At 37.1% G+C, this 144179-nt stretch overlaps 1 protein-coding gene and 2 pseudogenes across 1 annotated transcript; all 3 read left to right on the top strand.

Annotated features, from left to right (window-relative positions):
• Positions 1 to 12251: 12251 nt before the first annotated feature.
• LOC142644174 (secreted RxLR effector protein 161-like) lies at positions 12252 to 12944 on the top strand. The gene has a single exon (XM_075818843.1). The coding sequence runs from the start codon at positions 12252 to 12254 to the stop codon at positions 12942 to 12944; it is 693 nt and encodes a 230-aa protein (XP_075674958.1).
• Positions 12945 to 30888: 17944 nt separating this feature from the next.
• LOC142644173 (alcohol dehydrogenase 1-like) lies at positions 30889 to 131051 on the top strand (annotated as a pseudogene).
• Positions 76402 to 79440, top strand: LOC142642297 (disease resistance protein RPP13-like; annotated as a pseudogene).
• Positions 131052 to 144179: the final 13128 nt, after the last annotated feature.

Here is a 144179-nt window from a genome sequence, read left to right as displayed (position 1 = left end):
AGAGTAATCAACTAATCATTGTGAAATTTAAATTATAAAAAATTTAATAAAAACAGTACTTGAATATATGGATATCATTAAAAAAAAAAACGCTAAAATGTGTGAAGTTTTCTAATTTCCGTCTACTAACAAAGTTAAATGGCTAAAAATATGTTGGTTTTAGACCTCTGTCAAAGCAGCTATTAGTTAGTTTTAAGGTCAAGTTATTAATTAGATTTATTATAAACAACCTTAGGTTAATTTAACAATCATCAATATCATGCACGTAAAAAATATGAAGGAACACAAAATATGATGACTTCGGACAAGTAGTGAAACAAACTAGTTCCACAATAAAAACCTGGAGAAAATTGACCTTATCAATCCCAAGATTAATAGATCCACTATCAAATAGAAGTTTACAAATTAAATAATCTTATTTCTTCTTAAACTTAAATAAATTTAGCAAATTCAACTCCGAAATCCAAAAAAACTTCTTTGATATGGATGTGCTCCTAACATGAACCTCTAGTCCACGACTCCAATATCACACTAGAAGATTTAGATTTCTAGCAACTATGTTTTATGGATGAGGCAGCAACTTCTACAACACTAAACTTTGAGTTTCTTCAAGGAATATAACCGTTAAAAGGCATGAAAGAGTTTTGGGTACGGAAACCCTAAATACAAAATAGGAGGCCCTACTCTCTCTATTAAATTTCACCCCTTAGAGTCTCTTTTTATAGTGTGGAAAAAGTAGCACGAGATCCTTGCAGTTTGGATGATGGGCTGAGTTTTGAAATCTGCAATATTCGATCAGTCGAATGAAGTGCTCCTATGAACACATTTATACAATCTAATACAATCAAATCCACACAATTTAGAGTATCACATACTTAAAAGCTCTCCATATAAAATACTAAAAACATACCATTCAATATACGAATTTCAGCACACAAAGGAACTTGGGTTTAAATTATCAAGAAAAAGAAAAGAAAAGGGATGAACTTGGGCCCAAATCCCTCCATTCCATATATATATATTCTTTTCTCTTTTTGGGGATTGATTTCCTAGCTAAGCTTGTCATTTTAAAATCTAGTCCACAGTACTTCTTCACCTGGTTGCAACTTGCAAGCAGTGCACAATTGCTCCAATAAAATGAATATTTTCATTTTAGTAAAATTTGTAGTTGTCAATGGTTAGTGCATAATTGCTCCAGTAAAATGAATATTTTCATTTTACTAAAAGTTGTAGTTGTCAATGGTTAGCTAAGTGATTCCTAAAGCCTCATGATATCCATAAAATTCTAAGTTCAAAACCTCTTTGATTGGCTAAGAATGTATTGACCCATTGTGATAAAGTAACAAATTAACTAGCCAAGTAAATTAATTAAGTTAATTAACATGCAATACGTGTGGTAGCACAAAAAAATCACCAACTAAGTTAATATGCAGCGGAAAATAAAGTTGACACGGTGATTTGTTCATGAATGGGGAAACCCTCTAAGGCAAAAACCCCACCGGGTGATTTTAAGGTCACCATTCCCAAGAATCCACTATTATCAAACAAGCGGTTACAAATAAAGGTATCCCAATACCTTATACCAACCTACAATTGAACCCTTACCCTAATATCCAATTGGACTTGTTCTGTAGTGACAATCTCTCCTTTCAATGCACGGCTCCCAGTACGTGACTAACCAATTCGATGCACAGATCCAAGTACGTGACTAACCACCAACTTGAAAATGATGTTGACAGCAAAATTCTTTAGTTTATCAACACGGTGAAGATCATGAAACTCTTTGATTACAAAACCCTACGGCGTACAAACGCAACAACTTCTTGAAGAGAAAGATGAACTAGGGCAAATTGTCTCCGGTCACAATATGCTTGTGAAAAACCTTTGCATCAAGTTGCACTCACTTGCATCAACTGTGACGGCCCTTAAAATAATTTTTATATATATTTAGGGTTGTGAAAAAAGAAAGCCTAAATATGTATCCACAGATTGAAGTGAAATTAGATCTGAAAAATTAATTTTCATAAATCTTGATATATAGGGTATCTGTCGAGCATCTGTCGAGTATCAGGCAAAAGCTGCCTTTTAAACCTCAATAGATGCTATCTGTCGAGCTTTAAAATCCAGCACTTCTTCACTTGATTCTTGGACAGATTTTCATGGTTTTAATACTTGGACTTGAACTTTTATTTCTTAAAGTATTAAACACATTCTAGATCTACCCAATTACAAGTAAAGTGCGTTTTGTCAAAGGATTAACCAATTCTAAATTGATATATGTTCCTAACATGATTCACATATATCCTAACACTCTTGAACCATCTTTAAGCCACCACCAAGGGAATTATATTTGTAATAGTGTGTAGTCTATGGGATAGAGGGAAGGAGGGCTACATACATCTGAGGTAATAGTCAAATATTTAAAGATGTTTGGATATATATATATATATATATATATATATATATATATATATATATATATATATCATATTGTTCCATTAAATGTCCTAAAAATGACATCATTTTTTTTAAATCTGAAAACATCAAAACTATATCCTATTGGGACACTTAACGGAAAAACCTCTCACGAAAGTAGATGGAAGGACCACATTGAAAATGAACCCAAGTTGTAGGAATATTGTAAAGTTGTGATTTCCAATTATATTGTGTTGGTTTTAATTGCTAGGACCCTTTAAATCCTATTGTATGATGCTATGTATGACATTATGTATGATATTATGTTGTGATTAATAAAGTTGTTTTATTATTATCTAAAATAATAGTAACATGAATATTTGGACATTATCATATAGTCCATGAAATGCATAGTATGTGATTTACTCACAGAAGATATAAATCACAAATTCTTTGTAAACTCAAAATTTTAGTTCATAATCGGTGATGAAATTGGGAATTTTATCTACGAAGATTATAAGATATCAACTAAGATGATTTGTCTTGATCATGGAAGTGGAGACTTCTAGTTGATAATGTTGATATGTTTTAAGTGTTAAAACAAATTGAACTAGACCGCTGTGAAATTTATTATTCTACTAATGACTGTCAAGTGAATAATAAATCTCATGACTTCTATTTATATGAACTCTCAATCCTGAGAGAATAATGAACTTGATCATTAAGTGTAGGTTGCTTTGATATATCAGGCTTGAGATCTAAAGTCACGATTAAAACCTCAGTATATTGAGTAGCCACATTTAATGTTGAAGGAACATATATTCTCAAGATGAAATTCATAATCTCTTAACAAAGATATAAAATATTCCCTTGATAAAGTATTGTTGCTTTTTGAGAGTAGAAAAAAGTGTGGTGACGTAGCACTTAAAGTGTCAGTAAAGCATAAAAAAATTGGGTATTTTACCACAGGATTGAAATACCTTTTAATTTCTTTCATCTTCCTTTCCCTTACTAACATTTTCTCAATTTGTACTTTTTGAGTTTTTTCTTTTTTTCAGATCTACAAAAATCACCACCCAAAAGCCCAAATTTCAAACCCAAACCAAATTGCCAAGCTTTTCATGTTCCAAATTGAACCTACTCACCAAAGTAACCCAGATACAACCAAAAACAAAGGAAGGAAAGTCAAACCAAAGGCAGAGAGAGAAAGAGAAGAGTAATGTCTATAGAGGAGGTGGTGGCACCGGTGAGCACAACTAATAGAAATGGTGGTGGAGCTCAAGGCTTTGGCCTTGGCTGATACGAGAGAGAGAATCCAAGATAGCATAGAGGAAGTGAGACAGATTTGGTGGTGGTGGTGGTGGTGGGTGGGTTACAGATTTGGTGGTTGCAATGGTGTTGGTGGGAAAAAAAAAAAATTTCTGTGATTGAAATGTTAGAGAGACTGAGAGAGGAGGAGGAGTGAGACAAGAAGAAGAGAAAGAAGGCTTCAGACATTAGAGAAAGAGAGAAAATAGTGTAAAAAATTGAGAAGAGTTAAAAAGATGAAGAAGAGTATTTTTGTCTTATATTAATAAATTTAACTTTTCAAAAATGTTTCTATTTTTCAGTAAATGTGACTTCACGTTTAGTTTATTTATTATTTAATACCTTCTTAACAAGTGATGTACAACACCTGTTAACAGGACCCTTTAATAAAAAACACCAACATTTTTGTTTTTGAAAAATAGGTGATTAGCAGAGATGGAAACATTCAAACTAAACTTTAGAGAATACAAAATCAGTGAAATCAAAGTGACCAAACCAGCTGCGAGAATAAGATAGAACGTTTTATAAAGTGCCTGAGTAACAAAGGAAAGAATCAGAAGAATATAATAGGATTTGGGCTGTTTTCGAGAGAACCATTACTCTAATTCATTGTTTTTATTTATTTTTACGTAGATTCATTGTTCTCTTGGTTCAAACTTCAAAGTGCCTACAGAACTATAACAGGAAGCTGAATATGGAAAGTGGGCATGGATATTGAAAATAAATTACAAAAAATTAATAACAGATAAAAAAAAAAAATGAAAGAATATTGCAAGAGACGCACCACTTGGCAAAATTGAACTCAAATTAAAATTTAATTTAAAATCTAATTTAATTTAGACTATTTGATTTTTGCACCTAATAAATCACTTGACACAAAAAATTAAAAATTAGATGAGACACGTGGCGCAAAATTAAACTCCAATTTAGAATTTAATTGGATTTTCTCTCTGCTTTACCTATTAATTTATACTAGCTTGTAACTCTACGCATATGCATGGATACATTTAAAGATATACAATAAGATGCATAATATAATTCCTATATATAAAATTTAGGGATAATTACAGATTACCCACCTGTGGATTAGCCCAAATTTAACTTACCCACCCATGGTTTCATTTTTTACACTTTACCCACCTGAGGTTACTTCCATTTAATCTCTATTACCCACCTCTGTTAAAAAAGAGGGGTAAATAAGTCATTTTACTCTCATTTTATGTCTCTCTTATCCCAAAACAAGAAAAAAAAAAAACAAAAGAAAACAAGTTCAAAATGGGCTATTTTAAACCCAGGAATATACATCTCTTAAAACATGGCTTAAATTAAAATTTTTTCAAACCCAGAACACAAGAAGACCACCATAATCACCTTCATCATGAAAGCCAACCTACAAAACAAAAACAAAAAAAATCCCAGGGCTTGTTAGAATAATGTGGCCCAACATAATATATATGATGCCTTTATTATTAACAAATAATTATTCAGTCTCTTGTGAAATTATGCAATACTTATATGATGTAAGATATTGATATCTTGAAATAGGTCTACTTGGTTTAGTAGACTAAGATTATGAATGCATTCATTGTAGTCCTTGATTTGACCATATCCATCATGATGTAGCCTATTCTAATAGGTACATTGTTGGACCATGATGGAAAGGAGGTGCAAGTTAAAATTGCTCAGACTATGGAAGATATTAAGGGCTAGTCTTTCGATGGTTAATGCATAATAATCTCGGAAGTCCTTCCGTAATGAGATTCATGCACGTTGAGTGTTGGCTTTAATAAATCTATTGTTTCATTACCAGTAACTTGAACTCCTATTAAATGTTGTCATTATAGTAGTTCTGGATATGAACGAGAGATGAATCCATGTATTAGCATGGAGTTACAAAAGTAACAACACATTAATGAACTTCTTCATTAATAAATCTAATTAATAAAGTTGTTTATTAACAAATGTAACATGTCTATTACATGAAGTGTTATTGCAATAGGAAGGATTTTATGGCTGGTCATGTCCTTTCTGAATATTATAAATATTGTCAAGGCCACACTTGCAAGGGGGTGTGAAAAGAGAAAATAAAGCTCTTGTTAATCTTGACCAGCTGGGAGAGCATCCTAATTGCTTGTGAGGTCCTTGAATAACATTAACCTAGTATGTATATTTCTCACATTTTATTGTTGAATTTTATTACATATGCACATGATATAATTGTTAATTGATAGATGTATTATATGTGTTTCTCTTGAATTATTACTTTTTAAGTATAATTCCAACAGTCACAAGCATGTAGGCTCTGCTAATATTTATGACAACTTGTCTTTATGGTTAATATTTTATCCTCTATATATGCGATATTGTTATATCTTAAGTATACAATAAATCAATATATATATAAAAGCAGAGACCTCATGTGAGAGTGCATGAGGTCCTGCCACGTGGCACTCTAATATTGCATTTAACCTTTTTTACCTTTTTTCATTAAGTTTTTTTAATTGTTACCTAATAGATCATAGTAACTTATTTTTACTATTATATAAATTTAGCATTTTTTTACCTCTTTTTATTAAGCTTTTTTTACTATTACTCAATAGATCATAGTAACTTCTTTTTACAGTCCTGCCACGTGGTACTCTAATATTGCATTTAACCTTTTTTACCTTTTTTCATTAAATTTTTTTTAACCATTACCCAATAGATCATAGTAATTTATTTTTACTATTATATAAATTTAGCATTTTTTTACCTCTTTTTATTAAGTTTTTTTTACTGTTACCCAATAGATCATAGTAAGTTCTTTTTGCTATTATATAAAATATGGGCTGTTCTTGACAATTAAACCCATTAGACCAAAATTAATTCACTATAAAATAAACTACCTTTTAAAATTAGACCAAATCTTATAAAAAACTCAAGTCAATTCTTACCTTACATATTATGACCCAAGTTTGACCCTTCTCACGTGTAAATTTGTAAGACCCAAGTTTGACCATTCTCATGTGTAAATCAAAGCAACAACTCTTACCCTCTTACAAACTCTCTTCTTCCTCCCTCACGTATAGGTGATACTTCTAGAAAATCTCATCCTCATGAAATCATGTCTTCATTTTTTCCTAATTTCAATATGCTTTTGTCTATTAATAATGTTCTATGCAATTTATGCAGACAAATCTTTGTCATCGACCGGTGCGACAAAAATATATATAAATCTTGAGATCCCTAAGGTTGCTAAAATAATTGACAAGTGCAAATTTCTAAAATTTATAATAACAAAAAAGTCTAATAAATATCATATACTATCTCACAAAATGCCATTAACTTAATATTTTCTTTAAAAAAAATTCAATAATAGGAATGGTAAAAAACGTGATCATTTACAAGAAATACCAAAAATACATGCAAAAAAATTTTCATAGAATGATTTATCTTTAAATATTATAAAGACAATAGTAAAGATAGAATGCATTGAATGAGATCCTACGAAACAGGTTTCTTAATCATTTCAATTTATACTCATCATTTACGGAAAAAAAAAATAATCATACACCATATTATTTACATTAAAAAAATAATACATATTAATTTCAAAGTTCATTGCAAGATGTGAACTGCTAGGGTATTGCAATAATAAGTGATATTGATACAACAATAGGTTGGTATTACATTTTATGCGTACTTTGTGAAAGGAATGTCAAATCACAAGTAAAATCATTTTGGTATGCAAAATGTGAAACAAAAATAAATCTTTCTATCCGAAAGTTAGAGGCACTCACATTAACTACATACTCTCTAGATATTTATAATATATTTATCTCACTATAACTACTATATATATACAATTGCAAATTACTTCAGATACATAATTCAAATTGAAGTTTTTGATGCAACTATCAAAACAAATTTTGTAATATTTGATTGAAATGCCGAGAAAATCCTAATTGAATCTACAAAATATTTTGTTGAAAAATAAATTGAGGTACAACTTATTTAAATTATTGTAAAAATATTGATATTGGAGAATGAATTGCACGTGATTTGAAAAAAAAATTAGGAAAAAATTGATTTCTCTACTTCATTTGAATAAATTCAACCTAAATGATGATTTTGAAAATTACATAGTTGCTAAGATTTTTTATGCACCATCAAATGATAAAAAGGTATGGAAGAAAAAAAAAATACACAATTCAATATGCTATATTAATTCTTTTTGCTGCACTATTCCAAAATTAACAAAAATAAAAAATAAAAACATTTACAAAAAACTGTAACATCATTGAAATTTAATATAAATGCAAATAATATGAAAAATCTTAGCAACAAAGTCCAAATTTTGTAAGATCCAATTAAGAATCTCTCGATGCCAATTCATTAGTAATTAACACAAATGATGCAACAAAAGGAAAAAAAAATGATGGAAGCTCAAAAATTAAACAAATATGGACGGACTAAACTTCAAACATTGAAGATAGAGAAACTGATGATGATAACAAGCATCACCTTACCTTAATAACAAAGATTGAAGAAAAAAAAAAATTTCGTAATGAAGCTTTTTATTACATCATATAATAAAAATCAATAATATAGAATGAATTAATATGCTTTTATCAACTTTTATCATAAAATATTACTCCAAGTTGTTTTAATTATTGCTCATTACTTGAACAAAATAATTATATTATATTATATATATGTGTGTGTGTGTGTGTGTGTGTGTGTGTGTGTGTGTGAGCAATTTATAATTATTACTTTTATGATGAACTCATTACTAACAAAGTTTTAGAATAAATATGCTATAATATATGTCTAATATTTTTCAAAAACAAATTTACATAAAATATTACAATAGTATCCGTGCATCGCACGGGAAACTTACTAGTTTTTATTAATAAATGGTTGTAACAAATACAACATAACGCCACTTAGTTAGTTTTAAGTTTTGTAGTGGGAGTTAGTTTTCTTCAAGTCTAGTCTTAGAAGTTAATACATCTATAACTCTTTCATTATCCTAAACTCAAACATGATGACACCCCTTCGGTTAATCACATGGATGAGATAGGATTTTGAAAGATTATATATATATATAAATGTGTCAACGCCCCTACAGATAGACACAGTCTATATATATATATATATATATGTGTGTGTGTGTGTGTCAACGCCTCTACGGATAGACACAGACTCTAATTTAATATAAATAAATAAATAAATATTTAAGATATAAATACTAATTGATCAAATTCTTCCTTACACCCCTACAGATATGGGATGAATTTAATTGGTTGAAATATTTGTCATTAAATATAAATTCTTGTATGTTATCAAAAGAATTGGATTTTAATACACAAATCATATGTGTTGCGTTTTATAGAGAGATGGCAAACTCCTCTGGTTCTCTGAACATGGCTGATATCATGAAAAATTGTACACTTTCTGGACCCAATTATGCAGTGTGGAAACATAGAGTAGATTTGTACATGGGGTTTTATGATTATAGTCATTTTATTAAATCTGAGTGTCCACCTAAGCCCAATGACGAGTCTGTTGAGTCTGATAAAGTCTCCTATAATAAATGGATTGAGGCAGATAACAAAATGAAATTTTTTATGCTGGGATATATGATTGATTCATTGATGGTTAGCTATATGAATTCCCCTAGTGCTAAATCCATAATTGATAGCCTAGAAGTGAAGTTTGGAAAAAAGTCTAATGCCCATGTGGAAGGCTTATGGGAAAAGTTTATTAGGACTAAATTATCAGAAGGAGAAGATGCTCGTCAACATGTGATTAATATGATTGCCTTAACTGATGAATTGGCCCTACAAGGAAGACCAATAGATGATAAAACAGAAATTTCAACCATCTTGTCATCCTTGCCCAATTCTTATGATAACTTAAAGACAAATTTATTTTGTTTCGAGTTTGGATTGGACATTAGATGATCTCTTATCTAAGGTCACAGCTAAAGAGGATGCAAAGGTGAGAGTTAATCATTTTTCAATTAACATTGCTGATCAAAAGGAGTCTGTTCCTAAAGGAAGCAAAAGGTTTGAGAAGAAAAGAAAATTCAAAAGTGGTAAAAATGATTGGAGAAGTAACAAGAAGGCTTTAGTTAAGCAACATGTTGAGGTCAAAACAAAACAGATTATTTGCTATCAATGCAACAAACCAAGACATAAAAAATCTGAATGTCTTTCTCTTTTGAGGTCACGTGAGAAACAACCTCAAGGTATTTTTGGCAATCTTATTCTCAATGAAATTAATACCACTATTATTAAGTTTGGATCTTGGTGGGCTGATTCAGGAGCTACTGCTCATATTTCTAATACTATGCAGGGGTTCAAAGAGCTACAGAAAATAAATGATGGAGCAAGTTACATTTATATGGGAAATGATGCAAAAGCCAAGATTGAAGGCATAGGAGTTTTTGAGTTAAAACTAAATAATGGGTCAACTTTTGATTTAGTTGATTGTTTGTATACTCCGAGTCTTAGGAGAAATTTGTTATCTGTTTCTATGCTAGAAAAACTTGGTTATGATTTTTATTTTGGAAATGGACGGTTCTTAATGAAGAAAAATAATGTTGTAGTACTATATGGTTTTCGAAATAATAATATGTATCAAGTGCATTTGCGTGGGAGTATTGTGTGTGATGTTAATGTTTCTGTGAAAGATAATGCAACTTATCTATGGCACTTAAGATTGAGACATGTTAGTAAACAAAAAATTGGAAGAATGATTAAAATGGGTCTGTTAAGTGATGTCACATTAGAAGATTATCCAACATGTGAAAGTTGCATTAAAGGGAAAATGACCAAAAAGTCTTACACTATAGGAGGTCACACTTCTCAAGTTTGGGAGAGAGTTCACACTGATATTTGTGGACCTATGAATATAAATGCTAGAGGAGGATATCGTTATTTTATCACCTTCACTGATGACTTTTCTAGATATAGGTATGTTTATTTGATGAAACATAAATCAGAGGCTTTAGAAAAGTTTATCACTTATAGACTTAAGGTTGAAAAATGGACAAACAATGTAATAAAATCTGTCAATTCAAATAGAGGTGGAGAGTATGTATCAAATGATTTTGAGAGATATTGTGCTAAGAATGGAATTGTTCATTTTCGCACTCCTCCATATACCCCTGAGGCTAATGGGATTGCTGAGAGACGTAATAGAACACTTCTTGACATGGTTAGATCTATGATGGCAAGAGCAAATTTGCCAACTTCATTTTGGGGTGAAGCTATTCTAGCTGCTATGCATATCTTAAATAGAATTCCCACTAAAGCCGTAGAGAAAACACCTCATGAGTTGTTTGTTGGTAAGATAGCTAATTTATCTCATATTAGGATATGGGGATGTATTTCTCATGTTTTAATTCCTGATCCTAGTAGGGATAAATTGTTGTCTAAAACAAAAAGGTGTGTCATGGTGGGCTACCCACAGCGGTCTAGAGGATATAGATTGTTTGATCCAGAAAGTCAAGTAATTTTGGAAAGTAGAAATGTAAAATTTTTGGAGGATCTTTTTGAAATTGAGGGTAATGATGATTTTCAAAAGGAAGTCTTGGAAGAAAAAAGAGATACAGAGTCAACAATAGTGAAAGCTATAGATCCAACACCTTTGAGAAGAAGCACTCGAATTTCTAAGGGGCATGATATGTCTAACTATTACCTTTATAATAGTGAAAACTATGAGAAGGTGAAAGTTAGTCAAGATTTGAGAGATCCAGCAACATACTCTCAAGCCTTAGAAGATACTGATTCAAATAATTGGATCAGTGCTATGAATGAGGAGTTTGATTCTATGCAAAAGAATGGTGTTTGGAGGCTAGTGAAAAGGCAACAAGGAATGAAAATAGTTGGATGCAAATGGATTTTTAAAAGAAAGAGAGATGTCTCAGGAAAAGTGGAAAAGTTCAAAGCTAGATTGGTGGCAAAGGGCTATACTCAAGAATATGGAGTTGATTTTGAAGAAACCTTTTCTCCAGTTGTAAGAGTCCAATCTATTCGTGCTATACTTTCTCTAGTTGCATTCTTTGATTTTGAACTTTATCAAATGGATGTAAAGACTGCATTTTTAAATGGTGATCTTGAAAAAGATGTTTATATAGAGCAACCTGAGGGTTTTATTTCAAAAGGAGACGAGAACAAGGTATGCAAGTTAGAAAATCTATATATGGATTAAAGCAAGCATCAAGACAGTGGAATTTGAAGTTTCATGAATCAGTAACAGTTTTGGGGTTTATGCAAAATTCTTCTAAACCTTGTGTATATGTGAAGAAAAATTCTAATAAGGTTGCCATTCTTACATTATATGTGGATGATATTCTTCTGGCAGGAAATGATATTGAGATGCTTTCTGAAATCAAGCAGTGGCTATTCAAAACTTTTGAAATGAAGGACCTAGGTGAAGTGTCATACATTTTGGGGATTAAAATTGAATGAGACCGGGTGAATAAAAAACTGAGTCTCTCCCAAGAAAAATATATCAAGACTTTATTAGAAAAGTTTCACATGGTTGACTGTTTGAGTGGGAGCATTCCCTATAATTTTCTTAGGCCATTTTCCCAGAAAGATTGTCCTAAAAATGAGCAAGACAAACTAGACCCAAAGTTACACCCGTATGCATCTGCTGTAGGAAGTCTTATGTATCTCATGATCTGTACTCGACCAGATATTGCTTTTGCAGTCAATATGGTTAGTCGTTTTCAAAGTAATCCAGGAAAACCTCATTGGATGACTATTCAATGGATTTTCAGATATTTGAAGCGAACTAAAGGTAGGAAATTGACATATCACGGCTCTAACGATTTAAAATTACCTGGATTTTCAGATTCTGATTACCAAGGGTGTCTAGATAGTCGAAAGTCTACCTCTGGTTTTGTATTTATGTTATGTGGTGGAGCCATTGCATGGAAAAGTAAGAAACAAGAATGTGTTGCTCAATCTATGATGGAAGCTGAATATATAGCTTTGAATGTTGTGGCAAAAGAAGCTGTATATTTAAAACAATTCTTAACAGAGTTGCTAATTGTAGAATGTGTTCAAAGACCCATTCCCATTTTGTGTGATAACAATTCTGCCATTGCTATCACCAAAGATCCGAAATGCTACTCTCACGCAAAACATATAAAGGGTCGTTACCATTACATTCGAGATATGATTAAGAAGAAGAAAGTGGTCGTTCAGAGGGTTTCATCAAAGTAAAACTTGGCTGACCCTTTTACCAAAGGCTTGCCCTCTGGGCTATTTGAAACGCATGTACTAGAAATGGGGTTATGTTAGGCCAAGTGGGAGACTGTTAGAATAATGTGGCCCAACATAATATATATGATGCCTTTATTATTAACAAATAAATATTCAGTCTCTTGTAAAATTATGCAATACTTATATGATGTAAGCTATTGATATCTTGAAATAGGTCTACTTGGTTTACTAGACTAAGATTATGAATGCATTCATTGTAGTCCTTGACTTGACCATATCCATCATGATGTAATCTATTCTAATAGGTACATTGTTGGACCATGATGGAAAGGAGGTGCAAGTTAAAATTTCTCAGACTATGGAAGACATTAAGGGCTACTCTTTCGATGGTTAATGCATAATAATCTCGGAAGTCCTTCCGTAATGAGATTCATGCACATTGAGTGTTGGCTTTAATAAATCTATCGTTTCATTACTAGTAACTTGAACTCCTATTAAAGGTGTTGTCATTATAGTAGTTCTGGATATGAACGAGAGATGAATCCATGTATTAGCATGGAGTTACAAAAGTAATAACACATTAATGAACTTCTTCATTAATAAATCTAATTAATAAAGTTGTTTATTAACAAATGTAACATATCTGTTACATGAAGTGTTATTGCGATAGGAAGGATTTTATGGCTGGTCATGTCCTTTCTGAATATTATAAATATTGTCAAGGCCACACTTGCAAGGGTGTGTGAAAAGAGAAAATAAAGCTCTTGTTAATCCTGACCAGCTGGGGAGAGCATCCTGATTGTCTTATGAAGTCCTTGAATAACATTAACGTAGTATGTACATTTCTCACATTTTATTGTTGAATTTTATTACATATGCACATGATATAATTATTAATTGATAGATGTATTATATGTGTTTCTCTTGAATTATTACTTTTTAAGTATAATTCCAACAAGGCTACCATTCATATATTCCCTTTGCCTCTTGGATTCGTTTATACATAATCTTTTGTCCTTCTCTCTCTCTCTCTCTCTCTCTCTCTCTCTCTCTCTCTCTCTCTCTCTCTCTCTCTCTCTCTCTCTCTCTCTCTCTCTCATACAATCAGAGAAGCCATGTCTAGGGAAACAGCTAGTGCAATTCACAAAAACCAAGTATGTTTTCTTGGTTTTCAAATTTTCCTTCTTAAATTTTTTTTCTTTGTTTGTTTGCTCAGAAACCTTGAGAAGATCAATGGAAAAACCCAGTTTTAAGGTTGTTTTAATAAAGAAATAATCTTTCTTCTTTGTGGTTAAAAACCCACTATCAAGTTTTTTTTTTTTCTTTTTCCTTTCCTTTTCCTACCAATTTCTTTTGGCAACCAAATTAGAGAGTAGAATGGAAGAGATAACATCTTAGTTCCAATTTTTCTTATTTTTTGATTGGTTTCTGGGAAAAGTTTGGAATTTGAAACTTGTTTTGGATGTTTTGAAAGCTCAGTTTCCAAATTCTCACTTTTTTTTTTTAGCTTGAAGATTCAGAAAGTGGGTCTTTTTAGTTTATAAACCCAACTTTAAAAATTAAGATTTGCAATTTTCTTTTCCTTAACCATAGTTTTTGTCCACAAACCCCAGGTCTTTTTGAAGAACCCCAAGTATCAAAGGAAAACAACAAACCCACAAAAAAAAAAATCTTCATGCTAAGAGCATTAACCCATCTTTCACGATGGCTAGTGACTTCTTTTTTCCTTTTTGTTGTTGCGCAAGTTGCTGATTCTGTGGTACATTTTTCAGTTCAGATGTTCTTGACTTTATCATAATTATTGATATGTTAAGATGTTCATATTGTATGTACTCATGATTTTCAAGCAAATTAGTAGATCTACCTCATGTGGATGGGAGTGTGTTTTGGGAGAGAGGAATGTTTGATCTGTTTCGGGTTTTGTTTTTGATAAAATATGTGTTAGAGTAACGTTTGAAAGGGAGGTGAGTTACGAAGTAGTAACGAAGTGAAGCACAGGTCGATAAAGTGTCAAAAATGAAACCATAGGTGGATAAGTTAAATTCGTGCTAAACCACAGGTGGGTAATCTGTAATTATCCCTATAATTTAAATACTATTGATAGTCATTTTTATATTTTGTTAATTCTTTAAAAAAAATTGTAAGGATATTATTAGGTATAAAATGTAAATTGTCCTTCTTTTTTTTTAAATATTGTGAAGCACTTTTTTTTATGATTCATTTATTCTAGACTCTTTGGTTTTTGTACTTAATAACTCACTTAGATGAATATTTATGATGTGATCCCACATTTGATTCCAAAATTAAGAAATAAAACTCTTTAAGAATAAATAATTTAGGATATATGACGCAAAATTGGAACTCTAATTTAGAATTCTAATTTGAGTTTCTCTTAGCTTCACCTATTATTATTATATAGAGAATAATAATAATATTAATAATAACAACAGCAACAACTAGTAAGTTTCTCGTGCGATGCACGGATAATTTTGTAATATTTCATGTAAGACATTTTTTAATAATGTTGTATATATATTAGAAAGAAAAAGTAAACTAAATTAGGATAAAGAAACATATAAATTTTTGAGATATTAAAAATTAGTTTAGTAGTTTCACTAGATATTTTTAGCTTTCTTAAGATAAGATTAAAAAAAAATCATGAAACCAAAAATAAATGAAAAAAAGTAACAGGACCTTGAAAATCAACTAATTTTTGTGTTGGTGTCCCATATTCGAATGAAAAGCTATATGCTTCAGGCAAGTCGTGGATTTGATCTGGACCTTTTCAAGAGGATTTCACCATACCAAGAAATGAAAGTATGCCCAACTCTCTAACCATCTTCTACTCACCGATAGTGCGATATTAAGACATGGTGTGGGCAAGTATGTATGCATGTGTCTTATAAATGATTTAAAATTAAACCATGGTAGAATATGACTTTACATTATCTCTACTTATATACCCAAAACAAAAACTATCCAACCAAATTACTTAAACCTAAATCATATTTAAGCCCCCAATTTAAAAAGAAAAAAGAAAAAAAAATTACCTGTAGGCGTTTCCACGTCTTGATGGTGGTGGAAGGCTAGTAAAACGGAGGTGGTGACCCCTCAGATTCCTCTTTTCCTCTCTTTCAAATATTCTATTAGTCTCAGGTTTGTTGTTTTTGGTAATATATAGTGAAATAGTGTGTTTTAATTAACAATACGTAAAATTTTTGTCTTTCTATCTCTCTCCAGTGCCTTATCTAGTTAGTTATTACTTATTTTATTTTATTTTATTTAGTTTTTTTTTAAATACTAAAATAGTGGGTATGCTAAAATACATGAATAATAGAGAAATATGTGGTGTAAGCGTAGGTAATTAATGAGATAATAGTAAAATAAGTTAATGTAAACTTTTGGATAACAGTAAAAAACACTTAATAAAAGAGGTAAAAAAAAATACTAAATGCAAAATTAGAATGCCACTTGGTATTTTAAAAGAGAATTATTTTAAGAAAGGTAGATATATATGAGAATTATTTATCAAAAGAGAACAACTCATGATTTAGAAAGTAGGCCAACATATGAATCTACCTTTCTTAAAAGAGTTTAAAAATTTGTCCTTCCAAATTCATAAAATGCAAATTCTAGGTTTCTAGCTCATAATAAGAGTAAGACAACACAAAGTATAGAAAGCAAAAGGTCTTATAAACAATATAAGACTCAATATATACGTATACACGTACCAAAGACATACACTCGTAGAAAATAACATTTTTGAAATTATTGCTCCTTACTCATGAATTAGAATGTAGCTTTGTGAAAAAAAAATGGAAAAGAAAAGAAATACATACCTTTGTAGCTAGAGGAAGAGGTGTTTCCTTAGGGATTCGGGGATTCACAATCTAGAATATAAGAATAAAGAAAAACTTATTACATATAGAACACTATTTATGTAATTACATTTTTTTTTTCCTAATTAAATTATATTTCTAGTATTAGTGTTATATATTTGTGGTAGTAGTGCTACGTAATTATCTCTAAAAAAATTTCTTATCCACAATTAAGCTTTTGTATTTATCTAAAAAATTAATAAAACAATAGAGAAAAAGTTGATAAGAATAACTATATAATTTTTTTTGAGAAAGTTGATAAAAATAATTAGGTTATGCTATTTCTATCTAAAAAAATTACTGCAATTTTTTAGTCGATAGAGTTTAACTTAAACTCAAACTTATGCCTTCCCTCATATTGTACGTTTAATGTTTTTTAAATTTTTTATGTAGTTTTTTTAGGGTTTTCTTTTAATGTAGTTTAGGTCCTTTAGGATTGAAGAGGATAAAATTGAGATAGACGGTCAGATTTTACAGAAACAACCGTGGACGACTACACTGGGTTGACGGACAAAAAGAGAAGGTAGCACGACGACACGCGTAGTAAGTGGACGGATTACCCTTGTTGGATGGACAGGGAGGTAGACGGATATGAAGTGGATGGTGGCAATGCCACGTGACGCCCACATGGTTTAATTGGTCCTCAAGGAACTTCAAATGGAAACGATTTGTGCTCCACAATTAACCCTAGTCAACAGACTCTCTATATGGAAAGGATCCCGTAAAATATACACATTTATGAGGATCTTCTTTGCATGGAAATATTCCTCTTCACCAAGAAACCAAGGTCAATTTCACACTACTATAAAAACCCAAAACCCTTAGAGACCAAGGTATGCATAATCCACCCCAGCTCTAGCACTCTAGAGTTGTGAAATTTTTTGACTTAACATTCGAAGGGTATTTGGCCGGTACCACACCGGTACTCTTCGTAAGGTTTTCTTCTTCTCTTTGTGTTGTGCAGGTCTTGTCTAGGGCAAGTAAGGACTGTGTGGCTTACTGACGATTTTAGCATCATTAGTTGGCGTCATATGTGAGAAGCTAGGTAAGCCATACTACTGCTTCCCGGACAAAAAGTTGCATGATGCTTACTCGCTCGATAGCAACCACCACCAACAACCAAAAAGACAAGCCCCATACCTCGACCCTTGAGAGACAAGTCCAGACTCTCGTCGCGGCCATTGAATGCCTCACCAAGCAAAACCATGACTTAGAAAAGCAGCTACACCAAAGGGATGCCGAGCCTCAAAATCAAGAGGAGGAGCAAGAGGGCGACAGCCTTCAGCACACTAACGGTAGGCAGAATAGGGAAGGGCCAGAAGGCAGCAACATCGTGAGTAGGCCGACAGCCACAGATATCGCCCCCCTGAACCTGGTCGCAGATATGCAGATGATGAGGGAACAAATGGACCTGATGATGAACGCCATCAGGGGACGAGTATCAAGTGATCTCTACTAACTGGTGCACTAGACGGATTCACCCTTCACTGCACCCGTTAGTTCGTTCCCTATCCTGCCGAAGTTCCGTATGTCGCAAGTAGAAGCCTACGACGAGTCAAGGGATCCTTTGGACCACTTAGAGACGTTCAAGACCCTCATGCACCTGCAAGGCATAGCGAATGAGATCATGTGCTGGGCTTTTCCCACTACACTGAGAGGTCTTGCAAGAGTATGGTTTAGCAGATTGACGCTAAACTCCATCAGTACCTTCAAGGAGTTGAGTGCCCAGTTTGCCTAGCACTTTATTGGGGGACACCAGTACAAGAAGTCCATGGCATGCCTGATGAACATCAAGCAACGGGAGGTTGAGATGCTAAGGTCTTACATCACCCGCTTCAACAAGGAGGCTCTCTCAATTCATGAAGTTGATGACAAAATACTCGTGGCTGCGTTCACCAATAGGTTACGGAAGGGGAAGTTTTTTTGTTTTCCCTATACAAGAACGACCCGAAAACCATGTCAGATGTACTTTACAAGGCTACCAAATACATAAACGCGGAAGACGCGCTACTTGCGCCAGAAGAGGAGCCCAGGAAGAGAGAAAAACAAGAAGAAACACGACAGGAAAGAGGACAGAAGGCCACGAGGACAGGAGACGGGCGAGAGGATAGACGCTCCAAATCCCCTACTAGAAGATTCGCAAATTTCACCCCACTAAATGTCCCCATTGATCAGGTACTTATATAGATCAAAGACGAACGATCCTTGATGTTTCCTGGCAAGCTGAAAGGTGACCCTAACAAGAGGTCTAAAGACAAGTACTATCACTTCCATCAAGACCATGGCCACCATACGTCCGACTACTATGATTTAAAGCAGCAGATAGAAGCCCTGATTAGACAAGGAAAGTTGCAAAAGTTCTTCAGCAAAGACAGGACGGACCAACCGCAAGAGCAAGGCCCCCGGAGGGAGAACGAGCATCCCAAGCCATCTATAGGAGACATAAGGATGATCGTGGGGGGCACCATGACTTCCTGTTCGACCAGGAAGGCACGCAAGACCAATCTTCGGATGGTTCAGAACATCCAGCTGACGGGTTGGGTTCTGAAGATGGCATGCATTGATAACCCAGTAATCGGGTTCATAGAGGAGGACGCTTGACGTCTTCATCATCCGCACGATGACGAGCTTGTGGTGAGCATACGGATTGGTGACTACAACACCCATAGGGTCCTGGTGGACAATGGCAGCTCCGCCAATATACTCTACTACCCATCCTTCCAGTAGATAAGGATTGGGAGAGAACGGTTGATTCCAACTAATGCATCACTCGTTGGATTCGGAGGAACTAGAGTGTACCCACTCGGCACAGTCACCTTGCCCGTCACCGTAGGCGATTACCCTCAATAGATCACCAGGGATGTCACATTCTTGGTAGTAGATTGTTCATCCACTTACAATGCCATCCTGGGCCGCCTTGCCCTCAATTCGTGGAGGGTCGTAACCTCTACTTACCACCTGATGATCAAGTTGCCCACCAAGTATGGAGTAGGAGAGGTATGAGGAGACCAAGTAGCAGCACGCGAGTACAACATCGCCATGCCAGAGATGGACGACCATTTACCGACGATGTGCATAGAAGAACAGCAGACGGGGGCAGAACCTGTGGAAAAGTTGGAAGAAGTAGTCCTTGACAATTCTAAGCCCACGAACAAAAAGAATAGGAAATCTCACTAGCCCGCTAGTCCGTCAGGCCCTAATATAATTTCTAAGGGATAACCAAGACTTCTTTGCCTAGAGCCACGAGGACATACCTGGAATGAGTCCTTCAGTCATGGTCAGCAAATTGAACATATCACCCACTTTTTCCCCCATCTGGTAGAAGAAACAGGTATTCGCTCCAGAGCGAGACAAAGCCATAGCAGAAGAGGTTCGCAAGTTGCAAGAAGCAAAATTTATATGAGAAGTACACTACCCCGATTGGCTGACCAACATGGTAATGGTCAAAATGGCCAACGGGAAGTGGAGGATGTGCGTCGATTTCACGGATCTAAACAAGGCATGCCCCAAAGACAGCTACCCGCTTCCTTGGATTGATATCCAGGTGGATTGAACGACCAGACATCAGCTGCTGAGCAAGACCAATCTCCGAATGGTTCAGAACGTCTAGCTGACAGGTTAGGTTTCAAAGATGGCATGCATCGATAACCCAGTAATCAGGGTTCACAAAGGAGGTCGCTCGACGTCTCCATCATCCGCACGATGTCGCGCTTATGGTGAGCATATAGATTGGTGCCTACAACACCCATAGGGTCCTAGTGGACAACGGCAACTCTGCTGATATACTCTACTACCTAGCCTTCCAGCAGATGAGGATTGGGAGAGAACGATTGATTCCAACTAATGCACCACTCGTTGGATTCGGAGGAACTATAGTGTACCCACTCGGCGTGGTCACCTTACCCGTCACCGTCGACGATTACCCTCAGCAAATCACCAGGGTTGTCACATTCCTAGTAGTAGACTGTTCATCCACTTACAACGCCATCTTGGGCCACCCTACCCTTAATTCGTGGAGGGTCGTAACTTCCACTTACCACCTGATGATCAAGTTCCCCACCGAGTATGGAGTAGGAAAGGTACAAGGAGACCAAGTAGTGGTACGCTAGTGCTACATCGCCATGCTAGAGATGGACGACCATTTACCGACGATGTGCATAGAAGAACAGTAGACAAGGGAAAAACTTGTGGAAAAGTTGGAAGAAGTACTCCTTGATAACTCTAAGCCCAAGTGAATGGCAAGAATAGGAACTCTCGCTAGCTCTCCAGTCCATCAAGCCCTAATATCATTTCTAAGGGATAACTAGGACGTCTTCGCTTGGAGCCACGAGAACATGCTTGGAATCAGTCCTTCGGTCATGGTCCACGAACTGAACGTATCACCCACTTTTTCCCCCATCCGGCAGAAGAAATAGATATTCGCTCCAGAGCGAGACAAAGCCATAGTAGAAGAGGTTCGCAAGTTACAAGAAGCAAGGTTTATACGAGAAGTACACTACCCCCCGACTGGCTGGCCAATGTGGTGATGGTCAATAAGGCCAACAGGAAGTGGAGGATGTACGTAGATTTCATAGATCTGAACAAGGCATGCCCCAAAGATAGCTACCCGCTTCCCTAGATTAATATCCTGGTGGATTTAACGGCCAGACATCAGCTGTTGAGTTTCATGGACGCATTTTCTGGTTACAACCAGATCAAGTTGGGCGAAGCTGACCAAGAGAAGACTTCTTTCGTCACCAGCTAAGGTCTCTTCTGTTATAAAGTAATGTTATTTGGGCTTAAGAACGCAGGTGCCACATACTAAAGATTGATGAACAAAATGTTTGTGCATCAGATTGGGAGGAACATCCAAGTATACGTGGACGACATGCTGATAAAAAGCATGCGGTAGGACGACCACCTGGACGACCTCAAAGAGACTTTCGAAACCCTTCGGCACTATAACATGAAGCTAAATCCGAACAAGTGTGCATTCGAGGTGACGGGGGAAAAATTCCTAGGATTCATGGTATCCCAAAGGGGTATTGAGGTCAACCCAGACTAGATACGGGCCATCATGGAGTTAGCCCCACCAAAAACCATCAAGGAGGTACATAATTTGAACGGCAAGATCACTGCATTAAACAGGTTCATTTCGAGAGCAACGGATAAATGCCTACCTTTCTTCCGCACATTAAAAAGGCCTTTGAATGGACGACCGAGTGTCAACGCGCGTTCAAGGATTTGAAGGCATATCTCTCTTCCACACCTTTACTAAGCCCATCCAAACCAGGAGAAGGGTTGTTTCTCTACTTAGTCGTATCCATAACTGCTGTCAGCACAGCCTTAGTCAGGGAAAAAGTTAAGGTGCAAAAGCATGTATACTTCACGAGCCAAGCGCTTCGAGACGCAGAAGAGAGGTACCCCCTATGGAGAAGCTCGTCTTCGCGCTGGTAATTGCAGCACGTAAGATCAAGCGATATATCCTAGCCCATACTATTGTTGTCTTGATGGAAAAACCCCTGCAAAGAGCAATGAGCAATCCGAAGGCAGCTGGATGAATGGCGCTATAGGCGATTGAGCTAAGTGAGTTTGACATACACTATCGCCCACGTACAACCATAAAAGGATAGGCCATTGCCGATTTTTTTGTAGGGTTCACCCTCACGAATGAATAGGGGGCAGGATAGAACCCCCAATGGATGGTCCACATGTACAGATCATTCAATGAACAAGCAGAAGGAGCTAGTGTAGTGCTCTATAGCCTGAAAGGAGACGAGGTCAAGTGCATGGTCTGACTTGACTTCCCCACAATAGACAATGAAGCCGAATATGAAGCTCTGATAGTAGGACTAGATCTCGTACAAGCAATAGGGGCCACGAATGTGATCATGCATTGCGATTCCCTAGTGGTCACCAGTTAGGTTAATGGCGGTTACGAGTACAAAGGGGAACAGATGAAGAAGTACCTCGAGCAAGTGAAGAATCGGATGAGCAACATCAATGCAAAGTTCGTTCAAATCCCAAGGGAGGAGAATGAGCGGGCCGACTGTCTTGCCATGGCGGCATCAGTAGAGCAAACGATCTTCCTCGGTCAGGTACTCCTTTTTATTTAGGCCTCACCTTTGGTAAACACCGTCAGTGTGCAGGAGATAGGTTCCGAGAATAGCTGGATGACACCAATTACCTCCTACCTAAAGGATGGAGTACTGTCGGACGATAAGGAAGCTGCAAAGAAGTTGAAGATCCATGTTGCATGATTAGTACTAATCAAAGATATCTTATACAAGAGAGGTTTCTCCCGGCCATACCTGAGGTGCCTTATCCTCGAGGAAGCAGACTATGCCATACGAGAAGTTCACGAAGGAATCTGCAGAAACCATTCCGGACCTTAGTTATTAGTGCATAAGCTAATCCGCGCAGGATATTACTGGCCTACTATGCAGAAGGATGCCCTTGCATACATCAAAACTTGCGACAAGTGTCAGAGGTTTGGCAACATAATCCGACAACCAACAGAGGAACTCACCCTAATGATGGCCCCATGGCCCTTCGCTCAATGAGGTTTAGATATCATGGGTCTGTTCTCGATGGCTAATCGGCAGCTTAAATTCCTAGTGGTCGGTATAGATTATTTTACCAAATGGGTAGAAGCGGAAGCCTTGGCTACCATCACAGAGAAGAATATACGTGATTTCGTATGGAGAAACATCATTTGCAGGTATGGTATCCCTAGAGTGTTGGTCTCATACAATGAGAAGCAGTTCGATAATGACGCATTCAAAGAAATTTGCTCATAGCTTAGGATCAAGAACCACTACTCATCATTTGCTAACCCTCAGGGTAACGGGTAGGTTGAGGTCACGAACCGATCCTTGCTCAAAATCATCAAGACTCGACTCGAAGGGGTAAAGGGTATCTGGCCGGAATAATTGCAAGACGATGGCAAGAATGCCTACAGGAGAGACACCGTTTTGACTTGCATATGGAAGTGAGGCGATCATCCCGGCTGAAGTGGGACGTACAAGCTACAAAGTGGCGAACAATGATGAGAAAAAGAATGACGATGCATTACGCCTGCAGCTTGATATGGTGGATGAGGTCAGGGCAATGGCTAAACAAAGGTTAGTGCAGTACCAAAACCTCATGGCCAGACACTACAACTCTCGGGTGAAACACAGGAACTTCCAAGTCGGGGACCTTGTCTTAAGGAAAGTAACGGGTGCTACAAAAGACCCCTTTCAAGGGAAGTTAGGGCCCAATTGGGAAGGATCGTACAGGATCACATCATGGCATAGGAAGGGCACCTACCACCTCGAGACATTGGACAGGCAAAAGCTGCACCACCCATGGAACGCGGAGCTCCTAAAGAAGTACAACCAGTAGACAAAGATCACAAGCGATGACACTCCTCATTTTCCAGTTTATTTTTATTTTCCAGTTTATTTCTTTTTTATTTTTTACTATCTACAGTACTTTTGTGACCCAAAGGATAATTTTCTTATTTTCAAAAGGGCAATTTCTATTTGCATATTTTTCACAATAAGAGGAGTTATTCAAAACATGTTGTATGTGTGTCTACAAAATTATGTTTATCAAGTCCATAAAGTGGATAGATCATCCTAAAAGGATGAGTTTTAATCACTGAGTCGACAAAAGTGGACGAGTTCATCTTGAAGGGATGAGCTATACTTATTAAGTCCACAAAAGTGGACGGGTTCATCCAAAAGGGGTGTGCTATGTTTATCAAGTCCATAAAGTAGACGGATCATCCTAAAAGGATAGGTTTTAATCACTGAGTCCACAAAAGTGGACGAGTTCATCTTGAAGGGATGAGCTATACTTATTAAGTCCACAAAAGTAGATGATTTCATCCAAAAGGGATGTGTTATGTTTATCAAGTCCAAAAAGTGGATGGATCATCCTAAAAGGATGAGTTTTAATCACTGACTCCACAAAAGTAGGCAGGTTCATCTTGAAGGGATGAGCTATACTTACTAAGTCCACAAAAGTGGACCGGTTCATCAAAAAGGGATGTGCTATGTTTATCAAGTCCATAAAGTGAACGGGTCATTCTAAAAGGACGAGTTTTATTCACTAAGTCCACAAAAGTGGATAGGTTCATCTTGAAGGGATGAGCTATGTTTACTAAATCCACAAAGTGGACAGGTTCAACCGTCGAACACAAAGTAGACAAATATATGGCAAACATATATTAACAAATGCATAATAAAAATACCAATATATTATAAACAACCCAGTAAAGGGCAAATGTCAACATGTCGGGCCTAAAAAACGATAGGCGACGGTAAAATAAAAGCATTGTTATACCAAGAGATTTTTACATACAAAAAGAAAGAAAGAAAATTTAAGTCTAAGCTAAGAAAAGACAATTTTAATTATGGTCGGTAGGGTTTTCTCTGTCATTGGTCGTCTGGTCCCCCTCGAGTGGACGGGCGTCATCATCGATGGGGGTGGCTTAATCTGCTGGAGCTGTTTCCTCTTCACCTTGGGGGTCAGCGACGGTGTCATCATGGAATAGCTCGTTGGTGCTTTCGGAGTAGACGAGCTGGGCTGGTGTCTAGGCCTGAAGGTCGATGGAGATGTGAGAAAGATCCAAGTTAGGATAGGACGCCTTCACCTAATAGAAACAGTCGTCAAAACCGTCAGCAAACAAGCTGCCAAGCTTCGCCAAGAGGGCATTGGAGTCACAATACTCTTGTATCGCATCCTCCTTAGCCTGATGGAGCTGGTCTTTGGTGTCTGTGATTTCCTTTTCCTTGTCCTCAAGGACCTTTCTCAACACTTTCGTATGTTTCTCCAGTTTGCCCCGGAGCTGCTCTGATGCCTCAAGTTTTCTCTCCTGGACTACTTTCCAGGCTTGCAACTCCTCCAGCTCCGCTACCGTCGCCTTTACCCTCGCCCTGACCCAATCTAAGGTTGTCTTATGGGAAAGGCAACAATCCATTAGACCCTTCATCATTACCAAGCCCTGCAAAACCCAAAAAGGGATTTAAAAGGGAGACGGAGACAATTTTGATGAGCAAAAGGAAACGAAAGGAAAAAAAAAAAAAAACTTACATGTACAACGCTGAAGAGACCCACCTCCCCCATCGCCTCCATCATACGATTACTCAAGTCCTCATAATCATCTGCCTTGATGATGGAAGAAAGTTGTTCAAGGGCGTACTGAGGGTCCACGGAGGAGGACGGGTGGCTTTAGGGCAACGGGGACCTGACTCGTCATCAAACCCTTACCCTTTCTCAAACCAGGAAGCATAGCCGTCTTCTTTGTCTCAGCTTTCACCCCGACGGCTAACTCTGCCACCTTGGGCTTTTTAGGAGGACGGTTAGACTTCTCTGACGGTCTTTTCTTTAACGAAGGAACTTTGGTGGCAGACTTAAGAGGCAAGGTGCCCTCTTGTTTCTTCTTCACAATAGCCTGTTGCTTTATGTAAGCTCTCCTTCTGCCTTCCTCAATTTCTATATCAATGTGGACGGAAAGAAAGAGTTAGGCAAATTACAATTAGAAAGAAATTAATATAAAGAGAGATGAGCTTACGCCTGCGGGCCTGATCGTTGTAGCGACGAGCAGCTTCGCTAGGTTCTGGACCGTCGCAGTATCAATGGATTGTCTCCAAGGTGGCAAGCTTAGTCCACGTCCTTTTCTTCAACTTAATTGCAAAAATTTTCTCCAAGAAGTTCCACTACTCCAAGGTCACTTGTGGACGGTCTCAAGCTGCAAAGAAAGGGACGGTTAGACCAGAGACGGTAAATAAAAGATGTAATTTATAGAGGAAAAATTCTCACCAGACGGAGGCATTATGCCCTAAGTTTTGTCTACGGGCATGAACTCTTGATCGCTAGGGTGACACATCCAGTCATCACCCTGTATAAAGAAGTAACGACTCTTCTAGTTCCTGTTAGAGTCTGGAGTGTCGCACACCAGCCTAAGTACAAGCTTCCTTGGTAGGAAGTTGTACATACATTTAGACTAGGTGATCTCTGACGAACGGTAATAGTGGAAGAACTCCTCTACTGTCATCTTTCGCTCCCCGTCACTCAAGATTCCACATAGAACTTCAGCACCAAGGAAAACCCTCCAAGCGTTTGGAGAGATCTAGGTGACGGCAACTTCGAGGTACTGAAGAAGGCGATGGTGAAGAACACTTAGTGGAAACCAAAGTCCCGCTTTAAACATTTGCTCATAAACACCGACGTCCTTGACCCCGTTGTAATTACATTTTTCATACTTGCGAGGTAGACGGATGGGTATGTTGGCGAGGATCTGGTACCTCTCCCTAAGGGTTTCGAAATGCCTTTTCTTGACAGATGAATTGAAATCATTCACCGTCCACAATGGAAGGAGGATGAACTCCCTAAGGCCATCTGGACCTATGACAGATTGGGCGGGAGGATCAATGTAGATGACGTTGGAACTATTTGAATCACCACCTGAACCTCCCTCTAATCCGACCACATCCACATCATTATCCTCCTCTAAAGGAGAATTGGCAGACGAATCCCTTTCATCATAAGATATGTCGGGGTCATCATAACCAAACAAGTACACCTCATTGTAGCCCGCTCCTTCACGGACCCATGATTGGTCACTCGACACCTCACTAGACATCTGTCACCTACACGTGACGGGTAAACCCCTAAGACTGTCTACAGGTCTATGAAGACGACAGACTAACAATATTTAAACTAAAAGATGAAATTAAAAATAAGTAAGAGGCAACGGATGCTTACCGGCTGACGGTTCGAAGAGGAAACAGACACAACTAACGGACGAAGTTGGTGAATGGTCATAGAGAAGCAACAGAAAAGGCAAAGCTAAAATAAGAAGCAGACGGTATCACTCTAGCTCTGACAATTTACGAAAAGTAAAAATGAGAAGGGCAGGCAATAGATATATATAGAGAGAACGGCATGGAAGACAAAGGGACTCTTCAATACAAGCAATTAACCAATAGGAACATGCCACGTGCCCCTACTGTATTAAATGCACCAGGCTAGCCTATCTAATCAAGGTATATTTCCTAAAAAGTTGTGTTAAGTCGTCACTCTACGGGTCCGTCTAGGAAACATGGCGATGAACCCACAGAGTGAGAGGGCAGCTGAAAAGGATAAAATTGAGATAGACGGTCAAATTTTACAAAAACAACCATGGATGACTACACTGGGTTGACAGATAAAAAGAGGAGGCAGCATGACGATAAGCGTAGTAAGTGGATGGATTACCCTTGTTGGACGAACAGGGAGGTAGACGAATACGTAGTGGACGGTGGCAATCCCACGTGACGCCCATATGGTTTAATTGGTTCTCAAGGAACTTCAAATGGAAATGACTTGTGCTCTACGATTAATCCTAGTCAACAGAATCTCTATATGGAAAGGATCTCGTAAAATACGCGCATTTATGAGGATCTTCTCTAAATGGAAATATTCCTCTTCGCCAAGAAACCAAGGTTGGTTCCACACTACTATAAAAACCCAAAACCCTTAGAGACCAAGGTACGCATAATCCACCCCAGCTTTGGCACTCTAGAGTTGTGAAAATTTTCTGACTTGACCTTTGGAGGGTATTTGGCCGATACCACACCGGTACTCTTCGTAAGGTTTTCTTCTTCTCTTTGTGTTGTGCAGGTCTTGTCTAGGGCAAGTGAGGACTGTGTAGCTTACTGATAATTTTCAGCATCATCAAGGATAGTTATAAAGCTATCCTATAAAAATGAACTATATTTATACACGTGAAAAGAGGGGAAAAAAAAATTTGATATCTATAATTTGGATTGTAATCAAATTAAGATTTTTATCAACTTAGAAATCATAGGAGAAGAAAAATTATATATATTTTTTTAAATCTAAAATTTTTTTTTAAAAAAATTCTGCAATATAGTGAAGTCACTTAGCGCAACCACGGCGTATAATCTCAACTTTTATGCACAGCTTAATAAAAAAAATTATATATAAATTTTAAAAAATATATTTTTTGATAATATAATCAAATCTAATAAAAAAATAGTAAAAATATTTTTAAAAATTATGATAAGTTTTAAATTTCTAAAAGCTCTTAGTAGTAAAATTGTAATTATATATATATAGCACTTGAAAAAATTTCCATTATAATTGCTAACATGCATGCATAGTAGCAGAAGTGCTAATCATAAATAAATTTCTTGTATAAATGACCAAAAACAAATTCCATAAATTACAAAAATGTAAGTATTGAGATTGCAATGTAAATGTTTACCTTTAACTTACCAGTCATAGCCATTTTAATGTTGCCATAAGTGAGGAAATAATATGCCTAGTCAATTAAGAACACCAAATCAAAGAATTATATCAATAATCAAGTTAAATTGCATTATCTAAATTTTTTTTTAAAAATCATATAATTTAAGAAATTATTAAATAGATACTCAAAAAAAAAAAATGAAGATATATCTTCTCACATAAATCTCCTAATTTCACATGGTAGATGGGTTCCATCCCAAATAGATTCAGTGAAAAAATTTTGACCAAAATAAAATTTTCATAAATTAAAAGATATTCATCATTACTGATGCCAAGAGATAGCAAACTTGATGCTGCTTTCTGTGGAAGTACTGCAAATCTAAAAGAATCTAATATACATTACCATGAGACGATGACATACTCTCTAATGACAGCCAAAAATCAAGCTTCAAATCATTTACAAAAACACCTCCAATTCTGTAGATGCATGTGACTAAAGATCGCAAAAGTAAATACATCATCCACTGGGGCTTCCGTTCTTCTATGCCAATGTTTAACAAATACAAATAATACTAATAATTAATTCTTAAATAGCAGAGTAGAGTAGACTTAGTAGAGTTTTACTTAATTTGTTGAGGTGTAAAAAATAATCACCTTAACTCAATTAAATATTACGTTGCTGTTTAGTTATTTATTTATTTATTTATATATACATGTAGCAATAGGTGTAGTAATTTAAATGAAAAAAAAAGGATTAGATGAAGATGAAGATTTTATATTGTAATCAAATTAAAAGAAATAGAGATAAAGAAAGAATTTGGATTGTAGTTAAATTAAGATTTTTATCAACTTAGAAATAATAGGAGAAGAAGATAAGAAAAAAAATTATATCCATATAGTAGACTTAGAGTTTTAGTTTAATTCAATTTCTCTTGGATTCAACTTTTCAATTAAATATCACGAATATCACTTTTTTTTTTTTTTAAGTGTAGCAATAGGTGTAGTAATTTAAATGAAAAAAAAAAGGATTAGATGAAAATGAAGATGAAGATTGTAATCAAATTAAGAATCAACTTAGAAATTTTAGAGGAAGAAGATAAGAAAAAAAAAATTATATCCATTTTTTCTTTTTAAAATCTAAAAATCTAACAAAATTTCTTCAGTTTGGTGCTGCCACTAGGCCCAACCACAACATCTAAGCCCAATTTTGATTATATATAATATGCTATTTATATATATAGATTAATAATAGATTTGAAATAGTTTACCAAAAAAAAAATTGAAATAAAAAATTATAATATAAAAAATAAACCAAATATTATTTAAGTAATATTTAGATATAAAAAAAGGCCCCTTTAAAAATTTTGTTTTAGTTCTCAAACTATCTTGGGCCGCCTTGAGAGAACTAGTTTTCAGCTTATGTTTTTTACACACAACCCAGTTATAATATGCTCTCCCAAAGCATGAAATAATGTAACTTTTTGACTTGATCATAAACTTTTACACAGTTTGTACTTTGTAATCAACATTTTTTTTTTCTGGGTAAAAAATTTGAAGGTCTATGTGGACTTTGTAATCCACATAGACCTTCAAATTTTTATTTTTATTTTTATTTTTGGGCCGAATAATCCACATAGATAAGATGATAGATAGACCTACTTTAAAATGATGTTATTTAATCTGTAACACTCTTAAACAATGAGGTTCATATATAATTCTTTAGTATTATTTCTTTGTCTAGACTTTAGACTCGAGAAATACCAATCAGTGCATGTTGTAGACAAAACCAGATGCTAGAAAGTAATAAAGAAAAGGAAACATACAAAGAGCTGTTGGTTGCTGGCTTTTGAAAACCAGCGGTACCACATCATGGTTTTGAATCCCGGAGTTGGAACCTTATTGGAAGGCAAATATGGGAACCCTCTGTGTTCTAAACGCTATATATACCCTCATAGAGCATACCCATCTCTCCACAACGAATTCAAAGCAATCAGTGATCAAAAATCAAAGTCAAGAAAGAGTGAAGAAAAGTAAAAAAACATGTCTTCAACCACTGCTGGTCAAGTCATACGTTGCAAAGGTACTACCTTTTCATTTTTTCTGACATTCTTTGTTGTTGATCTTCTTGTTGTTTCCTAGTTTTAGTCATGTGATTGTTCAATGGGTTTCTTTCCTTTTCTTCGTTGTTTAAATATACCATTTGTTATGATGATCTCAACTCTTTGTCCCTTGTTGGGTTGTCACTTTTTCTTTGTTTTAAAGGGCTCTGTTTAATTGCTAAATCTTGAGCTGTTTCTAGTTTTGGGATGCGCCATGATCTTTTGTCATTCCCAGAAACTAGAATTTTTTGGAATAGGATATACTATTTGTGTTCCAAAAATAATAATCAATACAGCAACATGTTTTGCTTTTGATTGTCCCATACAAATTGAACTCTTGTGTGTTTGACACAAGATAATAACAAGGAAAAACAGTTGCCATTAGGAACAGGGCAACTTAAGAAGTTTGAAGCAGGTACCGGAATTGACTGAATGTGACCATCCATTTTCTATTTTCGTCTTGCTTAGGATGATACATTTGTAGTTTGTAAATAAAGTTTCTCTAAGTTTGGGCTTTACATTGCAGTTTCAGTATGAAGTCCAAACAACCCAAGTTTGACCAATGTTTTAGTATAAATTCGAGGGCAATCCTTCTTTGTTCTTAACAGTAGTCATACTTTTTAGCTTTCCTTAAGCAGGCAGTTTTATGTTTTAGCAGTGTCAAAGCTGCATCCTATTTATGTTTATGTTGTTTTTTTGGTTGCCAATTAATTATTTGATGAATGTGCATTGCAGCTGCTGTGGCATGGGAAGCTGGAAAGCCACTAGTGATAGAAGAAGTGGAAGTGGCACCACCACAGGCCATGGAGGTTCGTCTTAAGATCCTCTTCACCTCCCTCTGCCACGCAGATGTTTACTTCTGGGAAGCCAAGGTAAATAGGTAATCACATTTTGATCATATATATATGATTTATGCGCGTATAGAAATTCATTATTCTGGTGAATACTTATTTTCTGTGCTAGATATTCTTAACCGATTGATTTTTGAATACGCAGGGACAGACCCCATTGTTTCCTTGCATATTTGGTCATGAAGCTGGCGGGTATGGACATTTCAAGAAAAGAAAAAAGATTTACAACATACTAGTTACAATCAAATAGTTTTAATTGTGTTTCAGTTACTTTCATAGACAATTGAATACATTTATCTAACTATATAGTTGTCTTTGTGGTCATTTTGGTATTTTAGGATTGTTGAGAGCGTTGGTGAGGGATTAACAGTCCTCAAACCTGTGAGAGATTTTGTTAAAAGCAAAAAAGTACAGAAATTCTACAGCTCCAGCAGCCCAAAGGAACTGCACAATAAAAGAAAGCCTAGTACAAACACTACACAAAGCAGCCAACGTTACTAACAAGCCAAAAAAAAAAAAAACTAAGCCAAACAGCAGCTAGACTACAACACTCCAATTACAACAAATCACCCTGTTGATCATAGAATTCTTCGCTGTCATGCGGAACCTAACTCTAAATTAGTGTTCCTCCTTAAAAATATGTAGTGTTTCTCTGTAACCAGATGTGGTACGCTGCTGCAACTAACACAAGCCTGCTGACAGAGCACTTTAAATCTTTTATTCTTCAAGCGCTGTTACTCCATTGAAGCACCTAACCCCAGTCATAACCAGAGTCCTCCATCAAACTCTAAACTTTGACCTGATGCCAAATCCTTCTAGTTATGGAGCAATCAAAGAAGTCCCTGATCTCGTGCTTCCTTCTGCAGAAAACATGCAAAGTATTCCCTTGATAACCCCATTGAATCAACCTATCCCTTGTAGACTATTCCCCTATGCAAGCCAACAAATAAAGTTGTGTTTTGGAATGTTTCCAAGCCAATCTCCACCAGTCCACCTCAGCTAATTTCATTCTAATAGCCTCCCAAGTAGATTTACAAGAGAACACACCAGAATTTGAAGAAAATCACACCACAGTAGCTTGCTTACTTCATTCCACTTGGAAGCATTTGTATTGAATACCAACTAGATCCTTGGATCTGGGAAACCACCAACCATCATGAGAGAGAATTGAAGTTGCCTTTGCATTTGAAGTACTTGCTGAATTATATATTACCCCAAAAATCAGGTTTAGAATACAAAACACCATCTAGGTGCCAATTATCCACCCAAAAAAAACAAAAAATTATAGTCATGCCCAAACTTATGCTTAACGAACAGCCTATCACTTCCCTTTGCTTTGAAATCTTCCTCCAACCCCAAGATCAATTTTCAGGAGCTTTCAGTTTTAACAACCCAAAAGCTTTTTTCCTTCAATAAATTTTCATTATCCCAAGCCACCCAAATTCATCTGGTAAGGACAAAAAGATTTCAAAAATGCTTCATGATGACAACTTTATTCCAATCCTCAATTTTTTAACCTCAAGCCCCCTTCTTTCTTTGGAACGCACACCAAACTCCAAGCAACTTTGCACCTGCAGCTGCCTCATCCTTTTCCTTCCTAAGAAATTGTTAAACTTACTGTCCAAGCCCTTAATAACTTTTTTAGGGAGAATAAAAACCCCAGGCCAGTACTCTTGAACCCTGAACAGAATAGATTGAATAAGTCAGACTCTCCCAACAATAGAGAGATTCTTGGTAGTCCATGAGTTTATACGAGTTGTGATTTTCTCAATCAAAGGCTTATAATTTTTATAAGACAGCTAGCTACCTTCTTTGAACTCGAAAAGATCTTGAATCTGTTATTTTGTTTGTTGATCCACCCCAAAGTAGAAACTTCACTCTTAGCAGCATTTGCTGTCATGCCAGATAAAAATTGAAACTCAGCACCTTGTTTTGAACAACCTCTAGCTTTCCTCCCGCATTCTCAACTTACTGCAACAGATTCCCAAAAACTTTCTCATACCAATCCTTAAGTCTCAACTTCCCAACTGCCAATCTCTTATAGAGCTTCCTCTGTCTATGTACCTAATGACACAACTAGATTGTGCTTCAGGCAAAATTTGGTATTTGGCCTTTGTCAATAGGTTAATTCTTGAAATTTTTATGGAGACCCTCTCAAAATTACTGTAGTAAAGAACATGGTTTCCCAAATCCAAATATATATTTATTAGTATCCAATTTTGGACCACAGGATGAAAACTGTACCTTCATTTATGGAAGAAAGTAGGATTTTCATAATGATCCACACACACTTTTATTTACATTCATTCAGTTATAGTAGCCTATGGTTCTGTCATGTAACACATTCATTGAGAAGGAAACAAAATCCTGTGGAGAAATTAAATATCAAGATCTAGAGTCTATTGCATATTTCATTTTAGGTCCCAAGTTTTAAATTTTGTCAATTAAAGTCCCAAATTTATGAAATCAATTCAATTTGAAGTATCCGTCAATCTTTATCATTCTAAACAGAAAGAGACCAAAGAAAACAAAGAAATCGTTGATAAAACTCAATTTCTGATAGTTCAATGTTTAATCAAGATAATAGTTTAGTGTGAAAAAGTGTAATTTGCTCTTGTTTTTATAGGTTTATTGTTGTTAATTCAAGAGCTAAAGTAGCTTCCTTACTCCTTTCTTCATATTGTTAGGAATAAACTACTTCTTTTGATAGTATATATCGATTTCGATGTTGAGAGCTTCAGTTTGTCCATCATCATTGTGAAAATTAACATTAGCTATAATGCTCTTATAGTTAATTTAAATTTGATTTGTTTTGGAAACTAAATAGTTTTGATGGTGAAAAAGGTTTTAATTGTTTCCATCCTTGAGTTCGAGAAATTTCTCAATGTGAATCAGTGAAGTTAACTAAATTACATTTGATGATTGATAGTTGAAGGCTTAAAATGTAGTGAATCTTATTGATATTTCTTTTTTTCTTTTTCTTTTGTTTTTTTTTCCTCTGTTTTAAGTGTGCATTTCTTATACGCAAATTTACATGTTGAACACAGATGGCTAAGCTTAGGGTTGCCTTCTGCTAGACCATGTGTCCTTTGCCCTGTTATAGTACTTCTAACTTAATTCAACCTGGAGTTAAAATTATCATCTATGCTTTTTGACATGGCTCCTTCTCTTCAAAAGTTAAAACTTGCTAGTAATATGCTATTTGATTGTGCTTTTGGTGAATGGCGTTGCAATCATCATATGAATAGATAGGTGTTTTTTTTTTTGATAGTTAGGGTGGAGGGATTTGAACTCTAGAAATCTCCATTGGAAACATGAGAAGATGTTAATTGAAGTTTAGCTCAAAAATTTATTTTTATTTTTATTTTTTGGGTAGAAAAGTATGAAATTTTATTATATTTGGGCTAAACTCTTTATTTTTTAGTTAAAAAATACAAATAAAATAGACATTAAAAAATTAGAAATATGAGCCCTAAAAATTTAATAAAAATAATAAATATTCAAAAGTCCTATTCAGTCCAATTTGGTTCTATTTGGTCTACTTTGGTCCGATTTGGTCCATTCCATCCACATTAGTCCTTTGATGTCCACTTCAGTCCTATTTAGTCCACATTGGTCCTATTCGGTCTATTTTGTCCACTTCGGTTCTATCCAGCGACAATGGTCCTATTTTGTCCACTTTCATCTTATTCTATCCAACTTGATCCGATTCGGTCCATTATGTCCACTTCCATCCTAATCTATCTATTCGTTCTTATTCAGTCCACTTTGATCCCTTTAAATCCTTTTTGGTCCACATTGGTACACTTTGTCCAATTCGGTCCATATCTGTCCACCTTGTTCCCATTCAATCCTATTCTATCCATTTGGTCCACTTCGTTCTATTTCATCCAATTTGGTCCATTTGTATCCACTTCAGTCCGTTTTAATCTACTTCGGTCCTTTTTATGCACATAAATATAGAGAAAAGACATGTTTGAGTTGAGATTGAGAGCACTTATTCTAAATCCAAATTTATTAATATACATACATACATACATACATACATACATACATACATATATATATATATATATATAAATCTCAAACTTGTAACATTTAAAATCTTAAGAATAACATTTATTCTTGCAACATTTTTGTTGAGCTACATTAACATAGCATTTTAGTCCACTTCGGCCTAGTTAAATTTGAGTGAAAATTTTTCTAAACATGAAGGCTATAAATATACAAATCTAATCTTGAGGGCAGTAAATCGTTTCTTTTAAAGTCATTACTTTTAAATGAATTATATAAGGTTAATTATACCTTCAAGAGATATATATATATATATATATATATATAAATCTCAAACTCATAATATTTAAAATCTTAAGAATAACATTTATTGTTATAACATTTTTGTTGAGCTACATTAACATAGCATTTCAATCCACTTTGGCCTAGTTAAATTTGAGTGAAATTTTTTCTAAACATGAAGGCTATAAATATACAAATCTAATCTTGAGGGCAATAACTCGTTTCTTTTAAAGTCATTACTTTTAAATGAATTATATAAGGTTAATTATACCTTCAAGATATATATATATATATATATATATATATATATATATATATATATATATATATATATCTCAAACTCATAATATTTAAAATCTTAAGAATAACATTTATTGTTGGGCTACATTAACATAGCGTTCTCGGCCACTAATAACGAGGCCGAGTACGAAGCTGTCTTAGTCGGTATGGATATGGTATGGAGAATGGGGGGAAAGGCAGTTCATATGTCCTCAGATTCTCAATTAGTTGTAGGCCAAGTGACAGGGATCATGGAGGCTAGGGATCCAAGGATGTAAGAGTACCTAACCCAGGTCAAATGTTTACAATCCAAGTTTGATTCTTTCATCCTTTCGCATGTTTCTAGAAGTGGAAACACGCATGCGGACTCGTTGGCCATCTTGGCGACGTCCTCGGCTCAATGTTTGCCTAGGATTATCCTCATCGAAGACTTGTTGAAACCAACTTTAACCACCACAAGTGCTATCCATATCCATCTGATAAGGCCCGGACCTAGCTGGATGGACCCCGTGGTTTCTTTTCTAAAAAGTGATGTTCGGCCTGAGGAGAAGTCTGAAGCAGATAAAATTCGTCGAAAGGTGCCTCGATTCTAGTTGTCCGAGGATCAGAAGTTGTATAAACGCTCGTTTTTCAGACCATACCTGCTATGTGTACATCCTGAAGCGACGGAGGAACTTTTGGAAGAATTGCATGAGGGAATTTGTGGAAGCCATACTGGGGGGAGATCCGTAGCCCATAGAGCCCTGACTCAGGGATATTGGTGGCCTAATATGCAAAGAGAGGCTCAAGACTACGCAAGAAAATGTGACCAATGCCAGAGGTTTGCTCCTAATATTCATCAGCCTGGTGGTGTTCTTAATCCTTTGTCTAGTCCTTGGCCATTCGCTCAATGGGGACTGGATATAGTTGACCCTTTTTCGAAGGTTGTGGGAAACAAAAGGTGGCTACTCGTAGGAACTAATTACTTCACCAAGTGGGTCGAAGCTGAGCCTTTATCAAATATTAGGGATGTGGACTCTAAGAAATTTATCTGGAAGAACATTATCACTAGATTTGGGGTACCTCACACACTTATTTCAAATAATGGCGTGTAATTTGATAGTAAAGCTTTCTAGAAATATTGTAATGACTTGGGCATCACAAATAGATACTCCACTCCTGCTTATCCTTAGGGAAATGGGCAGGCCGAGGCCAAGGCCGTTAACAAAGTTATAGTCAGTGGACTTAAGAAGAGGCTGGATAATGCAAAGGGTAGATGGGTAGAGAAATTGCCACACATTTTATGGACATATCAGACTACAACGCGAAGATCCACTGGAGAAACACCCTTCTCCATGACTTACGGAGCCGAGGCGGTGATACCCTTGGAATCTGGGTTTCCCACATTAAGGATGAGTTCTTTCAGCCTGGGAAATAACGATGGCCTCCTAGAAAGAAGCCTAGATCTGATTGAGGAACGGCGAGAGGCCGCCATGGTCCAAATGACTTATTATCAGCAGAAGCTCAAACGAGAATATGATGCTCATGTGAAGCTAAGGCCACTAGCGCCTGGGGATTTGGTGTTGAGGAAAGTCATGGGTACTTCCAAAAATCCAGTGTGGGGAAAGCTAGCACCAAATTGGAAAGGACCATATCGGATCATTTCTGTAGCGGGCATAGGGTCATATTGCTTAGCTAATCTAGATGAAAAAATTATACAACGCCCTTGGAATGTAAACAATCTATGAAGGTATTATTATTAATAAAAAGCACGTTTGTCATTCATTGTTCACATTATCATTATGCAGTTCAATTCCCTATTTTTAAATGTTAAACAGAAACTTGGTCATGCATGGTTCTCGAACCACATACCTCGTGGAAATTGATATCTTATTGATTGTTAAACAGAACCTTAGTTATGTCAAGTCCTCGGACCTTCTACTTTGGGAAAATTAACATTTCAATTCCTTATTTCTAAATGTCAAACAAAAACTTAGTCATGCATGGTCCTCAGACCACATACCTCGTGGAAATTGATATCTTATTGATTGTTAAACAGAACCTTAGTTATGTCAGGTCCTCGGACTTTCTACTTTAGGGAAATTAACATTTCAATTCGCTATTTCTAAATGTCAAACAGAAACTTGGTCATGCATGGTCCTCGGACCACATACCTCATGGAAATTGATATCCTATTGATTGTTAAACAGAACCTTAGTTATGTCAAGTCCACAGACCTTCTACTTTGGGAAAATTAACATTTCAATTCTCTATTGCTAAATATCAAACAGAAACTTGGTCATGCATGGTCCTCGGACCATATACCTTGTGGAAATTTTTATCCTATTGATTATTAAACAGAACCTTAGTTATGTTAGGTCCACAGACTTTCTACTTTAGGGAAATTAACATTTCAAATCGTTACTTATAAATATCAAACAGAAACTTGGTCATGCATGGTCCTCGGACCACATAACTCGTGGAAATTGATATCTTATTGATTGTTAAACAAAATCTTAGTTATGTTAGGTCCTCGGACCTTCTACTTTGGGAAAATTAACATTTCAAATTGCTACTCATAAATATCAAACAGAAACTTGGTTATGCATGGTTCTCGGACCACATACCTTGTGGAAATTGATATCCTATTGATTGTTAAACAGAACCTTAGTTATGTCGGGTCCTCAGACCCTCTACTTTGGTAAAATTAGCAGAAACCATACGACATCAGTGTTGATGAGCCACAGTAAGTTTGATGGATTGCTTTATGCCTCAAACTAAATGCTAAGTTCAGTTTTAGATTGTGTATTGCTGTATTACATGTATTATGGTTTTGAGGCATGATTTACATATATACACCAAGTGTATGTACTTTTATTTGAAGCTACTGCTAATCGAAATGTTGTAAAGACTTTAGTATTGTTGTACTGAAGGTTGAAAGCTAGTCGAAAATCAAATCTTTCAAATTTCTCATTAATTTTTGTCAACGGATACATTGGAGATAAAGTTTTGAAATAAAAAAGTTAAAATGAAAGTTTTCAATATCCCTAACCTAGGTCTCAAACTCATACTCTACAAATTTCATTGTATAAGGCTCTTTGTGCCTGAGCCCATTACTCATTTGGGTCTGGGTACAAATTGTGCACTTACATATATATATATATATATATATATATATATATATATATATATATATATAAATCTCAAACTCGTAATATTTAAAATCTTAAGAATAACATTTATTGTTACAACATTTTTGTTGAGCTACATTAACATAGCATTTCAGTCCACTTCAGCCTAGTTAAATTTGAGTGAAAATTTTTCTAAACATAAAGGCTATGAATATACAAATCTAATCTTAAGGGCAGTAACTCGTTTCTTTTAAAGTCATTACATTTAAATGAATTATATAAGATTAATTATACTTTCAAGATATATATATATATATATATATATATATATATATATATATATATATATATATCTCAAACTTGCAATATTTAAAATCTTAAGAATAACATTTATTGTTACAACATTTTTGTTGAGCTACATTAACATAGCATTTCAGTCCACTTTGGCCTAGTTAAATTTGAGTGAAAATTTTTCTAAACATGAAGGCTATAAATATACAAATCTAATCTTGAGGACAATAACTCGTTTCTTTTAAAGTCATTACTTTTGAATGAATTATATAAGGTTAATTAAACCTTCAAGATATATATATATATATATATATATAAGATTAGGTTCAAGTTATACCTAGTGTAATTCTAAGCAATATTACACCACTCAATATTTTTTAATTTGATGTAAATTTTGACAAATCTACCGTTAAATTCCATTATCTTTGTATATTCTCAATACTTGTAAACTTTCAAGGTGATCAAAAATTAATAGCTATATCATCAATCAATTTTTTAAATTCAAGTTTTTGTAATTTAAAATAATGCATAAAAGATGAATTTATGGATCAAATAGTAAATAACATCCAATTGACATGATTGTTAAGAACATATAGAACATGTAATTTAAAAGTGATATTTTCAAAATATAAGTTCTATAACAAGTTATTGGGTGATGTAACATTGCTTAGAGTTATATCAGGAGTCACTTGAACCCAACACATATATATAATTTTTATTTAAATAAATATTCAAATTCTTCATTCTCTTTAAAGAAATTATTACAATAATCAAAAATTAATTCTCTAATTATATGATAAATTTTGGTTATCCTGAAGATGTATAGTTTATTCTCTAAATTTTATTATGGATAATTTGGTCTCCTTAAAATTAAATAATTTCAAAAAGTAATTTTCATCACTCTATTTTAAAAATATATAATTTTATAATTTTTGATGTTTTTGATTAATATATATTTTTCGATCTTCTAACTATTATTATTATGCATTATATTTTCCTAGTTTCTTTAGGTACAATTAAAATTTTTAAGTTTCAAAATTATTATTCAAATACTCATTCTCTTAAAAAAATTGTTATGATAACCAAAATTTATCATAGAATTACAATTGATATTACTTAAATAATTGATAATACTCTCAACTCTCAACCAAAACTTGTATTTTCCTATTCTTAAGTAGGTACACTAAATTGGACCAAAGTGATCCAAAATAGACTAAAGGGACTGAATAGGCCTAAGTGGATTGAATAGATTGAAGTAGACTATATTGACTGAATTGGACAAAAAGGACCGAAGTAGATTGAATGGAAAAAAAATAGACTAAAATGAACCAAATAGATTGAATATGACTGAAGTGGATCGAAATAGACCTGATTGTAAGAGTAAGGTGGAAGGTAAGGATATTGGTTCAATACCAAACCAGTGGGTGAGTAAATTACCCAAAAAGAAATACAAAATTATCATTTTTGCTTTTTTGGTCATGTCCAAACCTAAAATGCTTAGAATTCAAGTGGGTGAGTAAAGTACCCAAAAAGAAGTACAAAATTATCATTTTGGCTTTTTTGGTCATGTCCAAACCTAAAATGCTTAGAGTCCAACACTGTACGAATGGATACTAACAATATTGGTTGGCTAGTTATAGTTATGGAGCTAGAATTTCACTTAAGGGGGGACAAGATTAAAGACAATATTACAAATAATTTTTAAATATTAATCAAGAATTTCAATTTTGGTCCTAATCCAACCCGATTATCTTTTACCCATAATGACCAGCTAATATCGAGTCAGGTTAGGTACCCATTACCCAATGGGTTTGGATAATATCTTTCAAAACTGAAAAAGATCTCTAAGAGCCTTTTTCTTGAATCCAAAAGAGAGTACTTGGGCTTGGCATTAAACAAGGAATTCCTTAGATATGGTTCAAAATGGAGGTAGAAGGCCTATTGGTTGTGAACTTCTTTATATGCATTATTCTTTAATACCAAATAAAGATATAGGTGTTGACTTTCTTAACTGAGATTATTGTGCCTCGTAAATTTAATATATAAACTAATTCTTCAAATCAGTACAACTTGCGGTTTTCTACGCTTAAACACCCTAAGATTATAGCATAATAATAGTGGAGGCTAAACAACAATTGACAGTGTGACAAATTTATTAGGATTTTTTTGTATATATTGCATCGCACCACAATGGTCGGTTTCACAAAAGAGTAATTGAACCATATTATTTAGGGTTAGTCAGTTGATCGCACCTTAGTTAGCTTTCATGAGCTCGATCTAGTTAGCTTGGTTGATTTGGGCTAAAGAAGCATGAACACTTCAAAACCCCGAGTGTTGGTCTCCAACACATGTTCAACAGATATTTATTTTGAAAACTTATATTATAAAAAATCCTATAAATAAATAAAAAATAATTTAAAAATTCAATTATTAAATTAATTAATTGTAGTATTTTCATTATGTGATGTCTTAGTTTCATTATGTCATGTCACGTTTGGGTCCATGCTTCTTGGTTGGCAGTGATGGGTTAGGTTAGGAGCAAAAATTGATGTTCTCTTTAATTAAATGGACTAGGCTTGGCCAAGCCGAGCGCCGATTTTTTTTTTTTTGACAAACCAGGTCATCTATTACAAATCATTACTGGTCTGGACCTGTAAATTTTCTGTTACAAAAATTACAAGCCCAATTTGTAGAGTATTAGAAGAAAATTTAATTGAACTATGAATTTATTAAAATTTTGACAAATTACATCTAGTATAACTTTAAGCAATATTACACCACTTAATAACTTTTTATTAGACATAAATTTTAATAAATTCATCATTAGATTACATTATCTTTGTGAATTCTCTATGTTTGCAAAATTTTAAGACGATAAAAATCAATAACCTTGTCATCAATCAATTGTTTAAGTTTAAGTTTTTATAGTTTAAAATAATGAATAAAAGATATGATTATGGATCAAATGGTCTATTAAATAAGGTTCAGGTCAAACATAACAATACTACATGCTCAACAATAATTGACATTGTGGCAAATTAATTAGGTCTTTTTTGTATTGCACCACACCACAATGGTTGATTTTGTAAAAGAGTGATCAAACCATGTTATTTAGGGGTAGTCAGTTGATTGCACCTAGGTTGGCTTACATGGCTCGACTCAGTTAGCTTGGTTGATTTGGACTAAAAAACCACTTACGCTTCAAAACCCACAATGTGTTCATCCCCGACACGCGTTCAACATGCTAGGGACAATTTCGCGCGTGTCTCCTCATTATGTTTAGAGAAAAAAAAATTAAAAAGAATTCCTATAAATTTTATATATGTTTTTAAGATTTTGATAATGGTCATTAATTTTAAATTTTAAAATAAAAGAAATAAAACATTTCTGTGATGTCTTAATTTTTTAAGAATTTACATGTCATTATGTCACATGTCATGTCTTTTTTGGGTCTATGCTTCATAGGTTTGGGACAGTGATGAGCTGGGAATAAAATTTGATATTCCCTTTAATTAAACGGGCTGGGGTTCCTTATAAAGAAAAAGGGCTGGGCTTAGCCTAGCTGAGCCGAATTCTAAACTTTTTTTTTGGAAAACCAGGTCACCTAGTACAACTCATTACTAGTCTTGGCATATAAATTTTTTCTTACAAAAAATTACAAGCCCAATTTGTAGAAATTTCTTTAGCATTCCAAATCCAATCATTGGTCCAATTGCAAACCCACTTACACATATACCTCAAATTAGTACTACAAAAATTTAGCCTAATTGAGAAAATTTTCATTAGACTCTCACATTAATTGACAATATCTAATGAAAAGAATATCCAAAAATTTTTAAAAAAATAATCAACAATAGATCATGAGTTCTAACATATTGACATGCTCTCGAATAAACTCTAAACAAAATATCTAATGAAAAGAAAAATGGTCAAATAATAAGGCCAAAATTAGTGTCATTTTGGTGAGAGTCAAATAAGGTGTTGATTCCACATCTCTATTTTCTACATCTCCAAATTCTGCTACTAGCAATACTGTGTACCCTTTCACTTCCTTGGTTATTGCTACTTGCTCCTTCATTGTTCTCTCCTATTTTGACCGCAACAAGAGCAAGGCAGTGTTGATCTTCATTACCAACTCTAAAAGACCAAATTTGGATCACTTGGTTAAGCTTTCTACTAAGATCATTATTTTCCACCACCTCATTCCTAGATTTTATCAGCACATAGCATGAGCTTTTCTTCCCTGACTCCTTGGGCATGTCCCATTGCCTCAAAACAATTTGATTTACCTTACCAGAGGGCTCGATGAATGGGACTTCCATTGCTTGTTGATCATCCAGATATTCTCTTTCTTCCTCCCTTAAGAAACTGCCATTGATTTGGCTTAAAGGCATGGACAACTGACAATTATGTCGGTTTAGGTTAGTCTTAGTGAGAGGTTTCTGTATGACCAAAACCAGTTGGGTTCCACCCATTGTGTCAATGATATCCTGGAAAGTTTGAGGCAATTTTGGTGATGGGTTTGAGAGTGGAAGGGTTGGGTTCAATTTGGACTTCTTTGGGGGCTTTTCTTCAATTTGGTCTTCTTTGGTGGCTTTTCTTTGCTTCTGGGTAACAAGCTTCAAGCTTTGACAATTGAGGCCATCAATTACTCTAGGTGGCGTGGGTTTGGGAGATTGAGAGTGGTTGGGAACAAAAATGGAAGAAGCAGCAGAGATTCCCAAATGGGGTTTCTTGGGTGGCATTATTTTGAGGTGTGTGATGATCTTGGGGGCAGCACAAGCAAAACCCTTTGGTGGTAGTGAAACTTTCCATTCCGGATTTGCAATGCTAGTGGGTTGAGAAAACCTCTTCCTTTTGACATTCAATTTTGGAAATTGGTAAAGGGTATGAGGGTTCGAAGAACCAAGATTCGATCTTTTTCTTCGGAAGGAGCCCCAGGTGGGTTTGAAATGATATTGAAGTTTCTTCTCTTCTGAAGTTAGCGGCAGAGAGGGTTTTTTAGGGAGGAATAGAATGAAGTCCTTCGATGCAAGAAAAGACTTAATACAATGAAAAAAGTTGTTGCAATAACAACTAATGTTGTTGTAATAGGTGCTATTGCAACAACAAAAATTGATGCAAACTGCTGTAATAAACTCCGAGGCAATAGGTGTATGCAACATTAGATTTTCGTTGCAATAAATTCCATATATTGCAACAATTTATATATTACAGCGATTTACTTTGAAAATCTTGTTACAATAGGTTTTTTTTTTTATTAAAAAAAGTAATAGGTTTATGCAACACTAGATTTTCGTTGCAATAAATTCTATATATTGCCATGATTTATTTTGAAAATCTCGTTGCAATAGGTTATTTTTTTGTTAATTTTTTTAAAATTTTAAAAATAGATAAATCATTTTTTAAATAATAATTATTTATTAACTTGTTTTGCAATTCAAAAATCATATCTAGGTACTATACTAACAAATTAAAGATATGCATAAAAGATGAAAAATTTGAAATACTTCATTTCAGTTCATATGTCAAAAAACACAAATATATACACAACTTGTTGAATTTACATTAAAACACATAGTTTCAAAAAGTATGCAAAAATCAATATAACATGAAAGAAAAGTTTCTTTCCGAAGGTGTTATCCAAGCATGTTTCATGACCATTTCATTGACTTACCACTTATTTTGGAAAAAAGTAAGAAAAAGAAAATAAGTATAGAGTTGAAAAACATCATATATATATTCAACACAATGACAATATATACCATCATTGATTCTAAAAAAAACACACAAAACAATACTACTTGAAGATTGTACAATTAAACAAAGAAAAATCAAATTAAAATTTTAAGAGAACCAAAAAATTACCTAAAAATTAGAGAGAAAATCTTTAAACTAAGAAAGAGTCTCTCCAAGGAGACTATGAATTAAGAGAGACTGAAATTTAAGAGAGAAAATTTAGAATTAGCAAATATAAGAGTAAGATGGAAATTTGAGAGATAAGTTTTGTAGTTAGTAGATAAATTTGAATTTTGAGATACGCTTAAGAAAGAGGGAAAGTGAAATGAAAAAGAAAAAAAAGAAGAAAAAAAAGAGAGGCATGGAGAGAGAGAGAGAGAGAGAGATTGAGATGAAAAAACATGGAGATAAACGTGGGTGAGAGAAAGGGAAACTAAGATGAAAAACGAAAAAGAAAAAAAAGAGAGGTAGGAGTGAGATAGAGAGAGCGAGAATTTGATATTAAAAAAAAAAGTAAAAAAATAGGAGATAGAGGTGGATGAGATAAAGAGGGAAACTAAGATGAAAAAAAGAAAAGAAAAGAAAAAAGAGATAGGCGTGTGTGAGTTAATTTTGAGATGAGAAAAAAATAGGAAGATCGATGTGGTGAGAGAAAGTGGGAAATTGAGATGAGAAAAAAAAGGAAGATGTGTGGTGAGAGATAAATATTGAGATGAGAAAAAAAAAAAAGGGATAGACATGGGTGAGAGAGAGGAAATTAATGAAAAAAATAGCGCCAATTTCTCAAAATTTTCCCGTTACTCAATTACTAACCTCTATTACATTGACAAAATTTGATGTTAAATAAAGATTTAACCTATTACAATAATATAGTTCGATGTGAAATAAAAAATTACCTATTGCAACAACATAGCTCAATGTAAAATAAGAGTTACCTATTACAACAACACATTTTAATGTAACATAATAATTATTGCTATAATCTCATATTGATGTGATAAATTTAAGTTACTCTTACAAAAAAAAAAAAAAAAAAAAAAAAAAAAAAAAAAAACCTAGAGATGTAATAGTATATATATTATATCTATTTTTTTTTATATAATAATACTTGTTGTATTATGTATTTTTTCTTGTAGTGTTCAAAACCCTAAGAGTGAGCAGGTCTAAGTCCGCTTGTTCATCTCTGGTGCACTCTATTTTGAGTTCATTGAATGACTCACATGAAGGAGGACATGAACCGGGAGTCACCATGGTTTTGATGATCAATTCTCTATGAGTTAACGAGAGATAAAACAACAAGCAAAAAACAGAGACGAGAAAGAGACTCCAAATTCAATTCTTAAGTTGAATTGGCCTCCAAGATTCTTAATTTCTGTTTCTACACTCATAAAAGGACAGCAATTGTGGGCTAGTTGTAACGGCTAGTTGAGAGTTGGGGTTGCGTAGGGTTGAAGCCACTTTCTGCGTCTCTGAGTCAGAAAGACCAAAATAGAGTAGATGAATTTTTATTAGTATCATTCAAAACCCAAACCTTAGAAACTAACTATTTGGTATTTGGTATTCAATAACAATTTATGTTATCTTCCTTCAAGTAATAATCTTTGTCTATGAATGCCAAATATCAAGACCCAATTAAAAATTACTTTGAATTTAGAAATCTCATTGACTGTTTAGAAGAAGCTTTTCTTGTGTAATAAAACCAATGCCTGCAAATAAACCACTCTGTTAGAATTTGTATTTGCTTGTTTAGAAGAAGCTTTTCTTCTTTGTAGTTTGTATACAACTAAAACAGGGTTTTATCAATCAACCAAAAAAAAGAAAAGAAAAAAGAACAGGTTTTATTTAGTGCAGATTGTTATTTAAAATAACATAATCAAATAGTACAACTTTCTCTAATTATTTCATTTTAAAAAAAACAGTTTCTAATTATAAGTATGATCTCGAAAGGTAAGTTATAATTGTCCATAGGGGCTGAACAGTGAACACTCTAGGAAATCAGATAGTATTATTCCATTTGTTGAGCATTATTATGGAAAACCCAATATGTGAAAAGTTAAGGAATAAATCATTAAAATTTAGAGATTCGCATGATACGAAATTGATGAAAAATGACGCTATTGCAACATTCTCAATATTGAAATGATACATAGAATTTTATTTGGTAATATTCTTGGAGTTTTAACCTAACTTTTATATAAGGTTTGGACTTGAAAGTTGAAGCTCAGTTTTTTCATAACTTGTAAATTACTTGCATTATGAATCACGCTACAAAAAACACGAGCTATAGCCGCATTTTTTTAGCCACGTTTACAAAAAAAATGAGGCTATAGCTAACTTATAGCCGCATTTTTAAGAAATGCTGCTATAGACTTAACCTATAGCTGTGTTTTTAAAACACAACTATAGGTTAAATCAATAGCCGCATTTATAAGTGGTTTTAGCTGTGTTTTTTGGATAGGGCCTATTGCCATGTTCAAAAAACGAGGCTATAGCTAACCTATAGCCGCGTTTTTAAAATGTGACTATAGGTTAAGTCTATAGCCGCATTAAAAAAGTGGCTATAGGTCTAGCCGAATATTTTTTTTAAGGAGGACCTGTGGCCAGATTTTAAAAACGCGGCCATAGCTAACTTATAGCCGCATTTATAAGTGATTTTAGCTATGTTTTTTGGATAGGGCCTATTGTCGCGTTCAAAAAATGAGGCTTTAGTGGGAGTTAAAGTTTTATTTACCTGATTGTTTTTTAGTTTTGTCTCTATTTCAATATAGGGGTGTAGGGGCAATGTTGAATTCCCAAAGAGGGGAAGAGTGTTATGACTTATGCTTTTGTGGGTGAAATAATTTTTTCATCATACCTCTATGTATTTTTGTAATTGAAAAATGTAGTAATCCCAAATTATAATGGATTCAAATTATTTTTGCCAAAATGGATTCAAATTATAAACCTTTACATAAAGAATAGAAGAGCCTCTGAGCACGCTTTTTGGGGAGATTTAAATTTGTTGGGTAGAAGTTTAAAGTTGTTTGTGTGACTAAAATGTGGTTGTACGACTGGTTTTATTTATTTATTTTTATTTTTTTTATCAATACGACAGAAGTGTTGTTATAAAGAGAAGTGTGTTTGTTTTTTATGATGCGAAGAAAATCAGTAGACTAGATGTTTCGGGCTTCAAAGGGCTAGCGATTGTCTTGTAGGCCTGAAAAGAAAGAGCAAACGATCAAGGGTGACCGGGGTTGATTGGCCGAGAACTCTCCGATGCCAAAGTTAGTTTCTCTCTTAAATTCTGGAGTTCCAACTTTTTAGGAATTGTCAAAACATACATTTATTTGGTCTGAATGGGTGTTTATATAGTGTGCCTTAGAAGCGGTTATAAGATTTGCAACTTCCCTTGCATTTTAGGAGATTAGCGGGTTCAAAGGTAACTTCCATAACTGCCATGGGAGTTATGTTTCATCCTTTTGTAATTGTTGTTGACGGTTAAACTCTCAATTGTGAGACACAGTGGTGAGCCCAAGTTTTACTCGTGCCTTGGAATGATAACCCATGGTCGCTTGTGTAAGTGAATTATACTTGGAATTTTCCTAAGTATTGTGGGGTCGTCCATGGGTTTTTCCTATGGACGATCCTTGCATATGGACGACTATTCTTGGTCGGCTCATCTTGTTTGTCATGCTAAACATCACCATTGCCCCTTTTCAACTTTGGACGACAGCCATGGACGATCTGGAGTTAGTCATTTCCCCAACTCCTTATCAGCTGCCCCTTCGTCCAGGGGTCGTCCAGCATGCCATCAAGTTTTGGGATGAGCTTCCTAAGAACATTATTATTATTTATTATTTTAAGCGATGTGCCACGTGTCATGCTTTCACAGGTGATTGTTCGTTTCAATTTATTTTTTCGAGGCGCATTCCACGTGTCACTTTCTGGTTGGTGTTGTCGTTTGGAATGCCAAAGTTTTTCTGCCTATAAATAGTAGATTTCCTCTAGTGCTCTTCTTATTTTTTCAAATTCTATTCTTTGATATTTCTCGTCCGTCGCCTCGTCTAGAAGTCTCTCAGCATCCTTAGTTTCCTTCGTCTAGAGCCAGGTATTCTCTTCATTCTTCATTCTTAGGCTTTCCTTTTAAGTTCTAGAATGTCTGAAGTAATTGTCTCTTCGTCTAGCAATAGCGTAGATAAAGCCATAGATGAGTACCATGATTCTACCAGCAATAGTACTTCTAGTAACGATAATAGTAGTAGTGGTAATACAACGGAGGAATACACCTCTGGTGTTCCTGGAATTCCCCTTGAGGCCTTCCAAGAGAATCTTAGGACGAGGACAGCTTTTGGGGTTGGCACCTCGATGAGCATTCCATCATCTTCTCCTTTAGACGAGGAAGAAACCATGTACAGCTGTGCTGTAGGAATCCCTTCTAAGACGGAAGAGAAGAGGTTAGATCCCTTAAGAGTTGGTACCAAATCCCAGACGATTTTAACCCTAGGTTAGCCGTCCATGGGGAGTGGTGTTGTCAGCCCCGCTTTGGGATAGGTATTTATGAAGTTTACCTTCTAGGGGGGCTTAGGTTACGTTTAAATGCCTTTGCTAGAGAATTACTTACCAGGCTAGGTTTAGGAGTTTGCTAGCTTAACCCTAACGCATGGAGACTCGTCGTCTCTATGCAAATTTTGTGGAGGGAAGCATTTGAAGGGAACCGTCCTCTCACTGTGGATGAGTTCCTCTATTGTTATAAACCCTCTGAAATCAGTCAATCCTTGGGCTTTTATCAGTTTACAGCTAGGGGCAATGACTGTAGATTGATTAAATCTTTGGTTTCATCTGACAAAAACTAGAAGACGGAGTTTTTCTTCGTCTCTGGTTTCTGGAAGGGGCACCCTGTTGAGGTTGGCAGGGATACATTTGCCCTTTATACTGGAGAATTAAGGAACCTTCGTCTTGAATGTATGATGTGTTTTTTCTTTGCTGTCTTCCCTTATTATATTTATTTTATTTTTATGCAGTTGTCTAACCTTACTTTCTCTCTCCTTCTATAGCTGTCAGATGTCCTTCTTTAAGTAAGTTTCACCGTGACCGCATCCACAGAGCTTGCCTACACGCTGAAAGGAATTTTCACTCATTGGTGACCCTTCAACGTTTACATACGTGGGGACTTGGCCCTGAGTCATCTCCTAAAGCCCTTGCTCACGAGCTAGCTGTTCGTAGTCGTGAGTCTTCTTTTTACTTTGAAAATTTCTTCTTCTTCTTCTCTTTTTCCTTTTTTATTATTATTTATCATTATTATTATTGTTTAATATATTTTTTATTTAGGAATGGCAACTATGAAAGAAAACAAGGGGAAGGAGGTGATTGATGAGACGATCAGACCTGAGGCTCAATCTTAGCCTCGTCCTACTACTGGAGACAAAAGGAAAACCTTGCCCAAGAATTTGGACTTGGGAAACTTACCCAGTCGTTGAGGAAAGAAGGCTAAGCACGGGTCGTCTAGGCCTGAGATTACTAAGTCTGATCCTCCTTCCTCTCAGCCATCCATCTTAGTTGTTGATGTCAATCCGTCCATCCCTGTTGATGTCACCCCATCCAAAACCCATGCTCCTACCTCGCTCAAAACTTCCCAAAGGGTTGCTATGAATCTATTGGAAAATGAGGACTTAGCTTGGGAACGGTTTCAAAAGGCCGTAACTGGCGAGGACGTGGTTGCGTGCTACTATATGTCCTTGAGGGAGTTTGAGCATTTTGGTGTTCATGATCTTTTTAAGGTAAACGCCCTTACCTCGCCTTGTTTTAACAACATTATTTTCTATTATTATTGTCATTTTTCCCTCTTGAACCTTCTTAATCATTTACGCTGGCCATGTCTAAGTTTATAGCTACGTCCAAACAAGCCACAGAGATGGACAAGACGAGGATCCTCCTTGAGAAAAGGATCCAAGAGATTAAGGGCAACTGCAAAACTTGGGCTGAGGTGGCAGCCAAGGCAAGAGATAAGGCTAAACAGTTGCATAATTTGGTGGAAGAGTTGAAATCTAATGCCATCGAGAAGGATACACGTCTTGACCACCTCCAAAAGAAGAACGACTACTTGAGTACCCTTCTTGAGAAGGCCAAAGAGGACATTGTGATGGAGTTTAGAGCGTCCAAGCAATTTGCTGACTTGCTAAACACCAATTACGCAGCGAGATTTGAAGACTTTAGAATGGACGCTACGGAAAGCTTTCCTGGGGTTGACTTTAGCACTATTAAACTCAATGTTGGTGTTGCTACAAGCTCCCTCCTCCAGATAGGCTCAGAAGACGTTAATATTGAGGACGATGCTACCACCCAGCTTGCTCAATACTAGCCCAAAACTGGAGATGCTCCTCAGTAAAATTTGTATCAGAGAAAATTTATTTTGCCTTTGTCTTTTTATTTTCATGAGGTCCATTGTTTAGGACTGTTTGAAATTTATGTTAAGTACATTTCACTCGTCTAGAATATTTAAGACGAATTTTGAAACAGTTGCCTATTTAGGCTTCTACTTTGTAAGGGTTTTTAGAGGGTGGTCTTCTACCCTTTAAGACTTTGACTGGTGAATGCTTATTTCCATTATTTGTCTATTATTGAATATATTATTGTATGGATGAGTGTTTACACCATTCATGTTACTAGCTTTTAAGGAGTTTACCCACTCCTAAGTGTTGGAGGGTTGTCCACGTGCTTTTCCTATGGACGACCTATTTGTATGTGGACGGCTCGCTCGCCATTTAAATTTTATAAGTATAACTCATCCTAGAAGTGGCAATGATGATTTTACCAATTCTTTTCCTCATCCATGGGCTGGAAAATTGGCATTCATCTTTCGTCAAGACGTTTCTAATGTCTTACTCGTCCAGAACACAGGAGCGTCTTGGTTTAGACACTCGCTCGTGGACTCAAATGCTTACTGTATACTTTTTTTTTCTCATCCACTACTTGAGCGTTACGCTTACAGTTCCTTCTCATCCTTTTCTTTGGACGAGTATAAGTTTTCCCGTCTGTTTATTAGATGAGTATGCCTTAGCTCATTTTTCTTTGCTTTATCCTCATTTCAAGGAAAGCTTGTGAACGTTACATCCCTGCGTCCAGAGATTTTCATTCGTCTTAGGCTTTAGCTTTCTTGTGGGTACTATTATGGAAATTCGATTCATGCATTGAATACATTGGAAATCCAAACCATGTTTATTATATAAACATCGTCCACACATATGGCACAATCTTAGAAGCTAGTGCCTTAGGAAATTAAAATACTTATACAAGTACACAACCTCGTCTTTCACAAATATGTATGTAGATAGTGCAAAAGTTTAGGAACTAGTGCACTTTTTATTTTTAAAACACATAATAGTAGTAGTAAAAACATATAATAACAGTAAACATGAGTAAACATGTAGACCACAGCTGTAACCTCGTCCATGGTAATTCTCGTCCAAGCTCATCCTTTATTGATAGTACCTCCTTAGATGCTCCACGTTCCAAGGATGTTCTAACTTCCGTCCGTCCAAAGCTTCCAAGTAGTATGACCCCTGCCTCTTGCAGTTGATTACCCTATAGGGTCCTAATTTTCCATGAGCGGGGTTCATGGTTGCCAAGGACACCCTTTTAAGGACGAGGTCCCCAATGTTGAAACGCCTGGGTTTTACCATGGCATCATACTGCCTAGCCATAAGATTTTTGTATCTTGCTGTCCTTTGCTCTGCATTTATCTTTACCTCATCAATGAGATCGAGGTCAAGACGAAGTTGTTCTTCATTTTCTTTCTCCTGGTACTTCATCACTCGATGATTAGCCATATGAACTTTCACAGGTATGACTACTTCACTTCCATAGGCTAGCTTAAAAGGGGTTTCTCCTGTCGGGGTCCTTACAGTCATCCTGTAGTTCCAAAGAACACCTGACAGCTCATTTGGCCATACCCCCTTTGCCCCCTCGAGCCGAGTCTTGATGATTTTCAGCAAGGATTGGTTTGCCACTTCTGCTTGTCCGTTCGCCTGTGGGTGAGAGGGTAAGGAATAGTCATTTTTAATTTCATGTTGCTCAAAAAAGTCTTTGAAAGGTGTGTTGTCAAACTGTCGTCCATTGTCGGATACTAGTGCTCTAGGTACTCTGAATCTACATAGAATGTTCTTCCAAACAAAGTTCTTAACATTTTTTTGAGTAATTTTCGCGAGAGGTTCAGCCTCTACCCACTTGGTAAAGTAGTCAATTCTTACTACCAAAAATTTTATCTGCCTAGTTTCTAGTAGGAAAGGACCTAGAATATCTAGTCCCTATTGTGCAAAGGGCCATGGGGCCATCATTAGGGTTTGGTACTCCGACGGCTGTCTAGGAACGTTGCTGAAGTGCTGACACTAGTCACACACCTTGACATAAGCCTTAGCATATGATTGAATAGTTGGCCAGTAGTAGCTCGCATGGAAGACCTTATGAACTAGCGACCTTGCTCCCAAGTGATTCCCATATGCTTCTTCATGGACTTCCCTCAGTACATAGTTTGACTCGTCTGGAGCTAGGCACCTTAAGTAGGGCTAAGAAAAACCTCGTTTGTATAGTACTTCATCAATGAGGACGTACTTGGCAGCTCTTACCCTTAGCTTCCTAGCCTTGTCCTTGTCCCCTGAAGCCTTCTGTCCTTGAGATAGGCTATTATTGGACTCATCCAATTTTCTCCCCCTCCTATCTGCTGTATCTCTGGAAGGTCTATGCTCAGCATGTATTGGATTTTGTCATGCTCGTCCATAATTCCTTCTGCCGAAGTTGCTTTCGCCAAAGCATCCACTTCCATGTTTTCCTCTCTCGGGAGTTGTACAAAACTGGCTTCTTTAAACTTTTGGACGAGCTGCTTCACTTTGTTAAGGTATTTCTTCATTCACTCTTCTTTAGCTTCACACATTCCATTCACTTGGTTCATTACCAATTGAGAGTCTCCTTTAACTACTATTGACTCCGCCCCTAAAGACTTAGCCAATTCTAGCCCTTTAAGGAGAGCTTCATACTTAGCTTCATTGTTGGTGGTTTGGTATTGTAGGCAGGCTGCATATTCCAACTTATCTCCTTTAGGGGACTTCATTATAACTCCAATCCCTCCTGCATAAAGCGTGGATGATCCATCTACATTGATAACTCACCTTTGAGCTCCTACCTCTTTGTTCAGCTCGTCTTGGCTGGGGGTGAACTCCACAATGAAATCTGCCAACGCTTGTGCTTTTATCGCGCTCCTTGGCTGGTACCTAACATCAAACTCACTAAGCTCTACCGCCCATTGGATTACTCATCCTGCGGCTTCCAACTTGTTCATTACCTTCTTTAGGGGATGATCTGTTAGGACGTTAATAGCATGAGCTTGAAAATAATATCTCAGCTTCCTAGAAGTCGTGATCAAAGCAAAGGCTAGCTTCTCCATCATCGGATATCGTCCTTTCGCTCTTCTTAGTGCTTGGCTCGTATAGTAAACTAGTTTCTGAATCCGTCCTTCTTCTCTAATCAATGCTGAGCTCACTGCCTGCGGGGACACTGCCAAATACAAATATAATTCTTCGCTAGGTATGGACATGCTCTACAAAGGTGCCATCGTGAGGTAAGCCTTGAGGTCTTGGAAGGCCTTCTGACACTCGTCTGTCCACTCAAATGCCTTCTTGAGGACTTTAAAGAATGGTAAACATTTGTCAGTAGCTTTCGAAACGAACCTGTTAAGGCTGGCAACTCGTCTAGTAAGAGACTGGACTTCTTTGATATTCTTCGGTGACTCTATATTTAGTATCGCTTGGATTTTGTCGGGATTTGCCTCAATTCCTCTATGTGAAACCATGAACCCTAGGAACTTCCCTGATGAAACTCCAAAAGCACACTTGCTTGGATTCAACTTCATGTTATACCGCCTAAGTGTATCAAAGGTTTCTTGAAGGTCATCTAGATGCTTCTCCTTATCCAAACTCTTCACCAGCATGTCATCCACATAAACCTCCATATTTCGCCCAATTTGTGGACAAAACATATGGTTAACAAGTCTTTGATAAGTCACCCCCGCGTTCTTTAAATTGAAAGGCATCACCTTATAGCAAAATAACCCTTGGCTAGTAATAAATGAGGCATTCTCTTGATCTACCTCGTCCATCCTTATTTGGTTGTAGCCTGAAAAGGCGTCCATGAAACTCAGCGGTTTATAACCTACTGTCGAGTCCACTAGCTGGTCAGTGCGTGGCAATGGATAACTGTACTTGGGGCAAGCCTTGTTTAAATCAGTAAAGTCCACGCACATCCACCACTTACCATTGGCCTTCTTGACTATAACCACATCAGCCAACCAGTCTGGATAATAGACTTCTTGGATAAATTTTGCTGTCACCAACTTCTAGACCTCATCTTTGATGGCCTCGTCTCATTCAGGAGCAAAAACCCTCTTCTCCTGATGCACAAGCTTAGAGTGAGGATACACGTTTAGATGATGGGTAATGACACTAGGGTCAATACCTGGCATGTCCTTGTGACTCCATGTAAACACATCAAGGTTTTTCTTCAAAAACTAGACCAAGGTTTGCTTTGTCTTCTTTTCTATACTCGTCCCAATCCTAGTAAATTTCTTGGGATTGCTCGCGTCTAAAGGAACATCCTCCAATACTTCAGTGGGCTCCACAATGATCCTTCTCTCATCTATGTTCATCGTCTGCACGTGCTAGTCCATAGCCAGCATGGCTAAATAGCATTCTCTAGTAGCTAATTGATCTCCTTGTACTTGACCCACTCCATACTCAAACGGGAACTTGACAGATAAATGGTAGGTAGAGGTTACCACCTTCCAACTATTTAAAGTCGGCCTTCCAATGATATCATTGTATGACAATGAACAATCAACAACGAGGAAGTTTACCTCTTTGGTTATCTGTTGTGGGTATGCTCCGACTACCACAGGCAATGTAATGGTGCCCACCAGTTGCACTTTCATTCCTCCAAATCCTACCAAGGGTGAATTCACTGGATGAAGCTGATCTCGCCCCAGCTTCATTTGTTGGAAGGTAGGGTAGTACAAGATGTCCGCTGAGCTGCCATTGTCTACCAACACCCTTCTAGTCGTGTAATTAGTAATGAGTAGGGTAATGGCGATCGCATCGTCATGAAGGTGGTGAACTCTTCTAGCATCCTCGTCCGTGAACGTAATGGCTTGCTCGTCAGCTCCCCTCCTCATTGGAGATCGTCTAGACAGTTGCATATTTTGCACCACCTTTAGGTATGTTTTCCTTGACTTGGATGACTGACTTGTTGAGATTCCTCCTATGATAACTCTTATCTCTCCAAGTGGGGGTCGTGACGACTCCTCACCTTTGCCTTCAACTTCTCGTCCTTGTAGTCTCATGCAAGAAAGTTTCTCAACTTTCTTTGCTTGATTAGATTCTCTATCTGCTACTTCAAATTAAAACACTCGTCTGTGTCATGCCCATGGTCTCTCTGGAAGCGGCAATACTTGTTTCTGTTGCTCTTGTTGGGATCTCCTTTCATTTTCTTTGGCTACTTCAAGGACGGGTCATCTTTAATTTGCATAAGCACTTGCTCAAGTGATGTATTCTAGGGAGTGTATTGCTGATTTCTCACTGAAGAACTTGCCTTCTTACTGTCTCTATCTTTTTTCTCTCCTACCTGAGCCTTCTTTAGACGAGGACCCTGATCAAGATGACGCGGGAGATCCATTTTCGAACGCTTTGCTCTCTTCCTCTTCTTGGCTATGATCGCGTCCTTCATATTCATGAAAGTTTAGGCTAAATGGACGAGTTCGGCTATAGTTTGCAGCTCTTTCTAGTAAAGCTTATGAATGAACAAGTCAGCGTTGACCCCATTGTGGAAGGCAGCCAGTAGCAACTTGTCATCCATCTTATCCACCATCAAGGCTTCTCTGTTGAACTGGGTAATGAAGGACCGCAAACTCTTATTTTTCCCTTGCTCTATAGTTAGCAAACTGGAAGAGGAATGCTTATGGTGTTGTCCTCCAATAAAATTGTTGACGAACAACTTACTCAACTCTTCGAATGAGCCCAGTGTTTGGGGGTATCTTGCTGAACCACATCCACGCTAGTCCCTTGAGGTTGGTAGGGAATGCCCTGCACATAATCTCGTCCAGAACTCCCTAAAGGTGCATAGTAGTCTTGAAGGTGGCGATTTGATCACACGGGTCACGAGTTCCATCATATGAATCCAAGGAAGGAATCTTGAACTTTAGGGGGTAAGGGATGACTATTGATAGAAGCCGTGAAATGGGAGTTCGTTCAATGAACTAAGTCATCCACGGGGTTCGCTCTTCTCATGTTCTCCCTCATTTAGTCCATAGCTTTTCTCATTTGGTCCATCTCCCTCTCTAAGTGTGGTACTCTCCTTGAAGAAGTACCCTTTGACTGATTCTCGGGCTCAACGTTTTCTCCTCTACCTTCTTGACTTTGGGCTTGCCTTTCCACGTGTCTTTCATAGTGCTGCCTCCTTAGATTAATCTCCCTATTCAACTCTTGGTTCTGATGGGTTAGTTCCGCCATGGCGGCAGCCATGGATTGTATGTTTTGAATGGAAGGCAGTTGCATGACAGGCGTTGACTGACGATCACGGTGGGGATTACTAGAAGCATCCCTACTCTCCTGGTGGCTTGGGCTGGTAGCCCTTGATCTTGTCCAAACCATACAGCCTTTTGTCTGGGAAAGGCAAATCGCTAAAAACAAATAATCAAATGAAAAAGATTCCCACAGACGACGCCAATTGATGATGCGAAGAAAATCAGTAGACTAGATGTTTCGAGCTTCAAAGGACTAGCAACTATCTTGTGGGCCTGAAAAGAAAGAGCAAACGATCAAGGGCGACCGGGGTTGACCGGCCGAGAACCCTCCAATGCCAATGTTAGTTTCTCTCTTAAATTCTGGAGTTTCAACTTTTTAGGAATTATCAAAACGTATCTTTATCTGGTCTGAATGGGTGTAACGTACCTTTATCTGGTCTGAATGGGTTTTTATATAATGTGCCTCAGAAGTGGTTATTAGATTTGCAATTTCCCCTGCAATTTAGGAGATTAGCGGGTTCAAAGGTAACTTCCACAACCACCAAGGGAGTTATGTTCCATCCTTCTATAACTGCTATTGACGGTTAAACTCTTAATTGGGAGACAAAGTGGTGAGCCCAGGTTTTACTCGCGCCTTGGAATGATAACCCATGGTCGCTTGTGTAAGTGAATTATACTTGGAATTTTCCTAAGTATTGTGGGGTTGTCCATGGGTTTTTCCTATGGATGATCCTTGCATATGGACGACTATTCTTGGTCGGCTCGTCTTGTTTGTCATGCTGAACGTTGTCGTTGCCCCTTTTCAACTCTGGACGATAACTATGGACGATCTGGAGTTAATCATTTCCCCAACTCCTTATCAATTTTAATTTTAATTTTTTTTAATAAATGGATAAAGCAATTTGAAAATCTTCATGAGAGTAGTCTTGTTTTGTGGGAAACTTTTTAGTGGGAGTTAAAGATGTATCTACTTATATATTAAAAAAAAAAAGTGTATATATCTGAGAGAGACCTTGAAAGTGCTTTTCAAAAAAGAGAGATTTTTTAGAGTGCTTTTTAGGGCACCTCTCTTTTTGGGTAAGTGGCGTGGAGTTGCCACTTATTTTTTTTTTATACAAAAAAAATAAGATAAAAATAAATTCAAAATACATGATTGAATTTTTCCATTCATTGATTGAATAAAGAATTACATATTTGAAAAATTGAAAAATTATACGACTTTAGGTCCTAGTTACAAACTACCAAATAATTACATAGTTTTTTGTCCTAGTTACATTCTACCCAAAATAAAAATAAAGACAAGGCTTAGATCTACTTCTCCAAAGACCTAAATTCGGAGGCTAGGTTACGGAATGGAAAGGTGTTAGGCACCTATTCCGTCCAGACAGAGTTTGGTTTTCTAGACTCTTGTGACCAATGTACCATTTTATGCATGTCATGAATGATATGTTGAACATGTGAAATAAAATCATATCACACAAATTTATTTATGAATGAAATCTCTTCTTTTGTTTTTTTTTTAAAAAATTCAGATATGTTTTGATTGGTAAAAAAAATGGTTTTGATTTGTCAAAATACCAGATCTGTTTTGTAGTATGTATAAAAAAATGGTTTTTGGGGATAAAAAATTCAGATATATTTATATTACATGAAATAAAGTCTTTTGATTTGAAAAATATCAGATCTGTTTTTTTATGTGTAAAAAAATTGGTTTTTGGTTTGTACAAGATTAGATCTGTTTTTTTAAAAAGTAAAAAAAAAAAAAAAAAAAAAAAGGTTTTTTGATGACTAAATAACTAGATCTATTTTTATGTTTTAAAAGAATGAAAATGACTTTCTTTTTAAGAAGAGAGCTTCATTTTCAAATTTATGCTACATGCACTAAAATAAAACAAACATAATCATGTTTAATCTTCTTCTTTATTTCAAAAATCTGCATGTGTTAAAGAAAAATCAGATTTGTATCCAAGGAAGATACAAATTAGTTTTTATTTAAAAAGATTCAAATCTGCATCTAATGAAGATGTAGATTAGTTTTTAATTTGAGAAAAATTCAGATCTACAACTAAGGAAGATGCAGATCCGTTTTTATTTTAAAAAACATTCAAATCTACATCTAAGAAAGATGCAGATATATATATATATATATATATATATATATATTTGATTAAGAAACAGTCATATCTACATCTAATAAAGATGTAGATCTGTTTTATTTTAAGGAAAAGAATTGTTCACATGCAGATTATCGAGCTATCTGCCAAAGACCATACAGGTATCCATTTTATATATAAAAAAATGACATTGAAAAAATAGTTAAGGACTTGCTGTCTGTGGGATCAATTAGACATAGTTGCAGGCCATTTGCATCTCCTGTTCTGCTTGTGAGGCAGGCTGATGGGTCTTGGAGGATGTGTATTGACTATAGAGCTTTGAATCAAGAGACTATTAAGGACAAGTACCCTATTCTTGTCATTAATGAGTTATTGGAGGAGTTGGGTGGGGCTTGTGTGTTTTCAAAGTTGGATTTGAGGTCTGATTACCATCAAATCAGAATGCAAGAGGAGGATATACCCAAGACTGCTTTTAGGACACATTAAGGGCATTATGAATTCTTGGTTATGCCCTTTGGCTTAACCAATGCTCCTTCCACCTTCCAATCCTTGATGAAAGCTATCTTTAGGCCTTTTTTGAGGAAGTTTGTCCTTGTTTTCTTTGATGACATACTGGTTTACAACAAAACCTTATTTGATCACCTTGGTCATCTCAGGTTGGTTTTGGAAATACTAGCCAAGCACTAGCTCTTTGCTGAACAATCCAAATACACCTTTGCTTGTGTTGAAGTGGAGTATCTTGGACACCTTATTTCTGGTGAAGGAGTCAGAATTGACCCTAAGAAGACTGTTGCTATGCAGTAGTGGCCAGTCCCTAAAGATGGCTAAGCCTTAAGAGGATTCCTTGGTTTGATTGGATACTATAGGAAATTTGTGAAGGGTATGGCCAAATTGTTGCTCCTTTGATTGCCCTTTTGAAGAAGGATTCATTTGTTTGGACTTTAGAGGTCGCCATTGCTTTTCAAAGACTTAACAAAGTTGTTTCTTGTCCTCCAATCTTGGCCTTACCTAATTTTACCAAACCCTTCATTGTGGAGTGTGTTGCTTCTGGTTTAAGTCTTGAAGCTGTCTTGATGCAAGATCATAGACCTATTGCTTATCACAGCCAAGCTTTGAAAGGTAGTAAGCTTTATCTCTCCACTTATGAAAAGGAGTTCCTACCTTTGGTGGTGGTAGTCAAGAAATGGAGACCTTACTTGTTGGGAAGACCTTTTATTATTAAGACAGACCACCATAGTCTTAAATACTTGCTAGAGCATAGGGTGGGTACACCAGCTTAACAAAAATGGATTTCTAAGCTATTAGGGTATGCTTTCATAGTGGAGTACAAGTAGGGTAGGGAGAATGTGGTGGCTGATGCTCTTTCTAGGAGACAATGTGATGATGCTGATGTTTCCTGTGATGTTTGTTGTTCTGCATTAGCTCAGTCTCAAGCCTTGGTCTTTGTTGCAAGTGGCTTATGTGATTCTAATGTTTCTACTTCTTCTGGAGGTACTTTATGTATTATTTCCTTTCCTACTCCTTTTTGGTTGTCTACTCTCAAGAATAGCTATGATTGTGATCCTAAGGTTAAGGCACCCCTGCAGAAGGTTCAGTCAGGTTCCAATTGTTTTCTAGGGTACACTTTTTGTAATGGGCTGCTATTTTACAAAGGAAGATTGTATTTGGGAGACTCTAATCAGGATTTGAAGGCTGTGGTGTTGCAGCAAGTACATGACAGCCCCTTGGGAGGTCATTCTGGTTACCTCAAGACCTTGCATAGGCTTTAGAAAGATTTTTATTGGTCTGGGTGTGAGAGACCGCGCCCCCGACCCATTTTATAGGGTGTTGGGCCAAATCCACGTGAATGGGTGGCGTCGTATTATTGCCTCTCAAAATGGAGGTTCGACTAGTTATATTTTTCCTTTAGATTAAGGATTTTACAATAGAGTCACCACTTATTTAATTATTGGAAAAATAAGAAAACCAAAATTGAAAAATTCTTCATTTTATTAATTTTCTATTGAATTTACATTGATAATAGGAAAATTACATGGCTTTGGTCCTAGATACAATCTAAGATAAAGTACATGGCTTTGTTTCCTAGTTACAATCTAAAAATTGAAAATTACATAGATAAGCATTTGATCTACTAATCCTTGATCTAAGTTCGGAGGTTATATTACAAGGTGGGAAGGTGTTAGGCACCCACCTTACCTGGCAAAACCGGTCTTCTAGACTATAGTGGCCAACATTTATATCATATCATCCAATATGTCAATCAATTTGCATGTTGAACTTAAAGTGTGTGCATGTGATATACCCTAATTCAATTTATTAAGCATTTCATTTGGATTAAAAAATAAATTCTAGTGAAAGTGTGTGTATGGTGATATCTTAGATTCAAGGATTTGAAAGAATTATGAAACAAACGTGTTTTTCATGTGAATTTAAGATTGAAACTAGTGTTTTGCATGAACATGTGATGAATAACCAAGAATATGTGAAGAATACATAAGAACATTTAAGAACATTCAAACATATTCAAGATAATTTAAATAATTACTATCATGCTTTAATCCTAAATTCTCATCATGGCAACACAAAAAACAAGTTAGGGAAATGGATTATACCTTCATGCAAGATCCATATGGTGGATGAGGAGACTCTTGAGGGAGGTCCTAAGGGTGGAGGAAAAGAAGAGTTAGGAGAGGAAGAGTGAGTCTCACTCAATACCTTGAATCTCAAGAAGACCAAGATATGACAAGACTACTCAACTTCTTAGAACTTAAGAGAGGAGAAGAGAGGGGGATTTTGTTGTTTTTTGGAATGAAGGAAAGGGGGGTTTATATAGTAGTGGTGGAGGAAATATGAATGGAAGGCCATTAATGAGGGTTGACAAGGAATCATGAACCTAGACCTCATTTTAGCCTTGGGGGAAATCTGGCGTATTAAATGTAGTGATTTGTAGGAGTGAGGAGCAAGCCAAAATTCGGTTTTCCCGTAGCTGCTGTAATAGCTTGTAAAGCCAACTTCGAAAAATCATATCTGACTCAATTCTAATCAGAATTATCTTGTTCTTGTACTCAAAATGAAGCCCCAGATGTCTAGTTTCTGGGAAAATTAACCTCCTTCATAGATTCAAAATATTATGAGAGATATCGATGAAATAGTGATCAGAGGTCATTTGTTAGAAGATGGTTTCAGCACAATTAACATTAATAGGTTCCAAATTAGCTCTCAATTAAAATTAAATGGATCCAATCACTCCCATTTCAGAATTAATTGATTCTAAATTTACTATAATTAAAAGATAATTACACAACTTACTCATTGAATAATTAATGTTTAATTATCTAATTAATTAGGTGTGTGCAACCCTACCATAAAATGTAGTCCTAACCAATTAAATTATGACACATCATTGATCTCAAATTGATTATACATATAACCAATTGAAATAAATTTTTCATAATCACATATGGTCGGACTCAATTTGTGATAGTGCATCCCAGTCATTAAAACTTGATTTGATAATAACTTTCAATCTGGTGGTCCGATTAGGGCTTATGACTAGTCGATTTGATCGTTACAACATCAAGATCATTTTGGTGAAATGAGATTAAGGATCTAATGACCAGAATCAAGATGCATATTTTCAAGGCAAAATTACCCTTTTACCTTCTAGGTGAGGTTAAATGCGGGTTCCAAAATGAGGTGTCAACACTGGGTTGAGGCAAGACTTGAAGCAGTATGTGAAAGAGTGTGACACTTTTTTGAAACTTAAGCATGAGACTTGTTTCCCCGCTGGACTGTTGCAACCTTTGCCCATTCCGAAGAAGCCATGGTTGGATGTGAGTATGGATTTTGTTGAAGGTTTGCCTAATTCTCATTTGAAGTCTGTGGTGTTTGTGGTAGTGGATAGACTCACCAAATACACTCAATTTATGGCTCTTTCTCACCCTTACACTATTGCCAAGGTAGACACTCTTTATTTGCAATTTGTGTTTAAGTTGCATGGTATGCCATCCACTATTGTTAGTAATAGAGATCCAGTATTCACTTCTCTTTTTTGGAAGGAATTGATGAAGTTACAAGGTGTTTCTTTAGCCATGTCTTTTGCTTAACATCCTCAGCTTGATGGCCAGACTGAGGTTGTGAATAAGAGCTTGAAGCATTACCTAAAGGCTTTTGCAGCTGATAGGCCTAGCACTTGGGTGGAGTGGCTGCCCTTAGCAGAATTTAGGTTCAATACCAACTTCCATACCTTCATTAAGATGACACCCTTTGAAGCTTTGTATGGATATCCTTCCCCAAGGGTCTATGTGGCTGGCACTACAAGGGTTGATGCAATGGATTTGATGTTAAAGGATAGGCAACAACTTCTATCCTTGCTTAAGCAGAACTTGTGTGCTACTCAAGAGCATAAGAGGTGGTTTGCTAATCAAAAGAGGGTGGAGAGGTCTTTTGTAGTGGGGGATTGGGTCTATCTAAGATTGCAGCCTTATAAGTAGACTTCAGTGACTTCAATGCACAATAAAAAGCTTGGTAAGCTTGCTCCCAGGTACTATGGACCTTTTAAGGTTATTTAGAAGGTTGGGGCTGTATCATACAAGTTGGATCTACCTACTGGTTCCTTGATTCACCCTATGTTTCATGTGTCCAATCTCAAAGCTAAATGGGGCAATCAGGTGGTGCCTAGACCTACTCTACTTGTTGTGAATGCTGATTGGTGATCACCCTTAAACCTGTGATGATTTTGGATAGGAAATCAATTCAGCTAAGAAGCAGGATTGTGACTCAAGTATTGGTGCAGTGGCAAGGAAAGAGCAAGGAAGATGCTACGTGGGAAGTGCTCTATGACTTGCAAGCTAGGTTCCCTCACCTTGTGGGCAAGGTGCTTTAAGGGGGGACAATTGTTAGGATCATGTTGTAATTCATTGTAATGTTGTAATTCATTATAATTCAATTGTAATTCAGTACTGCCGTATTGTTGTAGGAAGCCCTTATTATTGTAGTTAACCATTGTTAACCATAGTTAGTAAGGCAAGGTTAGTTAGGACTATGGTGTAGTTAAGGGAGGTCAAAGGGAGTTAATTGGTAGTTAGTTGGTTAGAAGGGATAGATCAGGAATAAGGGTACGAGTAGGATGGAAGGGCCATTCAAGCAATTAGTTAATAAAATCTCTCATTCTTCTCCAATCATATTCTCTATCACTTCTACCTTCTCTCTATATTACTCTGCTTCTTTTTTCTTGTTCTGGAGGTTCAGTTGTCCTTTAACTTAGCTATTTCTAATTCAAACCATTGTTAATCCTTGCATCTTCAAAATTGCAGCTTGAACTTCTTCGTCCTTCTAAATGACCAGCTTCTTCTCCACCTTCAGCGTGTCCTTAAGCTCTTTCACCTTCTCCTTTGCCTTCATTGCCTGATCCATAGCCTCAATCAGGTCCTTCCTTAGATTTAAGCATTCAGTCTCAATTGAATCAACCTTGGAGTTCACCATTACTACCTTCTCCTCACTGCTCAGGTAATCTGTTGTCAAGCACAAAGACTCACCCAAAACTTGGAAAGTGAAAGAAGGTTCAGGACTCTCAAACAAGTGTAAATACTCAAGGGTTGTTTAAGTAAAATACATGCACATGCTTATGAATATGATGGCTGACCAACTCATGGGAAGGAACTAATGAGAGGCCCCTGAGCTTATCATTAGTAATGACGTTGTGAGCTCGTCCAAGAGCTATAGCAGGGTCTTCCCAAACACTCTTGCCAACCTTACCCTTCCCTTTAGAGCAAGTGGTTGGAGGACTGAAGGTCATCATCTTAAGAGAAGGTATAGGAGAAGACGGAGTACCAAAGAGAGACAAGGGGGTAGGGGTTTCGTCTTCACCCTCATCCAACTTGCGCTTTTTCGATCCAGGGGTGAGCAAGTACAAAGGCTCATTCTTCAAACTCTTCACATGAACCTACTTATCCTTGCTATACCTAGTGGCCATTTCTGCAAAATGGAAAGTTAGAAAACTCAACTCTTATAAAGAAGGCAGAAATAAAAAGGAAGGTTGAGTCAAACCTACTTTTCTCTTCACGAGCAATCTTTCTTAGGATAAATGCAGAAGGTTTGGGTACAAGGCAACACTCGTACAAATGACGAGGATCTACTAGATCGTTGAAATCGTCGATAGTAAGGGCAAACTTGAGAACAGCTTGAATACGTCCCTGGTAATGCTCTTCCAATGCAGGACGATCAAAAACTGCAAGACATGTTAACAATGGATGGTCAGAGAATGGCGAATTAAAATAACTAATTTAATGAAAAGGTATAGAGACACACCAAGTGAGGGAATTTCCCATTTCCTTAGCAATCGCGGGACCTCACTGCATGGGTCCTTAGTCATGGTTTCCCATTCGGATCCAGAGACGAAGAAGTATTGTATTTTCCAGTCACGAAAGGAAGTAGGAAAGCTACGGACAATCCTAGACTCCCTATTCCAAGGCAAGAGTTCAAAATAACCATAATGGGTAGAGGGTTTTAAACGGTATAAATGAAGAAATTCATTTAGGGTAATCATGTCCCCATCATGGATAGATACCTAAATTGACATATATCCAATAATCGTCCTCCATGCGTTAAGGACAAGTTGGCTAGGTGCAACATTGAGAACAGAAAGGAGTTGCATGATAAAAGGATGAACAGGAAAGTGAAGGCCATATGAAAAGGTAGCTTCGTAAAAACTCACCCCACCATGAGCAAAGGAACAAGCTTTTTTGTTGGGATGAGGTAGTCTTGTAACAATCCCTACAAGGAACTAGAACCTTTTTCGTATAGATTTCAAGTGCCATTATTCTAGGAAGCAGGACTCGGAGAGAGCATGAAAGGGGATTGAAGACGAAGAAGAAGAGATTTTTGAAGAGGAAGGGGGTTTTGAAGACGACAAAGGCTTCGACATCACGACCTCAAAATCTTTATTAGAAGACTCACCACTCAACAACAGACCAGTCTCTAATTCGCTAGACCTAACATCAGTATCCCTATACTCTATAGCGGTCATCTCAAGGTTGTGAGCAATTAGAGAATGACGAATCAAGGGCAAAAGGCTCGTCAAAATGGGTCTAAAAGCTCCACAATCTAGAGGCAAAAACAAACCAAATTGAGGACAATGCCTACCAGAAAACTCAAGAATTCCCCTAGCCTAGCAAAGAAGAACGATATAGAAGGAGTTTCTCGCCTAATGAAAGCAAAATCAACCATTAATGGAATCGAGAAGTGAAAGGAGTCTTACCGTACAGAGGGTGTAGAAGCTTTCTTTTGGTTTTAGACTCTTAAGTTTAGCGTATAGTGAAAAAGAAGGAAAATATGAGGAGTTTCTTTGCTAAGAAAGGAAACAAATTCAATGTGCGGGAAACACAAGGAAAGGGCGGCCAACGTGAGTGAGAAACGTGGCACTCATTTGGCAAAAAGGTTGCCCCACAATAAATATGATGGGACGAGTGTTGATACCGTATTTTGTCCACCCTCAATTTGCATGTCGGACCCCGAAAAATTGAAAAATATTATTTTCTCTCCATGGGGCCGCAAGAACATCTAGAATGACGTGGCGCAAGCTGTTCAGACACCAAATCACTCAAAGTGCCTCTTTCAGCCAAAATGACCAAAGCGCCCCTGGTCAACGCTGGGTTGGCCAAAAGTCAAATGAGGTCAAAATCCCCTCAAAACAGAACTTTTCATAGTTTTACATCAAACCCGAGCATCTCGAAGATTTTTGGCAATTTGACCAAGTTTGACTCGGAGTTGAGTCTTAGTGCACCCCAAAAACCCTAATTTTGATATGATCGTTAGAATGGGTTGAAACCAACACCATTGTGAAGATTATCAAATTCTCAGTCCAACAACTATTCATGGGTCAAATTCGGAGTTAGAGCAGTTGAGATATCATGAAAGGCCCCAGACACCTCTAGACCAAAAAAAAAAAAAAAGATTTCCTGGATGCCTACTCTCCGCTTGGACGATTTCTAAGCTTTTCTTCTCTCTTCCAAACAAAAAAAAAAACACATCAAAGCCTCTTGATTATTTTCTTCACCAAAATACAAGGTAGTGTTCATACCCTCCATCTTCCTCTCCTTGGTTCCATACCTTGGATTTGAGGTTTAAGGGGTGTGGATGTAGTTTTTTAGCTACTATCTATACCCCTTTTTCTTTAAATCTTCATATAGCTTTTATCTTGCTTTCTCTTGCCTTAATAATATGATTTATTGCTTTATCTAGCATGCTTTTTGCTTTATTTTGCTTCTAGCATGTTTTTGGTTTATTTCCATATGCTTCCATAATTGTTCATGTGCTAGTTGCCTTTTCTTCATGCTTTATGCTTTATGCCATGTTTAGATCTTTCTTTCTTATGTGTTGATGTTTGGGTCTACATGCCCACATGCTTGATATAATGTCTATGGTTATGTCTTGCTTAGATCTACATGTTTGTATGCATGTCCTATGCTCCTATGCCTATGTCCGTGTCGGTCACATGCTTGTATGCTTGGGTTTGCATTCTCCCATGCCTTTATTTTTATATCTAAATGCTTAGAAATATATTCACATGCCTACATGCATCTCCATGATTATATGCGTAGATCTGTGTATTTACATGCTTAGATTGGTGCATTCTACATGCTTTATGCCATCTCTCATGTGCTTGCATGCTTTACGCCTTGTTTATGTGCTTAGGCCTAGGCCTTGTTTGTCATGCCATGCGCTATTGTAGCCCTTTTGTTCCTTTTATCACATTTCCTTGTGTTTTGGCCTAATGGTTAGGACCCGATCTAGACCCTATGGTCTTTGTCATTGTCCATACACCAAGGCCCACATAAAAGGGTTTGGATCACCCCTATTTGCATGTCTATGCTTGCTTCTATGCTTTATACTCTATGTTAGCCTCTCTAGTTCTAGGTTTTGCCATGCTTGACACCCTTCGTGGGCTTGATCTTGTTTGGTTACATCCAATGCCCATGAGGCCTTGTTTGGATGTAATCGCCTATGACGCATCTTCATGATGTTGGTTGCTCCGCTCATACCCTTTCCCTTTCCGCTTTGTTTGATGTTATGCTCGCCATGCTTGTTTGTGCTACCCGTTGGCTTTCTATGCATCTTTACACACTTGCTTACATGTCCATGCATGAGTCTTGCTTGCTAGTGTGTCGTCCATACTTCAACACAATGAAGCTATGGACATCCATTCCAAACCTACATTTGTCCCCCATGGACACCACCTTTTGTTTGCCTTTTTGCTTGTTTGTCTTCTTTCTTGTTTGCTTGCTTTCCTGTTTGCCTTCTTGCTTTCTTGTTTGTTTGTTTGTTTATCTTGTGGCTCGTCATGTCTCTTGTCATATGCTATGCTTGCTATGTTTATCATGCATATCTGCTTTATGCCTCTTTCACATGCTCTTTGCATCTTTTTCCTTCTATTACTTGTCTTCTAGTTTCTTGTCTTTACCTTTGCATGTACACACATAGAGCTAGGGCACGGTCTCCCAGGTGCAAGCAAAAAGGGCAAGGATGTGAGCATATGGATATAAGCCAAGCGGTTACGTTCAGTAGATTTAGGGGTCTAGCCTTTCCTATTTGGTTATATACTCTTTTAAACCCCCTTCCTTCCTCCTTCATTTCTATCTTAGATGGGTTGTATTAGGTATATCATGTCATGTACCATTCGTCCTCATCTCTAGAGTATGGCGACCTTTGTTTACTTTCCTGCACCTATACTTTGGGTCATGCTCTAGGGATGTAGGCATTTACTTTCCTATTCTGTGTGCAAAGCATAGTGCATGATGTATGTATATATGTGCCTGCTTGCCCCTTCTAGTGTGATTGTCACAATCCATGTCACCTAAGGCAAAGCGATGCCTAATTTTAGCCGCGAAAGTAAGGTGACATGCCGCCAAATTTTTGCATTGGAAATATGGTACTTTTCCCGAATACCTTAGGAAAGCATAGATTGGGACCACACCCATCCAAAAGCCAAACCTCAAAGCCCCCCATGCATGTAAAGCCCTGAAAGCCAATGCCAAAATCATGTTTTTTACTGCCAATCTCCAAAATTAAGGTTTTATCAAAACAAAGGACTGTCCTTGGATAGGCATTGTGAGGTGCCTAACACCTTCCCCACACGTAACCAAACTTCCAGACTCAAGAATCAAGATTTTTTTCCATCCACAATAGATTAGGAAAAATGTCATTTTTCTTAGCCTTGGATTGGTAATAAAATCAACTAGAAATAGGTGACCAATCACACCTTAGAAAAACCCAATGATTGGTGGCGACTTCACTTACCTTTGGTAATCACCTAAAATTTAGCGAAGATTCCCATCACACCTCCAAAGGTAGACAAAAACCTTCCTCCACCGAGAGAGAGAGCACTTGAAGCTCAGCGAGAGACTCCCAGAGTTGAACCACATAATTATCGAGAGGGGCCTCCAACGGGCCCCGCGCGCGGAAGCGTCGCAACGGCGGGTGGTCAAAGGAAGGCCCAACAGTTTTCCAATTGTTTGAGGCTTGGGCGTCGACAACGATAATCTCGGGACATGAATAAAATGACCCGCTCAAGAAAAACTTTCCATATTCCTTTGTTCGTCCAAGCAAAGGACGACAAAGGAATAAAGGGGGCAACTGACAAGTAGCACATGAATGGTCGTCTGTAACTCGCAAATTGTCTATAACAATGACGAGTAAAAGTACGGATGAGTGTAAGAACATTAATTCTAGACAACATTCAATGATCAAGCAGTAAATAGGCATGGGACCATTATCTCCATCCAATAATGTGCACTTAAAGGTCGGTTACAGACATCAAATATGGGGATTAAATGGCCATCATTGAGCATTAAATCCACGAGCTGCAGTGTAACATTGAACTGAGCATTAACTCAGCATAAGGCTATATAAAGCCAGGAAAGATAGGTAAAAGGGACACAATTTACACACTACAAAATTGAGATTCCTAAATAGTTATAACTAACTTCAGCATTGGTGGGTCCTTGGCAGGCCCCAAACCGGTGCCATTATCTATTCGATGCTTTCTCTTACACAGGATATTATCTCATCCATCGAATTGATGAGGAGCATACTGACGAGGTGAAATTGTGCTTCATCATATATATATATAGATATATATATATATATATATATATATATATATATATATATATATATATAAATTGTTGAACCCAAGCAAGAGAGAGTTTAAGATACTCGCTGTTTTGAAGGAATTACTGCCATTGGTGGCTCTTGGTGAAGCTTAACATGAAAAGTGAATTTATGTTGTTCACTTTTGGTTCAAGGTTTTATTTTATATAGCTGATTGCTTAATATACATTTGGCAATCAAACAGATTCATTGAAGAATTGAATTAATTATTAGTTTCAGTTGTTTTCAGACCCTGAAATTTTCCAGAGCAAAAAATCATCATTTTTTGTCCAACAAACAACCTATCCTTAATGTAATACTATGTGTAATACAATATGTGTATATTATTTGCAATACACCTATATAAAAGAAATTTGCTACAACATATGTTCTTCGTTTGGGGGGGGGGGGGGGGGGAAGGAAAGCACTGCAATCGATCGCTAAAAAAAAGAGTTTTTATTAAGTATTTATTTTAGAGGGTACTTATATTACATGAATTTTAAAACATTCTAATGAAGTATGAAATCAGCCAGCATCACCTTGTAATACCATAATTGTGCAAATAATTTCTTTCAGATCTCGCTTTTAATAGTTGTACCATGCATCGGACGGCTTAACGACTTGTCTTATATTATATTGCAATAATGTGATTTTATAAACCAAAAATTTCGATAATCTAATATTACAATGCAATTAACATTAGGACGAAACAAATGGCTCCCAAGTGTTTTTTATGAACACTGTTGGTACGTATTGGAGATTAGCTGATGGAGTCACATTCCAATTCGCTTCAACTTCTTTGTTTACATTTTAAAAGAAGTCATACAATAATTGTGAAAATAATTACAAAAAAAATATAATAACTTGATTACTGTCAATTACTGTTTATCCCACATGACTCGTTCAATCTGCTACCTCTTCTTTGTACATTTTAATAAAGATTTTAATTAAGACTTTCTGCCAGCTACATTAAAAATAAATTTTTTTTGGGTGATATTAAATGTTGATAAAAATAATTGTGAAAATAATTATAGAAAAATATAACAACTTGCCTACACACACTTTTTATTATTATTTTTTTATGTCATACTCATACTGTCAACTATTATTGATCAACATGACTCGTTCCAATCTGCTTCCTGTTATTTGTACATTTTAATAAAGATTTAATTAAGACTTTCTACCAGTTACATTAAAAATAAAAGTTAATATTTAAACTTAAAGTTTAGTTCATGTGCATTGCATGCTACATGGGTGTGTATATGCATAAAAAATTATCTGAATTTAATATTTATTGTAGAAAAGAGGTGATGTAGTCTTACTCCTGTCTAGCTAATTTTTAATATAATTCCTTCATGTAGCGTGTGTATATACATGAAAAATGATCTGAACTTAACATTTATTGTAGAAAATGATCGCTAAAAAAAAGAATGGTTATTAAGTATCTATTTTAGAGGGTACTTATATTACATGAATTTTAAAACATTCTAATGAAGTATGAAATCAGCCAGCATCACATTGTAATACCATAATTTTGCAAATAATTTCTTTCAAATCTCGCTTTTAATAGTTTTACCATGCATCGGACGGCTTAGCAACTTGTCTTATATTATATTGCAATAATGTGATTTTATAAATCAAAAATTTCTATAATCTAATATTACAATGCAATTAACATTAGGACGAAACAAATGGCTCCCAAGTGTTTTTTATGAACACTGTTGGTACGTATTGGAGATTAGCTGATGGAGTCACATTCCAGTTCGCTTCAACTTCTTTGTTTACATTTTAAAAGAAGTCATACAATAATTGTGAAAATAATTATAAAAAAATATGATAACTTGATTACTGTCAATTACTGTTTATCCCACATGACTCGTTCAATCTTCTACCTCTTCTTTGTACATTTTAATAAAGATTTTAATTAAGACTTTCTACCAGCTACATTAAAAATAATTTTTTTTGGGTGATATTAAAAGTTGATAAAAATAATTGTGAGAATAATTATAGAAAAATATAACAACTTGCCTACTCTCACTTTTTATTATTATTTTTTTATGTCATACTCATACTGTCAACTATTATTGATCAACATGACTCGTTCCAATCTGCTTCCTGTTATTTGTACATTTTAATAAAGATTTAATTAAGATTTTCTACCAGTTACATTCAAAATAAAAGTTAATATTTAAACTTAAAGTTTAGTTCATGTGCGTTGCATGTTACATGGGTGTGTATATGCATGAAAAATTATCTGAATTTAACATTTATTTTAGAAAAGAGGTGATGTAGTCTTACCCCTGTCTAGCTAATTTTTAATATAATTCCTTCATGTAGCGTGTGTATATGCATGAAAAATTATCTGAACTTAACATTTATTGTAGAAAATAATCGCTAAAAAAAGAGTGTTTATTAAGTATTTATTTTAGAGGGTACTTATATTACATGAATTTTAAAACATTCTAATGAAGTATGAAATCAGCCCACATCACATTGTAATACCATAATTTTGCAAATAATTTCTTTCAGATCTCGCTTTTAATAGTTTTACCATGCATCGGACGGCTTAGCGACTTGTCTTATATTATATTGCAATAATGTGATTTTATAAATCAAAAATTTCGATAATCTAATATTACAATGCAATTAACATTAGGACGAAACAAATGGCTCCCAAGTGTTTTTTATGAACACTGTTAATACGTATTGGAGATTAGCTGATGGAGTCACATTCCAATTCGCTTCAACTTCTTTGTTTACATTTTAAAAGAAGTCATACAACAATTGTGAAAATAATTATAAAAAAATATAATAACTTGATTACTGTCAATTACTGTTTATCCCACATGGCTCGTTCAATCTGCTACCTCTTCTTTGTACATTTTAATAAAGATTTTACTTAAGACTTTCTACGAGCTACATTAAAAATATTTTTTTTTTGGGTGATATTAAAAGTTGATAAAAATAATTGTGAAAATAATTATAGAAAAATATAACCACTTGCCTACTCTCACTTTTTATTATTATTTTTTTATGTCATACTCATACTGTCAACTATTATTGATGAACATGACTCGTTCCAATCTGCTTCCTGTTATTTGTACATTTTAATAAAGATTTAATTAAGACTTTCTACCAGTTGCATTCAAAATAAAAGTTAATATTTAAACTTAAAGTTTAGTTCATGTGCGTTGCATGCTACATGGGTGTGTATATGCATGAAAAATTATCTGAATTTAACATTTATTTTAGAAAAGAGGTGATGTAGTTTTACCCCTGTCTAGCTAATTCTTACTATAATTCTTTCATGTAGCGTGTGTATATGCATGAAAAATGATCTGAACTTAACATTTATTGTAGAAAAGATCGAGGTGGTGTAGACATACTCATGTCTAGCTAATTCTTGTTATAATCCCTTTGTTTTGCAGTGAGGGAGAAAACCCTTCTTTTAAAAAAGAAGAAGAAGAAGAAGAAGAAGAAGAAGAAGTCAGCGTTAATATATATAATAACTAAGATATTAATCTTTGAAAAGTGGTATCTTATACTGATTAGTTTTTTTTTTTTTTTTTTTTGAGAAACTATACTGATTAGTATTTTAATTGTGGGTTTTGGTAGTTAGAAATCAGCGCATAGTAGTTAACAATTAGAAAATTATTCTGTTAAGTTTATTTTTTTATTCATGTTAATAAAAAGTTACTGATAAAGCTATTATTAGTAAACATTTCTTAGGCTTATCTATTTAGTTTTGTTGCTAAATTTATATAAACTCTTTTATTTTATTTTATTTCTTTTTTTCCGAAGAATATAACACAACCAAAAACCTATAAACAACAATTTACATTCAATATAAAGAATATAATCAGGCTTATTCATATGTAATTTAAAATTAAGAAATTAACACAAATTATAAATTAAGATATAAATTTAGAAAAAGAACAAAGAATAAACCTGTTTGTTTTCTCTATCACTTTGAGAACCTTTTTGTTTGTTTTTTTTTTTTTTTTACATGTAGTAATATAATTTAAATAAAAAAAAGGATTAGATGAAGAGTTTGAATTGTAATCAAATTAAAATTTTGTATCAACTTATAAATTATAATAATAAAAGGATTAGATAAGAGTTTGAATTGTAATCAAATTGAGATTTTTATCAATTTAGAAATTATAGGAGAAGAAGATAAGTCAAAAAAAATTATATTAATTTTTTTAAAATTGTAAAAAAATTTCTGCAATTTAGTGCAACTACTTGGCTCAACCACGACTTTTAAGCCTAACTTTTATTATATAGTATGTGATATGATGTCATACACTCATGCTCGTACTATCATTTATTATTGACGAACATGACTCGTTCCTATCTGCTTCCTTTTATTTCTACATTTTAATATAGATTTTGATAACGTCTTTCTACCATCTGCTTACAAAGAAAACAAAGTCCTAACAATAATTGTGAAAATAATTTAAAAAATATGATAACATACCTACCATTAATGTCTTTTTTTATATGTAGATTATAGACATTTTTTTTTTGTATTTTTAGATAATTTTAATCTATGACGTCTATTTTTTATGATTGTTTTTTTATTATAGAGCAAAAATACTATAATTAATTTTTTGTGTAGACGGGAGATTGAATTTCAAATATCTTATTTGACGGCAATAAATTTTATTAATTTTTATTAATTAGCTAACTAAAACACCACAAAATGTTCCAGTCAATAATTTTTGTCACTCACCTCCCTTCATTTCCACCTTCAAAGTCTCCCTTCATTTCCACCTTCAAAGTCTGCATACGCAGTCAACATATCACACTTTCCTTCGTCCCTGAGAAAATATCTGTAATTGTTGTACAAGTATTTGTGTTTTTCGCGCGTGGGAAAACAGGCAGATATGGCAAACAATGCTGTGACTTTCCTTTTGGCGAACCTGACTCAGTTGCTCATCCAAGAATCAAAATTGCTAGGTGGAGTAGAGGATCAAGTAAGGTTACTTCACAACGAGCTGAGAATGATCAGCGTCTTCCTCCAAAATATTGAAGACAAACAACATGACAATTTCTTGGTGAAGGAGGTAGTAAGCCAAATCAGGGACGTGGCCTATGAGGCTGAGGATGTTATTGATACATTCATCATGACTTTGACAGAGCGCGCGATGAGAAGCAAGCTCAGGAACATAATCCATTTCTTTCACAAAGCAAGCACGCTTCACAAGGTTGCGAACAAGATAGAGAGAATCAAGAATGTCATCAATGAAATTTACGAGAATAGGAGCAAGTACGGGGTAGAAATAGCTGAATCATCTGGAGGAGATGCAGAAGCGGAGGAGATACTGCACAGACGCAGGAGATATGTTGAAGAAGATCATGTGGTGGGCTTCAGTCATGACACTGAGGTATTGGTGAAGCAGCTTCTTGAAGGGAGTTTGCAACGTAATGTTGTTTCAATCATTGGCATGGGTGGCTTAGGTAAGACCACTCTTGCTAGGAAGATCTACAACAACAATCAGGTCAAGAATTACTTTGATTTCCGTGGGTGGGTGTATGTCTCTCAAGAATATAAAATCAGAGACCTGTTGCTTGAAATTTTGAAAGGTATGACACCAATGCCAAAACTGAAAAAATTTATCTTGAAAGCAGAATTGAAAGAGGAATTACTTCACGGTCTGGAAGTTAAGTATAGCTCGAACAAAGATAAATTGAAAGGGACATTAATTGAAGACTTGAACGCTATCAAGGCAATGAATGATGAAGAATGCAAAAAGGCTTTGTTTGCGTTCTTGGAAGACATACAAGACCATAAGTTGGAAAAATCGTTGCCAGATTTCGTGCAAGGTATTTACAGAAAGAATGGTGAAGGATGGCTAGATTTGGATGATGATGAATTGAAAAGTTTGTTGTTTGAATGCTTGAGAGACAAGAGATACCTACTTGTCATGGACGACATCTGGAAAATTGAGGCATGGAATGAGGTAAGTGTTACCTTTCCTACTAACTCCAATGGAAGTAGAATATTGATCACTAGCCGAATAAAAGAAGTGGCATTACATGCAAGTAGTCTTAATAATAGTATTCCTCCTATTCCCCCTTATGAACTCCCATTTCTTGAAGAAGATAAAAGTTGGGAGCTCTTCTCTAAGAAGGTGTTCAGGGGATGTACATGTCCTCTAGAACTTGAAACTCTAGGGAGACAAATTGTAAAAAATTGCCACGGTTTACCACTTTCTATTGTGGTATTGGGGGGTCTTTTGACCAATAAGGAGAAAACGAATCGAACATGGTTGAAATATGTTGGCCATGTCAATTCGTATCTGAATGAGGATAGATCAAGTTGCATTGACATATTGGCTCTAAGCTACAACCACTTACCCCAATGCTTGAAACCATGTTTTCTATACTTTGGTATCTACCCAGAAGACTTTGAGATACCAGTGAGGCAACTAATCCAAATTTGGATAGCCGAGGGATTCATTCGACAAATTGGGAACAGAAATACAGAGGACGTTGCTGAAGACTACTTGGAGGAACTCATTGATCGGAGCTTGATTCAAATCGCAACAAAAAGGCTAGATGGAGGAGTCAAGACATGTCGTATCCATGATCTTTTACGAGACCTCTGTATATCAAAAAGTGCTGAAGAGAAATTTCTAGAGGTTCGTTCAGATGTTAACGTTTCACCCATGAGCAAATGTCGGAGAATTTCCATCCACTTTTCCAACCATCCATACATTTCTTCTAACCCTTTTGAGCCTTCAAATAATCGTTCTGTAATAGGCTTTGGGTTTCGGGGAACTGTCGGGCTTCAGAGTCCTCTTGACAAAGGCTACTTGAAATGGCTATGTAAAAGTTACAAGTTGGTTCGGGTGGTAGAGCTTAGTAATATGGGCATTTGTTACTTAATCCCCAAGAGGATTGAAAAGCTGGTCCTTTTGAGGTACTTAAGCATCGCATCTGGTGAGCTTCATGTCATTCCAAATTCCATATGCAACCTTTGGAATCTAGAGACGTTGGACATGAGAAATTCTACAATGAAAACAAAATGCTTGCCCAAGGGGATATGGAAGTTACAAAGATTAAGACATTTGTACATGGATGGGCCAACATCTCTACCTAAAACTAAAAAAAAAAACGGCGGCTTTACCCAATCTTCAATTCCTTACTGGTATAGCTATAAATGAAGACACTGAGAGTCACTTTGCCAAGGCCAGATTTCCTAACCTAAGAAAATTAGGATTGTATTCTTCAAGAGGGGTAGAGTCAGGGATTTTGTCAAGCCTCCGTCCCTTGTGTCATCTACAAACTTTGAAGATTTATCAACTTTACGAGTTTTCAAGTTCAATTTCAATTTGTTTGACCCTCACCAAAATAACCTTAGTAGATACAGGCTTATCTCCAGCCATCATGCGAGTGTTGGGTAGCCTTACCAAACTTCGAATACTCAAAGTAAGAAAAGTTTCCGATCAAAGCTTCCTAGATATCCTCAATTGCGATGAAAGCAGTTTTCAGCAACTTGAAGTCTTTAAAATGGCAAATCTGAAAGTTTTAGAATGGAATATGGAGCAAGGTGCAATGCCTAACCTTCAACGTTTGGTCGTCGAAAGTTGCGAGGTTTTTTGTATGCTCCCGGACGAACTATGGTGCTTGAGTGCCTTGCGGGATGTGGAAGTTTTACATCCCGATCAGGAATTGGCAGAGAGGCTTCAACAGTTGCAGATGATGGATGGATGTAAGCTCCATGTCTATCCACCTCTGAACCCAACAACTAATTGAGAAAAAGTTGATCAGTTGTGCTATGCTTTGGTGCGGGGTTGAAACCTGAGGGGTGACCATTTGCTTTGTCCGTTCATTCGTGTTTTGATGGTATGATAAGATATCACATGTACTTGTTACTCTTTTTTTTTTCTGTAATTCCCTGATTTTAGCTTTTTTTTTTTTGGATTATTTGTAATTTTGTATAGAATAAGAATAGTTAGTGTGAAAAAAGTATTTTTTATTTCCTAATTATCCAAGGTTTTAAGCCTTTATTGCTATTTTTTTCTTTTTTCCTCTTTTAAATCCTATATAATAATTTATTATGTTTATGGTGATATATCCATTTTGGTTTGGAGGAAGTTAATTAAAATGTTTAGTAAGTCTGTGTTTGGGCTTAATTATATTATGTGTTTGTTTAGGCGACTCACTAGTACTCACAAATAAAAAAAAAAAAAAATAATATGTTGACTTATAAGTGCGTCACAAATGAATACTATATAAATATATATTATATCTAATATATAATCTAATCTTATCTAAGTAGCGGTGAGTTTACTTCTCACGTTAGTGTGAGTTCTACTTCTTTTTTTCTTCTTCCTAAACCGTGGAAGTCAAAGAGTGTCCAATAGAAGCTAGTCTGTCTAGATAGGAAGGAGGCAGACACAAGTCTTTTACCATGGAAGGCAAGGTTCTCAAACGTATACAGAACATGAAGCTTACTATGGATGAAGATGAGGTTGTGTCAATCTGAGTAGTAAAGAGAGACAAAATTTTAGAGAAATTCTCCCTAAGCCTCTTAAGGCGATTTTTCACACCGAAACAAATCAACATAAGGGCTACAAAAAATACGCTGCGGTTGATGTGGAAACTGGGTGATGATATGAAGATCATTGAAGTGGGGGAGGGGCTACTACAATTCAAATTCTCGATGGAGAGTTAACTAATATGGGTCTAGAACAACGGACCTTGGTGTTTCGACAACCATCTCCTGGCCTTGCAAAGATGGGAAAAAAGGATGTCCGTCAGATCCGTAACATTCACGAAGCAACATTTTTGGATTCAAGTATGGGGCCTGCCATTTGATCTCATTAACGAAGAGGCTGGGAGTGATACTGGTAGGAGTATAGGTGAGTTGGTGGAAGTGGACTGCAAAGCGTTCAACTCGGACCAAGCCAGGTTCTTGCGGATTGGAGTGGAGGTCCCACTTGACAAACCACTCTGGCAGGGAGGTCCGGTTATTAGCCCAAAAGGAGAGATGACACGCGTGGCTTTTCGATATGAAAGACTGGTGGGGTGGTAAATTAACTGTGGTCGGATAGGCCATGAGCAAAAAGAATGTCTATCATAGAGTAATGCTGAGGATGGAGACCGACCCTATGGGGAATGGCTCAGAGCAGGAACTAGAGGAAGACAGGTTGAAGCTGATGGGGAACAAGTCCTTGCTAACTGATACCAACGATCTCCAAGGGCAAAACAACAGACCACCACAACACAACCCGAAACTGATACGCCTATGGGGTCCGAAACCGTTATCTTGCCGAAACAAAAAGATGTTAATGCCAGCCCGGATGTCACGCAATCTAAATCACGCCCCATAAATCCACTTTCACGTGGCATGAAACCCCATAACCCTCCCAGAACGTCATCACAGCTGGCCTCACTAAATGCTTCAGTTTCGCACCCTATGCAATCAAAAACCTTAAACACCTAATCCCAAAATGCCACAATAACCCAGCCACAAACCCGTTAGCCCGAAACATCCAAATATGGACCAACAACAAATACAAATCCCATTAGATACCACCGACAATCCAGCTAGCAACCTTTACAAAGTCCCAATCACATACAGCGCCAACCAAACAAAATCCAAAACCCTAGACACACCACCCTCACATGACCAACTTAATAAACCAAACACCAAGCCTATTCGAAAAAAATACATACCACCCCCAGCCAAAACACAAACTGAGCCTTCCTTGTCTAACCCATTCAAAGTTGGCACAAAGAGGCAAAATGAAAGCAACAACCATGGGAGTGATGAAGCTAAGTAGTTCAAGTTTGAGGAGAAAAAACAACAACTTGGATTATCAACGGTAGAGGCTGATACTCAGTCCTGCCGATCACAATGATCGTCTTCAGTAGGAACTGTCGGGGGCTTGGGAACCGTCGGGCAATCAAAGTCCTCTCCGAATTGGTGAGAAAAAAAGCTCCTACAATTTTGTTCCTTATGGAAACAAAATTGACTGATAGAGAGATGGAATCGATTAAAAGGGAATTAGGTTTTTATGGTATGCTAGCTGTGTCAAGCAATGGTCGTCGAGGTGGTCTGACACTACTTTGGAGAGTGGAGGTGATGGTGGACACACAAACCTATTCACTAAACCATATTTATATGCATGTACACGCACAAAATTCACAGTTATGGAGACTAACAAGATTATATGGCCATCTGGAGGAAGAACTCAAACCTGAAACATGGAGACTTATGAGACACCTACATGCCCGAGCATCCCTATTTTGGGTATGTTTAGGTGATTTCAATGAATTGTTGGCTTCAGATGAAAAAAAAAAAAAAAAAAAGTGGCAATAGTAGACCGATGGGTGCCATGGTGGAATTCAGAAACACTCTCCTCCATTGTGGTTTGGTTGATATGGGGTTTAGTGGATACCCATTCACATGGAGGAATGGAAGGCAAGGGGAAGCATTTGTTGAAGAGAGATTAGATAGGGTAGTTGCAACAATGGAATGGCGTGAGCTCTTCCCTCGAACAAAAGTGAGTCACCTCTCAGCATTCTATTCCAATCATGATCCTATTATGATGGACATGGCACCACCCACCCAACCTCAGAAAAGATGACACAAAATCTAGCGGTTTGAAGAGAAGTGGGTAGCCCACGTTGATTGTGAAAGGATAATCTAAGAGGCATGGAATCAAATACACCCACACGGTAGCCCTATGTACTACCTGTTTGAGAAAATTAAAAAATGCAGAATGGATCTCATAACATGGAGCCATGTCACTTTTGGGAATACTAGAACTCGCCTTGATGAAAAACAAGGAGAACTCACTTCACTGATGGAGGCAAGGTATGGACAGAATGTAGAGAGGATACAAGGTGTAAAGAAGAAGATAAACGAGCTCTTACACCATGAGGAGGTATTTTGGAGACAAAGGTCGAGATCCATCTAGTTACTGGCGGGGACCAAAAATACAAAATTTTTCCATTAAAGGGTGACCCAACAACGAAGGAAGAACAACATTGTGGGGTTGTTTGATAGGGAAGGAGAGTGGCACATTGAAGAGGATAAAAATTCCAAAATAGCAAAAGACTATTACAAAAAGCTATTCACATCTTCCACCTCATTGGATATGGAGGCTGTACTTGAATCTGTGGATTGGGTAGTGATGGAAGGTATGGCACAATCTTTGACCTGCCCCTATACGGAGGAAGAAGTGAAAATGGCTCTTTTCCAAATGCACCCATCTAAAGCACCGGGTCCTAATGGTATGTCACCTTTCCTTTTTCAAAAATTCTGGCATATTGTTGGGCACGATGTTACTATTGTTGTATTATCTATTCTACATTGACAAATACCTAAGAAAGATGAATTATACACATGTTGTTCTTATACCGAAAAAAAAAATGATCCAAAATATATCACGGAATTTCACCCAATTAGCTTGGGAAATGTTGTATCAAGAATTATCTCTAAGGTCCTTGCCAACCAGTTAAAACCCATTCTACCCAATGTAATTTCTAACTCACAAAGTGCTTTGTGCTTGATGGAATTATAACAAATAATACTACAGTGGCATTTGAGATGATCCACTATATGAGAAATAGGAGAAAAGGAAGAAAGGGCCACTTGGCAGTGAAGCTTGACATCAGCAAAGCATATGATGGGGTGGAGTGGGAGTTTCTCCAAAAGATTATGCTAAAAATTGGCCTACCAGAGTAATGGGTCAACTTAGCCATGAAAATAGTTCGTACTACATCTTATTCGTTTCTAATCAATGGTGAAGCTAAGGGATTCATCACACCATCCCAAGGTATCAAGCAAGGGGACCCATTTTCTCCATACCTATTCCTCCTATGTGCCGAGGGTCTTTCCTCACTCATTCAGAGAGCCATGGAAAACCAACAATTGAGAGGAGTATTGTCTTGTAATGGAGGGGTCAAGATCTCACACTTACTATTTGCGGATGACAACCTACTATTTTGTGAGACAACAACTGCTAAATGCCGAAACTTGCTTCACATATTGGAGTCTTATAAGAAAGCATCGGGTCAAGCCATCAATAGGGGAAAAAAAAAAAAACCACACTCTTCTTCAGCCTTAACACAAGACAACAGGTGAAGGAAGACATCCAAAATATGCTAGGAGCACAAATCATGACCAATTGTGAAAGGTACCTCGAGCTACCAATGGTGGGAGGCAAATCTAAGGTGTGCACTTTTAGGGATTTACAGGAGCTGATTACAAAAAAAGTAATGGGATGGGAAAAAAAAAAACTATCTCAAAGGCAGGAAGAGAGATATTAATCAAGATAATGGCATAACCAATCGCAACTTACTCCATGAGCATGTTCAAAATCCTAGCTACAATTTGTGATGATATTAATTCGGCATTAGCAAAATGTTGGTAGGGTCAAACACGAAGTGAGAAGAAAATCCACTGGATTAAATGAAGTAAATTGTATAATTCGAAGGATAGTGGAGGAATGGGATTTAGAGACATCCATGCATTCAACTTGGCCATGTTAGCAAATTAAGCATGGAGGCTGACCAAGGAATTCATTCTTTGTTTTTCAAAGTTTACAAAGTACGCTACTTTCCTAATTGCTCATTCATGGGGCCAAAATAGGGACCAACCCCTCATTTTTGTGGATAAGCTTGCTAGAGACAAGGGACCTGATAAGAACAGCCACAGTGTGGAAAGTGGGAGATGGCAGGAGCATCAAAATTGATGACCACAGGCGGCTCTCACACCCCCCACAACGACTGATGCAGATAAGAGCATGAGAGTGTGTGACCTCTTCAGTGGCACCTATAGTTGCTCTCCAATACGTTTAGGCCTAACACGGTGTGTGATATACAACACATTGATTTGGGTACAATGGCAAGCCGAGACAAACTAATTTGGAAAGAGAACAAGAAGTGCATGTTCCCGGTTAAGTCAACATATCGCGTTGCGCTTCGCATGAGGCAACCTGAACAGGTGGAGCACTCCTCGGCAAGGCAGGATAAGAGGCTGTGGAACCATATATGGCAGTTGTAGGTAGCCCCCAAGGTCAAAACATTTATCTGGAGAGCGTGCTCTGACATACTCCTAACTCGCATGAACCTTTGTTAGAGAAAGATCCCACTGGACCCAACTTGTGCAATCTGCAACCAACATGATAAGACGCTCACACTCTTTGGGGATGCCCCATGGCTAGAAATGTATGGGCAATGGTGGCTGGGAAGTTGCAAAAACGAAACTCAGTTGTAAAGGACTTCTATAGTTTGGTGCAAGAACTGATGGCTGTGTTGACGTCAAATGAAATGGGGGTTTGGGATATAGTATCATAGACCATCTGGAACGCATGAAATAGGTACCTATTTGATAGAAAGCAAACCCATCCCAGTGATGTTTTACGAGGTGCAATGATACTACTACAAGAGTACCAAAGACTTAACAACTGCTGATGTGCAACAGTGTTCATTCTCGTTGTATGCAATGCTGTTTGTAGTGTGGACATCAGCTTTTCCCATGCTTACCCATGTCAAGTCAGTCCCTCAATATGTTGTATTATGTGGGCCAGACATTAGCTTTGTACTCTTGTACTTTTATCTCAATAATATTCTATCGTTACTGTAAATAAATTATAAAAAAAAAATTATCCAATGTCCGAAAGAAAATTCAATTAAATTCTATAATTTAACTCTAATTTTTTGTTATATGTCCCAAAATTTCTTAATTTTTGTGTCAAATGAGGGATTATGCCATAAATATCAGTGTTCATTCCCAGCTAGATCTGGATTAACTTTTGCAAATCAGGTAGATTCAAAACTTTAGCAAATTAGAAACTTCAAGCGGGTTGAAAAATTAAATCCTACACAACTAACGGTACATATTAGCACCAGCTTTTTACACCACTGCCATAACCGAGGAGTTAGACTCAGAGTCCATTGGAAAAGACCTCTTAAAGGGGGACTCATATTGCATATTTTTCAGGTTTTAAAATTAATTATAGCTGATATTCCCGCAATATTTGATAGTGTGACTCAAATATTTCAGTTGAATAACCTGAATTGGACTTAAAACTTAATGACATAAAAACCTTTCTTTGATTTTATTTTACAACCTGGTGAGGCTGGGGGATTAATCCATTTCTATATACATGACATTAGGTTGAGAAACGTAATTATTTCAGTTAAGGGATATAATTATCCACACCTTTCATATGCCTTTTGAAAAGGTAGTTATATGGAGTGGCTTAACTACATCCTTCATTGATTTCTTATTATTCTAAGAGGTTCCCAAGTTCTTGCTTCTATCAGATTTTGCGGTTACTTTTTGCTAAGAAATGCATATCTTAGTGGCTAAATTTTACTTGAAATTCATTACCAACTGATGTGGTAGTGAGTTTTTACTTTTGTGAGAACTAGATCTCAATTTATGGATAGTAGGGGAAAATGTAATGCGCCACATAAGTTTGTAAGACTGTGGATGTATATCTGTCTTCTAATTTTATTTTTTCTTCCTGTGGATTTCTCATTGATGTGATTCAGTGATTGTCAATTGGTTTCCTATAGGTTATCTAAATGGAAATTGGCAATAAGTCATTGACAAATACATCACTGAAATTCCTAACTTTTAGTTCATGGCTCTCTATAATCTGCCCTGTTAGAAATACTGAATAAGTATATTGTATTTCTCAGTGAAAGAATATACATGAGTGCCTTTATATAAGAGGCATATGAGTGCAGTACAAATAAGAGTGTAATACAAGAATGTGTGCTATATAAGTAATATAGTTGGGCCTAAAGCCCACAACACTATACATGTTAATAGCCCCCCTCAAACTCAAGGTGGATGTGAGACCAACTTGAAGTTGTCAACCAAAGTACGAAGGCATTCCTTAGGATGTGACTTGGTGAAGATATCTGCAAGTTGATCTTTAGAGGAGACTGAGATCAGCTTTAGAGCACCATAGACAAGATGATAACGGATAAAATGACAATCAATCTCGATGTGTTTAGTCTATTCATGGAAGACATCATTGTGAGCAATATGAATGGTACTCTAGTTGTCACAAGAAAGAGGAGTAGCAGAGGATGTAGACACACCTAAATCTTTGGAAAGCCATTATAGCCAAAGGAGCTCAGATGTGGTATTAGCAAGGACACGATATTCTACTTCAGTACTAGAGCGGGCCACATGAGTTTGTTTCTTGCTTCACCAAGAAATTAGAGAAAAACCAAGAAGAAAGCAATAACCAGTGGTGGACCTGTGATTAGTGGGATCACTTGCCCAATCAACATCAGAAAATGCATAGAGAATAAGAGGAGACTAAGCAGAGTAGAAAAGACCATGAAAGAGAGTGCCCTTTAAATATTGAAGAATGCACATAACAGCAGCATAGTGAGTCGATTATGGAGCAGCCAGATATTGGCTCACCTGGTAAATAGCATAGGAAATGTCTGAACGAGTGACAGTGAGTTAAACTAGGCTGCCAACCAAGCGTCTGTAAAGAGAGGGATTAGACAATGGTTTCCCCCCTGAGGGAGTTAGATGCACATTAAGCTCAACTAGAGTGTCAATAATCTTGCTATCACTGAGTCCAGCTCAAGACAAGAGTTCAGAGGCATACTTGGCTTGAGTAATATAAAGTCCATCTATAGAATGAGTGATTTTAAGACCCAAGAAGTAGCTGAGATGTCCAAGATCTTTCATCTCAAATTGCTGACTGAGAAAATCCTTGAGTTCTTGAATGCCATTGAGGTTATCACCAGTTATGATCACATCATTTATATACAAGAGAAGTAAAATAGTGCTTTTGTTAGTGCGATGAAGAAATAAGGCAGAATCATAATGATTGGCCATGTAACCCAAGCGAGAGATGGTAGACCTAAATTTGGCAAACCAAGCTCATGGAGCTTGTTTAAGGCCATAAAGTGCACGTCGAAGGTGACAAACCTTTTTTGATTCAACAGAAAGACCGGGAGGAGGTTGCATATAAACTTCTTCACTTAAATCCCCATTAAGGAATGCCTTTTTGACATACATCTGAAAAATGTCCCATTTACTGGTAGTAGCAACAGCTAAGAGAGCACGAATAGATGAGATACGAGCAACCGAAGCAAAGGTCTCTTCATAATCAATCCCATACTCCTGTGTAAAACCTTTTGCAACAAGACGAGCTTTATAGCTCTCAATGGACCCATCAGAGCAAGTCAAAATCTTGTAGCGCTTTGATACCATGTTAAATATTAGCTATGATATATTCCATATTGAATATGCTTGAACATATGAGGAAGAGAGAAGCATAAAATAGGAACTCAAGAACACAAGGCTTATGTGTTTTAGCCTTACAGCTTACATCCGCGGAGGAAACCCTTAAGGGCTACATCTTTATTATATAAGAGTGTAATACAAAACCTGTATTACAATAAACCATAACATATGTATATATAGTAGACTAAACCTTAAACTAATAGACTTCTAGTACAAGTAGGAGACTTGCCTTGCACACAAAGTAGAATTAGACTTGGGCCTATGCTAATGGGCTAATAAATCTTTAACACCCCCTCTCAAACTCAAGATGGAAACTTGATGAAATCTTGAGATTTGATTAGGTTGAGAAGATCCCTTGAATGAAGTTTGGTTTTGTGACAGTGGTTTGAGGAAGACAATAGTCTTGTAGTGTTGATGCGACTTCTGAAAGTGGCATGGCTATACTGAAGAGTTTTAATGGCAGTAGTGGAAAGCTAAAGAAGATGAACGTAGTGAAGAGATACCATGGAAGATAGAGATTGTTCTTAAACACACTGTAAAGACAGAAAACCATGGCCTCAAGAAGGTGGCTCTGATACCATGTTAGAAATACTAAATAAGTGTATTGTATTTCTCAGTGAAAGAATATACATGAGTGCCTTTATATAAGAGGCATATAAGTGTAGTACAAGTAAGAGTGTAGTACAAGAACGTGTGTTATACAAGTAATCTAGTTGGGCCTAAAGCTCACAACACTATACACGTTAACATGCCCCACTTACCATATGATGGAAAGTGATGGTCTATTTTTTTTGAGGATGTTAGGGCATGTCTCACATGCATGCTAAAATATAATAGGTTTGTCATCACAAACCTTTATTAATAACCTTATAGTTAACTTTTCAAGCTTTGCACAATCTTAAGTTGTTTCCCCATTTTTTACTAAGGTCACTTCTCATCTTAGTTCTCACTCAAGAACTAAAAATTTGCTTTTGCCTAGAGTTATTATTTTTTAATATTCTTTTGTGTTGATTTGCAAACTACAGTAATCTGTCAATATGAACACTTCAAATATCCAAAAATAGATGATTAGAGATAAATTAGTCAAATTGATTTCTTAAATTTGGTTGACACAAAATACTTGTCTTTTTAATTGTTAAAGTAAATAGGGAAAATAATTGGAGGATATGCAATTCAGTAGAGAAAGACTATGTAAACCGTGTGTCTCAAAACCTGGCCTTGGAATTTGCAATATGAGTTGCAAAAGGCCTGAAATTATACATTTATACATTTATAGAGAAAAATTCAACACTGTGCCCTTAATTTGTTAACTTGGACCTCAGATTGTATTCAAGCCACCTCTTGGCTTTACCATTATGAGTCCCTATTTTTAGACAATACCTAGGCCAAGTGCTGATGTGGGATTTGTCCTTTTTTAGATAGTTCCTAGGCTCTATTAGGACATATGTGAGACTTGTTAGAGATATATGTTATGTAAATTGACTAATCCTTTGACAAAACACACTTTACTTGTAATTGGGTAGATCTAGGATGTGTTTAGTACTTGAAGGAACAAGAGTTCAAGTTTAGTATTGAAGCAATGCAAAACTGTCCAAGAAACAAGTGAAGAAGTGTTGTTCATTACAGCTTGACAGATAGCCTAATAAAAACATATCTAACGAAGCTTAATGATGGATCTCGACAGCAGCCTGACAAAAGCTGTATCTATCAAGAATTACAAAATTAAGATTTTCAGATCTGATTTCATGCATATCCATGTGTATTTGTGTAGGGTTTCTTTTCTCACAACCCTAAATATATATAAGGATTATTTTAAGGGCCGTCACAAGCAATGCAAAGGTTGTTGCAATTGTTGTTACACACATCTTGTGACCGGAGACAATTTGCCCTAGTTCATCATATTCTTTGAAGAAGCTACTATGTCTTTGTACCAAGGGTTTTGTAACCAATGAGCTTCCTGATCTTCATCGTTAGATGAACTTAAGAACTTTGCAGCCAACATCTTCCTTAATTTGGTGTGTTAGTCACGTACTTGGATCTGCACTTCGATAGGTTAGTCACGTACTGGGAGCCATGCATTTGAAATGAGAGATTGTCACTACATCACAAGTCCAATTAGGTATTGAGATAAAAGTTCAACTGTAGGTTGGTATAAGGTACTGAGATTCCTTTACTTGTAACCACTTGTTTTGATAATAGTGAATTCTCGGGAGTGGTGGCCTTAAATTCACCCAATGGGGTTTTGCTTTGGTGGTTTTCCCCATTCGTAAACAAATCACTTGTGTCAAATTTATTTTCCGCCGCATTCAACTTAGTTGGTGATTTGTTTGTGCTACCACGCTTATTGCATATAATTGAATCTAATTAATTCACTTGGTTAATTAATTGATTAATTTTACCAAAGGGGTCGATAAATTCTTGGCCTATCAAGTGGTATTAGAGCAGGCACACTCTGATTAGGGTTAATCTTTGCTGTGTGATCCATTAACCCCTGTTCGTCATGGATAGAGGATAATCTCTAATTATACCTCATTTATTTGATGGCACTAACTATGCATACTAGAAAGTATGTATGAGAGCTTTCTTGCAGTCTTTAGATGAGAATGTGTGACAAGTTGTGGAGATTGGCTGGACTAGCCAAAGGAAGTGCCGGTTGATTGGGATGATGCCAAGATCAAAGCGGCAAACTTCAACAGTAGAATGCTTTATTCAGTACGGTCACCAATGAGGAGTTCAAAAAGATATCCTCTACTGAAACTACTAAGGAAGCATGGACTATCCTCCAGATAACCTATGAAGGGACAAAGGCTATCAAGGATTCAAAATTTTAAAGGCATACTACGAGCTTTGAAGAGATTAAGATGGAGGAGGATGAGTCATTTGATGAGTTCTAAGCCAAGCTGAAAGACATAGTCAACTCTGCCTTTAATTTTGGGGAAACTATTCCCGAACTCAAGGTTGTAAGAAAGGTGCTTAGATCTCTGCCTGAGAGATTCCATGCTAAGATCACTGCCATTGAAGAATCAAAGGATATTGACTTTATTCCTTTGACAGAGTTGGTCGGCAACTTGCAAACCTATGAATTGGCTTTGACTAGGATTAAGAAATAAAGCAAAAGTAAGAGTGTGGCACTGAAGGCCAAAAGCAATCAGACATATGAGTCTTCTGATGATAAAGATTCCAAGATGAAATCCTACATCACTAGGCAATTCAAGAAATTCATGAAGAATGTCAATGCAAAAGGATTTGACAAGGACCGTAAGTAATCCAGTTTGTCTCAATTTAAGAGCCAAGACAGAGGAAAGAAAGATGCTGAGGACAGTGGTTAGTACATTATTTCCTCCGAACCAAAATGTTTCGGATGTCAAGGTTTTGGACACATGAAACAAGAATTTCTAACATATCTCAAGACGATTGGGAAAAGCAAAGCTCTTGCTACAACCTTGAGTGACACCGAACCTGACACTAAGTTAGATGATAGAGATAATGAAGGAATCTTGAGTGCCTTCACTGCTATAGTTAATCCTACTGAGGGGACTACGGGAACAGTGGATGAAGAAGAGAATTTGGTGGACTCAAAGTTTGAGAAAATGGACGATCAAGATGACATCCATACAACCTATGAAAAATTGTACAAGGTTTGAGAGAAGCATGAGAAATTATATAGGTTGGCCACCAAGAAACTTAGTGATGTGGAACTAGATTGAGAGGAACTCTCTACAAAGGTTGATGAAGCAAATCAAACCATTGGAACTTTGCGGTTTGAGAACAACTCCCTTGCTAAAAAGAAAAAGAAGCTTGAAGCAGAATTGTTACAGGTTAGAGCTCAATTGGAAAGGACTTCCAGTGCAAAGCTCGATGAGATGCTTAGCTTTCAAAAATCTGGTTTTGATAGAACCGGTTTAGGATATGATTTCTCTTCTCCTAATATTGCCTCTTCTAGTACTACTGTGTTTGTCTCACCTGCTAATAATGCTAATTCCGAGAATCATGAATGTAAAACTGATATAGCTAGTGAGAACATAGACAAAAGCAAATCTATTTTAGGAGCACCCCCTAAGCTTGAAAAGAAAGAGACTAGAAACCCTATGACTAAGAAGGTTAATAACAAAACGTCTCAATAAAAGAAGCTGCATCTCTATCATCACTGTTAAGCTTCAGGGCATACTCGTCCAAATTGCTACAAGTGGCTAGCCACTCAACAAAGTAATAGTATGATCTCGTCCAGAAACCAGAATCATTTTCCATCCTCTTTTGCTCCCCTTGGAGATCTTCTTAAGGCCCTTATGTTTCTTTCGAACTTGAACGGTTTCAATTCTTTTCCCTTACCATCAGATCAAAGGTTTGCTCAAAGGAAAGGTTCTTCCAAGGTGTGGAAGGAAAAAGGCTCGAAGTGATTTAGTCTCTCTCTCTCTCTCTCTCTCTCTCTCTCTCTCTCTCTCTCTCTCTCTCTCTCTCTCCTCTTATGGTTATGCATTACTTGTTTGTTTTGCATTCTTGTTTTGAGTCAGTCTAGTTTTATGCTTTATTTTGTCTAACATATTTTTGTTTGTTTGTTTTCAATTTTGCTTTATTTTGTTTTTTATAAAAATACAAAAAAAAAAATTGAAAAATCAGAGAAATACAAAAACAGTGTGTGTTTTATGTACATTGGTACTTGTGTACCTTGGATGGCCATTGAAATAAAGTTTTCTAAATTTTGTATCTTTTGTAGCTTAGATGAGCATCTCAATGCACAACTAAGTAAGTGAGCTTTGTGACTCATGTTTGTGATGAGTACGATTAAGTAATCTCTTATGATTTACACTCATATCACTCTTTTTTTGACGGGAAGGTCTAGAAAATCCTAAAAGAAAGGTATAAATAACCATCTCACTACTATAACTCGCCAATCATGTATAACATCTGTGTGCTTCTACATAGAAAAATTGTGATTTTTTTGGCTTACATAATTGGGTATTTCTTCTCCCTTTCTTATATGCTCATGCATGATATGCTCAAAATGAAAAATATGCAAAGCAAATCAAGAGCAAAAAGCATCAAAATGCTTTTAAATATGGTTGCAAGCATGTTTTTAGGAGATGTGGGAATTATAAGATGTACCTCGAAGGTGATAGTCCTCATCAAGTAATTATGATTGTGTGTAAGTGTATTTGATCTTCTCATATCTCAAATCATCATAATATGAGAAACTTGGGTACACTTGCTATGTTTTCACACACAACATGCAAATTCTTTGCTACTTTTGATACATGTGCAGTGATAGGCCAAAAATGTATTGACCCCTTGTGATGAATTAATTGATTAATTAGCCAAATTTATTAATTAACCAAATTAACATGCAAACGCGTGGTAGCACAAAAAAATCACCAATAAATTAAAGTATGCAGCGGAAAATAAATGACACGGTAATTTTTTTACGAATGGGAAAAACCTACACGGCAAAAACCCCACCGGGTGAAGTTAAGGTCACCACTCCTGAAATTTCACTATTATCACAACAAGCAGTTACAAGTAAAGGAATCCCAAGTACCTTACCAACCTACAGTTGAACCCTTACCCCAATACCCAATTGCACTTTTTCTGTAGTGACAAATTCTCCTTTTGATGCACGGCTCCCAAGTACACGACTTCAATCACCAACTAGAGAAGATTTGTTGGCTGCAAAGTTCTTCAATTCATCTACACGATGAAGATCAAGAAGATGCTTGGTTACAAAACCCTACGGTGCAAAGACACAGCAACTTCTTCACAAGAAAGATGAACTAAGGCAAGAACTTCATCTCAAGTTACAATTTTGCATGAACAAGGAATTCTCAATGCTTGTGCAACTTGCCACACTTTGACAGCCCTTAAAATAATCCTTTTATATGTCTAGGGTTAGGAGAAAAGAAGGCCCAAAGATACATCCACGGATTAGAATTAAAACAGAACTAGGAATCTGTTTTTCTTAAATCTCGATAGCTACAGGTGTCGAGGTGCTGTTGAGCAGCTGTCGAGCCTCGGGGTTAGAACAGCTTCGTAAAGCTCGATAGATGTAGCTGTCGAGCCAGCTATCGAGCTTTAATGAAAAACACTTCTCAACTTGTTTCTTGGACAGACTTCATGGCTTTAACACTTGATCTTGAAACCTTGTTTCTTGAAGCATTAACCTCATCCTAATTCTATCCAATTACAAGTAAAGTGTGTTTTGACAAAGGATTAGCCAATTACATAAATAATGAATGACATATGTTCTAAACAAGTGAAACACATATGTCCTAACAATCTCCCCCTTTGGTAATCCGTGACAAAACCACAACCAACAAATGATCATATGAGAGAAGTCATAAATCACTCAACTCATATACACTTGTTGAATACAATAAAATCTATCCTAACACAAACTCTTGAAAAACTTTGCAAGAAGAGAGTTTATGACAAGTAGACTTTGACAACCTGTATTTCTGAAACACTTTAAATAAAACTCATCAAGGCATCTTAGTGTGAAACAAAAATATTAGATTGCATAAAAATAAAGAAACATGTGTATAAAGAAAGAAAAGAAACAACACATGTAGAGATAGGTGAAAGAAACAACACATGTAGAGATAGGTGAAAGAAACATACAACATCATATATATATATAACAAAATAAGCACAATGTATGTAATGGTCACAAAACCTAAGGTACAAGAAGAAAAAAATGTATCTAAAGTAGAGAAAAGAAAAAGATACAAGTAATCCTCACTACATCCCTCAGCACTCAACACTCCCCCTAACAAAAATGTCCCTATACAAACTCTCCCTAAGCATGACTACTCTCATATAACCCAAAACTACTCCCCCTTTTTGTCACAAGTGACAAAGGGTAGAGTGTCAAGTAGACATCTCATCGGTAGAGCTAGCATCTCCATCATCATCATCATCATCATCCGAAGCATCATCGTCATCACCATCATCATCCCTAGACGTGAAAACCATAGGAGGTGGTGGAGGAGAAGCCTCAAAAGCAAAACCACCTATGGTCGCTTGTCACCTAGCAATGCGACCAACACGAACATTCACCTGATACAACTCTGTAGAGAGTGCATCGAGGCGAGCATCCATGCGCTGAAGCTACGCCATGATATCTCCTAGTGACACATTGCTCGTAGAAGAGGAGGGAGCAGATGAAGCATGAATAGATCTGGATGGAGCGGAACGGGAGGAGGGAGCGGTCGAACCTGTCTGACGTGACCGAAACTGTGCCTCATTATGTTTTACGGTAGCGGCATCTATAGCAACCATAACAAAAAAAGGGTCGGAGATAGGAAAAGGGATAGAGAAATGGTGTAAAATCCTCGTGATGGCGAAAGGAAAGATGAGCTTATCACGGGTAGCCATATCCTTATACACATCTAAGACAGAAAAGATGAAATGTGAAGGAAAGTCAAATGGTAAGATCCTCAATAAGAGACAATAGAAAATGAGCACGAGGCTCTGTAATAGAGTTGTAGTGAGAAAGAGGATGTAAAATAAAAGTCATTACCATATTTAAGAAACGAGAACCTTTAGCAAAAGGTCGACATGACGTAAACTAGTGCTTACCCCAATTAGAAGGGCGCTCACAGAAAGCAGAAATCATCTCGTCTTTAGACACAGTCCGTAGACGCTCATAACTAGGGTAGTTAGGATGCGCAACCCTCAGAACATGGAGCACATCGGATACCAACTCCGATGTGATGACAATGCGTATACCTCGAATGAGAGTGACAAAGAGATGTACTGAATAATCGAATTCATGCATGTTGAAGTAAAACTCCTGAATCAGCAAGGAAGGACAAGTGACCGGGACGTCACACAATGACTCCCATTCCCGTTTGTGAAAGACATCGAGAAGGTCAGTGTCGGTAAAGTCTACCAGAACAACGCGGCGTTCTGAATGAACACCTCGTTTAGAGAAGTTCTCCAAGAAATTCTGATGGGATTTCTCATCACGGAATCGAACAGAGATAGGAGTGGAATCAAAAGATGAAGAGGCCCTAGAACAAAGAGGGTTCTGGGTCGGAATAAACTTACGTTTTGGTGCCATAGACACTACTAACGCAAACAGAAAGAGAGGGAGAAGACAAAAACAATCAGAAAAGTCCCAAAACAGTTCAAATATAACAAGTATATTGAAAAGAAAGGACGTAAGCATGGGGAATGCATGAATATGTGACATGCACTATGAACAACATCATAGGCTCAGCCCAATCCAATCCTACCAGCACACAAACATATTTCACATATCTAAATGCATGAGAATACTGTTATAATGCAAATGTGATGCAATGCATAGAGTTTTTAAGATAAAAACTACAAGACCCATCCCTAAAATTTCAACAAAAACTTATCAATTTTGAAAAACCCCAAAATTTTTCAAAAACCCCAAAATCTAGGTTTCAAAAACATGAAATGCATGTAGAATGATGAATAAGAAGCTTACCAAGTAAAGAAAAACTTGAAGACGCTTTGAGAAACCTTGAGAAAAGATTTGGAGTGAGAGAGAGAGAGTTTAAGAAGTTGAAAAGACAAATTTGTCGAGAGAGAGATCGAGAGAAATGAGAACCGAATCACACATAATCTTTAAATAGAACCTTAGTAAATCTCGACAAATGCAGGTATCGAGAGGTGTCGAGACATCTGTTGAGGTAGGTGTCGAGAAATACACGTCGACAGATCCAGCTATCGAGAAGGTGTCGAGATCCAAACACAAACAAGAGAGTTGAAGCTCGATCGATCCACCAGGTGTCAAGAAGCTATCGAGAGGAAAAAAAGTTTCTCGATCGATCTAGAAGGTGTCGAGAAGCTATCGAGATTGTGATAAGAAAAAGTTGAGAAGCTCGACTGACAGCCAGGTATCGAAGAGGTGTCGAGCCAACTTTTCAAAGTAGTTTTTCGAGAAGGGAAAAACACAAACATGAATGCAATCAATCATGCAACTCAACCAATGATCCAATTAACATATAAGACTCTCAAAAACATCTCTCAACAACAATCTTAAGCACATGGATCTCAAAACATGCACTCACACACTAAACAAGTCTAACCAATTTTATTTTTTAAAAACAAGTCAAGACAGTTTAGTGAGTATACATCAACATATGTAAACCTTCTGATGGCCAAATCACATTGTACCTGCACATGTATCAAAAGTAGCAAAGAATATTGCGTGTTGTGTGTGAAGAACATCGTAAGATTGCACAAGTGTCTCAAAGTTATGACGATTTGAGATATGAGAAAATCACTTTAACTCACACACAATCATAACTATTTGATGGGGACTATCACCTTTGAGGTACATCCTATAACTCCCACATCTTCTAGAAAACACACTTGCAATCATATTTAAAGCATTTTTGTTCTTTTTGTTTTTATTTTCTTTTTATTAAGCAAACCATGCATGGGTATACAAAGGAGAGAAAAGAATTATCCAGTTATGTTAAGCTTTTGACATTGCACTTTTGCTATGACAAAGCATACAGATGTCATATCATGATTGGTGAGTAACAGTGGTGAGATAGTTATTTATACCTTTCTCTTAGGATTTTCTAGTTCAACCCGTCAAAAATAGTGATACGAGTGTTAAGTTCAAGAGATCACTTAACCTTACTCATCACAAATAAAGAGCTACAAAGGTCACTTGCTTAGTTGTGCATAGAGATGCGCATCTAAGCTACAAGAGATACAAATTTTAGAAAACTCTGTTTCAATGGCTATTTTAAGGTTCACAAGAACCGATGTACACAAAACACACACTATTTTTGTATTTTTCTGATTTTTCAAATTTTTTTTTTAATTTTAAACAAAACTAAAAAAACACAAACAAAAACATGTTAAACAAGACAAAACAATGCATAAAACTAGATTGACTCAAAAACAATTAAGCAAAACACACAAGTAATGCAAAACAAAAACAAGAAGGGGAGAGAGAGAGAAAAGTGAATAAATCACTTGGAACCCTTTTCCTTCCACACCTTGGAAGAACCTTTCCTCTTAGCAAATCCTTAAACAAATGATGAGGGGGAAGGATTGAAACCGTTCAAGTTCGAAAGGAACATGAGGGCTTTGAGAAGATCTCCAAGAGGAGCAAGAGAGGTTTGAAGCTGATTCTGGTTCCCAGATGCTATCATGCCATTGCTCTATTGGGTGGCTAACCACTTATAGCAATTTGGTCGAGTATGACCGAAAATACCACAATGATGACAAAGATGCTGTTTTTTCTGTTTAGACTTTTGAGAGTTAGCCTTCTTAGTCTTAGGGTTTTTAATGTCCTTCTCAAGCTTAGGGGGTGCTCCTAAGATAGATTTACCCTTTTCTAAGTTCTTACTAGCTAATTCAGTTTTAACATCATTGTTCTCAATTTTAATATTATTAGCAGGAGGAACAAAAACAGTAGTACTAGCAGAAGCAATTTTAGAAGAAGAGAATTCATACCCCAATCTTATTCGATCAGAAGCAGATTTCTGAATGCTGAGCATCTCATCCAGCTTCGCACTTGATGCCCTCTCCAATTGAGCTCTAACTTGAAACAGCTCTGCTTTAAGCTTCTTGATCTTCTCAGCCAAGAAATTGTTCTCGAATCTTAGTGCCCCAATGGTTTGATTAGCTTCATTAAACTTTATGGAAAGTTCCTCACGGTTAAGTTCCACATCACTGAGCTTCTTGGTGGTTAGCCTATAGAGTTTCTCATATTTCTTAGAAAGCTTGTATAGTTTCTCATAGGCTGTATGGATATCATCTTGATCATCCATCTTTTCAAACTTGGATTCCACCAATTCCTCTTCTTCATCCACATCTTCAACAATCCCTTCAGTAGGATTGATAGTGGCAATGAAGGCATTCAAAATTCCGTCATCTTCATTGTCGGAATCATCCTCAGGCTCAGTGTCGCTCAAAGTAGCAGCTAGGGCCTTGCTCTTCCCAATGCTCTTGAGATATGTGGGACACTCCTGTTTCATGTGACCGAAGCCTTAACATCCGAAGCACTTGGGTCCTGCGGGAACAGTGTACTGACTGCCATCCCTAGCATCCTTCTTCCCTTTATCTTGGCTCTTAAACTGAGAAGAACTAGATTGCCTACAGTCCTTGTCGAAGCCTTTTCCATTAGCATTTTTCATGAATTTCTTGAATTGCCAGGTGATGTAGGACTTCATTTTAGAGTCTTCATCATCTAATGACTCATCTGTCTCACTGCTCTTGGCTTTTAGTGTCATGCTTTTGCTTTTTCCCGACTTGCCAATTCTTGTCAACCCTAGCTCATAGGTTTGCAGATTACCAACCAGCTCAGTCAGAGGAATCTTGTCAATATCCTTTGATTCCTTTATTGCCGTGATCTTGGCATGGAATCTCTCGGGTAAAGATCTAAGCACCTTTCTCACAATCTTGGGTTCAGGAATGGTTTTTCCAAGATTGAAGGTTGAGTTCACTATGTCCTTGAGCTTGGCATAGAACTCATTAAATGACTCATCCTCGTCCATCTTAATTTCTTCAAAGCTTGTAGTGAGCCTTTGTAGCTTTGAATCTTTGACAGCGTTTGTCTAGAGGATGGTCCATGCTTCCTTAGTAGTTTCAGTGGAGGATATCTTCTTGAACTCCTCATTAGTGACCGCACTAAATAAGGCATTCAATGCTCTGCTGTTGAAGTTTATCGCCTTCATCTTGGCTTCATCTCAATCGGCCGACGCTTCTTTAGGCTTGGTCCAGCTTATCACCACAGCTTGCCACACCTTCTCATCTAGAGACTGCAAGAAAGCTCTTATGCGTACTTTCTAGTATGCATAGTTAGTACTATCAAACAAAGGAGGTATAATAAGAGACTGACCTCTATCCATGACAAACAGGGGCCAATGGATCATACACAAAGATAAACCCTAATCAGAGTGTGCCTGCTCTGATACCACTTGATAGGCCAAAAACGTATTGACCCCTTATGATGGATTAATTGATTAATTAGTCAAGTTTATTAATTAATCAAATTAACATGTAAACGCGTGGTAGCACAAATAAATCACCAATAAACTAAAGTATGCAGCGGAAAATAAATGACATGGTCATTTGTTTACGAATAGGGAAAACCTATACGGCAAAAACCCCATCGGGTGAATTTAAGGTCATCACTCCCGAAATTCCACTATTATCACAACAAGCGGTTACAAGTAAAAGAATCTCAAGTACCTTACCAACCTACAGTTGAACCCTTACCCCAATACCCAATTGGACTTTATCTGTAGTGACAATTTCTCCTTTTGATGCACGGCTCCCAAGTACGTGACTAACCAATTGCGCGAATCCCAGTACGCGATTTCAATCGCCAACTAGAGAAGATTTGTTGGCTGCAAAGTTCTTCAATTCATCCATACGATGAAGATCAAGAAGATGCTTAGTTACAAAACCCTACGGTGCAAAGACACAGCAACTTCTTCACAAGAAAGATGAACTAAGGCAAGAACTTTGTCTCAAGTTACAATTTTGCATGAACAAGGAATTCTCAATGCTTGTGCAACTTGCCACACTTTGTTGGCCCTTAAAATAATCTTTTTATATGTTTAGGGTTAGGAGAAAAGAAGGCCCAAAGACACATCCACGGATTAGAATTAAAACAAAACTAGGAATCTATTTTTCTTAAATCTCGATAGCTACAGGTGTCGAGGTGTTGTCGAGCAGCTGTCGAGCCTCGGGGCTAGAACAGCTTCTTAAAGCTCAATAGATGCAGCTGTCGAGCTTTAATGAAAAACACTTCTCAACCTGTTTCTTGGATAGACTTTATGGCTTTAACACTTGATCTTGAAACCTTGTTTTTTGAAGCATTAACCTCATCCTAATTCTACCCAATTACAAGTAAAGTGTGCTTTGATAAAGGATTAGCCAATTACATAAATAATGAATGACATATGTTCTAAACAAGTAAAACACATATGTCCTAACTGTCTTAACTTGTTTTTGAAATATAAAATTGGTTAGACTTGTTTAGAATGTGTGTGTATTTTAGATCTGTAATGCTTTGCATATATGTTGAGAGATGTTTTGAGAGCTTAATATGTTGATTGGATATATGTTTGAGTAGCTTGCTTGTTGCATTCATCTCTATGTGTTTTTTCTCTCCCTTGAAAACACCTTTTCTTTAAGGTCGACAGATCCTCGACAGATACCCTTCTATCGAGCCCTTATTCTTCTTGTCTCAATAGATCTTATCGTATTCTCGATCCATCGATACTTCTGGATTTCTTCTCGATAGATTCTTGATAGCTTCTTTGATCCATCGAGATACTTTTTGTTTGGCCGATAGATCCTTGACAACTTCTCGATCCATCGAGGCATTTTTCCAACGATAAATCCTCGACAGCACCTCAACAGATTTCATCTATCGAGATTTAGTGCTCGACAGATACCTCGATCCATCGAGCTGCTATTTCTATTTAAGGGCTGAGCACAAATAAAATTTCATTTTCTCACTTCTCTCTTGACAGAAACTTTTTTTTCTCTCCCTCCAAACACATTTCTTTCACTCAAATCTTTCTACCCACGTGATTTTTGCCCTAGACCAAGATCCAATCACTTGGTAAGTATCCTAAATCCTTCATTCTTCATGCATTCATGCATTTTAGACCTATGCTTCGGAGTTTTTGAAAATTTCTGGGGTTTTTGAAACTTTTTGCGATTTTTTGTGAAATTGTTGGGTTGGGTGTTGTTTATTTCATAACGTATGATCATGCATTGCATTCCATTAGCATTTTCATAATGTTTCATGCATTTATATGTGTGCTTGATTATTGTTGATGTGTGCTAGTAGGTTTGGATTGGTTTTTACCCATGATGAAATTCATTTGTTTGCACGTCACAAAACCCAACGGCGTACAAACGCAACAACTTCTTCAAGAGAAAGATGAACTAGGGCAAATTTTGTTACCGGTCACAATTTCCATGAACAAAACTTTGCTTCACACTCACGCAACCTTTGATGGCTCTTAAAATAATCCTTATATATGTTTAGGGTTGTGAGAAAATAAACCCTAAACATGTACACACGGATTGGAGTGAAATCAGATCTAAAAAACTGATTTTCATATTTCTCGATAGATAGGGTATCTATCTAGCAGCTGTCGAGCATCGGGCTAAAGCAACCTTTTAAACCTCGATAAATGCTATTTGTCGAGCTAGCTGTCGAGCTTTAAAATCTAGTACTTCTTCACTTGTTTGTTGGACAGATTTGCATGGCTTCAATACTTGGGCTTGAACTCTTGTTCTTTGAAGTATTAAACACATCCTAGATCTATCCAATTACAAGTAAAGTGCATTTTGTCAAAGGATTAGCCAATGTTAAATGACATATGTTCCTAACATCAAACACATATGTCCTAACAATCTCCCCTTTTGGCAATCCGTGACAAAACCACAACAAACAAATGAACATATGAGAGAAGTCATAAATCACTTAACTCATACTCACTTGTTTAATACAATAAAATCTATCCTAACACAAACTCTTGAAAAACTTTGCAAGAAGAGAGTTCATGGTATGGAAGATTTTGACAACCTGTATTTCTGAAACATTTTAAGCAAAACTCATCATGGCATCTTAGTGTGAAACAAAAATAAAAGATTGCATACAATAAGAAACATGTGTATAAAGAGAGAAAAGAAACAACACATGAAGAGATACGTAAAAGAAAGTAATAACAACCTCAATATATACAACAATAATAAGTACAAGGTTTGCTATCACAAAGTGGTCACAAGACCAAAGGTACTAGAACAAAGTATCTAAATGATAAAGAAAATAAAAGATACATAAGTCCTCACTACATCCCTCAAAAAGTATAGACACTCCCTTTAACAAAAAATCTTCTATACTAACTCTCCCCCTAAGTACATGACTATTCTCATACCCAAAACTACTCCTTTTTTTTGTCACAAATGAAAAAGGGCAAGTAACTTAAGCAATCATCTCATCATTACTGGAAGAGCTAGCACCATCCTCATCATTATTGGAAGAGCTAGCACCATCCTCATTAGCAGTAGCATTAGCATCACTACTAGAATCACCATCATCGTCCTCATCCTCAGATGCTTCTAGAGAAGGAGTGGGAGAAGTAACGAAGCCACCAAGGCGAGCTTGTTGTCTAGCAATACGACCAACATGGGTGGTCACCTCACACAACTCATCACTGAGAGTATCAAGGCGAGCATTCATACGCTGAAGTTGTGCCATAATCACCTCGAGAGTCACACCACCCGCAAAAGAAAAAGGTGCAGAGGTGGAAGGAGCTGAAGAAGTCGGAGGTATTGCCATCTTGGTCTATGGCCGCTTTAATCGAAGCTGGGCCTCACTTCGTCTAACGGTCCCCGCATCCATAGCACACATAACGGAGAAGTGGTTTGACTCGAGATAGGAGACAGAAAAATGGCGAAGGACCCATGTGATAGTCGAAGGAAAAATGAGCTTATCACGAGTCGTCGTATCCCTATAGATATCAACGAGGGAGAGAAGGAAGTGTAAGGGAAAATCTATACTGAGTTCCTCTAAAAGGGATAATAAAAATCGAGCACAAGGCTCTGTGATAGAGTTATAGTGAGATAATGGATGGAGAAAAAAAGTCATCACCATGTTAAAGAACCTTGGACCTTTAGCAAAGGTCGAGCAACGGGTGTTCTGACGACCACCCCAAGAAGAAAGAGTCTCACAGAAAAGAGACATGAGTTCGTCTTTAGATACAGTCTTAAGATGATCACAGCCAGAATAGTCAGGATGCGCTACCCTGGGACATGTAGCACCTCGGATACAATATCTGGAGTAACTACATTGCACGTACCTCAAACGCAAGTGATAAAATGAGGTACTGAATAATCGAATTCATGCATATTGGAGTAGAACTCTTGTATGATCATGGATGGACAAGTGACCGAGATGTCACATAGTGACTCCCAACCCCTACTATGGATGATAGTGGGAAGATCAGTATTAGAAAATTTTGATAGGATGACTTAGCGTTCCAAATGAATGCCTCGTTTAGAAAAATTCTTTGAAAAGTCCTTACGAGCTTTATCATCACGAAACCTGACATGTGAGGGGTTAGAATCAGAAGAAGATGCCCCAGAACGAAGAGGGTTCTGGGATGGAGTAGATTTCTGTTGAGAGAGAGAGAGAGAAGCAGGAAAGCACCAAACAATTTAATATCAATATGATAGAAACAAAATTGGTGCGTATGCATGAAAAATGCATGAGCATGTGACATGCAACAATAAAGCATCATGGGCTCAGCCCAATCCAAACTTACTAGAACACAAGCTTGCAATAAAGTAAACACACATCTAAAATGCATGAAACATTGTTAAAATGAAATTTGATGTAATGCATGATAATTTAAACTCATTTAAACAAAAACCCATCCCAAAAATTTGGCAAAAACCTCATCAATTTTGAAAAACCCCAAAAACTTTCAAAAACCCCAAAAGTTAGGTCAAAATGAATGAAATGCATGATACAAGAGAGAAATAAGATCATACCAGATGAAGAAAACTTGATTTTGGTCGAAGATCAAGTGGGGAATGTGAAGAGATTGAGTTTGAGGTGTTTGGGAGAGAGTGAAGAAGTTTTTATCATAAGAGATTGGAGAAAAATGAAGAAATATCACGCTGACCCTATATATAGAAACATACGTAGCTCGATGGATCGGCAGGCATCGAGAGGTGTCGAGAATTAAAATGGGACAAAAAGAGCTATCGAGGAGCTATCGAGAGGTGTCCATAACAAAAGAACCTCGATGGATCGAGAAGCTATCAAGGAGACAGAAACTTTCTTGATGGATTAAGAAGCTATTGAGAAGCTATCGAGACAAATTCTCAAAAACTTTGATAAATCGAAATTGCAATAGCAGCTAACGTGAAAGGAAGATGAAGAGCTCAATAGATAGCCTAGCTGTCGAGAGGTATTGAGAAGCTGTCGAGATTGCTTAAAATAGTTTTTCAAAGAAGAAAAAAACACAAAAATAAATGCAATCAAGCATGCTAGTCAACCAAAGATCCAAAAAAAAATTTAAACTCTCAAAAACATCTTTCAACAAGAAAAATGTCAAGCACATAGATCCAAAACACACACACACATAGAGTAAACAAGTCTAACCAATTTTATATTTCAAAAACAAGTCAAGACAGTTTAGTGGGCATACATTCACGCATGTATTCCTTGTGATGGCCAAATCACATTGTACCTGCACATGTATCAAAAGTAGCAAAGAATATTGCGTGCTATGTGTAAAAAATATCTCAAGATTGCATAAATGTCTACATGTTATAATGATTTGAGATATGAGCAAATCAATTTAACTCACACATGATCATAACTGCTTGATGGGGACTATCACCTTCGAGGTACATCCTATAACTCCCACATCTCCTAGAAGACATGCTTGCAATCATATATAAAGCATTTTGATTCTTTTTTCTTTAATTTTCTTTGCATATTTTCTTTTAAGCACACCATGCATGGGCATATAGAAGAGAGAAAAGAAATATCCAATTATGTTTAGCTTTTGACATTGAACTTTTGCTATGCCGAAGCATACAGATGTCATTTCATGAATACAGATGTCATTTCATAATTGGCGGGCAACAGTGGTGAGATGGTTACTTATGCCTTTCTATTAGAATTTTCTAGTCCTTCCCTTCAAAAAGAGTGATACGAGTGTTGAGTGCAAGAGATTACTTAATCTTACTCATCACAAACACAAGCCACAAAGCTCACTTGCTTAGTTGTGTATAAAGGTGCTTATCTAAGCTACAAAAGATACAAAATTTAGAAAACTTTGTTTCATTGGCCATTCAAGGTACATAAGTACCAATGTACACAAACACAAAACAAGCAATGCATAGCATTAAAGGTGCTTTTATAATTCTTCAAATTTTTTTATGAAAAACAAAATAAAGCAAAACTAAAAACAAATAAACAAAAACATGTTAAGTCAAGCATAGCATAAAAACTAGACTAATTCAAAACAAGAAAACAAAACACACAAGCAAAGCATACTCAAAAGAGAGAGAGAGGGAGAGAGAAAAGTGATTAAATCACTTGGAGCATTTTTCTTTCCATACCTTGGAAGAACCTTTCTGTTTCGCAAATTCTTGATCTGGCGGTGAGGGGGAAAAATTGAAACCGTTTAAGTTCGAAAGGAACAAAAGGACTTTGAGAAGATCTCCAAGAGGAGCAAGAGAGAATGGAAATTGATTCTGGTTTCCCGATGAAATCATACTGTTACTCTGTTGAGTGACTAACCACTTATAGCAATTAGGTTGAGTATGTCCGGTCGTTCCACTGTGATGGCAGAGATGCTGCTTCTTCTAATTAGAGCCTTGAGTGTTACCCTTATTAGCCCTATGGTTTTTAGTTTCTTTTTTAACAAGCTTAGGAGGTGCTCTTAAGATAAATTTACCCTTATCTATGTTCTCACTAGATAAAACAGTTTTGACATCAGTGTTCTCAGATTCAACATTATTAGCAGGAGAAACAAAAACAGTAGTACTAGAAGAAGCAATATTAGGAGAAGAGAAATCATACCATAAACTGGTTTAGATCAGAAGCAAATTTTTGAAGGATGAGCATCTCATCAAGCTTTGCACTTAAGGTCCTCTCCAGCTAAGCTCTGACTTGGAACAGCTCTGCCTCAAGCTTCTTGGTCTTCTCAACCAAGAAATTATTCTCAAATCTTAGTGCTCCAATGGTTTGATTAGCTTTATCAAACTTTGTGGAGATTTCGTCTCATTCAAGCTCCACATCACTAAGCTTCTTGGTGGCCAATCTATACAACTTCTCATGCTTTTCCGAGACCTTGTATAATTTTGCATAGGCTGTGTGGGTGTCATCTTACTCATCCATCTTTTCAAACTTAGACTCCACCAAGTCCTCTTCTTCATCCATGTCTTCAAAAATCCCCTCAGTAGGATCGACAATGGCAGTGAAGGAATTTAGGATTTCATCATTCTCAGGTTCGGTATTGCTCAATGTAGGAGCAAGTGCCTTGCATTTCCCAATGGTCTTGAGATACGTAGGGCACTCTTGTTTCATGTGTCAAAAGCCTTAACACCTGAAACACTTAGGTTTTGAGGAAATAGTGTACTGACCGCCATCCTAGCATTCTTCTTCCTTTTGTCTTGGCTTTTAAACTGAAAAGAACTAGATTGCCTACGGTCCTTATCGAAGCCCTTCCCATTGGCATTCTTCATGAACTTCTTGAATTGCCTTGTGATGTAGGACTTCATTTTAGAATCTTCATCATCTGAAGACTCATCTGTGTCACTGCTCTTGGCCTTTAGTGCCACGCTCTTACCCTTACTTGATTTCCCAATCCTTGTTAAACCCAACTCATAGGTCTGCAAATTACCAACCAACTCTGTCAAAGGAATTTTGTCAATGTCCTTTGATTTCTTAATTGCGGTGATCTTGACATGAAATCTCTCGGGTAGAGATCTAAGTACCTTTCTCACAATCTTGGGTTCGAGAATGGTTTCTCCAAGATTAAAGGCTGAGTTCACTATGTCCTTGAGCTTGGCATAGAACTCATCAAATAACTCATCCTCCTCCATTTTGATCTCTTCAAAGATTGTAGTGAGCCTCTGAAGCTTCGAGTCATTGATAGCCTTGGTTCCCTCATAGGTTGTTTAGAGAATGGTCCATACTTCCTTGGCAGTTTCAGTAAAGGATATCTTCTTAAACTCCTCACTTGTGATCGCACTGAATAAAGCATTCAATGCCCTACTGTTGAAGTTAGCTGCCTTGATCTTAGCATCATCCTAATCGGCTGGCGCTTCCTTTGGCTTAGTCCAGCCTATCTTCACAGCTAGGCACACATTGCCATCTAATGACTACAAGAAAGTTCTCATGCGTACTTTTTAGTATGCATAGTTAGTGCCATCAAATAAATGAGGTATGTTAAGAAACTGTCCTCTATCCATGACAAACAAGGACCAATGGATCACACATCAAAGATTAACCTTAATCAGAGTGTGCCTGCTCTAATACCACTTGATAGGCCAAGAATGTATTGACCCCTTGTGATAAATTAATTGATTAATTTTATCAAAGGGGTCAATAAATTCTTAGCCAATCAGGCCCAATGCTAATGTGGGATTTGTTTCCTTTTTAGATAGTTCTCAGGCTTAACACTGATGTGGGATCTTGGGTCATTAAAAAGGGGTTGGAATAGATGTTGGGTGAAGTAGTTCCTGTTCTCTGCGGCCTATTGGGGTAGTTATATGAGCCAGTCTGTGCACAAGTTACATAGAACTCCATAAGGCAAAAAATGTGATTTCTCCTAAGTAATAAAATATCATTGTAAGTGTTTGAATGTTGTAAAGAAAAATTTTACTCTTACGAAATGGGTAAAAAAATTATTTATAATGTTCACAATGAGAAGGAGATTAAAATAGAATATTTAAAGCTTATCTTTTATTGTGCGAACTAATTCCTTCACTCAGTTCCTCCATGATGGTTCCTTGGGAAAGATGTTGTAGTGGTTCCTCCACCAGTGGTTCTCAGATCGTGATTTCAAGGTTCCCCGAGTGTGATGTCGTGGTTCCTAGGGCTATTAGGTCTTTAATCAATGGAACCTGAAATGCTGGTTCCTTGAACCATGGGGCCTTTAATCTAGGGACCCGAAATGCTGGTTCCTTGGGCCACAGGATCTTTCTCCATGCTTACTATGCAATGGATTTTGTCCTTTCCCCCCGAGCTATTATATCATGCTCTATGACATTTGTCCTCCTTGCCATGGATATGAGAAATGTGGCAAGCCACAAAGTCAAACAAACAAATGCATAGCTAGCCAAACAAATCAGAATTCTCACCACTTTTGCTCTCATTTTCTCTTAAGGAAAGAGTTAGAAGCTCTCTTGAGTCTCTTTTCTCAAACCCACGGGTCCACACATCAAAAGAAAAAAAGTTTCATCTCATTTCTTCTTTCTACTCTCTCAAAGAAACTAGAAAACTCAAGAACTCTCTCAAGCCCTCTACTCTTATATTTTTGAGTCCAGCAACTAGAAAGGGAAATTCTTTCATTTCCTTACAAGTTTTCAACCACTATTTCATGTAGGAGTGATTCTATTTCTATTTCCCCTCGAGAACCAAAAGCTAAGTAAGGGTCCTAGCTACTCTTTACTTGGAATCCATGATTTTCTTCATGAAATTTTAGTAATCATATTTGGGGTTTGTAAACTTAGGAAATTGTGAACTTGTAAGCCTATATGTATAAAGTGTTTTAAGAAACTTTGAAATTGTGTTGGTGATTTGTTGAAGGTAGATTAGGGTTTTTATTAATTAATGATTGTAAATGATTAAGGAAGTAAGAAAAAGTTAGGGTGAGTCCAATTGATATTACTACTAGGATTTTTTGTTGTATTTCATTTTGCTATAAATGGTTAAATGATTGTATATAAGTGTTTTCTAACATGTCTAATAAGTGTATAAAATCCCCATATGAGGTGGCCGGGATGCTTCAACGGTTGCAAATGGGGGGATGAATGTGAGGTCCAAGTCTATCCACCTTTCGACCCGACCCAACTGACTAAGAAAGAGTTGATCAGCTTAATCTACTGTTGTGCTATGCTTTCCTATTTTGATGGTAATACGGAATTCAACATATTACCCATGGGTATCATCCAACCCATTAGAGTATTTGAGTATTGGGTGCAGGTATCATTGTTTATCCAAATTTACCCGTACTCGACCCTTGTTTCTTTTTCTTTTTCTTTTTTTTTTTGTAAAAATTAAATAAAAGAATATTTTTCCATAAAAGGATATTATCAACAATTACTTTTAAATTCCTTTAAGAAGTTGCTGATTACATTACAATCGGTTACCATGATTAAACCATAACGATATTATCCATTTGATTTGATAGTCAAGTCAATAAGGAAGCAAATTAATTAATAACATTTTAGAACACCATTAAATATTATTTATATTACATGTTTTCTTAGCTTCTATACATGCATAAATGTGTAGCTTATCAAAACTATAATTTGAAAGTATTATAGATAAAGATAAAAGTTAGATGAAATAGTACAGTAGGACTCATGAATAGTATCAAAAAGTGCAGTGGGACCTATGAATAGTAGCAAAAATAAGCTAAATAATAAAATAAGTTGGCAAAAATAATCTTTACCAAATAGACACTAAAGAGACGGAAGTGGACCTTCTTCTCCTTCTAATAAATTAATTAATAAAACAAAATCCTTAAATTTATGTCTTACTAATTACATAGTTGTCTTTTGCTTAATTGAATTTTTGTTTGGGATTATAACATGAATTTGACTTTCATTTGTATGGAAATTATTATACTATTATTGCTACTTATTCCTTCTTTGTAAAGTAAAATATCATATATCATGATTTTGACTTTCTCTTGTGTGGAAAGCATTGATTCCATTGGTATCATTACTTCCCATAAAATGCTTAATTGATGTAATTTGCCCCCAAATGTTTCTTAAGAATTTATAAGGGAATATATTAAATAAGATTATATTACATCAATCTTCCTATTAATTACTAATTGATTTTGTTTGTGCATGTAACCTTCCTATAAAATGCATATTGAAGTAATTTGCAAGAATATGTCAAATGTATCTTTTTATTTCGTTAACTTATTTGATCATTTGTACATATTGAGAAAGCTCAAATTACTTTGTTTGACACTTCAATTAGAATTGTTTTTTATAGCTTAGAAATTTTTTTAAAAAAATAGACATGCATTTGACACTTTAATTAATAGGAGGGAGAGAGAGAGAGAGAGAGAGGAAGAAGAAGAAGAAGAAGAGCATAAGTTTTTTATTTGAAAAGAGGTGGGCTTGAAGACTTTTATAATTAAAGAGTAATAGAGGATGATGAAGTTCCAAGGTTTGTGCATTTTGTCAATTTTTAAGTACTTAAAAAAAACAAAATCAAACCAAACCAAAAAAAAAAGAAAAAAAGAATCAGGTATAGGTATCACAAGCAAGAAATTCGGGTGAAAATTGAGTATGAACGATAATTAGGTTTTGGGTTTGGTTATCTAATTCTGGCCCATGGCCATCCCTAGATGTAGATGGTATGATTTTTTTTTAAAATTTTTTTTATAAAGATTCAACCTATGACGTCCGCTCTTGATGATAACTCTTTATCATTAGACCAAGACACTAATTGGTTTTTGGTGTAGACGGAGATAGATGGTATGATATGAAATGTAATTGTTGCTTTTTTCTTATTACTACAAAAAGAGATAAAGTTTTTGAATAAAAGTAACATTCAAATTCTAAGTTAAGTTTTTGAATACGTGTAACATTAGATTTTTTTTTTTAATTTTTTTTAAAGAATTTCAACGTAGGGCGTCCACTTCTAATGATAGCTTTTAGGTAAGGATTAAAATTTTAGATCTCTTATTCAACCATTAAAAACTTTACTAGTTGAGCTAACTATAACATTAGTTTTTTGTCTATCTACAATGTAGGTTTAAAGTTTACATTACTGATTCAATGTAAACCTATAAAAATCCTTGCTAATTTATAGTGTTATTTGAAAACTTTGTCACACATCTCTCTCACACACACATGCACTTTGTATGTGTGTGTGTGTGTGTGTGTGTGTGTGAGATAGACTTCAGCAGGTCGGTAAAGGAGCTGGCCTTTAAGAGTCAAAGACTAAAAACAAGACAAAATTTTCTTTTATTTTTTATGGAAGTATTAAATAAGATTTTGTCTTATATATATATATATATATATATATATGACATTTCCAAAAATAATAATAAAAATAAATAATAAGACAAAACTTGCCATCCGTCCAAGGGCATAACATATTCTATAGAATAAGTCTAGGCCACGATTTGTGCCACAAGATGTCGCCCTACACTTATTCTATTATATATGGTGTGTAAGACAAAATTTTTACATTTTTAATAATCTTGATCTTGGCAAAAAGTTTTTAAAAAAAAAATCATAAACGACAAAAGGGCAATTGAGATGTCTGAATATTCCCAAATAAACATGCACGAGTCAACTGTTGTTGTCGTCTTTGGCTGTTGATAGAAATAAAATGTGCGCCTAAACAATAACCATTCTGCTATTGTTAACGCCCTCCTATTTCTCTCTCACTTTCACTCTCTCTATCTCTACCAACCATGGCGTTCTCTCTGCAACCGTGTCGAATTCCCACTCTTACAGACCTCTTCTCGCCAGAGAGCCTTGTTGGACCCGCAGCTCTCCGTTGCAAAAACCTTCTCTCTGTCAAATGCACCGGCGATTCTTCGTCGGTGGCCTTGGACTCCAATTTGGACACGGAGTTGTTCCGAAAGAACTGGACGGGGAGCAAGAACTATAATCGGAAAGGGTTCGGTCTCAAGGAAGAAAGTCTCGAGCTCATGAATCGCTAGTACACTAGTTGAGCCTCACTGACAGGGGCGGAACTACAATAAAAGTGCTAAACCAATTATAAATTATTCTATCTACAAATGGTTACAAATTGATGAGTTAAAGTAATTTTTGGCCTTCAACTATGAAAGCTCTAATATGTGTGAAAATACAAGAGCTATTTAGATCATCAAATTAAAAATCACAACTTGGTTGATTTTACTCTAACTTACACTAAGTGCGAAATAAAGTAAATGCGAGCGAATAAATAATAAAATTACTCTAAACCATATTCATCAAATATCAACGATAAAATGAAAGCTAAAAGAGTAGTGAAGAAGGATGCAAACATAAGATAATACCGAGACGTGTTATTGAAGAGAAAACCAAAGTATTTGGTGAAAAACCTCTCCACCGCCCTCCAAGCAGTAAATCGATCCACTAGAAAATAAGTTGAAGTACACGAATAACAAAAGACCCTCTAAGCATTTGTCGATCCCATCATCTGCCCCCCAGGTTCTATGGTCATCGTGGCGTGTCATGACAACCACCAGAAGATGAAAGGTTTTTTTTTGCCCAGACATGTCTCTTGGGATACCATCCACATTTAATGTGTAGTGGCGGCGCCATGCACATCATGGCCACATGGTGTGTTCTATCCGATGGAGTTAATGCCTTACTTGTGTGACTCTTGGGTTTCTCATTGACTTTCAGTTTTTTGTGCCTAGTTTTTTAAACTTCCTCTCTTTCTTCTTCCTCCTTCACTTTTTCCAACTTTGATCATTGCTCTGCACTTCTTCTTTTCCAACCCACTCTACGATTTTATTCGAGCTTTTGCATTCTATGGTTGCTTCCTTTGAGGTATGTCTCTCTTTTCCTTTTTCTTTTGCTTTTTATGGCATAGGCAAATTGTGTTGGCTTCTGATTTCGCCTCTTTCCTTTTTTTCTTTTTCTTTTTTGCTTTTAGGATTATCCTACCTCTCATTTCTTTGTTTACTGGGTTTCCATGGTTAGTAGCTCTGAGGTTTGGATAGCTTGCCCCTCAATTTCATTCCATTTTGCGCGTTTGGGGGGGATCTTTAGGTGTTTTCCCTTACCTTGAAAATTTTGTCTCTAGAGGTAGTAGTTTAAGTGTTGTATTGGCTGATTTGTTCCCCTTGCTCCATCAGTCAATTGATTGGTTCGAGGGTTTAGTGAGGGAGTGAGGGGTAATGTTTGAGGTGAGGTCCAGTGAGCTCGAGATAGGGTTGTCATCTAGCGACGATCCTGTGGAGATGGAGGGGGATACCACTGCCTCTGTCCCTCGGGTGGTTAAGGCTTTCTCTGCCCTTGGAGAGGAATGTAGCCTAGATGTTGAGACTCTCTCCAGATTCAGCAATAGGTTCCAATTTCCTGAGAGGATTAGGGTTTGTCTTCCTCGAAAAGATGAACGAGCTTGCCATTTTCGCCTGGGGGGGTGTGCTTCTATGAGGTGGCCTTCCTGAGCGGGCTTAGATTCCCCTTCCATCCCTTCATCATGGAGCTATTAAACCACTTCAAAATTGCTCCTAGGCAACTTATGTTGAACTCCTAGAGGATTATGGTCAGCTGTATGGAGATATGGCTGGCCGCCACTAAGGGAGACATGATCAAGGTTGACGAGTTGACCTACTTGTATCGTCTGAAAGAATCCAAGGAGTACGGGTACTACGAGCTAGTGCCTTGGGTTACGGAGGCTAGGATCATCAAGGGCCTACCCTCATCATTCCTCTGCTGGAAGTCGCGGTTCTTTTTTGTCTCCAGGGATGAGTGGGAAACCCCCTCTAGTGAAGTTTGGGGTGACGTCTCTAGGCTGCTCCGTTAGTGGGGAACCGTGAGTCTAGGTGTGTCGTCTCTCCGTTAGTCCTTCGTCAATATTATTTTTTTCCTCTCTCTTTTGCTTCTGATGCGCATCTCATTATTATTAACCTTCTTGTTTGTTGTCTTGTGCACAGTTAAGAGATGACCAAAACTTAAGAGCAGATACTAGTAGCGTGTTGAAGCAGCCATCGAGTACGCAAGGATGATAGAAGACTTCGACGATCTTATCAACTCTCAGACTTTAGCCTTCCATTGCCTTGGTCCAGAGCCCTCCGCTTTCGTCCTACAAACTATTGAAACTGGAGAGAAAAAGAGTAAGTATTTGTTGAGTTCTTCATTGCTACTCTTTCTTTCTTTTTTTAAATTACAAGTGTTTTGTGGCAGGGATGACGACCAAATTTAATCAGGGGATGTATGATAAGATGAGGGGCAAGAAGAACGAGCCCCTCTCCAACATCGGGAAGAGGGCGGTGCGGATAGTAGAGAGGGGTATTTCTATCAATCCTGCCCCCGTCACTAAACCCCTAGGTACAGCTTCCTCGACTACCTCAATGGAAGACATCACTTCTATTCGCAAGAGGCCCCGGGTAGAGGTCAAGGCCGATTCAAGCTCAGCCACTGTTTTTGATGATGCTGGGCTTACACTGGCGAGGGCACAGGATTCTTTTTCTGTGGAAGAGCTGAAGGTCTTTTCAGGCATACCATCTCATGAGATTGTGAGTCATCACATTCACAAACTCATCCAGGTATTGTACTTATACAATTTTTACTTTTTTTCTTTTTTCTTTTCCCCCCTTTTACATCGTCTTGAATTTTGGATTTCCTTCTCAGGTGTTAGGGGAGAACCTTCACATTACTTTTGAGTACCTTACTTACAAAGCCAAAGTTGCGTCAGTGGTGTCCAGGGTGGGGACCTTGGAGACAGAAAATTCCAAGCTGAAGAAAGACCTCATTGTTGTTATGGACGAGGCCAACACTGTCAAGGAGAAGGCCAAGACTTTGGGAGATGACCTCAGAGTAGAGAGGCAGCTCACCCTGGAGAAAGATGAGCAATGCCAGGCTGCGAAGGAGAAGCTGAAGACTATTGCTGCCAAGGCCGTTGAGGCTTTCCAACAAACTAAGGAGTATAACACTGTACTCTTCAGCTGGTACTACAAGGGCTTCGAGCTCCTTCGTCAGTACTTGGTCAAACACCCCTCTGGAGTAGACCTGAAGAATTTAGACATGGAGGTGGTTGACCAAGAAATGGCAGTGAACGAGGCCTCCCTGTCCAATGCTCCTACTGAAGATGCTCTTGGTGACGCTTCTCTGCCCCCTCCCCCCGGATGGTGATGACATGGCCACTACTTGAACCTGCTTTATGTTTGTCTCCTTTCTATTTTTTTTATTATTATTTTTTTGGTGCCTAGTGTGTTTTGGGCTTTTTTATTCTACTTTCAGAACAATATTCTCGTTTGAATTTGAGAACAATGTTTTTACCCAGTGTTTATGGGCCTTATAATATCTAAACAATGTTGGTTGCCCATTGTTTTTTGGGCCTTCAATTATATTAGAAATTTTGTACTTACTTGCTTTTTTTCCTTTATTGCATGATACTTAGTGACTGCATGTGGTCCCTGTCTACTTCATCTTTTCTGTGTCAGTAACTTATATTTTTGTTACTTAGTTAAAATTCCCATTAATGGGGTCTTGATCCGTCCATAACTTACATCCGTCGAAGCGGATTCTTATTACTTAGCTATTTTTTTGCGACTTACGCCCATTAAATGGTTTTCACTAATCTTTGGCTTCGTCAGTAACTTACATCCGTCGAGGCGGAATCTTGTTACTTGGACAATTTTTGGTTACTTACACCATTGAAGGGATCTTGTCACTTCTAGGTTCGTCTGTAACTTACATCCGTTAAGGTGGAATCTTGTTACTTAGACAATTTTTTTTTTTTTTTGCACACATTATACTGGCTGAATAATTCTTTCATTGCTTTGGTACGGATACAATTGTCTTATTACATTTACTGATGGTATTGCTTTAAATGCTCGTCTAAACAGTCCAGGTTGATTCTAAGTTGATCGTCATTGTTGCCTTCGTGGAAAGCTTTTGCCTCAAGCTGGTGACTCCTACCTCAACTGGGATTATTGCTTCAGTGCTGTAGGTAAGACTGAAGGGGGTCTCTCCTGTTGGGGTCCTTGCTGTAGTCCTGTACGCCCACAAAATGTTAAGGAGCTCTTCCGGCCATGCTCCTTTTGCTTCGTCCAATCGAGTCTTGATGATCTTGAGTAAGATCCTATTCATCACTTCTGTTTGGTCGTTGGCTTAGGGTGACCAGGGGATGAGAACTGGTTCTTGATTCCCAAGCCCGAGCAAAATTTCCTGTAACCTTGACTATCAAACTGCCACCCATTGTTTGATATGATCGTCCATGGGATCCCGAATCGACAAACTATGTTCTTCCATACAAAGTTCTAGACCTTTGCCTCCGTTATGGTTGATAGTGCTTCTGCTTCAACCCATTTTGTGAAATAATCAATAGCAACCAGTAAAAAATTTATCTGTCTTTTACCTTAGGGTAATGGGCCGATGATGTCAAGTCCCCATTGAGCAAACGGCCACAAGGAGGATATTGTCACCAGTTCCTCAGATGGGATGCGTTGGACGTTTCCAAACCTCTGGCATTTGTCGCATTTCTTAATGAACTCCTTTGCGTCCTGCTGCAAGGTAGGCCAAAAGTAACCCATCTGGATAATTTTGCTGATGAGGGGGTCTTGGGCCTACATGGTCTCCATAGATTCCTTCTTGGATCTCTTCCAGAATGTACCTTGCTTCTTCTTCATTGACACACTTTAGGTACGGCATAAAGAAGCCCCTTTTGTACAAGGAGCCATTCAAGATCGTGAACCGAGCTACCCTCTTCCTTACTTTCCTAGCTTCTTCAACGTCTTGTGGAAGCTGTCCGTCCTGAAGGAAGGACAGGATCGAGGTTATCCAGCTATTCCCACTCTGGATTGCGAAGGTAAGGACCTCTTCGATGCTCAAATGTTTCTAGACTTCAATCTTTAAATCTATATCTGTTAGCCTTGCTTTTAACGATGACTGCTTCACCAACTCATCTGCCCCCATATTTTGACTTCAGGGAATCTGTGTGAACTCTACTTGTCAAACTCCTGCACTAGAAGTTTCGTCAACTTTAGGTACTTTTGCATCCTTTCCTCTTTCGCTTCAAACTCCCCCTTTATCTGACCCACGACAAGCTTGGAATCACTTTGGAGGAGTAAATTTTTTATTCCTAGCGCCTTTCTGACCCTTAAACCCGTCAGTACTCCCTTGTATTTAGGTTCATTATTGGTGGCCAGGAATGCTAACTGAACTCCATATTTGAGCATCTCTCCTTTAGGGGTAATGATAATGACCCCTACCCTGCCTTTCTTCTGGACTGACGAACCATCAGTCTGAATTGTCCATCTTTCCACCTCATCCATATTCTCCTCCTTGTCGGGAACTATAAACTCAACGATGAAGTCTACCAATGCCTATGCCTCAATAGCTATTCTAGGGTGGTATTCTATGTCAAACTGGTTGAGCTCTATAGCCCACTAGATCATTCTTCACGCAGCCTCGGGCTTGTTCATTGCCTTTTTTATAGGTTGGTCTGTCATTACCATGATAGGATTCACTTGTAAATAAGGGCCCAGCTTACGTGCAACGACGATCAATGCGAGTGCAATTTTCTCTATCCGTGGGTATTTGGCTTCTGCCCCCTAGAAGGCCTAGCTGACATAATAGATTTGGAGCTGTCTTCTATCCTCTTCTCAAATCAAGGCAGCACTCACAGCCATAGTTGATACTGCCAGATATAAATACAAGTTCTCTCCCTCCTTCGACAGGCTCAGAAGGGGTGGATTGCTCAGGTACTGCTTGAGTTCCTAGAAGGCTTTCTCACACTTGTCCGTCTAGATAAAGGCTTGCTTTAATGTTTTGAAAAAGGGCAAGCATTTTTCCATCGCCTTCGAGAAGAACTTGTTGAGCGCTGCTATCTTTCCTGTGAGCTTTTAGACTTCCTTCACGGTCTTTGGTGACGCCTTCTCTAGTATAGCTTGTACCTTCTCTGGGTTTGCCTCTATTCCCCTCTGGAACATCATGAACCCCAAGCACTTCCCTGATACCACCCCAAAAGCGCACTTGCTAGTATCGTCTAAAAGTCTCAATCGTCTCTTGGAGGTCATCGAAATGAGTTGATTCTTCCTTACTCTTGAAGAGCATGTCATCCACATACACTTCCATGTTCCTCTCGATCTGTTTATTGAACATCTTATTTACTAACCTTTGGTAGGTTGCTCTTGCGTTTTTCAACCCAAAGGGCATTACCTTGTAACAGTAGAGCCCTTAGCTTGTGATGAACGCAGTTTTTTCTTGGTCTTCCTCTGCCAATTTTATCTAGTCATACCTTGAGAATGCATCCATAAAGGTCAGGAGTTTGTGCCCTGTTGTGGAATCCACCATCTGATCGACAATGGGAAGCTGTCCTTTAGGTAGGCCTTGTTCAAGTCTGTGAAGTCCACGCATATCTTCCACTTCCCATTTGCCTTCTTAACGAGGATGACATTGGTCAGTTAGTCTAGGTAGTAGACCTCATGGATAAATTTTGCTTGTAGTAGCTTATTTACCTCGTCCATGATCGCCTGGTTCCCCTCTAGAGAAAACACTCGTCGTCTCTACTAGACGGGCTTTTTCTCGAGATCCATATCTAACTTGTGTTGGATAATCTCTGGGGATATGCCTGGCCTGTCCTAGTGGCTCCAAGAGAAAATATCCAGGTTCTCCTTGAGGAACTATACTAGCTTCTTTTTTGTGTCTAGACTCATGGTCGTCCCTACTCTGGTGGTATTCATTGGTTCCCTCTCTACCAGCTCCACAGTTTCCAAGGCCTCTACCTTCTCCTTCTCATTTTCCTCGATCATCCACATATGGTTTTTCTTAGCTGCAAGCACCACTTGGTAACACTCCCTAGCCAATACTTGATCTCCTTTCACTTCGCCTACTTTGTTTTCCGTTGGGAATTTCATCTTCAGGCAATAGGTGGAAGTGGCTACCTTCCAATGGTTAAGTGTGGGCCTCCCAATGATCACGTTGTATCAAGAGGGACAATCTACCACTAGGAAATCCTATTGATGAGTAAACTGTTATGGATAAGATCCTACTGTGACTATCAAAGTCACTATGCCCTTGGGATACACCCTATCCCTACTAAAGCTGACGAGAGGGGACTCAAAAAGGCGCAATCTTCTTAGATCTAGCTTCAACTGTTGAAAGGCGGAAAGGTAGATGATGTCTGCAAAACTGCCATTATCTACGAGGATTTTCCTAGTGTTGAATCCTTCTATCATGAGCGTTATGACCAAGAGGTCGTCATGTGGTTGCTTCACTTCTCTAGCATCTTCTTTAGAGAAAAACATATCTCTGTCCGTTTGTCTTTGTTTCAAGGGAGGGTATTCTGTGGATGTTATTCACCTGCCTTTGATATGACTTCTTAAGGGATTTGAACGACCCTCCTATGGATGGGCCACCCGTGGTCGTCTTTATATCCCCGATCATGCTTGGACGACATTGGGACGTATAGTCCTCGTCCTTTGGTGTGGCTTCGCGATTGTTCTTGTCATTGTCTTTTGACCCACCAGGTTCTCCCTTCCTCACGAACCTCTGCAATTTCCCTTTTTGTATGAACTCCTCTATCTGCTCCTTCAAGTCCCTACAATCTTCTGTGTAATGACCGTGATCCTTGTGGAAACGACAATACTTCTTTTTATCACGCATGTTGGGTGACAAATGTAATGGCCTAGGCCATTTGAGGTAGTGCTCATCTTTAATATGCGCCAAAATTTTGTAAACGGGCATAACTAAAGGAGTGAATTTTACTGTTTAAGGACCTTTTTCGTCTTTCCTTTTACCTTTATCATTAGTCTGACGATCTGAGCGTTCTCTTTTCCGTCCTTTCTAGCCGTCCTTTTTCCTTCATTTTTCATTGGTTTTTTCTACATCTTTTATTGCGGCTAAAATTTCTTCAACGTTCATGTACTTCTGGGCCTTCAAGAGCATCTCAACCATTGTTTTTAGGGGATTCTTTGTGAGTGATACCACGAACTCTCTGGATTTCAATCCAACTTTAAAGGTTGTTAACTGCACCTTGTCATCAGCTTTATCTACCTCCAAAGTTTTGCGGGTGAAACACTTCACGTACGACCTAAGGGTCTCCTTTTCCCCCTGTTTGATTGTGAGTAAGTGGTCTGCTGGTCTCTTAAGGCACTGTCCTCTGACGAAATGGCGTAGGAAGGAACTACTCAACTGTTCGAAGTTGTCGATAGACAATGTGGATAACTTCGTGAACCATTCCCTTGCAACCCTTTTGAGAGTAGTGGGGAAATAGCAGCACATTATTTCGTCAGGGGGCTATTGGAAGCCTAGTGTCGTCTTAAAAGTATTGAGGTGGTCCAAGGGATCCTTAAGTTTGTCAAACGATTCAAGCTGAGGCAAGCGAAACTTTGACGGCACTGGGCATTCCAGAACTATTGCCGTAAAGGGGGAATACATCGTCCTGACCATCCTGTCCAAGCTTCGATATGTTTTTCCTTTAATGGTGTTCCTTAGCTCATTCATCTCCTTCTTCATTTCCCGAAAAAGCAATGAGCTTGGTCCATCTAGAGTGGTTAGCCTTCAACAATCACTCCGTCTTTGGCTATTTACCTCGTCTTCCTGATTGATCCTGGACCGGTTGTCTTCCCATTGGAGTCATTGTCTCATCTCTTGATTTTGTTTGGTGAGTTCTTCCACGCTAGCTGTAAGTGCTTGGATCTACAGAGCCAGTGCTGCATTGTGGCTTTAGTGCCTTTATGTAACGTCCTAGGGCTCATTAACGCAGGTTTTGATGTTCGTCCAACGATCTGACAGCTAATTGGTAATTGTACAAAGTATTGACTCCCCTTATTAATGATTTGCTTACCTTTGTCCATGTTGCTTCAAGGTAAAGAAGTGTATTTGATTAGGTCGTCCAGGAAAAGAGAGTTTGTCAGTCCCATCAGTATATATCACGAACTGGTTTAATATCAAAGTTAAGAATGGCCTCTTATTAAAAAAATGCTAAGAGCAAAGACAAAAGAGATATATATATATATATAATAAACTCCAACCATTCAGTGCTCTCATGTCCTGGGGCATGTGGTAGCAGTGACTGTCCTGTATTCTTACAGGAGTTTTAGTGATCTCCACGCGTGAGGTCAGGTTCTGGATAGGGAGGATATCTTGTAGTCTTGGTGGTGTGGTATTTGCTGTAGTGTGTGATAAGGAAATCAAATGGCTGAAGAACTGGAGAAGATGTGGAGTAAACTAACATTTACAGAAGAGGAAGATGAAGGTATAGAACTAGGAAGCAGTTGTACAAAGGCTGCGAAAGCTGTGGGAAAAAATTGCATTGTCATGAAGATACTGACCAAGAGAAGCATAAATCTTGACACATTGAGGAAAAACTTGAGAATGCTATGGAAGCCTAATAGAGGACTCCAAGTCTCAGATATAGGGGATGATCTGTTTCTGGCGGAGTTTGGGGATGGGAAGGACAAACAGAAGGTCCTCGAGATGTGCCCATGGAGTTTTGAAAAACAATTGATTATCATGAAGGAGTTTGAGGGGGACCTAGTTCCAAAAGACATTGAAATGAAGCAATCTCCTTTTTGGGTTCAGATTTTCAATCTTCCACTCAAGAGCAGAACAAAGGATACGAGATAGGCAATCGGGTCGAAGCTTGGTGAGGTGCTGGAAGTAGATGTCTCGGACTCAGGCGTTCAATGGGGGAGATGCCTGAGGGTTCGTGTGAGTATTGATGCCACAAAAAAGCTTATCTGGGGAAAGAAAATAAACGTTGAAGGAGGAGAAAGTAGGTGGATTAACTTTAAGTATGAAAGGTTACCAAATTTTTGTTATAGGTGTGGTTTGCTTGACCATGGCATTAAAGAATGTCTGGAAGGGACTTTGGTAAATGGAGTTGTGGAGGAAGGGAGCTTGCAGTACGGGGCATGGCTGAGGGGAGATTCGTGGCAGAGATTTGGAGGAGATACGGTAAAAGCAAGTCAGGGGAGGGGTCAGGCAAACCGGTAGAGCCATACCGAGCCGGAAGCAGTGATGATTTGGGAGGCCAGGAAGGTGATCGACACAGAACAGGGGAAGGATGGAGAGCAGGTGCTGTCACAATCAGGCGTGAATCTCAAGACACCGGGGGAGGAGTTCCCAAAGTCTGACAGTCGGTGTGAGGGGGGGAGTGCCTTGCATGAATCAGGAAAGGTCAATGTGAGAACTGAGAAAGTGGGAGGAAAGGAAGCTAGTGTAGGTGATGAGTGCCTAAGGTGTTCAACAGCCCAATCTGACACGGAGATGGCTATGTAGTGGGATATGACAGATGAGGACAAGACCGAGCCACGATTCAAGTTTAAGTTGGCGCCAAACAAAAGTCCCACCCAACCCAGAATAGAGGAGGAGATGCCCAGGCCCAAAATAGGCCCAATGGCAATGAGCTTTGACCAAAATTTGGGCTGGGTGGCAGAAAAAGTGGGCCCAGCTTCAAAGCATTGGAAGAGGCTAGCAAGGGAAACCAAGTCAGATACCACAAAAAATACAAGTCCAGCAAAACGTAAAAGGGAGGGCCCAACACCATTGACAGAATTAGACCCAAATGCAAAGGAGCTGAAACGTATTAGGGGGAAAGACAAACAGCAAGTTAAGACAGAACATGCAAACAATATGGATGGCGGTGAGGCGGTGGCTGCGAGGCAGCACCGCCGAGCTCAATGACTTTCTTAGCTTGGAACTGCCGGGGCTTAGGGTCAAACCTGGCGGTTCGGATTCTCACCGATGAGGTGAAGGCTACTGACCCAACGTTGGTCTTCTTAGCAGAAACGAAGGCTGGCGTAAATCGGATAAAAGGAGTTCAACGAAAGCTCGAGTATTCTCAGGGGATTATTGTCCCTAGTGATGGAAGAAGTGGCAGTTTGGCGTTATTATGGAAGGAAGGTTCCATGATTGATTTTAAGAGTTGTTCGAATTCGCACATTGATGTGGTTGTTCGTGAATCTCTGTCTTCTGAGCCATGGCGTGCCACTGGCTTCTATGGACACCCGGACACCAACAAAAGGTACATTTCATGGCAATTGTTAGATTCTTTACATTCTCAATGTAATATGCCATGGGTAGTTATGGGCGATTTTAACGAAATATTTTTTTCTGATGAGAAATTGGGTGGTGCTGAACGTGAGGCAAAACAAATGGTGGCGTTCAGGGAGTGTTTGAACAGGTGCGGACTAGTTGACCTTGGATTTACTAGGCAGAAATATACATGGTGTAACAGACGTTTTGGGGGAGAAAGAACTAAGATTAGACTTGACAGAGTAGTGGCTAATGAAGACTGGATGCGGAGATTCCCGGAGGCCAGAGTGTTCCACTCTTCAATGTCAATATCGGATCACTGCCTCATTAAACTAAGTCTGAAAAGGAAACAGAATAGATGACCACAAAAGAAGAGATTTATGTTTGAAGCTATGTGGGTCAGAGATACCAGATGTCGTGAGGTGGTGGAAGAGGCTTGGGAAGCGGGTGGGAATTCGGATAGTGTTCAACTTATGGATAAGCTGAAATATTGCAAGGAAATGCTAAAGAGTTGGAACTGGAGAGAGTTTGGCAATGTGAACCAATGTATAAAACAAAAGAGAGAGCAGCTTCACCAGCTTGAGTCTATGAACAGCCTTCATGATAAGGCAGAACAAGTCCAACAACTGAAATTGGAGATTAATGAAGTTCTGACCAGGGAGGAAATAATGTGGAACCAGAGGTCAAGAGCTATGTGGATGAAATGGGGAGACCAAAACACAAAATTCTTTCATGCCACAGCGAGCCAAAGGCGTAAAAGAAACAGTATTATGGGGTTGCTAGACTCGGGTGGAAGATGGCAGGAAGACCCAAGGAACATTGAGGGCATCGTGTTGGAGTATTTTGGTTCCATTTTCAAATCAAATGAGCCTGCAGTTTTTGAAGAAAGCCTAAGTGCTATTCATCCTAAAGTGACCCCAGTTATGAATGCGATACTAACAGCTAACTTCAGAGCGGAGGAGGTATGGAATGCGCTTCAACAAATGCACCCAAATAAGTCTCCAGGCCCAGACGGTATGTCCCCAATTTTTTATCAAACATACTGGGATGTTGTTGGAACAAATGTTATCAATTGTGTGTTGAATACTCTTAATACTGGGGTGATGCCTCCTGGCTTGAATGAAACTTATATTTGTCTTATTCCAAAAGTTAAGTCTCCTCAAAAAATTACTGAATTTCGCCCTATTAGCTTGTGTAATGTTAGCTATAAGATAATTTCGAAGGTGCTTGCAAATCGGCTAAAGAGAATTCTTGCCGATGTTATTAATGAATCTCAAAGTGCTTTTGTTCCAGGGAGGCAAATTACAGATAATGCACTTGTGGCTTTTGAAACAATGCACTGCATTAATGGGAGAAGGAAAGGAAAGGAGGCCCTGATGGCTTTAAAGCTCGACATGAGTAAAGCATATGATAGGGTGGAATGGCGGTACCTTGAGGTGATTATGCGAAGGTTGGGGTTTAATGAGAGATGGATTTCTTTGGTGATGATGTGCATTAGCACAGTTTCCTATTCTGTGTTAATGAATGGGGAAGCTAAAGGAAACATTGTTCCATCAAGAGGGCTTAGGCAAGGTGATCCAATATCCCCGTACTTGTTCTTGTTGTGTGCTGAGGGCTTGTCGGCAATGCTAAGAAAGGAGGAAGAGAAAGGAAATATTCGGGGAATTTCTGTTTGTCGTGGGGCACCCAAAATTTCTCACCTTTTCTTCGCCGATGATAGCATTGTTTTTTGTAGAGCATCGGTGGAGGAGGGTAGAAGAATCCTTAAAGTTTTGGAGGATTATGAGGCAGAGTCGGGGCAAAAATTAAATAAGGATAAAACTTCTTTATTTTTCAGCAAGAACACAAAGAGAGAGGTTCAAGAACAAATAAAGTTAATCTTTGGGGCTCAGATTATCCAACATCATGAGAAGTACCTTGGCTTGCCCCCTCTAGTAGGGAAGGGGAAAAGGAAGGCCTTTAACCGTATTAAGGACCAAGTGGGCAAGAAGATTGCAGGGTGGAAGGGAAAATTGCTCTCAAGTGCCGGTAGGGAGATCTTAATCAAAGTCATTGCCCAGGCCACGCCAATGTACACGATGAGTTGTTTCAAGTTGCCAGATTCGCTTTGTAAGGAATTAAATGCAATGTTGAGTAGCTTTTGGTGGGGGTAGAAAGATAAGGAGAGAAAAATGGCATGGATAGCATGGGAGAAGCTTAGTGTTCCAAAAGAAGAGGGGGGCATGGGCTTTAGAGACTTGAGAGCTTTCAATCTTGCTCTCCTAGCAAAACAAGGATGGAGAATCCAACAACATCCTCATTCTTTATTGCACAGGGTATTCAAAGCAAGATACTTTGCTGATCGACCTTTCAAGGAGGCTGTGCTAGGAAGGAGGCCCTCATACGCTTGGCGGAGCATTCTTGCAGCCAAGGATGTTGTGGTTTCGGGGTCTAGGTGGATTGTGGGAAATGGTGAAAAAATTGATATCTGGGAGGATAAGTGGTTACCCAGCCTGGATTCCTTCAAGGTCATCAGCCCGAAGATCCCTCTTGAGTCAAGCAAAGTTGCCTGGTTGCTGAATAGGGAGAAGAGGTCGTGGAATGTGAGCAAAGTAAGAAGTTCCTTCCTCCCCCATGAAGCTGAAACTATTCTGGGGATATCCATCAGCCCTCGCTGGCTGAATGACTCCTTAATTTGGGCTTGGACTACTAATGGGAGGTTCTCGGTGAAGAGTGCATACAAGATTGCCCAAAAATATTTGAAGGAGAGGTGTCTCAAAGTGGACGCTGGGGGTGTGTCGGAAAACTATAAGATGAGATCCCTTTGGAACTTAATTTGGAAGTTAGAATGCCCCAACAAAATCAAGCAATTCATGTGGAGATCGTGTAGGGACATCCTCCCTACAAAGCAACGTCTAAAAGCGAAAGGAATGAACATTGAGGTTGGCTGTCTGCTTTGTGGGATGGGTGAATCAGCGGGGCATGTATTGTGGGGGTGCAAGCTTGCTGAGGAGGTCTGGAGTAATTCAAGACTCAAGCTGCCAGCAATACCCAACCAGCCTCAAGAGTTCCTAGACATAGTATGGGAAATTAAAGAGAGGAAACCAGCCACTGATAGGGATACTTTTGCAGTCACGGCTTGGAGCCTTTGGAACCATAGAAATGCACTAAAGTATGGGGGTTTACGGAAGGATGCAGGCAAAATTACAAAAGAAGTATCAGAATATGTAAAGGAGTTTAGGCAGAAAAATCAAAGCACAAGTAAGCCTTCAATTCCCTCTAAGTCTCTCTGGTCTCCCCCTACGTGTGGTTGGTATAAAATAAACGTGGATGAGGCTGTTTTTATGGAATCCGGAAGCTGCGGGGTGGGGGTGGTTATAAGGAATGAAGGGGGGCTGATGATGGGAGCTATGAGCAAACAGGTGGAGCTACCTCTAAAGGCCTTGGAAACAGAGGCAAGGGCAATGTAGGAAGGAGTTCAGCTAGCATGGGAGCTGGGGTTGAGGGAGATCATAGTTGAAGGAGATGCCCAAGTAGTTATCAATGCTTTGCTAAATCCTGAGGCTTGCCTGTGGTCTATCCAGAAAATAATTGAGGGCTGTTTGCAAAGCCTTAGCTGCTTTAAGGCGTGGACTGCATCCCATGTTAGTAGAAAAGGAAATGTAGCAGCTCATGTGATGGCTAGGATGGCCAAATCTATTAAGGATTGTAAAATATGGGTAGAAGATACTCCTCCCATTATTGCTGACCAAGTGCTCAAAGATGTAACAAATTTGTATCATATTTCGGTCTAACGAAGTTCTTTCCAGATTTCTAATAAAAAAAAAAAAAAAGAGATATATATATATATATATATATATTTTTTTTTTTTTTGAAGTTATAAAAGAGATATTCTAATGAATAGAACACTCATATTGGCAATATAACACAATAAACAAATATATAAATTTGTACTGCCCAATACAAAGTTCACTGATTAATAATAACTGCAAAATATTTTTTTAAGGCCAATTGTACAAAGGACAAGAACGTATATATCAAGGCAAGATTAGCGACTGTACACGTTTACCATTCAAGATTATCAATCAAACCTGTCGTCCAATCAAAATCAAATGCAACTTGCAATCATTAAAGATTAACTACAGTTTATGAAAAACCGTATCAAGTCAAACCAATCTCGCACAGTCACGATACAATTTCGCGAAACTCCCCAGAACCCAAAGATTTAAAATTGCACAGTAAAGCATGCCAATACACACAATAATCACAAAAATAAATTAAAGAAATAAAATTTTTGCTTTAAGACTGTTGGTTATATTTCAACAATTTACTTTTTTGATTAAGTAAAATGAAATAACACACAGATCCAATTATAAGTAATATTAACACAAAATAAGTAATAGGAAAAACAATATATATATATATATATATATATATATATATATATATATATATAAACTGCATATATAAAAGAAATCTGCAATATAATTAAAAACTCACAAACCAAATGCATGAAGGATGATTGAATCAAATCAAGTCTTATGTTTGACACAATCTCCTTAAAACATATTTCGTCCCCTCACACATTCAATGTGGTACTTTAAGTTTCATGGACGTCTGCCTCCCACGATAAAATGATCTACAGCATGAAACGAAGCACACAAGGTCAGACTCTGTGAACTACTCAATGTCTCTTTCTCTCTCTTTGACACAAAATGAAATGCATAAAATATTCTCACTGGGAGAGTTTTTTGAAAAAGTAGTTTTTTTTATGAATGAGAGACTATGAAAAATTATACGTTACTGAACAGGCACTCTGTTTCAGTAATAACTATTGTGCACAGACTAATTGACTAAAAAATTAAAATAATAAAGTATTATTATTTAGACAAGTAGGCCCAGTCCATATATGCCAAAGCTCAACCCAATGTCCAACTCATGAGCATATAAACTCATATATTATCTCTTTCCTATTCTATGTGGGACTTAGGATTTCTACCATTTTCAATAACATCTTCAAGTGAATATGGAAAACATCAATTTCTTATTCACTCCATGCTATTTTTCCAACACTATTTGTGTACCAAAAGTGTTAATCAATGCAAAGAGATGATTTTCTTTTGATTGTCTCATACAAATTGAACTCTTGTGACTTGTGTATTTTACACAATATAACGAGGAAATACTCTTTGCCACTAGGAATAGGGCTACTTGAGAAGTTTAAAGTAGTAACCAGAGTTGACTGAATCTGACCGTTTTCTTTTCTTTTTTTATTTTTCTTTTTTTACTTGTTTAGGATGATACATTTAGAGTTTGTGAATAATGCTTCCTTAGATTTAGGCTTTACATTGCAATTTCAGTATGAAATTTAAACAAGCCTACTTCGTGGAATCTTTAGTGAGAAATTTGAGGGTATTATTTCTTTGTTCTTAGAAGAGTATTGTCTACTCTCCTAAAAGAGGAGAGCCATGAGTCAAATCTCCCTTATCTTAGTGCATAAAGAGTATTCATACCTTTTAGCATTCCGTAAGCAAACAGTATTATGTTTTTAGCTACTTTAGAGCTATGTCATATTTATGTTTATTGTTTTTTTTTTGGGTCATTAATTGATGGATGGAAATGCATTGCACCTGCGGTGACATGGGAAGCCGGAAAGCCACTGGTGATAGAAGAAGTGGAATTGGCACCACCACAGGCGATGGAGGTTTGTCTCAAGATCCTCTTCACCTCCCTCTGCCACACAAATGTTTACTTTTGGGAAGCCAAGGTAACCACATTTTCAATCATATCTATAACTTAAGCATGTGTATAGAAATGCATTATTCTTGTGACGACTTAGTTTATGTGATAGATATACTTACACTTTCTTTTTTTTTCTTTTTCTTTTGTTGAGAAACTAAACCAGTTGGTTTTTGAATATGCAGGGGCAGACCCCATTGTTTCCTCGCATATTTGGTCATGAAGTTGGCGGATATGGACAAATATCCATTAGTTTTAATTGTGTTTTAGTTCCTTTCATATACAATTGGGTACATTTATCTTACTAAGTAGTCGTCTTTCTGGTCATTTTGGTATTTTAGGATTGTTAAGAGCGTCGGTGAGGGTGTGACAGACCTCAAACCTGGTGACCATGTGCTTCCTGTCTTCACTGGGGAATGCAAGGAGTGTCGGCATTGCAAGTCAGAGGAGAGCAACGTGTGACCTCTTGAGGATAAACACTGATCGAGGCGTGATGCTCAACGATGGAAAGTCAAGATTTTCTATTAATGGACAACCCATTTACCATTTTGTTGGGACTTCTACCTTTAGTGAATACACTATGGTACATGTTGGTTGTGTTGCCAAAATTAATCCTGCTGCTCCTCTGGATAAAGTTCGTGTTCTCAACTGTGGAATCACAACAGGTCAGCAAAAGAAGCATTTCAGCTACTTTATGTAACATTATTATGCATTTCATTTTCTTATTAGATCAAATTGAGTTCTGTAGGTCTTGGCGCTACCTTGAATGTTGCAAAACCAAGAAAAGGGTCAACAGTAGCAATTTTTGGATTGGGGGCTGTTGGTCTAGCTGTGAGTCTCTCCTCTCTTGTACAACATTATCAATTTTTGGATTGAACCTCTTTTGGTGTACCTCTTTTTAGAATTCTCTTTTGCTTGTGCTAATGAGGAGGCTGCTTTTGTTGTTTTACATGATTAGGCCGCTGAAGGGGCTAGAATCGCTGGTGCTTCAAGGATTATTGGGGTTGATATGAATGCTAAGCGTTTTGATGAAGGTTAGTGAGATCCAAGATTAACATGCAATGTGTTAATATGGAATTTTGTTTACTGTTTTTGTTATATGCTCATCTTACTTGTTCTTGTCAAAACAACAGCCAAGAAATTCGGTGTCACTGTGTTTGTCAACCCAAAAGACCATGGCAAGCCAGTTCAAGAGGTTTGTTTTCCTTATATATTTTCAAAGTTGGTTTTGTAATGAATAAAAAAATATAAATTTCACTGTTTTGATAACATTTCTTCTTGTCTTTAGGTGATTGCTGAAATGACTGGTGGGGGAGTTGACCGAAGAGTTGAGTGTACTGGTAGTACCAATGCTATGATATCTGCATTTGAATGTGTTCATGATGTAATTTCTTATGAACTTTTTTTCTAGTTATTTGATGAAATTTATGGTAATTATGGTATAATTTAACTCTTCTAAGTTATGACATAATGCTTGTTTCTTTGCAGGGATGGGGTATTGCTGTAGTTGTTGGCGTCCCAAACAAAGATGATGCATTCAAAACGCATCCAATGAATATCTTAACTGAGAGGACTCTTAAGGGTACCTTTTTTGGCAATTACAAACCAAGATCTGACCTACCTTCTGTGGTTGAAAGATGCATGAACAAGGTAAGCTGATCTGCCTATTGAAGGATTGAGTATGATTTATTGGATCATTCTTCATACTAATTAATACATTTAGAAATTCATTTTGGAGTGATAAGCATGACTCCTATAAGCATCACTATGCACAATATTAAATTGGAAAAGGACATTATAATGACCAGTAGAATGATATGTAACTTTCAACTATGCTTTGTTCATTCCAATCTAACTATGCTTTGAAGTGGATCTGTTTGCACTCTTAAAAAACACCAACATATTTTTTTTTTTTTGGTCTTTAAATTTGTTTATTACTCATTTCTTCTAAGAGTCGCATGCAAAGTACGTGACTTGATTTTTGAAGTCAGTATGTAAAGTCAAATTCAAAAAAAATCCTTTTTTTTTTTTTTTGGTTCTGCTCAAAAGGACCCAGTATTTTGTCGATGCTGTAACTCTTACAATTTCTAATTTAAACAGGAGCTTGAGCTGGAGAAGTTCATTACCCATGAAGTCCCTTTCTCAGAGATCAACAAGGCCTTTGAGTGTAACTAAAAAAATAACTTTAGTTCTCTTGTAGGAAAATCGGTTAATTCTTATGTCTCTCATTTGCTTTTTGTTAAGAAGAATCAAAAACCCCATTAGCTTGTATAAGGGAAAGATTTAGGTATAGTACTTAGATGCTGTTCCTTAAGTTTTTCTCTTAAAATTCCGTCATGTGGCTACTTAACTGAAAAATACACTTCTATCCCATGAGAAAAAATTCACATAACAGAATCTTAAAAGGGAAACCTAAGAAATAACACGTAAGGTACTATACCAAAATTTTGTCCCTTGTATAATAATGTATATTTTCACAATTCTGTAATGAATTTCAGCATATTTTTTGTTGTTGTCTCTTCATGACTTCATTTATGTTTTTATGAAAATGCAAGATGACTTAATTTTGTGAATATGAATTTGTTTGGTTTATGTACCTCTGGTCCGGATAGATGAAGATTACATAACCATGTACACAGCCATCATTAGAGGACAAACTACATTGCTCTGAACCAGGCTATGTGATCTACTTAGCCAAAAAAACAAAAACACTAGGCAATGTGATCTAAATGATAATTAATGAAATAAAAGAGTAATTAAAACCACTAATAGCATCTCACTTAATGCATGCAAGATATCATGGGATAAGTGTTCATAAAGCTTGATAGAATTTTATGTGCCAAGCGAACATTATAACTTCTTTAATCAAATAACAAATCTTTTAAACAAAGATAATAAAGCATGAACAAGGATTTCCAGCTATGAAAAGGTAGCTGGATCTAAGGGCTGCACTCTAGATACCCTCAATGGGATGTCTTGGAAAAGATGCAGGTGCTTTGATAAAAACTTCAAGTGCCTCAAGCAAGCACGAAAACCATGAAGTAGAGGTTGGTCTACAACATGCACAATATTCTCCTTCGATTAAAAAAAAAAGTACATATTCAGCAATTCTTTTCAAAATGAGAAGTCTAGTCCATTGCTCACTTTCCCATACTCACCGGGTTTTCCTTCTCCAACGGTATTGGGGAAAAAAAAAACATTCCCATTAGGTGTGCTATGCTAAATGTTATTTTACCATATCAAAACCTTCGTTACTAATTTTAACACATCATTTTACAATATGCTATATATCGGATATTCTATTTTAACATTACATTACATTAAAATAATAATTAAAAAAAACCTGCTATTGTACTGTAGTAGTAAAAAATTGTACCGTAGCAATTTTACAATACAATTCTACTAGTACAAATTGTTTTTTAATTTGAAACATCTCATGCTACAGTACAATTGTTATTTAATAGATAATTAAAAAAATTATTTAATAATACAACATGCTACAGTACAATTCTATCAATACAATTGTACTGTAGCAAGTTTACTAAAAATGCTAAAACTTTTAGCATATGAAACACCTCATAAATCTTGTTTTTAGGTGTTTGGTATGTCAAATGCCAAATATTTAACATTTGACACACCTGATGAAAATGCTCATGATTAGGCTAAATCAACTAGTTTTGGGATGTCTACCACCTTCTTCGTATGTAATCAAACGTTTGAATTTATATGTTTTTGGTTGCAGTTCTAACAATTGTATACTTCTTTCACTTCTCCGGCAAACAAGATTGGTTCAATCAACCCACCACGGACCTCTTATTTATTTCTTACTAAACATAGCTGGTCACACAAGCATATTGCAAATAAAAATTGTTGGCTAAAAAAATATGATGTGAAATTTATGGTCATACAGATATAAATTATGGTCATACAAATAGTTATACCTAAATTGCACTAGTTCTATAGTACAATGACTCAGAAAAGGTCTGCATGAAGTAAATAACAATGTTTGACATATGATTGTAAAAGCCCTGCAGTAAGGACCTACTAATTTAATCCATAGGTTGTTGAGGTCCTTTAGAATAAGATTTTTGTTAATGTCAAAGGCCACTTGTTGCACATCAAGGATCAAGTCAAATGATTAAATTGTTCATTCTATCGGCAACCATTTAGAGCCTATCATGAAGGCCCGTGCTCGGCTGCTATCCTAATGGTGTACCCAAGCTTCAAAAGAAATTTTGAACCCAACCCAGTTACATCAACCCAGTTACAAAAACCACTCCCAAGTGTTATGAGAGTTGGGTTTATGGGGTTGGTGAGTTAAATGCACAAGTCGTGAGTAATGCCGTTTTTTATTAAGAGATTAAAGGTATGGCCCGCAAAATGAGTCAATGATGGGCCTTTAATGGAGAATATAGCGATGTGAGCCAATCCTCCAAAGGCCCCGACGACATCAGTATTTGGGTAGTGACTTTATGTGACTTTTACTCTGGATAGTGCTTATTGAATGCGACCAATGTTTTGGGCAATGTGTGCAATTGATTTTTCTCTTTTATTTTTATCTGGAGTTGAGCCCCTAGGAAATGGCTTGTTGAGATGGTCTTAAACTTAGGCTGTAAAAAACATGCATTGCACATGCTATTTCCAAAATGAATCTTCTAAAGGAAGCCGAATTGGCCATGCCGTGATTTTCTCTACTCTTTTTACCATAAAGTTTCGGGAGAACTAATTGAATTATGCTAGGATACTACCTTTATCATAACTTTGTGTCACAACTCGTCATATGATGAGTTGTGATTAATAAGGGTATGTCAGTGGTTTATGTGGGAACATACTCTTACCAATCACAACTCACCATATGGCGAGTTGTTGTACAAAATTGTGCTAAAAGTTGTGTCCCTAATATAAATGCTTATGTTTTTTACACACAACCCAATCAATATATGCTCTCCCAAAGCGTGAATAATGCAACCTTTTGTCTTCTTTTTATTATTATTTATGTTGAGGAACATGCAACCTTTTGACTTAGTCCCAAATTTTCAGAGTTTGTAATCCACAATTTCACATGTACCTTCAAATTTTATTCATTTATTTTTGGGCTGAATAATCCACATAGATAAGGTGATAGATAGAGCTACTTTAAAATGACTAGTACGGGTTACACGTGCAAGGCACCTACTTTAAAATGACTAGTATGGGTTACACGTGCAAGGCACCTACTGTCCTATGAGTGAAAAATTTTAGATAATTTTTTTTGAAATAATATCAAATCATGTATTTAAATTTAGAATAGTTATTTAACATATGACTTTCTATTTAATATGATAATTTCTTAGAACCTATTTACTAAAGAGTGTATCTACTCACAAAAAAATCTACTAAGAATGATGATAAATGTTGTCATCTTCCAACAATGAACAACTAAATTTTGATAAAATATTATCACAATATTTAAATTTTCACAATAAATGATGATATATGCTACAATTGAAACTCTTCATCAAATTAAATACCTACAACCATTTGTAATGAATATTTTGTTATTCATACTTCATCCTTTTTCATTCTATTTTATGAGCCAAACTACGATACTTAGCTTATCTAATTTTTAATGAACACATTTTTAAGAAAGAAAATAAAAGAAAAGAAAAAAACAAAATAACAAAAGACATATGTCATTAAAGTTTCTATTAGATAAAATTATAAATCTAGAAGATTTAAACCTCTAATAAATTTGTGTTCTCTAGGTAACAAATAATATACCATAGATCACCATTTTTACTTTTTAAGTATGACTAACGCATAAAACTTAAAATACACAAAGAAAATTTGTGGGACATTAGTATTGTAAGCGCACAATTGCACCTAGCCCCAAAAACAGTTACGGGCTCAGGCCCAATGAGCCTTAAACAATATGAATTTGTAGAGTGTGGGCTTGAAACCCAGGTTAGAAGTGTCTAAGGATTAAATGACAAGTCAAAGATTGCTAACACTTGAAAACAACAAGGAATATTGTAAATCAACCTCCTCGGACGTAAGCCAAGAGCTGTTCTTATATTATCTCTTTCTCTTTCTTCTTTTTCTTTTTTTAGATTACAAAAAAGGGAGCCCTTATTCCTGTTCTAGGTTGCTCCTTAAATACTCCTCTTTTTGATACTTTGTACACGTGTTGCCCCAACTCCCCCTTAGCCTAGATATTTCTTTTCTCAGTGCCTTTGAATAGTAACCAGAAGTTTCCCTTCCACTATTCAGGTGTCACTTCCCCATTAATGCGGCCAGGGTGGTAGGTGCAGGGTCTTTAATGTGGAGGTGGTAGCCTTTATCTTTGGTATTTCTCTAACATCGGCGCTTCCAGGACATTCAAGGGTTCACCCCTTTTAACCATTGGTCTTGACCGTGTCATTCCCTAACCTTTACCATGAAGTCCCCGGTTCTCCAGTGTCCGTCCGAGGAGAAATTCACCCTCGGCTGGATCCTCGGATCCTCGGCGTATAGGCCGACCCGTAGTACTAATAAATTTTAAACCCAAGAGCAGGTCGGCCTTCTTTAGCATGGCCCAAAGGCCCACATTCCCATCAGGGTCTTTTTACCCCCCACAAGTATTTAGTGAAGCATTTTAGAATTGCACAATGAAATATTTTAGGAATCATAAGATTTAGTTAGGATTTAACTATGGGAGTAGCAGCAGGGACTATATGCTTGTGTACAAAATATAAAAGAGGAAATTATTCAACTTTAAAATTGGGGGATCAAACTACCCCAAACATAAAAGGGGAAAGTACTTTTTTCTATAATTGTTTTTGTTGCTAAAACTTTTTTTTTTTACTTTAAACAATGTGCTTAAAAAAAACCCAAGAAAACTATCTGTAAAACTATAAATTTTGGCTCAACAAATTGGCTAAAAAAAAAAGGAACATAATAAATGTCACGATATTTTCTCAATACCTTTATTTTAGCTATGGTTGGCCCTATTATGATATTTTATAATTTTATTTTAGAATAATGTTACATCCACAACATTTTCACAACAAATCATAAATAATAAATTGTTATTGATTTTTAATTGGGACAACACTTTAAACTATGCATTAACAAAAAACAACAGAAGAAAATTGTGAGTAAAACAGTGAATATTTGCTCACAAAATTTGACTAAACCAAAAAAGAAGTTTAGGAACACAAAAAAAAGTCACAATATTTTCACACCTTTATTTTCAGCCGTTGTAAGTTTCGGTTTGATATATTGTTATTTATCTTTTAGAAATGTTATCTCCATAATATTTTCATAACAAATCTAGATGGTAAGTTGTTACTGATTTTAAAATGGACCCATGGTTGATATCATTTTTTTATCCATCAATAATAGTTTACCACCTATTATTTGTTGTGAAATTAATGTGAAAATATTGTATACTTAGCAATTTTTTATTTGATTTATAAGAAACTGAGATCTCAATAATTGTGAAAATATTGTGATAACAATAAGTGTTACAAAATTTTCACAAAACATTTATTTTCAGTTGTGGTCGATTATAGTCTCATATTTTATTATTTTGTTTTGGCCTATAAAAATTGACACCTCAATTGTGTATTGTAAAATTTGTTGCGTCAGTATAACAATTAATATATATGCAGCTTAGATAAATATTAAAAAAAGGAGCACAAGCTAATAACTAGAAAAAAAATAGAAAAGAAAAAAGAAATGGTTAATGAAGTGATGAATAATGCATATTGAATAAATCAAAAAGAAACTAAGCTACTATAGTAGCTTTTACAAATTTACACAATAAGTGTTACTACATTTTTACAAAATATTTATTTTCAGTTATAATTGGTCACAGTCTCATATTTTATTACTTTATTTCGATTTATAAAAAATTAACACCTCAATAATTGTAAAAATATAATAAAATTTGTTGTGTTATTATAATAATACCTCAACAATGGTAAAAAAGAAAGATTGGACTAGATGCTATTGCCCCAAAACAAAAAAAAATCAGCGATCAAAAAACCAAATTACCTGTAGTTGTTTACTGTTGCTTTAGCGCATTCGCGCTTTTTATATAAAGATAAAGATGTTATATCATCGAGGGAATTTTCAGACTAGCATAGTGAGGGAGGGCAATATAGTAAGTTAACACACGTTTGAAACAAATTAACAAATTAGCATCTCGAGTTTTAGAAACTTGAGTTCAATTTTAAAACTCGAGTTTCAAAGACTTGCTTTGTACTGATGACTTGGACAGAAATGTGAAAGAAATGCCACATAGATCTCGAGTCTCTTAGACTCGAGTTCTACCAAAGACACACACTGCGAACCCAGCAGAACTTTGAAGAAGAGAGAAACCCAGTACCCAAAACGATGAAGAAGAGAAGAAGAGAGAAACCCAGCACCCAGAACAATGAAGAAGAGAGAAACCCAGAATGAAGGTGAAGAAAAACCCAAAACAAAGAAGATGAAACCCAAACCGATCGAAAATTAAACAACAAGAACAGAATGAAGATGAACCCAGTAGAAGAAGAACAGAACGAAGAACGAAGATGATGAAGAAACCCCAGAAGATGAAGAAACCCAGAACGATCTGACGATGAAAAACAGAGGGAAGAACAGAGGAAGAACCCAGAACGCTGGAGCTTCGATTGGACAATCTGCACAAAGAAGAACGATGGGTCTGACTCAGAAGAACGCGAAGAAGACGAAGGATGATCTGAAAGGGAAAAATGGTGGAACTCGAGTTTCTAAAACTCGAGTTCCACGTGGAATTTTTTCCATGTCAGCTTCCACCGCTTGGATCTTGAGTTTTAAAAACATGAGTTCTACCATTAATCTTGAGTTTTTGAAACTTGAGATGTCAGTTTCTCACTTTGTTTTGCAATAGGACAACTAACTATATTCTTAGAAAATTAAAGTTAAATGAAAAAAACAATTCTTATATCATCTGTTAATACTCTTAAACAATGGGGTTTATATATAATTCTTTAGTATTATTTCTTTGTCTAGACTCTTTTGACTCGAGAAGTACCAATCTCCTTCCAAAAAAAAAAAAAAAAAAAAAAGAAGAAGAAGAGAAGTACCAATCAGTGCGTGTTGTAGAGAAAACCAGATGGGGGAATGTGCAGATTAGCAGTGTGGATGGCATGAATATAGTAAGTTAGGCATGGTTTGAAACAATAAAGGAAAATAACAACTCGAGTTTTTGAAACTCGAGATTCACATAATAAATCGAGTCTCAAAAACTCGCTTTATGGTCGCTTTGGGCTTGCTGAGGTGGACAAAATGCCACCTGGATCTCGAGTTTCTAAAACTCGTTTTACTTCCGATAGAACTCGAGTTTTATAAACTCGAGTTTTACTATATCTTATTTTAAATTAAGTTTTTATACGCATGGAACTCGAGTCTTAGAGACTCGAGTTTTATGATAGTAACTCGAGTCTTATAGACTCGATTTCCTCTGGGCATGTTATTTAAACCTCAGCCCGTGGCATTAACTCTCACATAAACTCACACCCTCAGTAACACACAGAGAAAACCTAAAACAGAGCTCTCAGCCTCACTAACTCTCACTCACTCACCCTCACTAACTCTCACTCACCCATAACTCTCTCACACCACTCACTCTCACAAAACCACATTGTCCACTCTCACTGCTCTTCCCTCTCAGCAAATTCATATCTAAGGTAAGGGTTTGCATAATTTGATTGTCATTGTAGTTGGGTATGTTGTCTATGGGTGTGGGTTAAAGAGTTTTACCATTTATTTTGTAGATAGTTAACATAACTTAGTTAATTTATCAATATTGTGAATTATAGAACTTTGTTTTGTTAATGTTAATTTTTTGAGTATTTATTTGTATAGTTTTTGTTATCAAAATTTTATTCATCATTTCTAGGTTTTTATTTTTATCATGATCTTACAAATTTCTTTGACTTTATTTATCATTGGTTTGGGTATGAAATGGGTACTGAATGAATGTAATGAATGGGAATGGGTATGTAATTATCAAAATTTTATTCATCATTTCTAGGCTTTTATTTTTATCATGATCTTTCAAGTTTTTTTTACTTTATTTATCATTGGTTTGGGTATGAAATAGGTAGTGAATGAATGTAGTGAATGGGTATGTAATCATGCTCCTCTACCCACCTAGTTCTTTCAGAACCCTTTTAGGCATTATAGGTCACCACACAATGGAGTAATAGATAATTCCATCTCTCCATCCACTAGGATTAGAAGGTTTACGTCTTGGCGTTTAGATATTAATGGGCACTCTATAACCTGGCTTGAATATGTTCATTGGTAAGATTGCATTACTTTTTTTCCTCACTTTACGACTATGTGATTTAACTAACATAGGACTTGACTTGAACAGGTTCACAATGCCTGATATTGTTATAATCATATACCATGGTGGTCCGCTTAAGAATCCCAATGCGAACAAGGGATTGCCATTTGAGGGGCCGGGTATGAAAACCTATTATGCCGAAGTTGATCGTAGGTTGAAAACCCTTGATGAATTGAAGATATTTGTCATGGAAGAGTTGTGTAAGAATCCTGATGCGTACAACATGCAAATTACTTATCGTATGCCAAATGAAATCATGAAGCACCGGATTAATTACAAGTATATGCTGATAGAAAAAGACAAACATGTGAAGATCATGTTTGACAAGTTGGAGAGTATAGCTGAAGTAAGTAACATTGAGTTGTACATACAGTTGGAGCCGCGTGCCACAAGCTTACAAGTTGCGCTTCTGGATGCTTAATATGAGTATTCTACACATGTAGAGGATGATGATGTTCATGCCGATGGAGATGATGATGATGATGATGATGACGACGACTATGTTGATGAGACTACTGCCGTTAACAATGATGATGACGATGATGATGACGACGACGACTATGTTGATGAGACTACTGTCGTTAACAATGATGATGACGATGATGATGATGATGACGACTATGTTGATGAGAATCTTGCCATTAACGGTGAAGATTTTGCCGATAAAGATGACTATGAAGACATGATTGAGAGAGGGGACTTTCGGGACTTTCGGGACTTTGAGAGGGACATTGATGACGATGAGACATTGGACGGTGGTGAACCTGATGCAGACAATGTTATTAGTGTCCAAAACATTACGAACACAATCCCTGCCTACGCACCTCCTGCGTTGTCATTCTCTGCAAATACTTGGGAAAATATGGTTGATCCTTCGCATATTGAGATGCCATTTGTGTCTACTTGGAGAGAGGGGATGAATTTGTGCAAAGGGTTGACTTTTGCCAGTAAAGTGGAGGTGAAGCGCGTATTAACAATTTGTGCCCTCAAGGAAAACAAACAGTTTAAGATCACTAGGTCGACGAGGAAAAATTTTTGTGCGAAATGCGTGCATGAGTCATGCAAGTGGTATGTCTACGCAGTTATGAAGTCTGAGCTCCAAAATCTATGGATGGTCACCGTGTATGTGGGTCCTCACACGTGTATACTGACTGGGGTGCGAAATGATGGTAGAATGATGAGTTGTAATTTTATTGCAGCAGAAATCTATAACAAGTTACTTGAGGATCACACCACTCAAATTAAGCATCTCAGATCTCTGATAGAGGCGAAATATAATGGCCATAAGCCTTCTTACTACAAGGTATGGGATGCGAAACAAAAGGCGATTGCGCTTATGTTTGGAGGTTGGGAAGAATCTTCCCAAAGGCTGCAAAAGTTGCTAATGGCATATATTGATCAGGACCCGACTACCCAGTTTTGCTATCGTGTCACACCCACCGATGAAGATCACACCGTATTGTTGCATTATGTGTTTTGGTCTTTCGGTCCATGCATATCGGGATTCAAATGCGCAAGCCGGTTATCAGTATTGATGGGACCCATCTGTATGGTAAATATCAGGAAAAGTTGTTGGTCGCAATGGCAACCGATGCTAACAACAAGGTATTCCCTCTCGCCTTTGCTGTTGTGGATTGTGAGTTAGGGTCCAGTTGGAGGTGGTTTTTACGATGCCTCAGAGAAACGATTGGCCACGATACTCGACGACGGCATTTGCATAATTTCTGACCGACATCTCGGTATCAAAAACGCCATTGCAAACTGGCCTAGAAGGGATGATGGAAAAGCAGGGGTATTTCATAGATATTGTCTTCGACATGTTGCTAGCAACTTCAACACCCATTTTTAGAACTCGACTCTAAAGTCAGCGGCGTTGAAAGCGGGATATGCTAGTCAGGTAGTTAAATTTGCTACCATAATGGACTCCATTAAGCAGGTGGAAATTGAGGCCATTAGGAAGAAGAAGAAGGTGACGGGGAGGGATGGTAAGGAAAAGAATCAAAATTATCTTCCATACACATACCTAATGAGCGAGGATGTGGACATGTGGACCCAGTCATACGATGGTGGGAGACGTTTTGGAGCAATGACAACCAATATATCAGAGTGTTTCAATGGTGTCCTGAAAGGTGCACGGGGCCTTCCTATTGCCGCGTTGGTTGAGTTCACTTGGAGCAAAATTGTTCAATATTTCCACGACCAGCACAAAGAATACCATTATAAGTTGTCAGAGGGTAAGAAATGGAGTGAATATGCCTTATCCACGTGGGATGGAAATAAGCGTAAATCTGAGAAACACTATCTCAAGCCATTTAGCAATGAAGAGCTGATATTTCAAGTAGTTACCCAACTCAACGTGTGTAGCGCAAGAGGGGGAAACCACAGTTACGAAGTTCGGTTACGGGAAAAAACATGCAGTTGTGGGAAATGGCAAAATATAGGGATCCCGTGTTCACATGCAATTAGAGTATGTGACTATTTACATATTGATTCGACCACGTATATTCACCCATGTTATGGTTTGAACCATGCCCTTAACACTTATGAGCATGCATTTGTGGTTCCTAAGTCACAGTCATTATGGAGGGATCCCATGGGGCCAAAGTGGTTGCCTAATCCGGCATTGTTGCGGGCCAAAGGTCGACCGGTGAAGTCACGAATAAGGAATGAGATGGATGGAGTGAGGAATAAGGATCAAGAACCGGGATGGCGGAGGGAGGACGCAGATTTGATAGAGAGTCAATCGAAGCAGACATGTGGACTGTGTCATGCTTCCGGGCATAACCGCAGAAAATGTCCGCAGTCCCGTGGTGCTTCCACAAGCGGCCATGTTCCACACTAGGTAGGTTGGCAAAAAGTTATGCATCGGTTAAATAATTGTTGTTCATTCGATGTTTACCTAATGTTTACTATCTTGTCTCCTAACGTAAATTCTCAACGTTTTTCAGGCATCCTTCCATGGACGACGTTTTTGTCATGCGGACCGCTGATCTTAGGAAAAGTGACTACGTTGTATTGGCTGTATTGGCTCTATGTGAACTTTTTGATTGTTGTTGAATGTACTTGTAATTCTCTATCCAATGTACCTCTATGAAGATTGTGATTTGAGTAGTATGGTTAGAATTGCAAATTAAGCGTAGTTGGACATGTTTAGAATGGTGATATATTGAGAATGACTTTGTTGTGATTTGAGTGCATTTACATTGTAAAACAATGCTTGAAACAGAGCATGCTGTTGGGGAAAAAAATTTGCCCAGTGAAAATCGAGTTTTAGAGACTCGAGTTCCACTGGGCAAATTTTTTTGAAACAGGGCATCCCTCTCTGCCTCTCTGCCTGAAACAGAGCATACTGTTGGGGAAAAAAATTTGCCCAGTGAAAATCGAGTTTTAGAGACTCGAGTTCCACTGGGCAAATTTTTTTGAAACAGAGCATGCCTCTCTGCCTGAAACAGAGCATGCTGTTGGGGAAAAAAATTTGCCCAGTGAAAATCGAGTTTTAGAGACTCGAGTTCCACTGGGAAATTTTTTTTGAAACAGGGCATGCCTCTCTGCCTGAAACAGAGCATGCTGTTGGGGAACAAAATTTGCCTAGTGAAAATTGAGTTTTAGAGACTCGAGTTCCACTGGGCAAATTTTTTTGAAACAGGGCATGCCTCTCTGCCTGAAACAGAGCATGCTGTTGGGGAAAAAAATTTGCCCAGTGAAAATCGAGTTTTAGAGACTCGAGTTCCACTGGGAAATTTTTTTTGAAACAGGGCATGCCTCTCTGCCTGAAACAGAGCATGCTGTTGGGGAACAAAATTTGCCCAGTGAAAATCGAGTTTTAGAGACTCGAGTTCCACTGGGCAAATTTTTTTGAAACAGGGCATGCCTCTCTGCCTGAAACAGAGCATGCTGTTGGGGAAAAAAATTTGCCCAGTGAAAATCGAGTTTTAGAGACTCGAGTTCCACTGGGCAAATTTTTTTGAAACAGGGCATGCCTCTCTGCCTCTCTGCCTGAAACAGAGCATGCTGTTGGGGAAAAAAATTTGCCTAGTGAAAATCGAGTCTCTAAAACTCAAATTCCTTTGGTATCTCGATTCTTTAATACTGGAGTTATAGTGGAAAATAAAATCGGTCCATTTGGTCTGATTTGGTCTATTTTGGTCTAATTTGGTCTGATTTGGTCTGATTTGGTCTGATTTGGCCTGATTTGGTCTGATTTGGATATTTTGGTCTAATTGTTTGGTCTGATTTGGATAATTTGGTCTAATTATTTGGTCTGATTTGGTCTGATTTGGTCTGATTCGGTCTAATTTGGTCCATTCAGTCCACTTTGTTCCATTTTGATCAGGAAGATCCATCTTTGTGTACTTACATATATAATTGGAGACAACAAGTTTAGGTTGAGAGCCCTTATTCAAAATCTAAATTTATTAAAACAAATTCTCGAGTTTGGGGGTCAGCTGTCCACCATTGCTACACTGATATTCATAGTGCTACATGTGCTGCTCAATAGCTCGGCACTGTTGAACCCTATCTAGTCATATCATTCACACTCACGTCAATAAACAGATCTGCATCATTTTGCAATGCACTGCTTTCAAGGATGCAAAAGACCCCTGAAAAGTTTATGATGCATTTAACACAACTCGGTATTGTCTTGTCAAGTTCATGTCAGATGAAACACAAGCATGCTAAATACTCTTCACATGAATACTGTTCAGCTGAATAGTCATGGCAGTACACTGCAACTACTGCCCAGAATAAGAGAATCTCACTGTGACATTGGGAACATTTGAACAAAAAATTCATGTAGTGGTTTTCCAGCCTGTATTGACATGACAAGCCTGAATATATTAAATTTTATTATTGAATACACAGTGGAATGAGGTTATAAATGTACCACAATTCTTTTCTTATTCCTACACCACTAACTTTGTAGGTTGAGTAAGCTATGAGTCGCAACGCCTCAACATCATCTC

The sequence above is a fragment of the Castanea sativa genome, chromosome 7 (genome assembly GCF_040712315.1).
Source record: "Castanea sativa cultivar Marrone di Chiusa Pesio chromosome 7, ASM4071231v1".
NCBI classification, from domain to species: Eukaryota; Viridiplantae; Streptophyta; class Magnoliopsida; order Fagales; family Fagaceae; genus Castanea; species Castanea sativa.
Note: the sequence above shows the minus strand (reverse complement) of the source record. Positions and strands in the feature narration are given on the sequence as shown.

What these genes read in the sequence shown, in the direction of transcription:
- LOC142644174 (XM_075818843.1), top strand. Translation starts at nt 12,252, where the DNA reads ATGGTTGACTGTTTGAGTGGGAGCATTCCCTATAATTTTCTTAGGCCA.